The 144,179-nt window shown below is 35.5% G+C and overlaps 1 protein-coding gene across 2 annotated transcripts; it reads left to right on the plus strand.

Annotated features, from left to right (window-relative positions):
* Positions 1-7,763: 7,763 nt before the first annotated feature.
* Positions 7,764-121,532, plus strand: LOC149223434 (gamma-glutamyl peptidase 3-like). Of its 2 annotated transcripts, XM_089383296.1 has the most exons (4): positions 7,764-8,083; positions 8,193-8,348; positions 8,477-8,644; positions 8,753-9,070. In XM_089383296.1, the coding sequence occupies exons 1-4, from the start codon at positions 7,778-7,780 to the stop codon at positions 8,876-8,878; spliced, it is 756 nt and encodes a 251-aa protein (XP_089239422.1). In that variant the 5' UTR covers positions 7,764-7,777; the 3' UTR covers positions 8,879-9,070. The 2 variants fall into 2 exon arrangements, with proteins under 2 accessions (XP_089239422.1, XP_089239423.1); XM_089383297.1 differs by lacking the exons at positions 8,477-8,644; positions 8,753-9,070 and adding an exon at positions 120,930-121,532.
* The last annotated feature ends 22,647 nt before the right edge of the window (positions 121,533-144,179 follow it).

Below are 144,179 nucleotides of genomic sequence, written 5' to 3' on the forward strand. Positions count from 1 at the left end.
TTGCATATTGTTCATCCTGTGTTGCCCATTTTGGCCTCTAGTCATACTGTCTCCCATCCCCTTCAGAGTCGAGTAAGTCGCTGCCAGGTCAACCATGCATTTTATGCTCTGACAAGGGAAGTCATATGTTTGTCCCTCAGTCCCACATTTTCCATTGTCCCTCGTGTCAGTCCATCAATCACATTACTATTTTCCCTCATGCCTTAGTTGGGGATCCTCATTGCATCACCTATAGTGGGCCCTACTCTATTGACATCAGCTCATTTTTCCAGAAGAACGACCTAGAGGGCAGTGTATCTTGGTTCCATTTTCCATTCTTATTCGGTACCTCAGATCGAGCAGAGGGACTCATTATTTCCCTTTGACTTGGTTGTTTCATGCTCCTGATTCATACACTTGATGGTCCAATGATACAACAGATTGTACCAGTGATTCTCGGGTGTGTGTGAGATGTTTCAAACCTCATGAGGGGGTGGCCCTTCAGGTATCCACCCACATGCCCGGATTCCTTCATATTATGCTACAACCTCAGATGTATTTTTCTAGAGTTGATGGGTTCGGTTCCTACCGATTGCAATGTTCCTAGCATGCACGTCTCCTTCAGATGATCCATTCAGTTTTGCAGAGCCCTTCCCTATTCAGCAAGGCTTCTTCGGTTGTTCTACCCTCCCTCCCACCCATTTTATGAGGGAAGGGCCATTATGTCTCATTTACTCAGATATTATTATATTAGGCCTTGGCTCATGCTTTTCCAGGTGCATTATGTATATGGGACACATTGTATTATTTTTTGGCTTATTTATGCCAGCGTGTCATGTACCATTCAACATGTACTTCATTGGTAATTTTTATGTTTCTAGATGCATCATTATTTTTGTACTAAGTTATCTCGGTGGGCATAGGTATGCCTCCCCCGCCTCACTGAAATCCGATACCACAACATAAAAGGAGAATTGCATTGGTCTCGCCCCCTTTGTCCGTATCCTCTTTCGCTTCAGCTCTATTAGTCTCTCTCTCTCTCTCCCCCTGACTCCACTTTGTTGTCTAGTGATTGTGTCTTTACAACGTACTTCGATCATACGTTTTTCTCCTAACATTCATACGTTAGGGGGCAATCTGTTATCACCAAAAAATTGATCATCTAGCCTAATTTACTAGATGGACTGAAGTACACCATGCAAGGCCAATTTTAGCATAGTAAAATTGCTTTCACTGCAAGAAATTATTTAATAAACCACATTTGTTAAAGTAATTTATAATTAAACCCATGAAGAATAATTAAAAATATTACTATTTATTTAATTATCTTCTAGGAATAATTAATTAAATCATTGTTTAATTAATATTCCTTATCATATTTGACCCAGTTATGAAAAATCAACAGATACATTATTAATTATCTTATTTTTCTCTAGGAATAATTAATTAATCACTAATTAATTATTATTTCTTGTCAAATTTGACTAAATCCCACGGGGATAATTAAATAAATCATTATTTGTTTATTATTCCTTAACCAATTTCTTGGGATAATAAATAAATCGTTTATTTATTATTTCTAAATAAAAGTTTAAATACTTTTTCCCTCCTAACCACATATAATAAAATATTCCAAGTGGTTATTCCAAGAATGATGTTAATAATATTTTATCATTGCTCATTATTCGAGGATAACTCAATATTTTCTTATAAATAGAAGCGTTTTCCATTCATTATTCACTTTTGATTGTTTTCATTGTTGCACTTACTGTTGTAACTCTGATTATTATCACTGTTGCACACCATTCTTCTTCCATTTGAGTTCCCATTGAGCTCAAAAAATTTATTTGCTGGGTTTACACATTATAGAGGAGAGATACTCTACACAAGCTGAATACGTTTGAGGATAGCGAAGAACCCATCCCATAGAGGGGGATTGGTAACATTTATTTGTTCCCTTCACATGTGTTATAATAAAATCTATTCTTTGTATATATGGTTTCCATTAGATGATTGGAGTTATTACTGTTTCATTTTTTTGTTTAAATATGATTGTGGCATAGATCATGACTTTGGCAGGTTTTGTTTCTATCAGTTGCTGCAGATATACAATGTTCAACAACCGTTTATATTCTTGAGATTGTTTGTCGTCCACAATCTTAAGTGGATTATTTTCATACATCTTTGAGAAGAAAACACTACAACAACTCTGTTAATGGATATAAACTCTTTGAAATGTAATGGTTGACATGTAGTTCATGATCTTTACTTTATGTAATTAGAATAGGTTTCTTTCCTTATATTTTCTTTCTTGCAATAGGTTAAGGTTTCCATTTCGAGCATTTCATTTTCTGCAATTAGTTTAGGATATGATTTTATTACATTCACTCCATTACATCGTGATAGCAAATGAAGGACACATTGTATGCTGCACATATAGTGCCTATACCTCTTAAGTTTGTATGAACCCAAGGTTGATAATTAAAGTTGGTAGCCTTGGGAGTTGCAACATTCTTGTTGCAACTCTGAGGCTCATCACCTCTAATGAGGAACTTGAAGAAGTTTAGTGAAGCAGAGACATCCCAATTGAAATGTAAGTAGTCCATATGCCAATGATCACCAAAATGAAGGTGGTTATAGGCAAGTTTCTAAAGCAAGTAGATTTGAATTTCATGTATGGAAGAAATGGTGAAAAAGAGGAAATAATTCATGGGGCTCTAACTTTTAGCTCAGTTATCAGATTTTCGCATATGATTAGTCACTCGAAAGGTAATTCCAAGAAGGTTGCCATGATCTACCTAGAATTTTAATATGAGGCCATAAATTATGTAAAAAGTTGAGGAAAAGTTAGAAGAGTCCTAAAGGGGCCAAAATGGCCTAGCAGGTTGTGACATTCTATAGGGCATAACTTACAGCTCGAAGGTTTAAATCATGCAAATAAGTAGTCAAAAGAAACCATTGAGCAAAACACCATTTTGGAAAACCCTAAATTTGAAATTATGTGACATTTGTGATGAAAAATCTCAAGGGAAGTTACAAGTATTGGAAAATTGGTAGTTCGCCTAAGAATTCTAGAGGGAATATCTTTCAGCCTAGGAATCCTAAATTAGAAAATGAACAGTCAATGGAAAGCTAATGACCGGAAGATCAAGACGTTGAACCCATAATTGTACTTTGAGAAGGAAATATTGAATAAAATTCCCTAGAAGGTTACAGAGTCATGATGACCTTCATAGTAATAAGGGAAGTTACATCAAAAGGATTGAATAATTAGTTTCTAGTATGACATGGAAGTGGAAATAGGTACAACTATAATCATAACAATTATGGGAGGTACAGGTGTTTGTTAAATTAGACATGAATAATGGGGAACAACCTGGAAACCATACAACCATGGAGATCCTGCTATGGAAGAAATTAAGCAAGACAATTTCTTTAACCCCCTCATTGTTGTATTTATGATATTAAAGTTGATGTGAAAGTTATGTGTTGTATATGCACGAATGTGCATTGAATGCATGTTTTTTAGTTGCATTAGGCTGAAGTATTTATGCAATACACATATAAAGGCTAACCAAGGTTGTTGTGTTGCTGGTATTTCAGCTATCAGGATAACAATTGCATGAAGCATAAGATTTGTAGGCTTGTACCCTTGAATTCCATGAAGGCGTTCGAAAAATGAATCACTTGAAAGATTGTTAGTCAGAGAAGGGGATGCCTGGACCTAGAAGGCCAAGTGCAATTGAGCATCGTGATTAATGCATTTTCATATAAAGTGGATGCTTTAGTGGTTAAATTAGCCAATGTGCCCAGGATTGGACTCTGAAACTGACAAGAGTGTGATTGTTTGGCTGATCACACTTGATTCAATGCATCTTAGTTTGAGATCCTAGGTGGATCTGAGGGCTTGATGGCTCTGGTTTATGGCTAGAATAGTTATGGAGTCAACATTTCAATGATTATTACAAGATACGTATCGATTCAGTTACATGCTTTATTTTTATATATTAGGATATATGGTTGGTGAATTGAAATATGAAAGAATAGGATATTTAGGGGTCGGTTGTTGGTTTTGTGAACAAGGAATTATCATTAGCAGTAAAAAACTAATCGAGAGTTGATTCAGGTAAATATACCAGTCAAAATGTTGGTTGGTATTCTAAGGAAAATTAAGTATAGTTGTGCATTGACACAGGATGAGTATTGGAAAATCAACAACTTATCTATGAAGCAAGTTCATATATATGATGGTGACAGAACATGATAGAAATTGCATGCAGGAATGACATGTAGTGACGTTGCCATGAATTGAATGTAGGAGCCTTACGTGGTGAATATAGGGATATTTGTTTACTGGGATTTAGGTGGCATAACATGGAAGCAAATGGTATAATAGGTTATACAAGATTTCTGACAAGTTTTGTATGCAGGTTGTGATAGGCCTTTTGACGAGTCTTGACAAGTCACAGGCCCATGCAGGTGAATGACAATATTAATGACAAGGTTTGGCAGGGGCACAAGTCATAAGAAGTTTAGTACAACTTGGCAACAGATTTGAATAAAGTTCGACTAGAAGTTCATGCTTTGATTAATCACTGCCATGAAGAAAATAAGTAGCTTAATAGGCATTTGGAGGGGAAAATGCTTGAACTTGAACATAAATGCCAAGAATTAGAGTAAGGAGAAGGTTGATGATTGTAACATATTGCAAATGTTTTGGTAATCAGGTATAATGTTGGTGATGTTGGAAGCACATGCTCATAGACATGGGGCATGAACCTCTAGGTCATGCTGGTGTGTTGTTGGCACCAGACCGATGGAGGATACTCTAGGATGAAATCATGTAAGAGGACATTAACTTGCATCTACAAAGCCATAGCTCAAGCCATTTTGCATCAGCATAATTAGATTGTGGATATATAATGCACTAAGGACAATGCATAAAATAGGGGGGATGTAATAAATTGCCATTCATAATGTAATTAACTATTATTAATTAGGTTGCTAAGCCAGAACGATATTATGAGACCTGCATGCACATGTAATGAAACTAAATATATTGTGGGACTAGCGTGCCTAGACATTTATAAGCCTGTACAGGTCATGAGGCCTTAGAGCCTGAACTATAATTAATGTAATAAAAGTTTGTTAAAAAAATAATAAAATAAGGTTGGTTGCGGAGCCCACTCCACGAAAAGAGTATGGGGGGCGCAAATCTAGAGAAAAAGGAAACAATTGTGATCTTTGGGTGAAAGGTGTGCCTTGGAGCTCACGTGGCTTCAGCGAGTGCCACATGGCTAGTTAAGGCCATGTAGTTATAAAAAGAGATTTTTATTCAATTAATAATCAACCAATGATGGTGGGAGGGGGATTAGTTAGTGAGTCCGAAGGTGCAATCTGAGACTGACTAAGGGATTAGTCAGTTGTTATCATGTCTCCCATTAACCTATGTCTTATTCTTATAAGAATAATTTTTAAATGCAAAGCATTTTCCATCTTACACATGAAAAATTACAAAAATATATATTTACATGCGGGACTTACTTTGAACAATCCAACTCTCTTCTAATGATAACTTGCATTAATCTTAGCTTTGTCATCTCTTTTTAATAATAACATGCATGATAACAAATCCTAACTTGCATGATAACTAAATCCTATAAACTCTTTCTTTGCAAATTGAGCTAACGGGAATAAAGACATCAAGAGTGTTTTTTAGCTATTTATGTTATGTATATATGTGATAACACTAAAAAAATTAAATTAACACTAAAAAAATAAAATTATTGATTTATGTTTCTAAATACTTGTTGGTTTATGTTTCTAAATACTTGAGACTTAGATAATTTTGTAATTTTACGACTACCCTTTTACTCAAATATGCTTAAAGCATATACACATATAATTTTATTCAATCAATTAATAAAATTACAGCTTAAAAAAAACCTATTTTCATAATAATATAATATATATATAAAATGCTTAATTTTGAGAAAATACTGAAGTATGTACAAACCTGACAAAATTGAATCGTTGACAATAACCGTTAACAGTAAAGGATTATAAAATTTAGTAAAATAAAATAAAATATGTAAACAGTATCAATGCGTGAAAAAAACCATTTTTCCAAGGTAAACAGAAAATGAGCATGGAAAACATTGATGGTGGCCAAATTGTTGGGCGCGTAATGGAGGTTGACCTACGAGTAAACGATGAAGGTGATAAAGGCATTCTTAATGATTAATCACTTCCATTATTAATGATTAATTTAATTAAACCACAGTATCCCTGACATAACCATCAAAATTCGTTGCGTATATTGCAACTATATATATATATATATATTGCATTTTTCCTGAATCACAAAAGCATGTAGCTGCATATTTTTCACGTGCGTCATGTGTGGAATCCATAAACGTGATTATTATTTTTTTTAATATTATTTGATATCTTGATATATCTTGAAAAGTAGTGGGGATCTTACTCAAAAATCTGTATTTTCCCTTTTGTTATGGGAGAAACCAAACTCTAAGCAGCATGTAAATGCTTATAGCGTTTTTTTTTTAATATATTAACGTTGGGCATATTGATTAAAGTGATAGACAGGAATATTGAGGATTTGGATTTATTCATTTCTCGATGAGATCTTCAAATAATACTATCACAACTATGATATAAAAAGTTTAAATCTAATCACATCAATCATACGAAAAAGTTTAAATCAAATCACATCATATTAATTTTTATAACAAAAAAATTTAAATCAAATCAAATTAAATAATACTAATGTTTTGTTGTTTAAAATATATTTTTGAATGCATAAATAGATTTATGTTGTAACTTGTATCATGATTTTAACATGAATCTATGGACGTATTGACAGAGTTAATGGATCCACATAGGCGATTAAGCACATGTCAGAAACACGTGAAGAGCTGGATATTCGAGAGAGTTAATGGATCCACGAGAGGTGATTAAGCACATGTCACATGTCACAAAACACGAGGTGATTAAGCACATGTCACATGTCACAAAACACATGTGAAGCACTGGATATTCGAGAGAGTTAATGGATTGACGAGAGGCGATTAAGCACATGTCACATATCATGAAACACACGTGAAGAGCTGGATACTTGACACAGTTAATGGATCCACTAGAGGCGATTAAGGACATGTCATGAAACACACGTGAGCCGAGTGTGATTCAAGCTCGAGACATTTGGCTTTGACACCACTTGTTGAAATCACAATTGTGATTACACCAAAACTCACAAGTGTTAGTAAACAAATCCACGAAAAACAGTTAAGCACATGTCACTAAACACACATGAGCGCTGATTTATCTGATATTCAACAATTTAACACCTTAAAAAGCCCATAAAACAATCCAATTTTATAAATTAAACAACTTAAACTCAAATTTTAAAAATTCTCTATCAAATTTTGATTTAAAAAAATAAAAATAAATAATTAAATAAATAAAATAAAATAAAAATAAAATCATTTTTCCTATGGTTTAGAGAACCATTTTTTACCAATAATTTTTATCTCTTCACAATTTCATTTTACAAATTTGCGCAAAAAGAGTATTTAAAAAATAGCAACTTTGCAGATAATGTCCCCATTCCTAGCTCCACGTTAAAATTATGGTTACATGGGTGTGTCCCGGAGCTTATAACAGCAAAACATTCTTCTCACGGATTACTTGCTGGTCTCCACATATATACCCCTATATATTGCCCCTCCTCATCATCCATTGCTACTCATCTCCGCGCTGAAGAAATCTAGGTCTGAGAATGGCTAAGAGATTTGGCGTTCTGTTGTGTGCTCCTGATGAGGGCTATTTGAAGAAAAGATATGGCGGATATTTCACTCTCTTTGCCAACATGCTGAGCGAACCAGAGGAAACTTGGGATTTGTTTAAGGTTGTTGATCACCAATTTCCTGCAACAGAAGATCTGTGCAACTATCATGGCTTTGTTGTCACCGGGAGTCGTTATGATGCCCACGGAAACGATGCATGGATCTTGAAACTCTGCAATTTGTTGCAGACACTGTATACAATGGGCATTAAGGTCCTCGGTATCTGCTTCGGCCACCAGGTGGTACTCTTATCCACTTCACCCTTTCTTGGTTTCTTGATTTAGTTATGTATAGTACCTTCAACGCCGCATTTAATTACTTACAGGTTTCTTGTTCTCTGTCAAGCAGGTTCTGTGTCGAGCTTTGGGAGGAAAAATTGGTAGAAATTTAGGTGGATGGGATATTGGACTGAGGAAAATTAGAGTCTCTGATAAATTGTCAGTAAAGCATCCTGGTTTGAACATCCCTTCTGTGATTAGTATAATTGAGTGCCATCAAGACAAGGTATTCTTCCTTCACACAGATTTCGTTTTGCATTTGCAATAATATGTGAGCTTTGGCCTTCTAAATTCTAAAGTCTATAGTTGATTTAGTTGCTGTCACACTCTGACAGAAACAAAATTGTTGAACAGGTGTATAAAGTTCCAGTAGGCGCAGAGGTAGTGGGTTCCTCAGTGAAAACAAACATTGAAATGTTTAGTTTGGGTGACAAAATAATGGGCATCCAAGGCCATCCAGAATATACCACTGACATCTTGTTTCATCTCGTAGATAGCATTTTGGATAAGAATCTTACGGAAGTAAGTTTAGAGCAAGTCCTTAATCTTTCAGTTTTTGTTTAATTTCTCAAGATGAAGACATTTGAAAATGAAACATGGAAGCTAAATTAGCTGTTCATTCATGAACAGGTGCGCGTTTTTCTGAATTTTCAGGAGAAGACGAAGGATGATGCCCAACCTGACAGAGACATTTGGCAAAAAATATGCAAAACATTCTTGAAATCTGACCCTACAGTAATGAAGAGCAATATTTAGCAACATGTAAGAGTTGGGACTTGCCCCCGCTCTGGAAGTGGAAATGTTTAATTTACTAGAACCTTGGAATTTGAATCATCAGTTCAAATCCCACAAGCAACCCAAATTACCAAGGATTCAAACCATAAATTATGTTGTACTTAACCACGGTTATTGCTATACATTATGTACTTGGTGGGACGTTCAACAAACATTCTTACTTGGTGGGACGTTCAACAAACATTCTTGGCACTAATTAATTTAAATGGAAATAATTGATGTGTTAATAAATTTAAGCATAGTTTTTTTTTTTTTTTTCCTTTTTAATGTGTTATTGGGTTGAAAAATGTTTTTTCTCACTATCAGGAATGGCATTTCTTTTTATGTTCAATATGGAATTGATACATATCATATAAATTATTCTAATCGTATAAGTTAAATGACTAGTAAATGTTTACAAGTATTAATTTATAATAAGTATCAATTCACAACAACTATTAAAACACTTTTTTTTTTCTTGGAAAAAATCATTTATTTCAAAAGGAAATATATATCCCGGGGACTTATAGGTTTGTCTTGAGTTGTAACAACTTTGCATATCGACAAATAAATAAATAAATAAATAAACATAGATTACCAACATGATTATCTAGATTTAACTTTTGACATGTACCAACTGTCCCATTTTCTTTGATCCCATGCAAAAGACTACAAGTTAATCATGATGGCCTCGAGGCTCTAGCCTTCCTTAAACTCATGTAACTCAAGTCTGGTCTACCCACTCGACCTTGGATAACATCTTTTGAAAGGTTAACTGCCAAACTAGTTTGTTCCCTATATATGTGTTTGCATGTGTATCATTCCAACTTTTGGATCTCCCTTTTGACAACTCTGAGGAGATGGTACACGTTGGGCACAAAGATGCCTATTTTTCACTAATCCAATCAACCACCATCTTTATGTGACCTAAGATTTGCAATTTCTTTAAGTTGTGGTAGTTTGTTGTTTAAAACAACGCCTATATGGATGAAAGTTTTACCCTAGAGTTGGAACCTCTTCTTAGAGAATATCGAATGTGCATGTAATGGAGTTCACTGAAAAATAAAACTGCATTGACACAACAGATGGAATGTTGTCCTTGTCTTGCTCCATTCAAAAATCCCTAGGGGATCTTGGCCTCTAGAATAGGCATGATCAAGACTCTTGTTTTCTTCTGCTTTGTCTCACATTTGAAATATTTTCATGATGAATTGATGGCACCCATCACAATCTCTTCAAGAATGTATTTTTCTTGGAATAACGCAAGATTTCTTTCCCACCAAATGGTGTGGAAAAAGAAGCAAGGAAGACAAGTATTTCATGAACTGATGGGTCTGATACCCACTCCAAAAGATTGTACTCCAATATGGTTGTATCCAAACTAGCATGCATGAGATTAAAAGAGGCTTTTGCAAGAGACCAAACTTTCTATTCAAGTAGGGACATTCAAAAAATAAATGAAAAATTGTTTCTACATTTTTGCAACACAACAAGAATCAACTCGAGCCTTGTCGTCCCCGACTCAATCCTTTATCCCAGGTTAATAAATATGTGTGCAGACTTAGCCATAGTGCAATATTTCACTTTGATGCGCTATGGTGTTTCCTGACAAAGCACCACCACCAAATTGGATTGTTAGTGAGTTCCTCTTCCATCTTTGTTGTATATCCTAACTTTGTTGTGAAAATACCAAACCTGGTGTTTTTTACCAAGACATACTATCTTTGTCCTCCTCGGATAGTCTAGTCATAGTGTTAACTAAAAGATCAATAAAATATTTCCGTTCATTGGAATTGACACGTTATATTTCAAGGGATTCCCTAAATCACCATCCTTGACTTCCCCAAATCGAGACTAGATACGACCGAATGCCTTCCAGGCGGAAGATGTATTTCAGGTGGAAAGATCTTCTCAGGTTGTCTGGTAATTTGTATCATCCACTTGCACGGGTCTAAGGATCTTGACCAATCCTGATGCTCCTACTACCCTTAACCTTCAAGACAATCCAATTACAGATCAACGGGAAAGTTGACGATAGTGTTTTCCATACTATGGAGTAATTTATAACCTACTTCCATGAATCTATGATCCATTTTATGATTTTTTTTCCATTGAAGTATTTATTTCTTGTGGTGTGTCCCCGCATTGATCTGGAATTTAACATATGCAAGCATCAAAACAATTACTTCATCACAGATCTTAATTTACTAAAATTAAAAAAATCATAGGAATTGACTAAATTATAATGTTATTTAAAATATATATATATATATATATATATATATATATATATATATATATATATATATATATATATATATATATATATATATATATATATACCAAAGTAGATCCATCTTAACTCTCAATCTATCGAGCGTCGAGAGGTATCAAATTTCTCGAGGTGCAAACTTTTCCTCAATTTTTTCACACAAAAAAGAGGTTTGCACTTTGAGAGATTTGATTCCTCTCGATGCTTGATAGATCTAGAGTTAAGATAGATCTACGTTGGCTCTCCTCAACCGCTTCCCCCCTCGTCCAACACACACACACACACACACACACACATATTCAAGTGGGAAAACCTATCGTAACTCAGTTAGGCAGTTAGGCTCTAGTTGAATCTCAACTCATTGGCATTCTCTAAGGCTATTTACATTAGCTAGTGGTATTTTTTGTCATTTATAACTTGATGAGACAAAAAATCATTATTAATCAAAGATGTCAAGCTATTAAAACTAAATTATTATTAGAATATATGATTTTTATATTTTAATTCTTTATAATTAGTATATATACAATATTTAATATAACAATAATAATACATAGTCATCTCATTAAACCATCTTTTTTTATTTTCTAACATGTTTATAAAATTATCGTCTTAGTAGTAAACATTGTTAAAAGAGTGATCATGTTCATTTAGGTATTTTTCTTAACATGGCTTCCTGTGGAATCCTACAAAGGAAAGGTACTTGAGAGAAAATAAATCTTCTTTCTATTTTAAATTGAAATGTACTAGAGAGGTCCCGGGGGCAACTCAATTGGTGATTGAAGTAATATGAATCTGTGAAAACTAAGAGATCCAAGCTTCAAATCCCCCTATTTATAACAGGGTTAAAAAAAGGTACTTAAGAGAAAATATATCTTGTTTCTATTTTAAATTTAAGATGCACAAATCCTTGATATACTAGGAAAAGAATAAATCATACATTTTACACCCCTCGATAAAGTTGTAAATGTTTTCTTACCGCAAATGACTTGGTAAAAATTGTGGGGCCATGTAAAGGCCTAAGATGGATAGTAAAATATAAATGTTATTTTATTTCTTTGAATAAATAATATAAGTTATGGCGAGCAATAAACTTGCAGGAAATAGTGCTAAAGAGAGTTTCATTCACCAGAGAGTTAGAAGACAATTATTCCTCTCCCAAGAGATAAATAATCTCAGTTGGGACAAGGGAGCCAAGAGGGTGAGAGGGAAGAAACCCTGAGGCAAACTTGAAGACTTGGTACCGGTGGAAGGCGGTCCAAGAGAGGAGTAGAGGCTTCAAGCTTTGGAACCTGAAACATGATGTTGTTGAAGGTTGGCAGACCACTTCCATTTAGGGTATCCTTGAGCTGGTGGGTGGCCAGTGGGATCCTTAAGACAAGCTGTAAGTCTGAGTTCTTGGGTTGGACTGGTAAGGTCTTGATACCCTGAATAAACCTGAGTGGTCTGTGTCAAGTAACTGTTCTGGGAAGAAATTGTCTTGGGGGGGGGTGGGGTGGTTGGGGTGAGGGGGTAGGGGGGGATTGGACATAATTTCCATTCTCATTGGCTGGGTGGAGCACTCCTATTCCTGTGATTTTTTGGCTAGACCAGACAATGCATAAAGATAAGTATTCGACTTAATATTTATGATGAGTTATTTTTTGTCTCATTCATGTTGGTAAACTTTATTGTGATAAAACCTTTTCACTTTGTGTATGTAAGATTTATTGCATAAAATAAATGGGTGAAGTGTATGTAAGATTTATTGTATTTCTTGCGTAAAAGAAATGGGTGAAGTAGGTTAGTTCCAGGATGAACTATTTAACAATAACTTAGAACAGTCCTGACTTTAGAAGGAAAGACTAGAACACTTGAGTGTTTAATAAGAGAAGAAGTTAAACGTTCAATTAAATTAAAGTAAATTCAGCTAGTACATACATAGTTTATATTATATCTGCATGTAAAAAGATATAAATGTACACGTAGTAATCTAACCCTATGGTGTTTCAAATAAACTAACCAGGATATAAGGACATTTGTTGCAAACAGTATATAAAATATGAATAATTCCAGGACATGGAACAACTAAGTAACATATTGACATAATTATGCATTTATTGCCTATTGTTGACCAACAACACAGATGTTTAGTAAGAAAACTTGTACCACATGATTGAATTAGTTGGAAAATTATTCATGTGGTTCTTGTTTAAAAAAAAAGGCATTAATTCTCTGCAGGAGTTCAAATGGAAATAAACTGTAATAATAAATTTGATAGGGAAAGTATTGTTGAAACTTTTGCAAAAAACTATACTTGTGTAACTAACCACTACACATGGAAGTTAACAGAGAAAAACAACTAATAAATTATTCTGGAATATGATTGAAGAGTACGGTAGGTCAGAGGAGGCTTCTACAGGGACAACAGTTTAGACCCTAGGCCAGGTTGTGCTAACTAGCAACCCAGGGTCTGGTCTGGAATACCAGGCAAAACATCTCCAGGGAACAACAAACCAAAGAATGAAACCCTTCAGGTTATCACCAAGGTTTTTAGGCCTTGATGCGCAAGCTTCCAAACTCAACTCTAAAGAGATATTTCTCTGTGATGCAAGCAAATCGAACAGATTGTTCGCAGATGCAGAGCGGGGAGATAACTCTCAGACTCAGAACACACAAAGCTAGAAATTTCTCTAAGACTCAGACTCCACTCTCTCCAAAACTCGGGTGTCCAAATGAGCCTTACTCCTCTCCTTATATAGGATGAGAAGGGGACAACTTTCCGACAACCTGGTAGACCATACTTTTTTGTACAATAATTCCGAGATGTGGATCAAATCACACCAAAAGTCGGAGAAGTGCTCTGAGTCTCGGAATAGTACAGGACAACTATACAAAGTGGAGATTTAAGAGAATCCCATGAAAACTATAATTTCTTTATACAGATATGGGAGATTTTTGTCGGGAATCTCAAGAAAGAAAACCCGGTCTCTGTCATAGTCAAGAGACAAGACTTTATTGTACATTGTGGATGCTTTATATCGGGAGCCCACGTGAACCCGTGAATATTTAATTATGTCCCTAGTGTGTTTGTACCAGGGAATCTCCCAAGTGCTGGATGATCATATGCTCCACAGGTGTCCCAAGCCTTTGAGTAAATTCTTCTAACAATCATTGGTTTTCCCAAGACAATCTGATGTTTGATTTTGGTTAACAAAATCCATTGGAAGTGTCCACTCATAAAGGTCTTCATTATCTAGTGTCCATAGGAGAAGCTCCACCAACCACTATTGCTAACTCATGCCCAAATCCCAAATGTTCTAACATTCCTTTTCCTCATGACACCATCATGTTGATCCATGAACTTCCCACTCTATAAAACGAAGACTCAAGGCTTATTGGAATGTTCAGTAGGATGTGTTCCCCTGGAATGCCTAGATATGGCCTAGGATATATTGAACGTCTTGATAGTATAATTCCACAATCCAAATTTGAAAATCATATTCCTAAAGACTGCAAAAAGCCTTCTATTCCAGAAATGTATAAGTTCTTTTCTTTAATGGATGGATGTCCAAAATACAAAATTGATCCGGAATGGATGAAAAGAATGTTAAACTAGGATTTATACACTCATCTTGATTCAAAGGCATTTAATATAAGCACACTAAGTGCTGAGAAAAGAAATATATCTTTACAATGGAAACAATACATGGAAGATACATATTCCTGGATTTCTTTTTACAGTTGGAAAGAAATGGAAGAAGGACAAGAAGTTCACATGGCAGATGTAGAGGTATCTTCTGCCCAAAAAAATTCATCGACCAGCCATGATGGAACCAAGATAGACACTACCACTACTTTTCCACCTTTCAAAGGAATATTGTTAGGTGAGTCTAGTAATGCAGCAAAAGCTATTCCTTTGGTCCCCAAAGATGAAACTGCACTTGGTATTGATGGAAGAATACAGAAATCTAGCGATCAGATAAATTGGACAAACACTGCTCTTAAAGGATTATAAATGAACATAATCAAAACTTAGGACCATAAGGACTATTTTGATTCCCTATATTTTGTTGTAAAAGATGTAAATAATAATCTGAACAATGTAAATTATTTTGTTTCTATTTTGAAAGGATTCGTTAGAGAATCCTCTGTTCAAATAGAAAGCATAGAAAATAAAGTAGAGTTTGAATTCAAAACTTCTAACAATCTTATGGGACAATTGGCTGAGAAATTCGAAAACCTTTCCATAGCACCTAAAGATAAGCGCATTCCTTCTTCTATGCTTTTTAGCCACCCCGTAAATATCCAATGTTAAGAAAGTAGAAAAAAATCCCTTTTTATTCCCTAAAGAGAAACCAGAATTACATGAGAAATTTCCCAGCAGCTCACCAAAAGTCTCCTACTCACCGAACATCCCGAGTCCTCTGAAAATCATTTACTTCCCATCTATGAGCCCCTCTCGATCCAGTTTTCCAAATATCCAGCCCCTAACCTAGTTGGTAAAGGTAAACTTCCAAAAACTTACACCTTTTAGACTGGCTCTTATAAAGAATGGAACAATGGCAATCTCAACACTGGTCAAATCAGGCAAATGATTGATCAAATGTTTACTAAATATAAGCTTATGTGTATGCGGGTAAAACACAAGTCGAATCCTATATAACAATTATAAAATGTTTTACCAGTACATTGCAAAGATGGTGGGAAGTTGAATCATCTCTTGCACTTATTACAGAAATGGAAGCAGAAGTAGTTAAGGACGAAGAAGGTGATATCATCTAAAATGAAGATGGTACTCCACAAAGCAATATGATAGGAGCCATCACCTCCTTCATTCTTGAGCACTGGTGTGGAGCCACAATTGAGATTGCTAACAAGCATGAGATGGTGCTAATGAACCTCAAGTGTAAAAAAATGTCCCAATATGAAGACTTTCATCATGATTGGACACAACGAATTTATGAAGTAAAAGAAAGCCAAAATGCATTATGGAAGAAGATCTATCTTGCTGCTCTACCTTCTAAATTCGTTGAGTATATCCAAAGGAAAGAAGTCTTCCAGAATTCTTTTGAAGCATACACTTGGGGCGAAATTTATTGCAACATCACCAAAGCACTGGTAAGACTTTGCACCAGCATGAGGGTAAACAAATCAATGCAAAAGTTGTCAACAATGCTAGACAACAAATCAATTTGCAGTAAGTATGGGCTTGAAATTGATGATCCAATTGTTCAGAGAAGAAAGAGTAAGAAAAGCAGCAAAAAGGCCCAGAGGCAGTCTACAAAAAATTCAAAGGTCCGTGCTTACAGAACAAACCAGCACAAGAAAGGATCTTACAAATATGTCCCTAAAACTCATTATTATGAACCAAAAGATATCCATCTTAAAACACAAAGACATGATGGAATATTATGTTGGTTATGTGGCCAAAAGGGACATACAACAAATAAATTTCCTAAAGGTAAAGAATCTAAGATGAATAGAGGTAAGAAAGCATAAGAAGCTGCCTCACGAAGGTTCCAAAAAGAGACAAGGAGGTCTCTTGGAATCACCTTCAAAGAAGAAGTGCATTTAATGAAAAATGACTACTGCAGCACTTCAAAAACAATAAGCACTACCTCCTATAATTCTGATTCTAGCATTGGGCATGTAAATATACAACAATGTGAATGTACAGAATCTAAAGATTGCAACTGTGATAATTCAAAGTCAAAATCAACCCTCAGTTCAGAAGAAAAGACCAAACTCAAGCCAAATAAGGAAAAAGAAAAAATATGCATGGCACACACCATTGAAGATGATGAATCAAAGGTCTTGTCCAGCATCAAAATGTTGGCAAAAGGAGAAATAAAAGAAAAGTTGTTAGATGCTTTTCTACAAACAATGCACAAAGAATAGGGCAGCAGTAGTTCAAAGAAAAATTAGGTTAAATACCTATTTGTAGATGCTTCCTATGAAAAGAACACCAGATCTTTTCAAAGAAACAAGGAGCATACCAAGCCAATATCCTTAACCTTGGGAGAAGTTAGCACGAAAATATACCATCTCAAAAAAAGAAGTTGCTAGCCTAAAAGAACAGATCTCTCAGATAGTAAACAAGAAGGAACCTATTAAGAATGCTAATGTAGAGATCTACGAAGACAAATACTATTCTAGAATGGGATTTGGAGAAATGAAAATAATGAAAATCCAATATCATCAACATCATGTGTTGTTGACCATCGATATCCAAGGAGAAAATTTCACTTTAAGAACGTTGATTGATTCAGGTGCGGATATCAATGTTATTAACAAAATGATTATCCCAACTAAACACTGGAAGGTGGCTACACAACAAGTAACTGGGGTTGGAACTCAAACTTTCAAGTATGAAGTTCCTATTGCCACCATCTATTTTGAAAAATATTGTATGAAATCAAAATTTGCAGTAGGAGAAATTCCCATATACTGCATATTGGGGAATGTGTTTCTAGCAGCAGTGGAACCCCATGGGTCAGCCAGATTGCCTAATGGAAAAGAAGGATTTTTCATTTCAATCCCAAATCATAAAGGATTTCTAGAAACACTGACCTTACCATATATTTCTACTCCCAGAATTTCCACAATGGTACAGACAATGCAAGAAGTAGAACTGTCAAAGAAAAAAATTGAAGAAATGAAAGACTTTAAATATTCAATCAAAATCAAAGAACAACTCCAACTTCCTAGAATCATACAGAAAATTACAGAGCTAAGAAAGCACCTAGAGATTGAGTGCTTTTCAAAAAACCCAAAGGCTTTCTGGCACAGAAAGCAACACACAGTAGAATTTCCTTTCATAGAAAGATATGAAGGAAAACATTGTAAGAGTAGAGCAATTCCCATGAACAGAGACTATGTGTTGGTTCGAAACGCGTCGACAAAGGTCTTTCTATATGTGATTTACGCCTAAGCTCTTCTTATGACTATAGAAATCTCTGCCAAAAAGAAATCTCCAGTCTTCTGCAAAGAGGACTCATCCGAGAATCCAACAGTCCATGGAACTGCTATGGATTTTATGTAAATAAGCATTCAGAATAGATTAGAGGAGTGCCCAGACTTGTTATAAATTATAAACCTCTAAACTTTGTTTTAGCAGATGATACTTATCCTATTCCACATAAAGGAAGCTTAATTGAAAAAATTGCAGGAGCCAAAGTATTCTCAAAATTCGACATGAAGTCTAGTTTTTGGCAAGTTGCTATCAAGGAAGAGGACATATTCAAAACTGCTTTCAGCATTCCAGCAGGGCACTATGAATGGAATGTAATGCCTTTTGGACTAAAGCATGCTCCATCTAAGTTCCAAAAGGTAATGGATCAAATTTTCAAGCCCTATTTTGAATGGCTAATCATGTACATAGATGATGTGTTAATTTTCTCCAACACCATAGATGAACATTTCAAGCATGTCCATACTTTTGCTCAAGCTGTGAAAAGAAGTGGTTTAGTTTTAAGTAAAAAGAAGATGGAATTTTTCCAGACCAAAATCAAGTTTCTAGGACATACAATAGAAGATGGCCAGATAACTTTGCAGAAGCATGCTCTAGATTTTGCTAGTAAATTTCCAGATGTAATCACAGAAAAAACGCAATTGCAGAGATTTCTCGGTTGCTTGAATTATGTTAGTAATTTTTATAAAGGATTTACAACACACCACAAGATTCTTAACTAAAGACTGAAAAAAAAGGCCATCACCGTGGACAGATGGTCACACTAAGGCTGTCCAGAAAATCAAAAGCAAAGTCCATACATTGTCAATCCTCTATTTGGCAGATGAAGATCTCCCCAAAATTTTTGATAGTGATGCTAGCAACCTCGGATGGGGAGGAATACTAAAGAAAGTCAAAGAAGGGACCGAGCTTGAGCCAACGATATTGTTCTGCCAAATTTAAAGAACATTTACCTGCAACACAAGTTAACAATACAATATCAATGATAAATGTAACTATGGTGGGACAGAACACCTACAAAACACTTATATAAGATCAAGTAATATAATAATTACAGTAACATGTCGAATAGCCAATTACAGATGATTGAAAGGGAGAAACAATCCATTAATATTAATACAAAATTATTCAGAACATATTTGTAAAGGGTTTAACATAAAGAAACACGCTTCAGTCAAATCATGACTTTCACCAATATAATACTAGAACTTTGTTCCTAACTTCAAAGAGAAAACATTCCTAAATCACTGAACAAACATTGTACAAAATCCACTTGAGAATGATTTTGGGTTGTTTTATTTCATTGAGTTTTTTAGAAAGAATCAAGGTGGAAGAAACGCTGATAGGAAGTAAATCCATTCAAATTTTTATATGCTTGGAAACAATACAAATTCATGCATATACTTAAGCTATAGTATGCAAAAGTGTAAATCGGGCATAACCCAAAGGACAATCCATTCATTACTCAGGAAAATGAAAAATGCTCAAGAAGAATCAGTTTAAATATACGGCAGAGGATAGTTGTTCCATTGGACACGTTGTGTCTTCATTACGTTACAACAAAATCAAAAAGGAAAACCTAGAATTAAAATATCGACCTCTCTGTGTTGACAGAAGAAGCTTGGAGCTACAACTTCAATTATACAAAGGAAATCGGAGACCTATATGTATACAAGGTTCTAATAAAAGGTTTAAGCACCTTATATGTAACAGAGGGTTCCCTACGCTGGAAAACCAAGCAAGAAAACTCTCTGTAAGAGAGTAACAATTGAAACATTTAATAGTTTGGAGCGAAATTGAAAACCTGGAACAAGAGAGGAAAACCCGTGAGTCCATTGCTTGTGGCCATAGCTAAACCCCCTGGAAAAATAGATGGATATCCTATAAAGGCCGAACCTATCACATATGAGGAGTGCGATTAAATCAAGGGTCCTCAATAGATGTCAATTAAAGTCAACAGTACAGGAGAAATTTCTTACCTCTAGTAGTTTTTGTTGAGTCGCACCATGCTTTTAAACCTGTTAAACAAAATAATTGTCTAGAGAACAGTTACCAAACTCATCTTTGGTAAAACAAAATAATCTGAGTGACATCTCTGTAGGATAATCTACCAAAGGTTATTACTTGCCGAGATACCTTAGGGATCTCCCTCTTCCTGATGCAAGTCAAGCATTGGAGACACTGGAACGTACCTATAAGGGAAAACATGTCGAAAACAAGATTAAAGACTGTAGAAAACCTGAGGAATTCATTTAACTCAGTGTTCAGAAAATTGGAACCATTAGTAAATTACCTGAAGGCGGATAAAAACCCTCGATTAAACCCTCCTTTGCCATGAAATATGTTTCAGAGATCTTGAAACCCTAGCTCAAGGAGTGCGAATGAACATTGGTCTAGGAGCTGGGGAGGAAATTAGTTACCACAACTAAACCCTAGTAAACTGTCTTATTGACCTCGAAAATAGGAACTGTGGATATGGAACCAAGTGTTCAGGTCAGGTGGAATCTTCTAGAACATGGTACATAAAACTTAAATGTGTCATATGTGCTAAGCACTCAACCTTGGAAGCGATGGAATATTACATTTTGGGTTATGAGCCTAATCTTGATGCAAGGGTTCACATTCGAGTAGGGTTGGGTCTAGTGTTGCCATGATTAATTTCCCAACGTTGTAATTAAGTCATAACCATACGCTGGAATACTGAGGGGTAATAAAGTTAAGCGACCCATTGATGATAGTAAAGTTATCACTTTACTGAGGTAGAAGTTAAAAAAATATTTGGTAAGTCGGGGAGATGCTACATGTGGTATTAGAGCTATAGGTTCAACTTTGAGGCCTAGGGCCAACCTAGAATTGATGTTACATGGAATTAATAAATGACGACAATAGCTAGGGCATAAACATTTTCTTCAAGAGATTAGATATGGGTGCACTTAGGGGATGAAGCATCATCTCCTATAGCACTATTGCTGGAAGAAAAAATGACAATGGGGTAGCCTCTTAAAATACCTAAAATAATAAAACCATATAGAAAATAAAAATATTTAATTGACTAATGTTGCCAAGGTAAAGGATGATGGTACAAGTTATTTCCTCTTATAGACCTACGTAAAGATCAGTAGAAAGATCTTGTGGACACTCGGAATGTTGTAGAAATCATAGCATTAACATAGAAGTTCAAAATTCTCTCCTCTAGGTAAATGTGAATCCGAAACAATGAGGCTTATTAACCAAAGACCATGCGCTAATTTAAGTGAAGCACACAAGGTTTTGTTAAGATTATGAAGGAAGCGATATTATTATCATCGATTATATACATCAATCTGTGTATGCACCTAATATAAGGAAAGAAACAGTTGGTTATAGGAGTACCGAGAACACCTACGAAGAGCCTATTCCATGAAAATATATGGATAATGGGTGGAACCCTTATTAAAAATAAACATATAATTTAGGAATAATATATGTATATATGTCTAATAGAAAATCCCAAAGTGAGTTATGTAGATCAATAACACACATATATAATAAATAACAAGTAATGCTTGTAAGAGGGCTAATCAGTTGTTAGAAACTGATAGTGTATGGGTGAAGTTAAAGGACAAACTTATGTCAAAAGATATTCTGAGTAGAAAATTTAACCAAATAGGTTGGGAGTTAAGCTTACCTAAAAATTTCATGTATACATAATAATTAATGGTTCCACTCTCATAATTCTAGAAGAACCAATAGATGTTGTCATGATGATTATGAGAGCATTAGAATCCTTGAGATAAATGAGGATAGACGCATGGTATGTGGTATGTGAACTAATTATGCACCATACAGATTTTTTATTGGATGTTCCGGATAAAGAGAGAGAGAACCCTATGTAATTTCTGGGCACTTTAACCAATAATTTGCTCAAATAGAAGAGAATTGAGGGAAACTCATGTGTGGGGTGCGTTGAGAAGCTACTGTAACATTGGATGGGAATTCATTCCAAGCAAGCTATACCATAATGGGTCGGGAATAGTTGCATGGAACATGATTCACAAAGTTTAAAAAATAAATAAATAAATATATATTCTTGTTTAAAACCAAAAGAATGATGTAAGTTTGTAATCACTTTATTATTGAACTACGATATGATTAAGTTAACACCTGGAAGTATAAATCATATTTTTAGTATGCACAGATTGGCTCTAGAAATAAGGAAGGAGAAGAAACATATTGAGACTTCTAATTGAAAATGACATGATAACAATAATATGGGTGCTCTAAGACACCAAATAAATGTGGCAACACTTTGAAATGATGTTGTTGATACCCAGAGGATATTAGCTTGCACTAAATTGAGCAAGTGTAAAGGAAGCAATAATGGATACAATGTAAACATTTATTTGAAGAATGCATTGGACCTGAAAGATAAAGGAGTCCAAAGAACTTGAAATTTCTCATACTTATTAGGCACAAAGGGCTCAAGACTGCTACGAGTTATAGGTTGTAACATTAAATCATGGAATGGTTTCTGAATGGTCCAATTTATGATAGATTTACAACTACAAAAATTCAAGATCGACTAAAACATCCCAATAAGGGAGTTTGACTGAAATAGTTGCTAACTTTGGTATTTCAAGATTTGATCTAATTGGTGAAATAGGATGCCTGATAGATTTTATCTATGAGCAGAATAGTGGACTGCAAAGAATTATATTTACATATAAAAGCTAAATAGTACAGTCATAACTACATGATGGAAAACTCTTAATTTGGTCCTTGCAAGTTGAATGATTTCTAGGGATATATCAATGTGCACATGGGTGCACTCGACAATGAGTATTTTGAGAGATTTGTTATTTGAACATGGCTTGAAAAAAATTGTTAGTGGGTTCTTATCATATTATCTGATGCTTCTAACCTTAATAGGTTTACTAGTAAAGATCCAATGAAGGTTAAATGAAACAAACGAAACCAGTTGAATTGTTAAATCTTGATTTTTGTATGAAACCACTAGCAGATAAGTATCACAAACTAGATTTGGTCCACTTAAACCAAGGATGGGATAAGTGGTAATTGGTAAGATGAAGTGTGGCAATGTTTTGTTGAAAAGTATGGTGAATCTCATACTAAAAAAAAAAAAAAAAAAAACAAACAAACAAACATTGGACCCAAAACATCATGAGATCAAGGTAAGGAAATATTGCTTGTGACAATACCAAGTCAGATTGTTGTATGAGGGTATAATAAGCTAACCAATTGTTCTCAGGTTGGAATAGGAGTATTGTTATCGATATTCCAATGAACCTTACATGTCAAATACATTAAAACCCCTTTGATTGAATGAAGTGGATGAGAGTTGTACCACGATATATGAAGAAAGAAATATGTTATATGGTAGGTGTGAAATAGTCAATACGCATAACAAAATTGCGTATAAGTTATATCAGCGACTTGTAATATAGCCTATAGTATGGTAAGAGGACCTTTGATTGGCACTAAAAAAATATACATACATACATACATACATACATACATACATACATATCTATCTATATATATATATATATATATATATATATATATATATATATATATATATATATATATATATATATATATATATATATATATATATATATATATATATATATATATATATATATATATATCTATATCTATATCTATATCTATATCTATATCTATATCTATCTATATCTATATCTATATCTATATATATATATATATATATATATATATATATATATATATATATATATATATATATATATAGTATAAAATATCTTGGGTTAGCACGAGAGAGGAAAAGTAAAATAGACTGAAATGGGAATAACTAAATTTACTCAGATAATATGGACAAGAATTTGATCATCTTGAATATAATCGGGGAATGTTACCCTAAATTCTATATATGATAACTAAAGTATACATAATATTGGAATTCGCACAAAATGCACTAGTTGTAATTTCTTATAAGATGATAATAAGTGGTTATGACCATATTATTATTGTGAAGCAAATTGTACAAAATAAATTGACACCTCAGTGGTTTAAAGCTTATAGTGGAATATTGTGGTGGGCCTTGTCAGTCAGTGTTGTTACTGGGTGAGTAAAAGAATCTACCATGATGAATTTTTAAGGATGCTGGTAACAGTGCAGGTTGCCAGCCCTGGTTGGGTTATAATGCATAATGGTGATATTTTACTTGGTGTGTGTGTATATATATATATAACAACTAATAGCATTGTAATGAATACTGAAATGGTATCCTTAAATATTGACAAGTAAAACTAATGATTGTAATGATCATGGATGTACGTTGAACCAAACAAAGTGATCTTCGTTGAACCTCAGTGAATTCTCGAGCATAGCAGGAAACCTGATACATAAGCAAGTGATTACCTAGTTTGGAAAACATCTAGCCAGAAGAGGCTACCTGGAAATTTGAGGATTATATATGCGAGGTGTATTATGAATTATTGAAGATACATATTCTCGATTATTGAAGATTCATAAAACACCAAGGATGGTGTTTCGATTGAGAGGGGGAAGATGTAAAACCCCTCAATAAAGTTGTAAATGTTTTGTTACAGCAAATGACTTGGTAAAAACCGTGGGACTAGGTAAAGACCTAATGTGGGAAGTAAAATATAAATGCTATTTTATTTCTTTGAATAAAGAATATAAGCTATGGCTAGCCATAAACTTACGGGAAAAGTGTTAAAGAAAGTTTCATTCACCAGATAGTTAGAAGACAATTATTACTCTCCCAAGAGATAAATAATCTCAGTTGAGACATGGGATCCAAGAGGGTGAGAGGGAAGAAAAATTGAGGCAAACTTGGAGTCTTGGTACCAGTGGAAGGAGGTCCAGGAGAGGAGTAGAAGCTTCAAGCTTCAGAACCTAAAACAGGATGTTGTTGAAGGTTGGCAAAAAACTGCCATTTAGGGTATCCTTGAGCTGGTGGGTGGACAGTGGGATCCTTAAGACATGATGTAAGTCTAAGCTCTTGGGCTAGACTAGTAAGGTCTTGATGCCCTAGAAAGACTTGAGTGATCTCTGTCAAATAACTATTTTGGGAAGAAACTGGCTCGAGGGGAGAATTAGATGTTATTGCCATTCTCATTGGCTGGGTGGAGCACTCCTATTCATGTGATTTTGTGGTTGGACCAGACAGTGCATAAAGATAAGTAATCGAATTAATATTTATGATGAGTTATTTTTTGTCTTATTCATGTTGGTAAACTTTATTTTGATGAAACCTTTTCACTCTGTGTATGTAAGATTTATTATATTTAATTCATAAAAGAAACGGGTGAAGTGTATGTAATATTTATTGTATTTCTTGCATTAAAAAATTGGGTGAAGTAGGCTATTTCCAGGTCAAACTATTTAACAATAACCTAGAACGGTCCTGACTTCAGAAGGAAAGACTAGAACACCAGAGTGTTTAATAAGATCAGAAGTTAAATGTTCAATTAAATTAAAGTAAGTTCAGCCAATACAGACATAGTTTATATTATAATTGCCTGTAGAAAAAGATAAAGGTACACATAATAATCTAATCCTACGGTGTTTCAAGTAAACTAAAAAGGAGATAATGACATTTGTTGTAAATAGTATATAAAATAAAGAATAATTCTAGGGCATGGAACAACCAAATAGCCTGTTGACATAATTATGCATTTATTGCTTGTTGTTGACTAACATCGTAGTTGTTTTGTAAGAATACGTGTACTGCATGATTGAATTAGTTGGAAAAGTATTCATGTGTTTCTTCTTTTAAAAAAATTTATGCATTAATTCTCTATAGGAGTTCAGATGGAAATAAACTATAATAATAAATTTGATAAGGAAAGTATTGTTGAGACTTGTGCAGAAAATTGTACCTGTGTAACTAACCATTGCAGATGGAAGTTAACAGAGAAAAATAACTAAGAAATTATTCCAGAATATGATTGAAGAGAATGATGGGTCAGAGGAGGGTTCTACATCGACACAAGTTTAAACCCTAGATCGGGTTGTGCTAACTAGCAACCCAGGGTCCGATTTGGAATACATGGCATAACATCTCCAAGGAACAACAAACCAAAGAATGAAACCCTTAGCATAAATAACAATTTACATTAACCATCATAACTCCATGAACACGCTGTGTGAAAATACTAAAATGCTTGAGATAGCGATATTGTGGTGCCAAATTTAAAGAACATTTACCTACAACTCAAGTTAACAGTATAATATATATTATAAATGTAACTATGGTGGGACAAAACACCAACAAAACACTGATATAAGAACAAGTAATTTAATAATTACAATAACATGTCGAATAACCAATTACAGATGATTGAAAGGGGGAAACAATCCATTAATATTAATACAAAAACTTTTCGGAACAGATTTGTAAAAGGGTTTAACAGAAAGAAACCCTCTTTAGTCTTATCAAGACTTGCAACAATATAAAACTAGAACTATGTTCCGAACTTCAAAGAGAAAACATACCTAAATCATTGAACAAACATTGTACAAAATCCACTTGAGAATGATTTGGGGTTGTTTTCTTTCATTGATTTTTTGAGAAAAAATAAAGGCGGAAGAAATGATGACAGTAAGTAAAGTCATTCAAATATTTATATGCTTGAAAACAATACAAACTCTTACATATTCTTAGCCTATAGTATGAAAAAGTGTAAACCAAGCATAACCCAAAGGGTAAGCCATTCATTACTTAGGAAAATGAAAAATGCTCAAGAATAATCAGTTTAAATCTACGGTAGAGGATAGTTGTTCCATTGGACACATTGTGTCTTCATTACATTACAACAGTATCAAAAAGGAAAACCTAGAATTAAAATACTGGTCTCTTTGTCTTAACAGAAGAAGCTCATGCTACGACTTCAATTATACAAAGGAAATCGGAGAGCTGTATGTATATAGGGTTCTAATAAAAGGTTGAAGAACCTTAAATGTAACAAAGGGTCTCCTATGCTGGAAAATTGAGCAAGAAAATTCTTTGTAAGAGAGTACCAATTGAAACCTTTAATATTTTGGAGCAGAATTGAAAACATGGAACGAGAGAGGAAAATTTGTGATTCCATTGCTTGCAGCCATATGTTAACCCCCTAGCAAAATAGATGAATCGTGTATAAAGGTTGAACCTAACAATATGAGGAGTGCGGTTAAATCAAGGGTCCTCTATAGATGTCAATTAAAGTCAAAAGTGCAGGGTAAATTTCTTACCTATAGTAGTTTCTGTTGATCTGCACCATGCTTCTAAACCTGTTAAACAAAATAATTGTCTAGAGAAAAGTTACCAAACTCATCTTCAGTAAAACAAAATAATCCGAGTTAGATCTCTGCAAGATAAATCTACCAAAGGTTATTACATGGCGAGATACCTTAGGGCTTTCACTCTTCCTCATGCCAGACAATAATTGGAGACAACTGGGCGGTACCTGTAAGGGAAAAAATGTCAGAAACAAGATTAAAGACTGTAGAAAAGTCGAGGAATAAATTTAACTCAGTGTTGAGAAAATTAGAACCATTGGTAAATTACCTGAAGGTGGATAGAAACCTGTTATAGACATTTTTGTGCCTCGCAGCATGGAGCATGAAATGTCAATAATTACAGGGATCCTCAGTCCCTAAACATGTGGTTCTTACCCCTAGAAGAACAAGGTCAGCAAACCACAGCACTTCCCATTAGTTCTCCACCTGAAAACACTCAAAAACAGGCTTATTTTGGATCATGTCAGCTGCTCCACTGAGCATCTGCGCTGGAATGCAACTGCTCCTCCTTGTACCTGCGCTGGAAGTCAAATCTAATGAAGGCTACCTGCGCTGGGCGAGATTGGCCAAGTGGCACAGTCATTCTGCAAGGTGTCAACTGCCCAGGAAGCTTCCAAACTGACACTTGGTTCATGAGATTCGCCCTGTGATGAGTAAGAGGTACTTGATCACCATGTGTAAGCAAGGATCTCCAACTGGACTCAAGGACTGAAGTTTAACTGAAGAAGGAGAGGACACTAGTCAGCTCTATGCCAGCCTCAAGCTGACTCATCCTTTCTTCTTCTCTCCTATATATAGAGCTCTTCTATGAGGTCTAAGGAGGCTGGAATTTTGTGTAAAGCAAGGAGGTGCTGTTGGTTTACAGTTAGAGCTATTGGGTGATTGTTTTACTAGAGGTGAAGAGGAGAGTTCTTGCTGCTAGGGAGGTGCTGCTGGATTGGAGCCATCAATGGTTGTAACCTTCTCAGAACCCTGTTACTTCTATCAATAAAGTTTTGCATGTTCTCCTATATACTTGTATTGCATTGATGTATTGTATTTACTTGTATATTTGATTCACTCTAATCCATGCATCAGTTATGAGTACATGTATCTTGTAGTTTCCTCTCTTGTTCTGTGCAGGATCTGTGTGTAGCTGGACCGGCAAAGAGAGCAAGGAGCTGGGAACAAGAGACAAAGAGAGGGGATAAGGATCGACTAAGCGAAAGACACCAGGTTGGTTAATCTTTTCTTCCTTCTCTCTGTACTTTCATAAAGGAAAATATCAAAGCTTTACTTTCAGTTGTTGCTAAAGACTGTCACCTTTAGAGTAGGGATAGGGTCATCCGAGTCGGATACTTTTCCCCACAACAAACTGGCGACTCCGCTGGGGAGCCTAGTATCTTGTTGGTGTTTGTAGTATTTTGCTATTCATTTCTTGAAGAAAAGAGTACCAAATCGAAAAGCTTTTGACTATATCAAAAGCGAAGTAGAGGGACTGCTACTCTTGCTCATTTGCTGAGCAAATTCAAGATTTGAAGAGCTTATCTACGAAAGACTCTTTGCTCTTTGTGATAGATCTTCATCCTCTTGATCATCCCTTAGCCTGTACTTGACCTATAGCTTTTTATTTCAGCAAAAACAGTGCATTTTTGAGCTTTTTATGACCCGGAAAACTTTGTAGACGCAACTCTCGTGTCCCAGAGCAGGCTGTCCACAGGCAGTCTGCATTACAGCGCAGGTGCTCCCTTCGGGAACTGCGCTGAGAGTCAAACTGACAGACCAGAGCCTGCGCTGGTCCAGTTAGCCATTGTCTTGCTCAGTTTTCCCATTGTGTCTTGGCCCTGTTTTCACTGATTTTTGCTGATTGCTTGCTGGTCATTGTACTTGCTGTAAACCACTTCTCCTTGACATTATTCTGCCTCAGTTGTGTGATGAAGCTGTGATTGTTCTTTCAGTATTTCTTGCTTCAGTTACAGTTTCCCATTGTGAAAAGCGAACCAGTATAGCTGTGGCCTCTTAGATCCTGAACTGTAAAAGTGTCTTTGTGATCTTAAGAGCTAGTTTTATTACTGTTCATGGTTGTTTGAGTTTGTTTGTTTTTCATTTTATGGTTTGGATCTATACATTTCCTGTGTTTAAACAAGTCGATCATAAGGTGTCTTTTTGATTTTGGACAAGCTTGTTTATTTCTACTTGAAATTAGATTCAAAATTATACAACAGTTTCCTTTCTGTCTTACATCAACATTAAGGATAACGAAAAGAAATACATGCATTGTGCATTTTGCATTTGACTGTGTGTTTGACGATTTAGGAAAATGTGCATTTTAGTGTGTGTTCTATGATCTGTGGAAAAAGTTGTGTCTTTCTTTTCCCTCAGTAGATTAAGGTTTTCAAAGTTGAAAGATTGAAAAGATTTGCTTCTCATCTTAGATTGCATATAGGAAGTTGTATATATACATCTCGTGGCGACCCTGAAAGGCAAACTGTTAAGCAAGATCAACATTAAAATAAACCCAATTTACATAACAACGCTTTGTAACATAACGCAAACATCTAGAGGTCTAGGTAGAGACGTGTTCCGGCGTCGTTAAACATAGTGACTGTCGATCTCTACGAAGGTGGGTGATTCCTCCTGAGAGTCGGTGGCACTAACACGGACTTGTGCTCCCGCGTACCGTCGCGTATATTGGGAGACCCCTATAGGCTTTTATCCTTTATCCTTAGGAAACCGTGTCGGCCGCCCTACTGATCGCGATGCAGTGAACACAGCATTCACGAAGATCGACCACCCGTACCGTAAAACGTATTCTGTGGTTTCGCGAAAGGTTTGGCACACCCTCTGCCTAGATCTCCAGAGCAGTTTCTTTTGGCCTTTTTCAAACTCTATAACTGAAAAAGTCCAACCGAGCATTTGTCACTTCGGGCTCGTTAATACATCGAAGGCGACTAGAGTCATCTCTAGCTTTTTCTCGACTCTTAAAAACATGAAAAAGCAAGTTTGTGTCTAAAAGCGTCGTTAATAAAATTTATTTTAAGCGGAACATAATCACCTGTTATTCCCACGTTGATCTTTCAGTTGAAAAGTATGGAGCCCACCAACCAAGGAAGTAACCTTGGCGGAAGTCCAAACCCCTTCTCCTCTTGGGGAGATGTTGGTGCGCCTCATATGGCTACATTGTCACTTCCAGGGTTGACAATCGGCCTCCCTGTATGGCTCTTTTCAACTAATGTAGTCCAGATCGCCACTAATCCTGAGCAGTCGAATCAACAGTCAGAACAATCTAGAACTACCCACCAGCCCTCCACTTCTTATGATACTTCCTCTGATCCTTCATCTTCGCAAGGTAGAGCTGGCAAAAGTCAGCCTCCCAAGGAGAAGAAGGAAAAGAAGAAGAGAGAAAAGAAGCAGAAGGAGCCTCTGGCGAAGGCGACTGGGGGCAAGCAGAAGAAAGCTGACGAAAACCCACACACTGCACCGACCGGGCCTAAATCGCCATATGTCATTTGCAAAGGGATCCACTTCCATCGTGATTGTCCTTGTATTCCCTGGATACTAAGGGACTGGTCCCCAAGGTTGCACAATCCGGTAGCATCAACCTCTGGTGGTCATGTTGATTGCAATCCGTCAACTAACGAGAGTGAAGGACGAAGAAGGGGACCAAGATCACCCTGTCTATTGTGTGAAGGCAATCATGCCATCCACAAATGTCCATTCTTAGATGAGGCAAAGAGAGTTTTGGAAGATCGCCTGGTTTCACCGTTGCAACTTCCTCCTGGATACCGAAAACTCGCGCCTAATCCCTCGATAGTTGAAAATCCAGTTGACCCGCTCAAGTGGTCAGCTGAAGTGTCAGTCATTGAGAATGAACCTACTGAATCCAGACCAGACGAAAGTCTAAAGGTCGAAATGGCAGTTGGCCCGGTTCTTCCTTCAGAGGTTCTATCGTCCAATGACTCCGTCATTGAAGACCAGTCTTCAAATGACACCGTCGCCGAAGAGTCATCTTCATTCGACACCCTCACTGAAGAGAATAAGGATGACACCATCCAGGTTCTTTTCATCAGCACCGACTCCGATGAGCGTCAGGGCAATGCGCCCATTCCTTTATCGCAGGAAGGAACATCATCAGAGTCATATCCGGCCGTATATTCGGTCCCACCACCGAGCAACCTGGTTGTATCCTTTGATTGGAATCAACTAGGCAGACCCCGGTTACCAGCCAGTACACCATTCAGAATCATTGTCCAGATCTATAGAATGATTATGGCTGGTACTATCATTGATGAAGGGGCGTCTGTGAGTATCCTTTCCTCTGTTGCTTGGAAAGCACTGGGTTCCCCAGCGCTTTTACCTGAGTTGAGAAATCTCTCAGGTTTTGATAAAGGAACCAGTCGACGATTAGGAATCCTCCCCAATGTACCTGTTACATTGAAAGGGAAGACCGTTAATATGAATGTGTTGGTCGTCCAGGGACCCTTGGATTATAACCTACTCCTTGGACGTGACTATATTTATTGCATGGGAGCGATAGTCTCCTCACTCTTTAGAGTAATGTGTTTTCCACACGAAGGAAGGGTGGTCAAGCTCGTAGACCAACTTTCGTTTCCGGGATCTCGCATCGCAAATAGTCAAATACCATTCCTAAATGGTCTGTTCACTCAAGATTCGCCTCCGCCCCCAGTCCTCCTTCCCGATGAGTGCGAGTGATTCGGAAAGAAAGACTGGAACCCAGGGGGCATGCACCCTGGTCTGCTTCGGGCAGAAGAAACCCCGGGTATAAGGAAGAATTTCCGCAGAGAATATGACTAGTCCGTACCCCGTCCGTGGAAGGAAGTGGGGTTGTTCTGGAATAGTGTTCTTTTGTTAAAATTATGTGTTTGGCAAAAGAGTCATTCACCTTTGTCTAAAAAAGTGGGCAATGCCCAAGTAGGAATTCCCTTATCGCAACGAATAGTAACCATCTTTGAATTCAAGCCTCGCCCATTAAAACATATGTTTTGAAGGATAAGCAGGGGCAGCCTACAAAGTAGGGGACTATATTGTTGTGACAGAGGGTAACCATCTTTGGACAACCCAATGATAGACACCGCCGAAGAAAGAGATTGATTTGCGGCAGCGAATAGAACCCTCTTCGGATAATAAGAAAGAGGCAAGCCTCCCTCAATAATACCAATGTTTTGTCTTTGAGTAGTGTTCTTCTATTGTCACAAATAGCTGTTTATTAAAAGTGGGCCGACGGGAAGCCTGAGTACTGCGTAAGACCCCTTAAAATAACGAGAAGACAAGTATCGTTAACATTAGATTAGCAAGATGACAAATAACTGTGAACACCCAAAGAAAAGCAGAGGTAGGAGAGAGGAGGGGCAGCCTCGAAATTCTATCCTATACCTGGGGGCATGCAAACTTTTGGAATGCAAGCAAGGGACGACTATTTATTTTTTAAATTTTTAGGTCCTCCCTTTAAACCTGTAGGTCTAACCCTTTAAACTCGTAGGATTAGCCGTTTCCGACCTTGCATGAAGAAAGCCTGTGGGGCAAAGGTAAAATTTGCCGAAATTGGAGCATAGCTTTGTGAGATAAAGCTCCTTAAAAAATAGTTATCTCATAGGAGGCGTTCTTATTATGACTGGTATATCGAGCAGTTTTAGCATATAGTTCATGCTCTTTAAAAAATAAACGCAAAATTCGAGCAGTTTTATGACTGAATTTATGCTCGTTAAAAAATAGAAAAGTGTGAGCAAAAGTTTCCCCCAGAGTTCAAGCTCATGGAAAAAATGAACCTATCCCGGTAAATAACCTTTTGAGATTGTAAATTCATCAGCCATAAGAACCTTGATCGTGTTTTCATCCATCACCTCCACTGTTCATTTGGCCGATCATTCACTTCCATTTGTGTGTTTACCTCTTTTGAGAAACAGCTGCGAAGAGTGATTTCGCCTAGCCATCCTTGTGACACTGCCGTGATTGGAAAATTCCAACCTGTACCTGGAATCTGCTGCTATCCCTGTTTATCACTCGTTCCTCAAAAGACGAGTCTTCTTTGAGCTCTTTTCACTGACTCGTAAAATATGAAAAGTTTGCCGAGTTTTGGCCTTCCAGCTCGTTAAATGACCGGAACGCTATCCCTCCTCTAAATTTTAATCTTTTTGGACCTGAGGGATTATTGCACAAAAGGATCGAGCGCTTGTCTTGTTCGGCTCGTTAAAAGTACCGAACAGCCATCCCTTCTGTATCGTTTTATACTTTTTCGGACTTAAGGGATTAGATGACGAAAAAGGAATTATGGAGTTAACTTTCTGTACCTTTTCAGACTCTCTAAAAATGAAAAGGACCGAGTTTTCTTTGTCGTTAGACTCGTTAAAATGATTAAATAGCGACAAACTTGTCTTTAGACGAGAACGAGTTTCCCTATCGCTAAGCTCGTTAAATCATAGCGATGGGCTTGCCCGAAGGGCAGGTTATAGAACAAGCATATGTTATCCTCCTCAAGCTTGACAAAAATAAAGAGGTACTGGTCAGAAATGACTGGGGAAAAATTGGGAGAACATCAAAGTTTAATGGTAGCAAGTCACTCTTGAACATGACACTTTTCCTCCGTACCACATCGGGTTGGGTTGTTTCATTCACCGGTCTCATCACCATGGTCCTCGCCAAACCATCCACATTTGGGGTAATGCTACCAATCCATCGCATCAGTGTCGTTATATGTTCAAGAGGGGTCATTCTGAAAGTGTCAACCGTGTCCCATCCACTGCCATACATTATCCTTCATCCATTCATGATCGCCACCCTGAATCATATATCACAGTTTGTTTTCACCTCCACTAAAATCATTAGCTCCGTTCCGTGTCATTGATGTGGGATTCATTAAGGCCCTCCTTTGACGGATCGCTTCTTGTCGACTTCAGCTCATTATCCAAGAAGTTGATCTAGGAACAACCCCATCAGTACTTTGAAGCTTGCATGCCTCAATGGCAAGTTTCTCACTTCCGGCGACAGGTATACATCAATGACCTTCGACCAGAAGATTTCGCGTGGCGTTCGACGCCAAGTCCTTTATTCACGCCACGTGAATTGTACTGCAGTACCTTGAGGGTCATCGTCATTATTGGTGATTCCTCTCGCGCTTGTTAACGGTTTTCGTTATTGGCCGGTAATCAAGCGATGTCTTTCCATGTTCGACTTCAGCGAAATTCTCACATGGATCGACTTGTACTTAGAGTGAAGATCGAACGAGTTTGAAGACCCCGGATCTAGTTTCATCCATCCGGGCTGCGATATATATTCAGGAAATATAAAAGCATTTGTCATGTACATCATTGTAGCAGATGATCATCCTATTCAAAGGATGATAATTTCAGCAGAAAATTATCAGTCTACCTTCAGACGATCGTCTGTCATATGTACCAAAATGTATTTATAAAGCTGAGCATGGGAATGCCCGCCTCAGCTAGATCATGAAAATAGAATGAAAAATAATGTATTGTATTGTATTGTATTACAGGGCGCCTCCTCAGCACTGGAATGAACTTCGGACCCTCTAGATAAAGCATTTCACCCGATAAACGGCCTCATACTTTAGGGGGCAACTTTTATAGACATTTTTGTGCCTCGCAGCATGGAGCATGAAATGTCAATAATTACAGGGATCCTCAGTCCCTAAACATGTTGTTCTTACCCCTAGAAGAACAAGGTCAGCAAACCACAGCACTTCCCATCAGTTCTCCACCTGAAAACACTCAAAAACAGGCTTATTTTGGATCATGTCAGCTGCTCCACTGAGCATCTGCGCTGGAATGCAACTGCTCCTCCTTGTACCTGCGTTGGAAGTCAAATCTAATGAAGGCTACCTGCGCTGGGCGAGATTGGCCAAGTGGCACAGTCATTCTGCAAGGTGTCAACTGCCCAGGAAGCTTCCAAACTGACACTTGGTTCATGAGATTCGCCCTGTGATGAGTAAGAGGTACTTGATCACCATGTGTAAGCAAGGATCTCCAAGTGGACTCAAGGACTGAAGTTTAACTGAAGAAGGAGAGGACACTAGTCAGCTCTATGCCAGCCTCAAGCTGACTCATCCTTTCTTCTTCTCTCCTATATATAGAGCTCTTCTATGAGGTCTAAGGAGGCTGGAATTTTGTGTAAAGCAAGGAGGTGCTGTTGGTTTACAGTTAGAGCTATTGGGTGATTGTTTTACTAGAGGTGAAGAGGAGAGTTCTTGCTGTTGGGGAGGTGCTGCTGGATTGGAGCCATCAATGGTTGTAACCTTCTCAGAACCCTGTTACTTCTATCAATAAAGTTTTGCATGTTCTCCTATATACTTGTATTGCATTGATGTATTGTATTTACTTGTATATTTGATTCACTCTAATCCATGCATCAGTTATGAGTACATGTATCTTGTAGTTTCCTCTCTTGTTCTGTGCAGGATCTGTGTGTAGCTGGACCGGCAAAGAGAGCAAGGAGCTGGGAACAAGAGACAAAAAGAGGGGATAAGGATCGACTAAGCGAAAGACACCAGGTTGGTTAATCTTTTCTTCCTTCTCTCTGTACTTTCATAAAGGAAAATATCAAAGCTTTACTTTCAGTTGTTGCTAAAGACTGTCACCTTTAGAGTAGGGATAGGGTCATCCGAGTCAGATACTTTTCCCCACAACAAAACCCTTGACTAAACCCTCATTTTCCATGAAATATGTTGCAGGGAGCTTGAAACCCTAGCTGAGGAGTCTGAATGAACATTAGTCTCGGAGCTGGGGAGGGAATTAGTTACCACAAATAAACCCTGGTAAACCTCGACCGTCGGATTGACCTCGAAAAGAGGAACGATGTATATGGCTCCAAGTGTCCGGGTCAGGTGGAATCTTTCAGAACAAAGTACATAAAACTTAAATGTGTCATATGTGCTAAGCGCTCAACCTTGGAAGAGGTGGACTATTACATTTCGTGTCATTGGTCTAAGCTTGATACAACGGTTCACATCCGAGTAGGGTTTGGTCTAGTGTTTCCACGGTTAATTTCCCAGTGTTATAATTAAGTCATAACCATACACTAGAATACTGAGTGGTAATAAAGTTAAGTAACAGATTGACGCTAGTAAAGTTATCACTTTACTTAGGTAGAAGTTAAAAAAAAAAATTGGTAAGTTGGGGAGATGTTACAATACATTATCATGGTCTTTCCTTCAAAATTTTATTGATCAAAAGAGGTTTTATCAATTGACTTTGTTATTTATGAGATGTTGTAGTGTTTTTTTCTCAAAGATGTACGAAAAAAACCCACTTAAGATTGTGGATGACAATCAATCTCAACAATATAAATGGCTGCTAAACATTGTAGATCTGCAACAACTAATAGAAACAAACCCTGCCAAAGTCCAAATCTATGTCACAATCATAGTTAAACAACAAAAAGAAAGAGTAATAAATCCAATCATCCAATGGAAATGAGATATGTAAAGAATAATTTTATTATAAAACCTGTGAAGAGAACAAATAAATGTTACCAATCCCCCTCTATGGGATGGGTTTTTGGCTATCCTCAAACATCTTCAGCTTGTGTAGATTCTCTCTCCTCTATAATGCATAAACCAAACAAAAATATGATGTGTGACAATGAAAATAATCAGAGTTACAACAATGAGTGCAATAATGAAAATAATCAAAAGTGAATAATGAATGGAAAAACCTTCCATTTATAACAAAATATTGAGTTATCCTCGAATAATGAGCAATAATAAATTATTATTGATTCCATTCTTGGAATAACCACTTGAAATATTTTATTTTATTTGTTTAGGAGGGAAAAAGTATTTAAACTTTTATTTAGAAATAATAAATAAATAAATGATTTATTTATCATCTCAAGGAATTAATTAAGAAATAATAAACAAATAAGGATTTATTTAATTATTCCTAAGGGATTTAGTCAAATTTAACAAAGAATAATAATTAATTATTCTTAGATAAAAATAAGATAAATAATGATCTTTTTTCATTATTTATCTTATTTTTATCTAAGAATAATTAATTATTGTTCTGTGTTAAATTTGACTAAATCCCTTAGGAAGAAAAGGCTAAACATCTATTATCTAAAATATTTATCAAGAGCAGGACGACTGATACTCATAAAAGCAGTGTTGGAAGCAACTCTAGTCTACTAGATGTCTTTAGCATGGATTCCTAAAGGAATACTGTCCAGAATAAAAAAAACCTATGTTGCAGGTTCCTGTGGAGAGGAAACCAATCCGGAAGGATCTTCGGTTGGTCACATTGGGACTCTTTGGCACTCCCAAAAAAGTGGGGAGGATGGGGTATAAAAAGACTAGACTCTTTCTCCATAGCCATGGCGGCCAAACTAGGGTGGTAGTTAGTCACTTCTTTTAGCCTGTGGACTAAAGTGGCCACATCTAAATACATAGCTCCTTTAAATATTATGGACTGGATTCGACAACCTCAGTGGACACAAGCTAGAAAATCGAACATATGGAAAGTTGTCCTACAAGTTATGCCCCTTATCAGGGGTTGACTCACATGGAGAATACAGTCAGGAGAATCTGTTAAAATAGGGATGGACCCTTGGATTGGATGTGGGAACGCTCACAGACTACCACAGGAGCTTAGAACATACCTCACCTCCAGAGGGATCTCACAACTTAACCAAATAGCAGACAATGGCCGCTCTACATTTTTACAACAAGCTTGGAAATCTGGAAGGACTTTACAGATCCCTCGACAATGGCAGCAACATTGGAAGGATTACACAGAGGCACTCACAGAATCCCATATGAGGATACAGTAAGCATGGGAAATACTCACCTAAGGAGGGATACATAACTCTTATAAACTCTCTGAAACCACTGCAGTGTGAACCTTGGTGGAGAAGCGTATGGAAACTGAAAGCACCACCTAGGTCTAGGCTCCACATGTGGACCATTCTGTGTCACAAAATCCCAACAGGAGAAAATTTGATCAAAAGATCTTTTCACATACCCTTCTATTGTGGCCTTTGCAAAGCAAACAATGAAACTGGGAATCATATTTTTCTTACTTGCCCATGCATAAGGGAGCTTTGGAATACTATCCGCTCTCATATACCTTCCCTTACTAGGTGGAAAGGCACAACCATTCAGGAAGCCTGGGAGGGATGGTGGTCCAATGTATCCTCGGAAAGAACAAAAAAATCCCTTTACTGACTTGCTGGGCCATTTGGATTGCCCGAAACAAAATCATATTTCAAAATTCTTCCCCCCACTAACTGGCCGTCACTGCTCAAATCCTAGTAGACTACCAACAGATACCAGAGGAGGAAACAAATCCAAATCCCAGGCATATCATCCCCGAGAGCATAAACCAATCCCACCCTTGGGCATACTTTGATGGCTCAGCTCAAGACATTGGGTGTGGGGGAGGCGTTGTCCTCCATATTACATCAAATCATATTTACAAAATCCAAATGGGTTTGGGTAGAGGGACAAACAATTTTGCTGAGCTTTCAGCAGCAAAATACACCATACACTTTGCCTTGGAAAAACAGTGTAGAAACTTACATCTATTTGGAGATTCAAAAAATATATGCAATTGGATTAACAAAGTTACAATTTGTCATGCTTTTACTCTGAGACACATCATTGAAGAAATTTTCAGACTTATAAATTCATTTGACAAATTTACTTGTCAACATATATATAGGGAGAGGAACACAGCTGCCGATCTACTATCCAAGGAAGCAGTGCATAGGCCTATAGGCACTTGGAGCATATTGGAGCAAATTGATGGAACCTTCCATCAGTATTATCATAGACCTTTTATAGAGATATCAGATTAGTAAAGCTCAATGGGAGCTGACATAAAGTTTTGCTGTATATATTTTCTATTGTTGTCTTTATATAAATATTATATGAATTTTTTTATCAAGCAATTTTTTCACATGACAGTTATTTTTTTATACTCTCTGCATAGAGTAAGTAGATAAGTATTTTGAAGATCATAGCTCAGAGCAGTGTCTTCCTGCGTGGAGTACACCTCTATCTAGTTTGAATTCAATAGGATAGGCTTCTAGCCCACAGTACAGTATATGCCACTGGCATCAGCAAAATGTAATTTTCCTCATGAATGAAAATTACAACTTTTTTCCAAGGAGAAAAAAAAGATAAATAATGATCTATCTCTTTATTTTTCATGTTTGGGTCAAATTTGACAAGGAATAATAATAAAACAATGGTTTAATTAATTATTCGTAGAATAAAATCAAATAAATAGTGATTTATTTAATTATTCTTCATGGGTTTAACTATAAGTTACTTAACAAAGGTGCTTTATTAGGTAATTTCTCACACTGAAAGCAATTTTACTATGGTAAAATTGGCTTTATATGGTGTACTTCAATCTATCTAGTAATGATCAATTTTTTGGTGATAACATGAGATTAGAAACAATCAAACATATTCTATCGGAATGTTCCTTTGCAAACATGTTCATTGACAAAATATTTTTAAGCTCTCATTATATCTCAATTCGATGAAATTCTCTAAAGCTATTTACATTAGCTAATGATACTTGATGAGATAAACAGAAAACAGATATTAAATTCTTAAAAGTAAATTCTTACTAAAATATATACTTTTATCTTTATTTTATTATAATAATTATATATACAATATTAAAAACAAAAAAAATCTTTACTTTATGAAATGGTTTGAATGGATTCAGAATTTTCTTCGATCTAAGAGACAAATTCTTTAACAGTGACTCTAGTTATAACTTTCAAATGAAACACTGATAAATCACCATTAACTTCTAATGGGCTTATGGAAGGGAGAGTCCATCAGGCTGATGGCTGACTTTCTATTAACTCTATTTCTGCAGAGTTAATCATTGAAGATGATGCACTATGAAACATATTTTCCATATCAAAATTATTTTCTTATGTTTCTTCTTTCTCAAGTTCTCTAAATGAAATAGATCTTCTTCCTGGTTCGATGTTATCTTTTGAGAGAGTTTAAAAGATAAATACCCATATGAACCAAATGTTACTGACTCTGGTACCAATTTGTAGCAGGGGCTTCCTTCGAAGGAGAAAATGAAGCTTGATGTGCAATTTGTATGTCTTCTGTGATTAATAGACAAACTCTTTCACAAACCCGTACATGAAACTTTGGATCTTCACGCAATAATTCTCTTCAATGACCTCTTGCCAACACAAGAAAAACGTCCCTCAATCCTCAGTGAACCTCCGACGAACCTCAGATGAACCTCTCCTCTCACAGAATATTTAAAATAGCATAACATAACATAAACTCATGTGGAACATTTTGAAAAAATTCTCTTTTTTATTGATTTCAAAAGATGAATTACAATGCTGGAAGATTTAGAGAAACTTCAATCAGAGATAGATTGTTTGGGCATTTACCGAATGCTACACCTTAAATTAAGATGCACTCTAGAGGCTACCTAGCCCTTTGCAGACTCTGTCTTTGAACTTTCTGAAACAAACACAAACTCAAACTTAATGAGTTCAGCCACTTTAGGTTCTTACCAGGGTTGTTAGGCCCTGATATGCAGGCTTTTCAAACTCGACTCTAAAAGAGACTTTCTTCATTATGCAAGTAGATCAAACACAGACATTCACAGATGTAGAGTAAGAACATTATTTCAGACTTCAAACAACAAGACTCTCACTCGCATACTCTCCAACTCTGTATTCCTCAATGAGCCTTACTTCTCTCTTTTATAGGATGAGAAGGGGATAAACATCAGACAATCATACTGATATTCCAAGATATAGATCAAATCACACAAAAAGACAATCGTACCGAGATTATGAGATGTGGATCAAATCACACCAAAAGTCAGAGAAGTGTTATTAGTCTCGAAAAATCAGATTTTTTTACAAAGTATAGATTATTCCAAATCCTACGGAAAATATATTTACAATGTGGATATTGTTGTCATAAAATCCCACGAAAATCAGTCACTATCAAAGTCAAGTGACAAGACATTACTGTACATTGCACATGCTTTTCAGGAGAAACCCATGAGATCCCTTGGAGTCTTTTAAGTTATGTTCCCAATGGATTTGTACAAGGGAATCAACCATTATTATGATGGTATTCTCCACTAGTCTCCCATGCTTTTGTATAAATCCTTCAGACAATACTGGTTTCAAGAGGATAATTTGATGGTTTACTTTGGTTAAGACTAACCAATGATGATGTCCTCTAATGAAGTAGCCTAATATGTGATCATCAGAAAATTTTCTTAGATCTACAATAGTCTTATAGGGAAGGTGAAAACACTCCATGCCATTACACTCTATGCACTCGTGGCAATCACTTTGAAAGTCTTTTTCAAATTACCTTGGATCCATAATAGTCTTATTTATCCCATAACATCTCCACCATTCCTGTAACCAAGTTGGTTGTAACAGTAAGTGTGTAATGAAGACAAGTCCAAATTTTAATAGTGTGTAATGTATTTCTGGTCTTTCTTCTCTGCATAAGAGATCCCACCAGATATCTTTATGGCCCTGGAAATTATAGGCAGTGTCAAGAAATACAAGGCTTAGATTCTTTAGTGGCCACATTATTCTGGCAGGATGTTCAGGATATCTGTTTCTATTGATAATATATTATTTATGAAATGTTTTGGTTCTATTTCTTCCCTCATTCCATATTACACTAATATCATGAAAACTTTCCCTTAATGCTTCATCTGCAAGATCATAATATATCATTGAATTCTTATACACCATATCATGTATCCAAGTGTTGGACTTAGGGTAAATCTTTCTTTCTGGTACAAGGTGTTGTAAGTCCTAATGAGGTTGTAGATTTGCATCCATAACTTTGGTGTTTCTTAATTTCCAAGTGGGTTTCCATTTTTAGCATAGATTGGTCATGGGGTGATGTCTGGGATATTTCTAATTTCTTATTGTTGTGTTTTAAGGTCCCATTCAGTAACAATAACCATTAGATGATTTTCTTTTTTCAGATACTCTCGACTCAAAAAATATGGTAGACAATTTCTTTCTCCCTTTATATGCTCGACATCAAAATCAAAATTTTAAAATAAAGCTTGTCATCTGGAAAACTTGGATTCTCCTGGCTTTTTGATGTCTTTTGTTAACACTTTCTTTAAAGCAGATGCATCAGTCCTAAGAAGAAACCTTTTATGTATGAGGTTGATGTAAAATTTTTCTATACAATTCCATGCATATTTTACCTCTTTTTCAATTGTAGAATAGTTTTGTTCTACTTGGTTCCATGTGCCTGAAGAAAATTGTATAAATTGTTCTTCTCCTTCTTTAGTTTGGTTGAGAATACCTCCCTATCCAATATTGTTGGCATCACTTTCTACAATTTTTGGTAAATCCTCATCTACAAGGTAGAGAATAGGTAAAGTTTTTACCTTAGATTTTATTTTTCTGGTGGCATTGGTATGTTCTGAATTCCAAGGCACTGTATCTTTTTTTAATCTTTGATTTAACAATTTTTTTTCATGGGCACACCCTTCATAGAAATTGCTTACATAGTTCAAACAACCTAGGAATCTCTCCAATTTCTTTTTATATGTGATCATATCTGGAAATTTATCAACAAATTCAAGTGCATGCTTTTGTAATGTGATTTGGCCATTCTCAATAGTATGTCCAAGTAATTTGATCTTTTTTTGAAACAATTTCATTTTCTTCTTGCTTCGAACGAGCCCACTTCTCTTGACTACCTGTGTAAAAATATGTACATGTTTGAAATGTTCTTCTACAGATTAAGAGAAGATTAACACATCATCAATATATACAATGAGCCAATCAAAGTATGACTTGAAAACCTGGTCCGTGACCTTTTGAAATTTGGATGGTACATGTTTTATGCCAAAGGGCATAACATTCCACTCATAATGACCAGCAGGAATGCTAAAAGCAGTTTTGAATCTATCTTCTTCTTCTACTGCAACTTGCCAAAACCAAGATTTCATATCAAATTTGGAGAAAAATTTAGCTCCTGCTATTCAACTTATTAGCCTTCCTTTGTGGGGAATAGGATATGTATCATCTGCTAGTACAAAATTTAGAGGTTTGTAATTTATGACTAATCTAGGAACACCTCTAATCTGTTATGAGTGTTTATTTACATAGTACCCAGAGTAGTTCCAGGGACTGTTAGATTCTCTGATTAATCCTCTTTTTAAGAGATATGAGATTTCTTTTTGGCACAGAGTTTTGTACTCATTGTTCATAGGTATGGCTCGTCTCTTGCAATGTTTTCCATCATATTCTTCTTTGAACGACAATGAAACTTTATTTTGCTTTCTATGCCAAAAAGCATTTGGGTTTTCAGAACAACAATCCTTTTCTAATTGCTCTCTGAGCTCTGATATTTTTTGTTGTACCTTTGCGGACTGCATCTGTTCTTTTATTCTAAGAGAGGACTTGAAGTCTTTTAATTCTCCCATTTTTCTTTCTGTCAGATTAAATTCCTGCATAGTTTGAACCATGGTGGATATTCTTGGTGTTGAAATAAAAGGCAAAGTGATGGTTTGTAAGAAACCTTTGTTATCAAGGACAGATATAAAAGAACCAACTTTTCCATCATATAATATCGCTGATCCATGTGGTTCAACAATAGCAAGAAAAATGCTGCCTAAAATATAGTCAATTGGAATATTTCTGACTGCAAACTTCATTTTCATAGAATGTCTTGAAAAACAAAGAGTTGCACTAGAGACTTCATATTGAAAATCCTGTGTACGTACCCCAGTGACTTGCGTATATGCAGGTGTCCAGTATTTGGCTGGGATCACTTTTTTGTTTAAAATATTTATTTCTGCACCTGAATCTATTAATGTTCTGAAAGTGAAGTTTTCTCCTTGTATATTAAAATTTAATAGTACATGGTGTTGCTGATACTAAATGGTCATGATCTTCATATTGCCAAACCCTATGCCACTATTTTGCATATCTTCAAAAATCTCGACATTAGGATTTTTTGTTGGTTCTTGCCATTTTCCCTTTTCTATCTGAGAGATTTTTGCTTTCAACTCAACTATTTCCTTTTTTAAATAATGAATCTCATGACTGACTTCTCCTAGAGTCAAAGACCTTGGTTTGTATGTTGTTAGTTTCTTTGAAAATATTTTGTGTTTTTCTCATAAGAAGCGCCAACAAACAGTGCTTTAGAAATATTACCTTTTGAGGTATTACAAAGATCTATGTGCCTGATTTGTAAAAAAAATTCTAGAAGTTTTTCTTTCATTTCTCCTTCTGCAAGCATCTTGATGCCTGCCAGAAATTTTGATTCATCATCATCAATAGTGTGTGCCATACACACTTTCTCTTTGGTTGGTGCCTTTTCTGTTTCTGTTTCTGAGCTAAAGTCTGAGTCTGTCTCAGAAGGGTTGCAGTTGCACTCATCAGTATTTGTGCAATTTCATTGTTGGACATTCACCTGTTCTTCACTATGTTCAGACTCAGATAAACTCAAATCAGATGATTCTGATGAACTGCAACAATTTTTCTTCATCAGGTGTACTTCTTCCTTGAAGTGGATTCTAGGTCTTCTAGAGGCATATTCTTGTGTATTTTTGCCTCTATTTTCCCTTAACTCTCTTCCTTGAGGACATTTGTTTGCAGTATGTCCAGTTTGTCCACATAATCAATAGGTAATCATATTTTTTCTTTGAGACTTAAGATGGATATCTTTGGGCTCATAGCAGTGTGTTCTAGGCATTATTTTATATGATCCTTTCTTGTTCTTATTGGACTTATGAGGATGAAGTTTAGCCGATTGTTTATGACCTTTCTTTTGGGATTTTCTGTGTTTTCTTTTTTGCACAATTAGATCATCAATAATCAATCCATATTTATTGCAGATGGATTTGTTGTCAGGTAGTCTGGACATCTTTTGTAAGGACTTATTGACTTTCATGCTGGTGCAAAGTCCTACCAAAGCATTTGTTATGTTGCAATATATCTCTCCCCATCTGTAGTTTTCAAAAGAAGTTTGGAACACTTCTTGGCTCATATTTTTTCTCATTTTTTCTGTAATGTTTCTACTTATGACATTAGGAACGTTATTGGAAGTTTTCCACTGGTATTTTGTTGCTTTTAAAGGGAATTAGATGGTGTCATTTGATTTTCTACCTGTTTGAGTGGAGTCGTTGGATGTCTGTGGAGTGATATGTGGATAAGACGTATCATTTATTATTTTTAATATTTCACATGCATTCTTTGTCCTCCTAATTGTTGGAGTGGTGGTTGTGGTTGGTAGGGCCCTATTAAGTTATTAATCTTTGTAGTAGGTGTGTGGAGGAGTCAAATGTCTTGGAGGTGGATTATTCTCCACATGTATATCTCTCTTTATTCATCACATACTGGCTGGTGTATTTTGAGGTGAGGACATGGCATGGGTAGTGGGAGTCTGTTTGTGGTAATATATTCATATTTGTTTAAAAATACAAGAAGAAATTCTTAATTTGATTTTGCCTTGGTTAAATTGATAAAATTCAAATTTTCACATCTGCAGACAACTTGGATGATGTTAAATTGTGTGACACGTCTTGTGTCACCTAGTTTACTCAGTAATTTCAAGCTGGAGGAGTTAGAGTTCAGTTCTACATGTGTGATTCCTAAATTGTAGCAATCAAGGTCAGTTATCTTAGGTTGTTTTTAGTTAAACTAGTTCCAAATTTTGGAGGAACTAGTGGAAGGTATGTTAAGCAGTGGGACTTCAGTCAAACTCAGTGATCATCTAGTTAACTAATCAATTAGCCCAAAATATCTAGTGCATGGAGAGAACTCGAGTTACCCAATTGAGGTGGAGATTCCAAGGAAGTGTAACATCAGGACTAGTCTTGAGTGTACAGGTGTTGCATGTAGTCATATTATCAACCTAAGGAATTTCACAATTCAATTAGAGGAATTTCCTAAATAATAGAGGCCTAATTCCTTAAGGGACAATGCAAGGAAATAGGATCTCAATCCAAGAAAATTTTGACTAAGTTCGGGTTAGAGACCTTCAATGAGCAGAGAGATAGGTTATGCACTTGCAGGGTGTGCTAAATTGAGAAAACAAATTGTAATACATTTCTAATCATTTGATTAATGCAAGAAGACATTGGGGTTTTTAGCATATTTCTTTCCCCATATAAAAATACTTGTTTCATGTGTGTTATTTCTTTTTGCATGTCTGAGGATTTTGTTCTAAATTGTGAATTAATGTCCGCGGAGCAATTGAGTAGGTTTGTGTTTTGTGATTTTGATTAAAACTTCATGAGAAGTTTCAAATCTACAACATAATTTCTACATGGTATCAAAGTTTGATTCACATTAGAGTAGGAAATTCGAAGTTGTTTCTCATATATTCAAATTTCAAGATCAGTGTAGCAAGATTTCTTCAAAGCTAAAAATATGGCCTTCAATGGAATAAGGCTAGAGTATGCCTTGGAAGACACCTCAAATTTTGTTGCATGGAAGGACTACATGGAGACAATATTGGGTGACATTGGATTGCTTGAATATGTCAAGACAAATATTCCAAGGCCACCTACAAGTGATGTCCAAGACCTTGCACAGTGGAAGAAATATGTAGCCAAGACGAGGAGAATAATATTGGAGGGAGTATGGGATCATATTTTCTTGAATCTCCACGGAAAAGAACCTCTGTTCACAATGTGGAAAGAACTAACATAATTATTCGAGAATAGTATTGACCACAAGAAGCTTCCACTCAAGGATAAACTTCGAAGTATGAAGATGAAAAAGAATGACACTATATTGCAGTATCTGAGTAGGTTCACACAATGCCATGATGAACTGGGGGGGGTCGGTGTTACTGTCCCTAAAGATGACTTGGTAAGATTATCCCTTTTGGGCCTTCCCAAGAGCTGCCATAACTATCAAGATTTGGTGAACGGGAGGGAGAAACTACCGAATTAGGAGCACTTATCGTCTAATTTGGTATAAGAGGAAATAAGGTGGAATACTAGAGATGGGACTTCATCCAAGGGTGAGGATGAATAAAATCTTTCATTGCCTAGGTAGGCAAAGAAGAGAAAAAGGAATAAATCCCAATCGAAACTAGAATCCAGTTAAGGGGGCAAGAAGAAATATTTGTCAAAAATTAAATGCTTCCATTGTTATGAATTCAGGCACTATGCCACGAAGTTTCCACACAAGAAGACAAGCAAGAAGACCTTAGGAGGAGCAACAGGTGGAGATTTAGATTCATAGTTCGAGCTTGACTTTACCCTCATTACTTGCATGACCAACAAAGTGATGGGGAGGGTGTGGTAGTTGGACTCAGGTGCATCGTTCTACATGACAGGGTGTAGATACTTTTTCATTGACCTGGAGGAGAAACATTTGCAGATGCACATCAAGATGGGGGACAACAGAAGGTATAGCAATCGAGATTGGTACAATCACTTTCAGAGGGAGTTAGGCCCCCCCCCTAGGATCAAGGATGTCACGTTTGTTTTGGGCCTAAAGAAAAATCACATCTCTATTGCATTTTTGGAATACCATGGTTATGATGTGATCTTTAGCAAACGAAATGCATTCTTGAGACACATAGCCACGATAAAAGTGAAGCAGATTGGGGTTTTTGTGAAGAACCTGTACAAGCTAGATGTGGAGGATTGTGCTGCATTTAGCACAAAGCAAGAGAAGGTGCAGAGCCACAATGTTGATGAACTTTGGCATATAAGACTTGGCCATTTGCATCATCGCACTTTAAAGATCGTGGAGAAAATAACCATAGGCCTCCCCAAAGGAGCACTTGAGAGGCAGGATGTATGTAAAGGATGTACTTTGGGGAAGTGCACAAAATCCACATTCCATGATCATGAAAGAAAAGTATATGTAGTCCTGGAAAGGATCCACTCTAATGTCCATGGAACTTTCTCAACAACCTCCACTGCTAGGCACAGATATTTTTCATTTTTATTAATGAATTCTAATGGAAGTGTTGGATCTTCTTCATGTGGAAGAAGGATGCGACATTCTCTAAGTTCATAGAATTCAAGGCACAGGTTGAGAAAGAAATGGGAAAGAAGGTGAAGGCTCTCATGAGCAATAATGGAGGTGAGTACGTATCTAATGAATTTAAAAATATCTATGCAAAAGAAGGAATTCAACAATAGTTGACAACAACCCACAACCCACAACAAAATGGGGTCATTGAGAGAAAGAATGTAACATTGTGGGAGCAACGAGGGCAATGTTGCATGACCAAGGCCTACATCTACATTTATGGGCTGAAGCATGTAACACAATAGTTTATTTGTAGAACTGGAGTCCTCATCGGATTTCGGGCATAAGTACATCGGAGGAGGATTTCTCGAGGAGAAACCCTAATGTGTCACACTTCAGGATTTTTGGAGCCTTTGTTTACTACCATGTCTCCAAAGAATCAAGGAAGAAGCTAGAGTTGACAACAAAAATTTTGTGGGTTACAAAGAAACTTGCCACAACTACCTTGTGTACTTTCCATCCCTCGGAATGACAGTTGTGTGAAGGGATGTAAAATTTGATGAAGATAAAGCATTGTGGTTCTCTCTTGAGAGGGAGCTTCAGATCCCACCAGAAGAGGAGATTTTAGCTCCAAAGGAGGAACCTCGAGAAGTTGTGGAGCAACCACAAATTGAGGAGCAGAGTGTGGAGACAACCACTCAAGCATAACCATCCAGAGAAGGAAGGAAAGGGACCAGGGAAGCCAACTAACCCATCCTGTTTCGAGGAAGCAGTAAAGAAAATTGTATGGGTTGATGCAATGGTGGAGGAATACGAATCCATTATAAAGAACAGTGTTTGGGAAGTGGTCCCAAGACGAGTAGATAAATCAGTTGTGGGTTCGAGATGGATCTTCAAGGTAAATCATGCAGTACATGGAAGCATATAAAAGTACAATGCCAAATTTGTGTTCAAGGGGTACTCTCAAGTTGAAGGGATTGACTATGAGGATACATTTGCTCCTGTAGCAAGGTACTCATCCATTAGATCAGTTCTTGCTTTGGATGTGCAGATGGGGTGGAAGATCCACTAGATGGATGTAAAAGCAACATTCGTCAATGAAGTTATTGAGGGGGAGGTGTAAATAGAGTAGCCATAAGGCTTTGAGACTTTTGATTAGGAGTCTCATGTGTGCAGACACAAGTGACTATTGTATGGTCTCAAGCAAGCACCTCATGATTGGTACACCAGTATCGATAACTATCTCACATTTTTGGGATTCACCAAAAGTGAAGCGAATGCAAACCTCTATCATATCTTGGTAGAAGGTAAATTGTTGATTACTGTCTTATATGTCGATGACTTGATTTTAACTATTGATGAGCATATGATCAAATCTTGCAAGGAGGACCGTGCAAGGGATTTTGAAACAAAGGACATGGGTCTCATGCACTATTTCCTCAGATTGGAAGTATGGAAAGGTAATTGGGAACTGTTTATCTCTTAGGGAAAGTATGCCAACGAGATACTTTAGAGGTTTTGAATGGACAATTGCAAACCCATGGAGACACCTCTAGCGACCAACTGGAGGAAAGAGGATGTCACTTCAGGTGAGGAAGTGGACGCTACTATTTACTGGTAATTGGTGGGTTCACTAATGTATCTTGTGAACACATGACTAGATATGTGCTATGTAGTCAACAAACTGAGCCAAGCTATGGTTAGGCCAACCAAATTATTTTGGAAGGAAACTAAGCATGCTCTACAGTACCTCAGAGGCACTAACTAGTTTGGACTATGGTATAGACAGACAAAGGGAGTGAAGATGTGTGGCTTCACAGATGAATATTGAGCAAGGAGTCCATTAGATCGAAAGAGTACATTAGGTGGACTTTTCAGTGTTGGGTCTGCAACGTTTTCTTGGTACAACATGAACAAATATGTGTGGCTCTCAGCTTGGAAAAAACATAATACATGGATGTCATTTAGGAAACATGTGAGGCAATTTGGACGAGTAAGATACAAGTGTTTGGTGAGATGATGGATCCAACTGTGTTGTATTGTGATAATCAGAGTTGCATCAAGCTCTCTGAGAATCTTGTTTTTCATGATCGACCCAAGCATATAAATATCTAGTATCACCATTTATGGGATTGTGTGCAGAGGCAGATAATGTTGTTCCAGTACATTCCGACAAAGGAACAATATGTTAACAAAGGCCTTGTCAAGAGGGAAGTTCGATTTCCACATGTGCAGTATAGGTGTGGTTGATAATCCCGTTCTTGTTGAGAGGGAGTGTTGAAAAAAGCAGCAATGAATTCTCATCTTGCTTTTGCCTTGATTAAATTGAGAAAATTTGAATTTCCACATCAACAAACAACTTGGATGATGTTCACTTGTGTGACGTGGCTTGTGTCACCCAGTTTACTCAATAAATTTGAGTTGGAGGAGTTAGAGTTCAATTCTGCATGTGTGATTGCTAATTTATAGCAATCAAGGTTAGTTATCTCACATTTTTTTCAATTAAACTAGTTCCAACTTTTAGAGGAACTAGTGGAAGGTCAGTTAAGCAGTGGGACTTTAGTCAAACTGAGTGATCATCTAGTTAAATGATCAATCAACCCAAAATAGCTAGTGCATGCAGAGAATTCGAGTTACCCAGTTGAGGTGGAGATTCTAAGGCAGTGTAACATCAATTGTAGACTAGTCTTGAGTGTATAGGTGTTGAATGAAGTCCGATGATAAACCTCAGGAATTACACAATTCAATTAGAGGAATTTCCTAAATAATAGGGGCCTAATTCCTCAAGGAACAATCCAAGGAAATAGGATCTCAAGTCGAGGAAATTTTTTACTAAGTCTAGGTCAGACGCCTTCAGTGAGAAAAGTGATAGGTTATGCACTTGCATGGTGTGCTCAATTGAGCAAAACAATTGTAATACATCTCTATTCATTTGATTAATGCAAGTAGGCATTGGGGTTTTTAGCAGAATTCTTTCCCTAGATAAAAATACTTATTGCATCTGTGTTATTTCTTCTTACATGTCTAATAATTTTTTTCCAAAGTGTGACTTAATGTCCACAATGAAGTAGAGTAGTTTTGTGTCTTTTGATTAAACCTTCATGAGTAGTTGCAAATCTGCCACCTAATTTATACAATAGTTTGGGACAAATAGTGATTTAATGGGAAAACACAAGTAATTTTCATGTGTTGATCTTATTAGTCTGACATAGGAGGAAAAACAACATTATTATTCACATAAACAAAATTTGGTGAAGTCTGGCCCTATTGTAGAGCAAACTCAAAATATTTTTGATAAGAAGGGATATTGGTCGACATCTATGTCCTTTCATATTCTACATGGGAATAAACCTTGTCGAGGTAACAAGTCGAAGGTTGTCAAATTATCTCCACATATTGAGGAATTGATTTTTGGAAAGGATGTTATGTTGAACAAAGTCTCTGGGCTTTTCAAATGTGCTCTAGTTGGTTGTTGGGAGTTTTGGGTTGGGAATCTGTGTCAAATGGAGGAGTGTGTATCTAAGAATTGGGTTACAATCTTGGAATATCAGCAATAGGTATGTTTGTTACTTAATGTTTGGTTTTGTATCCAATTTTGGTATCCAGAGGATGTCAACCATATCCTTTCGTGTGTTTGGGTTCATGGTAGAGGTGCGCTGATGCGACTTGAAATTTATCTAGATAAATCTATCCTAAATCTAACTACGACCCCCTTTCTGAGATCAACTCAATTTGATTAAGAAATTGTTGGGCAATGGAAGGGATTTAGACATGCGCAATTCACCCAGCTTAGAAATAGGATTTCATCCAGTTGTGTAAGTTTCACAGCTCCAGACTCTTGCACTTCCACAACAATGAATGGTCCAAACCAATGCATTTTTATCTTTCTAGGATGTTTCAAAAACTTACTATCATATAAGAGAACCTTGTCCCCAACTACAAATGACTTACTTTTTATGTGTCGTCCATGTCATGCTTTCTATTGCTCCTTCTCAACAGTCTGGCGAATGTCTGCCAGGAACATGGCTTCATCCAACTCGTAGAGCTCGTCTCCGTTGGCATAACATATCTTGGTGAGGCCCTTCTCTAGGATTTTGTTAAAAACTTCATCAGTGTCATTTGCTTGAGGTTGGTAGCGACTACTTTTATGGTGCTATATCAGACGTTCTGCAATACATTGGTGACTACCTCATTAATGAAGTGGGTCCCCTAGTCATTGGTGAGGCTTCGGGGCACCCAAATCAAGTGATAATATTTTTGAAGGTGAACAGGGAAGTGGTGTCTACAGTGCAAATTTAACAGGTACAACTTCGACCCATCTGGTGAGATAACTTGTGGCAATGGTAATGTACTTGCCATGTGAATGACGTGTCGGTGTATTAATAGGCCCCACAAATTCCACAACCCACTTTTCGAATGCTTGTAGAGTCCTTACAGGTTGTAAAGGAAGTTCATCACGGTGTGATGGTTGGCCCACCTGTTGGCAAACATCATATTTCTGGACATACTCCTTCATATCTCAGAAAAGCGTGGGCCACCAGAGTCCTGCTTGTAGTACTTTTATCACGATGACTTTCCTATCTACGTTTCCTCCCGCAACTCCCGAATGGAATTCCCATAGCACATCTTACTTCTCATGGTTGAGGACACATCGTCAGAATATTTGATCGAGGGCTATCTTGTATAATTAACTGACAATCAACTGGAAATCTACAGCTCGAAGCACCATGTGCCTTTGCTGGGTTGTTGTGTACTTTTCTAGAAAATGTTTCTATGTGGTTATAAACAATGCAATGGCTTCTAAATAGGTGGGTATGGCCTCAACTTGAAAGAGATCAACATCTGGAAATTGATCATCTATTGACCCCCCATCTTCGCCTTAATCCAGTTGCGAGATATGATCAAGCCCCACATTCATCCTCCCTGGATTTACAATTACTTTGAATGTAAACTCCGAGAATAGTAGGAGCCATCTACAAATCCTCCCTTCCAGTACATACTTATTTACCATGTACTTCAACGCAAAATGGTTAGTAAGAACTTGAATGGACCACCTAGAAGGTAGTGTCAAAAATTTTGCAATGTGTACACCATCGCGAGGGCTTCCCCTTTAGTTGTGGTGTAGTTCTTTTCCACAGTGGAAATTTTTCTACTGGCGAAGTAGATCAGGTGGTCGAGCCTTACTGTCTCCAAGATAGCCCAAGACAGCTCCCAGAGTGATTCCTAATGCATCAATATGGACATTGAATTCTTTATTCCAATCTAGGTAAACTAGGATTGGTAAACTTTCTAGCTTCTCTTTTAGCACATTGAAGGCAGTCTCACATTCATCGGACCAAGAAAACCACTTAGATTTGTTCAACAACTTCTCTAGTTGTGCAGTAATCTAGGCATAGTTGTGGATGAACTTGCGGTAGTATCCTGTGTGGCCGAGAGTCGATCTTAGCTACTTGATGCTGGCAAGTGGAGGCATATTCAGAATTACCACATTCTTCGAAGGATCGACGCAATCTCCTTATTTACAAACTATATGCCCCAAGAGTGTTCCCATATCTATATGTAAATATCAAATAGTTTAGTCTCGGGAACATCAAAAAACACAAAAAAAATCGTAAAACTTTAAAAAAATTAATGGTCGAAGTATGTTACCTAAAGCATCCCATTACTCACCCTTAGGGAGCTCGAGCTCAGGATCATCGTGGAAATCCATCCCTGTGTAGGGATAATCATCAATAATGATGAACTGTTTGTGCAACCACCTAAAAAAGGTTGGTGAAAAGTTGATCATTGATGGGCCTGCATGTCGACTCATGTGCTCTATCCACCTCCTCATTTGTGGGGTCCTGGATCGATGGGCTCAAGTAAAACCTTATGAGGTTGCAATAACAGAACGGGCTCTAGAGAAAAAGAGACTAAGATCCTCCCATAGCCAAAGTTATTTAACTTCCCCTCCTTTTCTTTAGTAAGTTGTTCCTTCAAATTGACCAAGACACCCTCACTCCAGTTGAATATTGTCGGCTCTAGACACTTTATCCCATACTGCATGTATGGTTTCCTTGCTACATGTAGTGTTAAGCTACCTACCAATCTTGTAATAATGAACAAGATTGTTCTCAAACGTAATTGGGTCACATCTTTTGTGTTGATCTTTCCATCCCTAGTAGGAAGGGCTTGAGGTCTGTAATAGGTAGCGATATAGTCTTTTACCGTCTGACTGCCACTTCTTCCACCGAGAAGAGAGATGGGGGTACCTTGCTTTGACATTCCTGTTAGAAAGTAAATATTCTCTACTTGTATCTCAAGTAGACTCTCCCCAAACTTGAACGCTTGTGCCTGAATATCCCATGAGCGGACAAGGTATTTCAACAATTCCATTGGTTGCCTCATACCAGGAAGACAGAAGAATTTCAATAACCCATGATAGCAAGGTAATTTTCTGCATTCAAGTCTTGTTCCTCATGTTCTCTTTCTCTCTAGATGAATGCCATTTTGTGCTGATTAGTACCTGAAACATTAACAAGGAATCCATTAAGCTCTTTCTCATGCAAAAAACTTGACAAAATTTGAGGCAAAACTGAAAGAAAACTTAGAGAAATGCACCCAATGCACCCCAATACTGTTTACCATAGTGTTGCACCTCTTCCTAAAGTATTCCTATGCCTAGGTGCAACGCAGTTTTAGACACAGGGGGGTGTGTTGATCCCTGGGAGTTTTTTATGAACCCTAGGGGCCTCAAAAACTTAAAAATTTTGCATGAAAACATAAAAATGAACAGTGGAAAGATAGAGAAAGGTTTTAGTTCCTGCCTGGAAGTGATGACACTCGAAATGGTTCCTTGGATTGACCACAATCAGCTGCAGAAGATCGAGGGAAAAAGGGATCCAAATACCCACTATTGAAGGTAAAATGTGAAGTGGTAAAAATGAAAAGTCATTTTGAATATCTATGGTCATTTTCTCATTATTTTATTCATTTTTATTATTTTGACCTAGATACGCTTCATTTTTCCTATGAAACATGTATTTTTAATCCTTCTTGTGGTGTTTTGAGCAGGTCGACAGTTGTTAGCAGGTTTTCATTATGTTTGAACAAGTTACTTTGACCACAGAGTATACTTTTATCTCTTTTTCAGGCTCTTTAAACCTATGAAAAAGGAACCCCCCTGGAGTCCTCTTTCAACTCTTTTCAGACTCCCAAAATATGAAAATATTATCAAGCACTTGTCTTTTCAAACTCGTAAAAGTAAATGAAAATACATCTACTCAGTATAAGTTTAACCCTTTTATGAACTGAGATAGACTAACTATGAAAAATGAATACCTTAGTCGAACATGGCTAAGAGGTTCTCTTAGGTATTGTTTTCTACCTTTTCAGACCTAAGGGACTACCTACGAAAAGGGACATTTGGAGTTTTCTTTTTTGCCTCTTTTTCAAACTCTCTAAACATGAAAAAGATGTCAAGTTTTACCTTCGTTGGACTCGTAAAAACATCAAACAACGATGGAATTGTCTATCATGACGAGGCCGAACCACTCCTTCTCAGGGTTAGTTAAATATAATCACAGGGATTCATCCAAAGGATGAACTTACATATCAAGCATATGTTATCCTCCTAAAGCTTGTTAAAAAATAAAGAGGTATTGACTAGTATGGTTGGGGAAATTGGGAAAACAAGGGATTCCATTTTGCTAATGGCCGTGAGTCACTCTTGAACATGATACTCTTCCACTTCATCTTCATGGTTGTTGGGTTAGGTAATCTACTTGTCTTTTGGTTATCATATCATTTTCAAAGCCTTCATTTCGGTTTTGGGTCAATTCTCGCAACTTCGTTTAGTGTCGTCGGTGTGTTCAAGAGATGTCATTTAGTTGATCTCTCCTATAATACTCTTAAGCCTTCATTTCATGTATTCCTTTCCTGATCTAGTTCCATGTTAGCATCATTATGATCATTCTATCTCAATCATGATACATGTTTCGTGTCATTGATGGGGGATACATCAAGGCCCTCCTACGATGGGTCGCTTCCTGTCGACATCAACAAGTCATCCATGAAGTTGACTTAGAAACACACCTTTGTTACTTTGCTACTTGCATACATCAATGGTAAGTTTCCTTTTTCTTGATGACAGGTTTACATCAATGGCCTTCGACAGAAATATTTTGTGCAGTGTTCGAAATCAACTCATTCATTCACACCATACATATTGTATTGTAGTACCTTGAGAGCCATTAACATCATCAGTGGTTTCTCTCATGTTTGTTAATAGCTTACATCATTTGACGGTAATCAGCTGGTGTCTACTATGTTTGACTCCAGCTCATTGATTCACATGGTTAGACTTGTACATTGGTTGGCCTTGTGAACGAGATAGAAGACCTGAGATCTAGTTTCATCCATCTGGGTTACGATTTTAGGTCTCATACAAATATCACAATGTATGATGGTCATGATCATATAGACGATCATCCAGACATGGGTCCACCAGTTGCATCTGTCGGCGTGTATTTTGATCATTGTACATGTTATGTTAGCTTATGAGCTTAGTATGGGTATGCATCCCTTAGAAAACAAATATGTCATGTTTTAAATGTATTGTAACATATGAATCTCATTGGTTGTCCTTGATCCTAACTTGTCACAAGGTAAAGCACTTCAATCATGGCCATCATCTCTCACTTTGCACTTTCGGGGGCATTATGTTATAGGCCATTTTTTCACATCCAATCATTGAGCCTCCTAATGGGATCAATCAACATCCTATTCCCCCTTTTCACCATCTTGCACAAATCCCTAAGTATGTTCCCTTCATCCCCCAAAGTTTCATCCCTAAACTACTTCATTTGAGCCAGTTTGAGGACCAACGCTCCCTATAAGCCTAATGGGATGCATTCACCAGCAAGTTGCTCCATTATGGCCTGCATTGGTCACCAATAGGTTGCTCCACTATGGCCTGCATTGGTCACCAGAAGTTTGCTCCCCTTTGCACCTGCATTGGTTCTATAAATCCGAGAGAATGATCGAGAATCCAGAAGCTTCCCCTTCTTGGAGTTTCCAGAAGTTGTTTCAACTACTTACCTTGGATAAAACATTCAGATCTTATCCTTCCCTACTTTGGAGATTTCACCACTTATCCTTTGATCCTATCCCTACATCAAAGGTGGATCTCTTACCCTATATTGGTAATTGGATCAGAACTCCCAACTTACCCTACTTCTCTATATATTGCCAACCTTTTATGTTGTTGGGGGTTGGCTTTTGGAGAGTGATTCTGCCCTTATGCTGCTGCAATGAGTGGTTATCATCTCATGCATTTAGGGTGATTAGAGGTGCATATTGTGATAAGGAAAGTACAAGTCAACAACATGGAGGATCTCTTCTACAAGATCAACTTCTACTTATGGTTATAATCTCCTTCCATTTATATTAATGCAAGGAATTCATTGTTTTCCTATATGTGATGTTGTTATTTCATTTATTTCAATAGCATGTTAATCTATTGAATGAAGTACTTAGATTATATTGCATCGATCTTGTAGTTTCTTGGCTTGTTTTATCTAACTGTGCAGGTTCTAATTTTGGCATTCAGAGCTGGAATTGGAGCTTCCAAGCTAAAGAAGGAGCAAAGTGTGCGAAGGATTTCAAGTATTCCTCACTCCATCATTTATTTACTTCAAGGAAAAGCATTGTTTTCTTTGTCTCTCTATTGTTCTAGGTTAGCCACTAACCTAGGGGAGATACTTTTGCTCTCAATTGTAAATATTGTATAACAAAAATTATTCATGTGGCTCCTCCTTCGAAATAAAGCAGCAAAATGAGACATACTACAAAATTGATCATGCAATGGACCAAGTAGATGCCCCTTATGCTAATCAGATGCAAAAATCATTGCTCATCATTTTATAACTTTGTCCCTTTGCACAAATTGTATAACATGAAATACAAGATTGTTAGAATATTCCGACACATAGGAAATAGTTAAGTATAACTTGGTCTAGTGTAGAGTTAGGTAAAGTGTGTTTCTTTACTATGTTTTTTTGTAACTTACAATGTGACGGTCACAATATATAGTGCTTCGAAGGTTCATTCTCTCCTCAGTATTATTGACACTTGATCTGTGGCTTAACACCCGATTGGTCCACGATCTCTATTTAAAGAGCATGGAGGGTCATTTGTAGTGTCACCATTCATGAGAGAAGCTTATGTAAATTTTCATTCTTTTATTAATAAATTGCCTGAAGTGGCCACGTTGGCTCAAGCCGTGGACTGTTTCCCTCTTTGAGGGTTTTAACCATGTCAAGAATGTTGGTGTATTGATCTGCGATTTGTTTGTGAGCGGTGTCTTTTGGTGTTCTGTCAGAGGAACTTACCCTGTAAATTCCTACATGGTATTAGAGCCAAGTTGAGTGCCGCATCCGTTGGTGATCCAAATCTGAAGCCGGTAGAACTGCATCCGACTACCGTTTCCTAGATCTATTGTTTTTGACTGCTTTCAGGCCGAGAGGACTGCTCTATTGTGTTAGGAGCATCTTTTCTAGTGAGGAACCCCTTTCGTTTCATGCAAAAAGGTTTTTAGTAGCCCTAGCTACGTCATTTTTAAGATCTGGAGGTATACAGTTTTTATTTGCAGTTTCTAGTTATTTTCTCTCTGTTTATTTCGGTTTATTTATCTCTTTGTTTTTTATTACCGAATCTACACCTTTCATTTCTGTGTATGCTCTTTGCCCCGCGACTCTGTGTAATCTGGGCAAATTAGAAATAGAAAGGAAGTTTTTTTTCTCATGCATATGCTCTTTTCTGCTGCGCCTTAGTGTGATCTCGGAAAATCGGAAACATTGAGGAAAATTGTTAGTTTCCGGGTAAAGCTAACCTCAAGCCATAAAGTTTTTTTTTTGTTTTTTGGTATGTCCATTTTGGGTTTTGTGGTTTTTTTTTGTAGGAAAAAAGAGCTTTCTCAAGTAAGCACGCACCCCAAAGCTTCAGTGACTAGAAAAAAAAACCGCTTCCTCTTTTCCAAAAATTACTAACCTTTTAAACTAGCCCACTTGGTCCAAAGTTACTTTATGAGAATAGAGGTCTTGAGTTCAAGTCTTTCTTTTTGTTGAGTTACTTTTTCAAAAAGCACATGTAACTTATGTTTTAAAGTTACTTTATATAAAAACGTTCTCACCCATTATAAAAAGTGAGTCACTTATAATTCTAAAGTCTCTTTATCTTTTATTTAAGTTACAATTTAGTGGGTAGCTCATAGAGTACCATTGTAAAAGTGACTTTCACTTATTTATAAAAGTGAGTCATACATTTTCTTTTTCTAAAAGTGAGCTAATTAGATTAAGTTTATAAAGGGGTGGTTTTTTTTTAAATATAACGTTATCATTCATTTCCGCACATTCTCGCACTTCGTTGGCATCTTCAACAACCTTTCTTCAAAAAGCCATAACTTCTTCATCCAGAAGCCGTTTTCAGAGCCGTTTTTATTTAATCAACCTAATTTTTCGAGATCTTTCCATTGGAACACTTAGTTTCAGCATCTATAGCTTCAATTTCCGTTAAAATGGAAAGTCCATGCCAAGTTATTCTTGACAGCACCAACTACTTCCAATGGTGGTCCTACATTGTGGATTTACATAGAAGTAAAGGTCTTTACAGAATAGCCTCAGGCTAAGAAACCAAAATGAGAGATGAAGATAAGGTAGCCAAATGGGAAAATAGGCAAGATTAAGCACGTGGGTTGATAGGGATGTCTATATCTCCAGACCTTAGATTCCATATCGTAGAACTTGATACTCCTAATGAAGCAATGAAACAAATCACTAAAGTTTTTGGAATTAAAAATGAACTTAGAGCCCATCAACTCGAAAATTAGTTGCTTACATTGGACCCCAATAATTTTTCTTCCATTGAAGATTTTTTGTCCAAGTTCAATACCCTTAGACTTCCCTTGGAAGGTGTTAAGGTTAAGAAAGAAGATGGTAACCTTATCTATTCCATTCTTACTAAGTTGGGACCAGCCTACTATGTGTTTGTTTCCACCTTCCATTCTACAAGAAAAGCCTTCATTTCTCAGGGACAAGACTGTTGACAATAATACTGAGAGGGGGGGTGAATCAGTATTATCTAATTCTTTTAACAAATCTTCCTTATTTGTTCTTTGAATTATTTTTGCATGTCAGTACCATAAAATAATGAGCATGAACAAAGAAAACAGATAGTCACACCAAAGAACACAAGATGTAAGGTGGAAACCCAATGTGGGTGAAAACCACCTGCTGCAATATGTCTCTATCTTCTTTCAAATTAGAAACTTCTCTTACAATGGTTTTGTACTGGTGCAGTCCTTTACCAGTACGCAGGCTGCAACCTGCAGAGAGCTACAACTCTCTCTCTCTCTCGTTTTCCAGTCTCTCCTGGAAGGGAGCTACAACCCCCTACTTCTTTTCATAAAGCATCAAATGATCATCAAGTACATAAAAGTTACAGACCACTACAGTTATCAGATCAGCAATAACAGAACTAACCCAGAACACCTTATCAACAGAAAAATTCAGTCAACAGAACATTTTAAGACAGATACGTAGTTTTCCCTTCTGTGGCCTGCGTCGCTATGCAGTTCACCTTCTGCTTTCCTGCGTATACCCGCAGGGATCCTTCTGCCGAACTACGTGCCCACACACTGTTCCTTGAACCGCGCTGCATACTATTACTGCAGGGACGCACCCAGAGATATTATCGCGCCGCGTACTGTTACTGCACGGACGCACCTGAAAATACTATCGCGCCGCGTACTTTTACTGCACGGACGCACTTGAACCTTAGTCGCTCTGCGTACCCACGCAGTTCTCCTTCTTCTGCTCTGCGTACCGACGCAGGTCTCCTTCTTCTGCTCTGCGTACCGACGCAAGTCTCCTTCTTCTGCTCTGCGTCCCCACGCAGATCTCCTGTTTCTGCACTGCGTACCCACGCAGCTCTTCGGTTAAACACCTGCGTCCTTCTGATTAGGGCCGAATAGGCAGTCTACTAGAATGGCACAGTTGCTCAGATCTGATCATGCGCTCGAGAGATCACCCTTCACAGATTCGCCTTCAACTTCCCTTTCATATAGATCAAGCTTTTAAGACCATAACCCAATATTTCAGATCTAAAGATATTCAATTGCAAAAGATACTTAGCCAAGTGATCTCCTTTGCTTTATATAGGCAAGCTCCTCCTAAAATCATGGAACAATACCACGAGCCGACACCGTAATAACCCAAAACCGTCGGCTAAATACCAAGAGTAAAACATAAGAAACCCCCACGTGTACTTTTCTCTGCCTTGAAATGTGTGCACTGGGGTACGCACCTCCTGAACGGCTGGCCTGCGTATCTGGACGCGGTCCCTGCATGGTGTACCTACGGGTACGCACCTTCTGAACAGATTTCCTGCGTACTTCTTAATTTTCAACAAATTGAGAGCCTGCCACGGGAGTTGCCATCAAGTACAACATCTGTAACATATAGCCATACCAGAAACATAATGCCAACAAAGACTACAAGTCCCCTTCCTTTGATGCCTTCTGTGATTCTTTAATAAGAGAACAAGAAAAACTCTTACACTTTGGTCTTCTTAATCTTGGAAACTTCTCTAAGAAAGCCTTAGCCACCCAACAGTGACCAAATTCAAAGAATCCTAAGAAGTCGTATCCTAAAAAGAATGGTCCTAAACCAAACAAGGGTCCTAAGCAATTTCAGTCTCAAAATGAAAAGTCATTTCAACAAAATGAAAAGGCAAATAAAATCAAAGGGAAGAATATTGATAGACATTTTCACTTTTGTAATCAAAATGACCACTTAGAATCCAAATGGTTTAAGAAGATGGAAGCCTTGGAGGCAGTAATGAAGAAGCATAACATCCATTTGGATCACTCTTCAACTTCATCTTCAAGAATAGCACTTTCTGCATGTGGTTGTCAAACATCTCAATCTGGATATGCACTAAATGTATCTTCTTATTCTAATTTTCATGAGTGGCTCATTAATTCTAGAGCTTCTTATCACATGGCCAGAAACAAAGCCATGTTTTCTTCTTTAAATGATTGTAACACCAAAAATATATATGTTGGTGATGATAGATCTCTTAGTGTTGTAGGGACTAGAACTGTTCATATAGACAATGGTCAATTTAATGATGTATTATGTGTTCCAACCTTATCCTGCAACCTTCTATCTGTATATCAGATAACTCATTCAGGTGAAGGTAAAATCGTTGAATTTTCACCTCACGATGTTGTAATTAAGGACGTAAGAGATCCTAGACAGATTTTAGCTACTGGCATCGCTGATGATTCTACAAGGTTGTATAAGTTTAACAACTTTGGGTCATCAAATCTTCCCTCAGTATTTGTTGCTCATAATGATGAAGTGAGAAAACTTTGGCATGAGCGATTTGGTCACTTAAACTATCGCTCCCTTCAAAATCTATGTAAAGAAAATATGGTGATAGGTCTTCCTATGGTATCTTGCAGAAATGGTGTTTGTTCTGGATGTGTACTCGGAAAACATCATCGGGATAATTTTGATAACGTGTCTCTTGGAACGCCTTAGCCACTTTATAGCTTGTGCATAGTGATTTATGTGGTCCACTTCCAGTTGTTTCATTCTCTAGCTACAAGTATTTCTTAACTTTCATTGATGATTTCTCCAGACACGCTTGGGTATACTTCTTAAAACTCAAGAGTGAAGTATTTAACATGTTCTTGGCCTTTAAGGCCTTTGTTGAAAAATAATCTGGACATCAAATTCTTAATTGCGGAGAATATGTTAACAACAAATTCATTAACTTTTGCACTGAGAATGGAATTCAAATGCAACATACTGTTCCATATACTCCACAACAAAATGGTGTAGCTAAAAGGAAGAATCACACCTTAAAGGAAATGGCTAATTGTATGCTTCAATCTAAAGGACTTAGTCTTAATTTTTGGGTAGTAGCAATTAACTGTGTAAATTACATAATAAATCACACTCCTACTAAGGTTTTAAAGAATATCACTCCAGAAGAAGCATGGAGCTCAATTAAACTAGATGTAAGTCACTTTCGTATTTTTGGAAGTGAGGCATGGGCCCATATTCTAGATGAGAAACATAAAGCTTTAGAACCTAAGAGTGAAAAATGTATTTTTGTTGGATATTCTAAAGATGTCAAAGGATACAGACTTATTCCACTTAAGTCCAAAAATGTTATCATTAGAAGAGATGTAAAGTTTGCTGAAAATATATCGGCCTACGAACCTAGTTTGGCAGTTGTGCCACCTCTCTCTATCCCTTCTACTTTTGAAATATTTCTTCTTCAAATGATGACAGTGAGGATGACAATCCTCCCCCACCTTCTCAGGATCCTCCTTCAGCTCCTCAGCTTCCAAAATGGGTCTATGTTACTCGGGATGCAGTAGGTGCTCTTACTGGTGATCCTACAGATCAGTGACATACACGTTCTCAGTTTGATAGAGCCTCTTATTTACTGGCTCAAGCTTCAGCTAATTATGATCCTGGCACCTTTGCAGAAGCTTCAGGCCATCCAGATTGGGACACAAATATGAATGAAGAATATCGTTCATTATTGGCAAATGATACATGGGATCTTGTTCCCCTTCCAAAGGGACGAAAACTTGTTAGATGCAAATGGGTTTACAAAACCAAGTATGGACCAGATGGAAAAGTTGATAAACATAAAGCTCATCTTGTTGCTAAGGGTTTTTCACAAGTGGAAGGCATTGACTATAATGAAACCTTCTCCCCTATTGCCAAAATGAACTCTATCCACCTTGTTCTTTCCCTTACTACCTCTTTCAAATGGGAAGTCCATCAGATGGATGTTAAATCTGCCTTCTTGCTTGGGGACTTGCATGAAGAAATCTATATGGAACAACCTACTGGCTTTATACAAACAGACTCCAGCCTTGTATGTCGGCTTAAGTGTCAGGCGGAAAGAGTCGATAGTACGGACACAACCAACCTCCCTAGGAGCCTAAGACTCTCTAGTGACAAACAAGACAAACAAGAGCAATCCTTCTCTAAACATGCATTTACTATATAAGAAATCAAGTGTTTAGATCCTACCTGTAATCCAACGCTGTTGTAGCAGTCCAGCCTCACTGATCCAGATGAGCTCCTCCTTCACTTTGAAACCTTCATCCACTAACAATCAAACAATTAAATAGCACTTGATAATCTCATAGAATAAAACATATTTAACACATAGACCAAGGAGTACATGAAACAACTCATAAATAACAAGTTATTGAGAAGAATGGACTCATTTGCATTAATAGGAAACAAAAGGAACAATTACAACCTGAGCCTTGGTGTTGTGCAAGTCCCTCCCAGGGTCCATCAAGAGTTCTCCTTTACTTTGACAAAGCTCACCCACTTCCAAATAGAACAAGCAAAGATGGCAATCTCTCCTCACAAGCTTCTAAATGGGAGTCCTAATTCCAGCAGCATCTACCCTTAGAAATGTTTAGCTTTCAACCTTCCCTCCTTCTGGCCCAATGCCTGTATTTATAGTGCTCAAGAGGAAGTTATTCAGGTCCACCATCAATGGGATAATCCCCTCTTTGGATGGGATAGCTCCCTCATTGATGGGATAAGTTCCTCTTTGGTAGGGGTACATGAACCATCTGGAGGCGCTCAATACACATCGAACAACCTTCTAGAATGCTCTAGAAATGACCACAAGTAACTTTTTAAAGATGAAACTTGCGCATTTTGACCTTTACAGGGGGACGCACCTGCCCCTTTACATACAGAGCGTACAAGGACGCAGCTTTTGTGAACATTGGGTGCGTACCCGCAGGTAAGGTTGAGAGAACCTGCGTACCCAGAGATAAATACATTTATAAAGACTTTCTCTCTTTTTGGAGTTTGACATGGAGAGCAGAGGCATAAGACTTGCCCAGGAGGATAGCATGACTGTTGATAGAGCCATACTAACTGTAAATTGCCATGGTGACATTTTTTAGTGTAACAGATTGCCCCCTAAAGTGCGAAGCCTGTAATAGATTAGGGTTTTGTATTATCTAGGAAGGGTGAAGCGCTTTATCATTTCAAGGATTATCTCGTGGAGAGCCTGGTTAGAACCTGCAATTTTCAACACAAAATACATGTATAAGATTATATCATCACTGAGGTAGGCATTCCCATACTCAGATCAAAACTTTAACTAACAGACTAACTACTCTGAAACAAAAATGATCTTGCAGTACATCATAATCATAGACTTTTGTAGACACAGTATGGGCGCAGCCATCTGTTTATGATTAGTCTACTTAGATAATGAATACAAAACTCTTCGCAGCCTGGATGGTGGAAACTAGATCCAGGGTCTTCATTTCTACTTCCCGAATTGGTACGATTCTAGCCATGTGAATAAATGAGTTGATGTCGAACATGGTAGAAACCACTTGATTACCAGTCGATGATGTAAACTGTTAACAAGTGTGAGAGAGACCACCAGTAATGTCAATGGTTCTCAAAGTACCTAGTACAATCCATGAGATGTGAATGAATGAGTTGATGTCGAACATTTCACGGAATCCTTCGATCGAAAGTCAATGATGTAAACTGACGTCAAAGGCGAGAAACCTGCCATTGATGCATGCAGACTTCAAGGTACTGACGATTTCTAAGTCATCTCTCTAGATAATGTGCTGATGTCGATAGAAAGTGACCCGTTGCAGGCAAGCCCACAACACGAAATCATTTGTTCAAGTTGAAGAAATGTTGCTGTAAGGACTGACTCAGGGATGGTCAAATGGATGACAAGTATTTTGCAGATGAAAGTTTTGCTTGCAGACCTCTTGAACACCTAACGACATGACAGATGGTTTGGTGATGAATGACTCAAAGTTAATCCCCGGAACCCGGCTGAAGTCTTTCAAAGTGGTTTGATCAACTGTGAGGTAAAGGATTTCCCAACCCAGGTGAATGAAAAGTGTCGTGTTCAAGAGTGGTAATAAAGTTTCTTCTGAGACAAAAGATAAAGGTTTCACTTTTTCGTAAGTTTTAACGAGTTTGAAAAAATGATAAAAATGTACTCATGGTTTTCACTTTTTCGTAAGTTTTAATGAGTTCGAAAAAATGATAAAAATTTACTCATATGGCTGACTTTCAATTTAATTTACGAGCAGGAAAAGACGGAAAGAACTCGGCATTTTCATTTATTTTACGAGAATGAAAGATAGCAAAATAATCTCGAGATTTTCATGAGTTTAACGAGTCTTGAAAATAACTGAAATTGACTCGAGATATGTTTCATTTTTACAAAAGCTTGAAACAGAGAAAAACTATGCTTCAAAGTAGTTTTATTTTTTCACAAGCTTGAAACAGAGAGAAAACTGTGCTTGATGCCCCCTAAGCGTAACTTCTAGAGTGCATGCCCCCCAGCTTCATTTCATTCAACCAGTTGGATGAAATGAAGGTTGAGTTACGAGATCATTTGAAAGACTCGACCTAAAACTGTAAGAAAATTTATGCAAAAACTGAAATAACTAACCTAAATATACAACTTAATATTTATGAGGTCTAGTCAAACTCTCGACTCAAGTAGAGGAGGATTTGTTTCATTTTTTAACGAGCTTGACACAGGAAAAGAACTGTGCTCGGATTCGGTTTCATGTTTACGCAAGCTTGAAACGAAAAACTATGCTTGTTATAAGTTCACATGCCCCCAGCATAATGACGCAAAACGAGGTACATGTCCCCCAAGCTTCATTGCATTCAATGAGGTGGATGAAATGAAGCTTTACTTTCAAAATCTTGGAAAGACTTGTGGGAGTTGTTTCATTTTTTAGTGAGGTTGACATAGGAAAAGAACTATCCTCAAAACCCTTGTTTCATTTTTAAAAGAGCTTGACACAAGATAAGGAACTATGCTCATAACTACTCTCTACAATCTACCTAACAAAAAACTTTACTCTAAAAACCTTGATTCATTTTTTAACGAGCTTGACACAAGACAAGGAACTATGCTCTGAAATCCTTGATTCATTTTTTAATGAGCTTGAAACAAGACAAGGAACTATGCTCATGACTACTCTCTACAATCTACCTAAATAACCTATCCTTGTTTCATTTTTTAAAGAGCTTGACACAAGACAAGGAACTATGCTCAAAAGTTCGCATGCCCCCAGTATAATGATGCAAAGCGAGGTGCATGCCCCCCAGGCTTCATTGCATTCAATGAGGTGGATGGAATGAAGGTTTACTTTCAATATTTAACTTGAAAAGGGAGTTGTTTCATTTTTAAGGAGGTTGACACAAGAAAAGAACTATCCTCATACCTGATTCATTTTTTAACAAGGTTGACTCAGTAACAGGAACTATCCTCAAAACCCTACTTTCTACAATCTACCTACATATCCTAAAATCTACCTGATTCATTTTTTAATGAGGTTGACTCAGTAACAGGAACTATCCTCTAACACCCTGTTTCATTTTTTAACGAGGTTGACACATGAACAAAACTATCCTCGTTCCTGATTCATTTTTTTAACGAGGTTGACTCAGTAAAAAGAACTATCCTCTGCACACTGTTTCATTTTTTAACGAGGTCGACACAGTAAAAGGAACTTTCCTCGTACACACTGATTCATTTTTTAACGAGGTCGACACAGTAAAAGGAACTTTCCTCGATGCAACCTGTTTCATTTTTTAACGAGGTTGGTACAGGAAAAAACTATCCTCGCGCTCACTGATTCATTTTTTAACGAGGTCGACACAGTAAAAGGAACTTTCCTCGTACTCCTTGTTTCATTTTTTAACGAGGTTGATACAAGAAAAAACTATCCTCGCCCACTGATCATGGCTTTCAATTGGAAGAAAGACATGTCAATGGACACACCTTGATCATGGCTTCCAGGAGGTCTTCATCAGAAGGAAGAATAGTTCTCTGGAAGGAACACATGTCAAGGGACTCAACAGGGATAAGAACATCGTGTTCAAGTAATCCCATAGAGTTTTCCATGTCAATTACCGGATCTAAATCAAAGGAACTGAAATCATTGGTAACTGAAAACATGGGACCAGTTGCCACATAATTGACCCGTGGCAGGGTAGATACCACTTTAGAATCAGGAACATCTAGGGGTGTCATATTATTGGTAGTTGAAACAAGACTAGGGAATGAAAGCTGGTCTACAGTCACAATACTGCCATTGTGAGGGAAAGACATCACGCGAAAGAGTGTCGATACGACAGCTTTCATTGCATAAACATAGTCTCGCCCAAGGAGTAAATTGAAATCCAAGGGACCTCGAACTACCATAAGATCAATACAGACAGTTTTACCTTCCAAGGTAATAGAAAACTTAGGAAGGATCCCTAAAGGTTCACTAATGGTTCTGTTAAAAGCTTTCAGATTCTGCGTAATAGGCGCAAGCTGAGGGGAACCCAAAGCTTTCCAAACAGTTGATGATAAAATACTAACAAAAGCACCTTCATCTACCTGAGTACGATGTATGTCCCTACCACCAGCCTTGACAATGATTTGGAAAGGGATGGAGGAAGGAAGACGAGGTTCTGTCAGTCTATTCCAATCAAAGGAAAAGACCTCAGTGCTTGGAGGGGGTTATATAGAAACAGGTGAAATGCCCCCCGGCATAGAAGAATCTGATGTAACAAGAAGAACCTGAGCGGTATGAAGTTCACTCTCTAAAGGGAAAGTGGGATCGACCGAATGTGAAATTGAATCGACCACTTGATCAACTAATGGATCATCAACCTGAGTGACATGAGTTTCACTCTCCAATGGGAGAGGGTGATCGACTGTACTTGAATTTAGATCAGTCACTCCGTCAGTTGACGGTAGGTTGGGAGAAAGTTTACGGTAACCAGTTGGAAATTCTTGTGGTGGAACAGTAAGGTTTTCCAACAATGTTGAGGCTTCATCCATGTGAGGGCAAATTTGAGTTTGATGACTCCCTTTGCATAACTTACAAGGAAACCTAACTTTACCCTTTTTCCCAGGAACCTGACTATCACTGGTTGATGGATCAACGGAAAGTTGATGAGATTTTTCTGACCATACTTCCAAGACCTTTGGAATACCAGGACAATTGACAAGGAAGTGGTCACCCTTACAAAGCTTGCAAGGGTATTTGGGTTTACGATGCATGTCGGAATTTTCCTCAACATAACCAACACTTACAACCATGGTTGGTTGGTTGGCTTCTTTCTTATCTTGCTTCTTCTTCTTCTTCTTCTTCTTCCCTTTCTTCTTCTTCTTAGCCTCCTGGTTACTAGCATCAAGGCTTTTACCAGGCGAAGAGGAAGAAATGGAGGAAGAAAAATTAGGCGAAGAAGGTAAAGGGTCAACAGAAGGTTGGTGATGTTGAGATGGTGAACTCTGTTGAGGTGAAGCATCCGGTTGAGATGGAACAATTGGAGTATTTTGGGCCAACGAAGTTGAAAGCAACCATATCGGTAAACCTATTGTAAATCCAGGTAATGACAAAGTAGCCATATAAGGAGGACCAACATTTCCAAAGTAAGGAAAAGTACTAGGATTCTCATTAGGAGGGGTTCCTAGGTTGATAAATTCCAGAACATTTGCCATTTTATTCAACTTCAGTGAATTTTATTAACAAGTTTAAAACTAAAATTCACAATTCACAATTCACACCTAACAATTAAAATTCACAATTCACACCTATGGTCTCTAAAAGTAAAAACAAACAAATTAACACGCGCTATCAAATCTAGGAGTCAAACCATACACAAACAGTAACCTTCCGGACCGAAAACACTAGTTGGGAATGAAATCCAACATCGCCGAATTTAGTACAGAAGTGGTGGGTGGAACAGTTACCCCGGCAACCTGCTTAATGAATAGACTGGACCAAGTTCCTCCACTTTTAACCGTCTCGAGTGAAGTGAACCCCCCAGAAAATCCAAGTGAGTCTAGCCGACGTCTGCTCCAGGTACAGTGGGATCTTCCCTCCACCGTCACCTTGGGTAGAACCCTAAAGATAATGGTCACTAAGTTTACCAAAAGCAACAAATGCACCTGGGGGAACAGTCTACACTCCGACAGCACGCAAGGGCAGAGTATCAAGCTCAATCCCCTTGCCGGCTCCTTGACAATAATCCAAGGTTTACCGACAAGTGACCCCTGGCTCCTCGACAATGGTTAATTCGAGGTTTACCGTTTGTAATACGTGCGTGTCTGGCGTCGTTCCCAACGAGGGAGGATTGATCCCCTCACTGGTTCGGACACGAGCTTGTGCTTCTCCTTTAAGAGGAGCTTTCCCAGAGTACAAATGAAACAATTGGATTTATCCTACCATAAGATGAGCTACTTGTTTGGTTTTGCTGTCTTGGAGAGTTAATTACTCTCCTACTCCAAGACACTAGCCTGATCTATATTGGTGTTTCAGAGCCCTAGAAATGTAAAAATTACTAGATGAATTTTAATTAAGCGTTCTGTTATTAAGGCTGTTATTACTAAAAGGGGTAAATGGAGATGAAACCAATGGTGTTATGACCCGACTCAACTGAATGCAATCGAATATGATAATGTAATCTTTTCAATTCGATGAATCCTAACTAAAGTAAGGAGAGAGTTTCCATTCACTTCCGACAATGCAAAAAATTGATCACTAAGAGAAAATATAACAAATTCTCTAATGCACTAATTTTATCAAGAAAAACTAATGCAAATCAATTCCAAACCATTTTTTTTATTTTTATTTTTGTGTAAATTCAAATCAAAGAAAACTGATCTAAATCTACGACTGATTTTCCAGAATGTAAACTATGCAATTGTAATCTATGCACAATTCACTCGAAAAGTATGCAAATGTAATCTATGCACATTTTTCATTCATATTCTGAAAATGAGAATTCTAATTATGCAAATGTGATCTATGCAAGAGAATTCTCAAACACAAGATGATTCTAATGTAATCTAAGAACCAATCAAGTGCAAGTTGAGAAAATTGGGTGAGAGTTCCAAAGATCAAAACATAAAAACACTCAAAGGCGATTTACACTCATACACAATTTAGCAAAAAGATGCAAAATTGTGAAAAGACTGAGAGGAACCTCTAAGTAATGACCAAAGGAAAACAAATCAAGAATTTCTCAAGAAAGAGACTGAAAACACCCAATTGATGAAAGCTTAGAGTAGGAATGCCAATGAAACAAGCTTAGGTGAAGCCAATGGATCTGGGCAGTAAAAACTAAGAAAAAGCAAAATCTAAGAGAAAAAATGCAAAAAATGGAAATTTCTTAATTTTTAGCAGGGGACGCAGGCAACCAGTTAAGCCAGGTGCGGGCCCACTCTGTGCACAAAGCAACAGTGCGTACAAGTACGCACTGTGCAATACTCAGAGGGTGCGTCCTACTGAAAAAACCAAGAAAAGCTAAATTCAATCTAACCCTAAGCTAACCCACCCAAATACAAAGTCACAGAGCCAAAAACCAGAAAATAAATGACTTTTCTCATATCAAAGTTGCATATAAAGGAAAAGACTTTCACATCAATGGATTCCCCAGCGGAGTCGCCAATTTGTCAAGCGGAAAGAGTCGATAGTGCGGACACAACCAACCTACCTAGGAGCCTAAGACTCTCTAGTGACAAACAAGACAAACAAGAGCAATCCTTCTCTAAACATGCATTTACTATATAAGAAATCAAGTGTTTAGATCCTACCTGTAATCCAACGCTGTTGTAGCAGTCCAGCCTCACTGATCCGGATGAGCTCCTCCTTCACTTTGAAACCTGCATCCACTAACAATCAAACAATTAAATAGCACTTGATAATCTCATAGAATAAAACATATTTAACACATAGACCAAGGAGTACATGAAACAACTCATAAATAACAAGTTATTGAGAAGAATGGACTCATTTGCATTAATAGGAAACAAAAGGAACAATTACAACCTGAGCCTTGGTGTTGTGCAAGTCCCTCCCAGGGTCCATCAAGAGTTCTCCTTTACTTTGACAAAGCTCACCCACTTCCAAATAGAACAAGCAAAGATGGCAATCTCTCCTCACAAGCTTCTAAATGGGAGTCCTAATTCCAACAACATCTACCCTTAGAAATGTTTAGCTTTCAACCTTCCCTCCTTCTGGCCCAATGCCTGTATTTATAGTGCTCAAGAGGAAGTTATTCAGGTCCACCATCAATGGGATAATCCCCTCTTTAGATGGGATAGCTCCCTCATTGATGGGATAAGTTCCTCTTTGGTAGGGGTACATGAACCATCTGGAGGCGCTCAATACACATCGAACAACCTTCTAGAATGCTCTAGAAATGACCACAAGTAACTTTTTAAAGATGAAACTTGCGCATTTTGACCTTTACAGGGGGACGCACCTGCCCCTTTACATACAGAGCGTACAAGGACGCAGCTTTTGTGAACATTGGGTGCGTACCCGCAGGTAAGGTTGAGAGAACCTGCGTACCCAGAGATAAATACATTTATAAAGACTTTCTCTCTTTTTGGAGTTTGACATGGAGAGCAGAGGCATAAGACTTGCCCAGGAGGATAGCATGACTATTGATAGAGCCATACTAACTGTAAATTGCCATGGTGACATTTTTTAGTGTAACATTAAGAAATCCCTTTATGGTCTCGAGCAAGCCCCTCGGGCTTGGTATGCCAAAATGGATAGCTTTCTTTTAGAAACTATATTTTCTAGTTGTCATTCTGACAATACTGTCTACACCAAGAAAGTGGGCAAGTCTCTTATCATTCTTGTTCTTTATGTTGATGATCTTATCCTTACTGGTAGTGATTCCAACCTTATAAACCATGTGAATTCCAGCCTTAGAAAGAAGTTTGAAATGATAGACTTAGGATACTTGCATTATTTTCTTGGTCTTCAAGTCTTGCAATCCAAGGAAGGTATTTCCCTTTCCTAGTCCTAGTATGCATGTGATCTTCCACGACATTTTCACATGGAAGACTATAAGCCAGCCCCTTCTCCCTTTTAGTCTAGAGCCAAATTTTCAGTCACTTGTACTTCCCCTGAAGTTGATGCTATCTTATACCATCAACTTGTAGGAAAACTTTTGTAACTGACCCATACTCATCCTGACCTTTCCTTTTTTGTTGGCCTTATTGCTCGGTTTATGCAAAACCCACATGAAAGTCATTGGAAAGCAGCTAAAAGAATACTTCGTTATGTTCGAGGTACAGTTCAGTTTGGGATTCATTACAGTGCAGAAGCATCTCCTCTATTGGTTGGTTTCACTGATTCTAATTGGGCTAGTGACCCTGATGATTGGAAGTCTACTGCAGGTTATGCGTTCACTCTTGGTTCAAGACCTATTACATGGGCTTGCAAGAAACAAAGTGCCATTTCTCTTTATTTAGCAAAAGCAGAGTATCGTGGTGTCGTAAAAGCTAGTAAGAAAATCCTGTGGCTTCGTCAGATCCTGTCAGAGTTTGGCTTTCAGCAGCAACATCCGACTACACTTTGGTGTGATAATCAAAGTGCCATTCAGCTATGCAAAGATCCAGACCAACATCAGCGCAACAAACACATTGAATTACACATGCAGTTCATCGGAAAGCTCATTCATGACCATTTTCTTGAAGTGCAATATTGTTCAACATATGATCAAGTTGCAGACATCTTTACAAAGGCTCTCACAGAGGCAAAGTTTACTAAACTTTGGTTTATGGTTGGAGCTCAGGAAGTTGTCACTAAGGGGGGATAGGCTCTAATGCCTCCTTCCTTCTCCTATTGTGTCATATTTGTACATCCTTCAATCCTATCCCAAGTTGTTCTTAAGGGGGGATGTTAAGATATTCTGACACATAGGAAATAGTTAAGTATAACTTGTTCTAGTGTAGAGTTAGGTAAAGTGTGTTTCTTTACTATGTACTTTTGTAACTTACAATCCAATGGTCATGATATGTAGTGATCCGGTGGTTCATTCCCTCCTCAGTATTACTGACACTTGATCCGTGGCTTAACACCCGATTGGTCCATGATCTCTATTTAAAGAGCATGGAGGGTCATTTGTAGTGTAACCATTCATGAGAGAAGCTTATGTAAATTTTCATTATTTTATTAATAAATTGCCTAAAGTGGCCGCGTTGGCTTAGGCCGTGGACTGTTTCCCTGTTTGAGGGTTTTAACCACATCAAGAATACTGGTGTATTGATCTGTGATCTGTTTGTGATCAGTGTCCTTTGGTGTTCTGTCTGAATAAGTTACCCTATAAATTCCTACAAAGATCACTAAATACCATCATACACTTGGAAATGAGACACTAAAGAGGAATTTCTAGAATCCCAACAAGCTGCAAAGCACAAGTCACAACATGGATGTCTTCCCCTGGATGTAGCCTAGAGGATTTGTTTTGAAAGGAGCCAAGCCACCTACATTAAGGTCATTCCTTCTTAAAATTAGCACTAAAAAGTTTGGCTCTAGAAAATATCATGTCTTCTCCCCATCAAGCAGTCAATCTTGTTCGTACTTTAGACTATTTAATTCAAAAGGGTTTCCCTTGGGTTTTTTTTTATGGCATAGAAAACCTCTCAATGTCCATGGGAGGGGTGGGAGGAGTCATGTACTTGTAGGAAAACTTCTTCACAAAATTCTGTTGCAACATAGGGCTAGTAACCAACAATTTTGCATAACTCTTTAGTCTCAAGCTCCTCCTTAAAATTTTCGCCTTTCAGAATATAAGCAAAATCCATATCAAAGGACACTCACAGGGGGTCATAAATTGGATGAAAGGGAAATCTATATTGGGGAACTACACCCTTTTGTTTATCTTTCAAAAAATCTTGCATTGGCTAACAATTTTCTCTTCTATTACATTCTACCATTTTTACAGGTCAAGAAAAATTGATGCAGACACTGTCTAAAAGGTCGGATTGGAAATGGACAAGGCATGTGGAAAATTGCAGAATACAAAGAATGTCAGTTCTTAGAATATTTTCTTTACCCTTGGGAATACCTAAATCCTATAAACTCTTTCTTTGCAGATTAAAGTAATATGCATAATGACATCAGATTTTTTTTGCTATTTTTGTTATGTATATCTATGTTAGCACTTATAGGTGCCTAGTGAGTTATGTCATACAATTTTTTTTTTATTAGAGCACACCACTTAGGTTCTCATGAACAACACTATAAGTAAATTGACAGTGAGAAGAATATGGTATTGTTGGGTCCATGTTTCTAAAACAACCACAAACATTATAAAACATCTGTAGGTGTAGTTTTTTCAATCAATTAATTAAATTGCAACATTTTTTCCCTTGAAAAATATAAAAACATAAAAATGTATTATTATAATAATATAATATATAAAAATATATTAATTATTAGAAAATAATAAAGTATGTAAAAAGATGATAAAATTGAATTGTTTACAACTAGCATAACCACATTAATAAATGTGGTTGATATATGTTGTAGGTATATAGGTAAATCTTTCACCAAGAGATATAAATTCAAATCTTAAAAATGTTATGCAATCAAAACCTTAACCCTAATAGGTAAGAGCTAAACCCTAATCTTTCAAATTTTCAAGTCACTATTATAACCAAGTATTATGGTAGGTATTGGAAGAATTTGAGAAGAATGAGTAAGATGTACCAAAAATTTCTTCCCATAGAATAGACTCCAATATTGTTTATATAAATATAAATATAAGTAACAAGGTGACTCCAATCTTTTTTGCATAAATATTTTGATAGTACACACTCTTGGTTGATCGATAACTTCAATCAGATATTCCATAACAACTTAATTGAGCTATTTGTTTAAAAATAACCTTTTCCAAATATTAAAAATAAAAAGAATACCACAAGTCAATGGGGATAGAGAGGGGGTAACTGAACCAATTGAACCAGTTGAAACCATTAAATCAAACGGAAAAATGCTTAGTTGGGGCCCTGACCAAGTGGTCTCCCTAACATGTTGATGAGGTCATTTTTACCCATCAACACCATCTTAGGCTTATGCTGATCATAAATCTATCTTATAAGTTTTCAAGTTCTTGTGAATGCGCTTAAAGGTTAATAGATCTAATAAAGATGAAGTTATGTGAGGGGTACTTACTATACCTAGTTGGTTGTACCAAATATTCCATATATCTATTTTTACTTCAAGGTCTCAAGTAAGAAGTGAACTTCTATTAAGAGTACCTATTGTACCAAGTGTGTCATTTATCTCCACTTGATGGTCTCAGGTAAAAGTGAGAAGTGAACCTCTATTAGGAGTACTTACTGTACCTAATTGGTTGTACCAACTCTGCCATATACCTTTACTTCAAGGTCTTGAGTGAGAAGTGAATTTGATCAAATACCATGTAAACTAGAGGTCCAAATAGAAGTTTGAGATGCCTGTCAAGGGTTAGCTCATTTTCATATTCATATAAGTTCTAGTCTATTCGAATCTCCTTTCTTGTTGTAATCAAGGAGGACATGGCATGATTGATGGGTTCTATTTTATTATTGCCATGACTAACTTTGGAACCATTATTGAAGAAGATTGGGTATGATTGAATTTGTTTAAAAATAACCTTTTCCAAATATTAAAAATAACCTTTTCCCATTTGGATCTAGTACCATCTTGAGTGAGAAAAAATCATGAATGATATTTTTAATAACTTGTACAAGGGAGAAGAAGAAAATCTTATTTAATTACTTACATATTCTTGTAATTTTAGAAGACCCCATCGGTACATAATTTTCCTTCTACATTTAAATTGAAATCAAGATATATAAACTATAACACTTTTTTTCTTATATATTCATTTACATGGATGGGCATATTTACAGTGTTAGTATACTAAGGCTTCACCTATCATATTTACGGATGTATTCCAAGAGTACTCTCTTTCTCAAATCCAATGAAACTCCATCTCCCATTGCTCTAAAGGTCTCTACTTCATTGTGGTATCTCCATGTTGTGCTTAGGTTTCTGTACCATTGCTCTAAGAGTATCACATACTTGGGTATTTGCCTAGCCAACCACTAAACTTTAGCACTTGCTATGAGGAGTTAAATACGAATGCCTGCGAGAAAGTCCAAGTAATTTTTTAATAAATAGAAAACCAAATAATAAATTAATTTAATTTATTATTTTTATATTTTTAAAACAAATAACAAAATAATTTAATTTATTATTTTTATATTGTGAAATTGAAAATTTTATTTCTTAAACTCTCAATTTGATACATCTAATAGTGATATAAAAGAAAAATATTTCAAGATTATTAAATCTGAATCTTCCAGATAATTTTTCCCTTATAAAAAATTTAAAATTCCTCCAAACCAATTCCATTATAAACTATGCTTTAAAAATAATAAAATATATACACAATTGTATGATTTAAATAGCATGAAAAACATTGAAGGCGGTAAACCGTTGGGCACGTACTCTAGGAAAAAGCCATTATGAATGATTAATTAATTAAATGTGTACTGCAATTTGATATAACAACCAAAAAAATTCGTTTCGTCTCATTACTTGTTCTTCTTGTGTGAGCTTTTTATATCGCAATTTTATTGCATTTTTTTTAATCTTTTATATATATAATATGTAGTGCAACAATTATGTTTTTGAGTTAGGAAAGTTATGGAAATTTCGGTCATATTTTGAAAAAATTTAGCAAGAATTTTTGAAAAAATTCAGCAAGAATTTTTGAAAATCCAAGTAAAAGCTATCAAAATTCATAATTTTAGGTGCTCTAGAAGTTTTAGATGGCGCTGAATCCATTTTCACCATCAAACACATGATTGAAAATCCAAGTAAAAGCAGTGAAAATTCATAATTTTAGGTGCTCTAGAAGTTTTTGATAGTGCTGAATTCATTTCCACCATCAAAAACATGATTCAAACACTACCTCTACAAGATTTTTTGATTTTTTTTTGCCTCGATTCTGACCACTTTTGGCACTTAGGGCAATTCCTTCGCCTCCGTAGACCACTCCTATATACATCCATCTCTTTTTCACGTAAGTCACGTGTGGAATCAAAAAGAGTGTGGAATCTCTTTATCAGAATGAAAACTAATTTAGAGAATATATGCTTCAAGTTGATTATTATTGTAATTCTTTTTATATTCAATATGGAATTGATACATATTATTGTAATTTTTTTTTATATTTAATATGGAATTGATGCATATTATTTAAACTAGTATAACAATATAAATTAAATAACTGGTAAATATTGACAGGTATCAATTTATTATAAGCATTAAAACATCTTTTGTTTTCTTTGAAAAAACCCATTATATTTCAAAAGGAAATATACGTCATGAGGACTTGTAAGACTTTCTTGGGCTATAAGAACTTCATATATCTATAAAAAATATAAAAAAATAAACATAGATTAATAAAATGATTATCTAGATTTATCTTTTGAACACATGTAAAAGACTACAAGTTAATGTTGATGGCCTCTACATCCTCACCTACCTTGAACTAATGTATCTCAAGTCTTCCCACCGTACCTTGGATAACATCTTTTGAAAGGCTATCTGCCAAGCTATTTACTCCCCTATAGATTTGTTTGGATTTGTACCATTCCAACTTTTGGATCTTCATTTTGAAAGCTCTGAGGAGATGGTACAAGTGGGTCACAAAGATGCCTATTTTTCACTAATCTAATCAACCATCTTTGAGTCACCCAAGATTTGCAATTTCTTTAAGTTGTAGTAGTTTGTTGTGTAAACCAACACACATATGGATGAAAATTCAACCCTAGAGTTGGATCCCCTTCCTAGAGAATATCAGATATGCATGTAATGGAGTTAGCTGAAAAATAAAACCACACTGGCACTGTAGACTGAAGGTTGTGCCTAGCTTGCTCCATCAAGAAATCCCCAAGCGATGTCAACCTCTAGAATAGGCATGATTGAGACTCTTACTTTCTTCCACTTTGTCGCACATTTGAAAGCTTTGCATGTTGAATCGATGACACCCATCACAATCTCTTCAAGAATGTATTTTTCGTGAAATAAAAATGATTTCTTGCCCATCAAATGCTGTGTACAAAAGCAGAAGGGAAGACAAGTAATTCATGAACTAATGGGTCTGATACCCACTCCATGACATAATCTTCCAATATGGTTTTATCCCAACTAGCCTACATGAGATTAAAATAGGATTTTGCATATGACCAAACCTTCTGTGAGTAGGGACATTCAACAAATAAATGAAAATTTGTTTCTACAATTTTGCAACATAGTGAGCATCAGCTCGGGCCCTACCATCCTCATCTCAATCCATTATCCGAAGTTAATAAACAGTTGTGCAGAGCTAGCCATAGTACGATCTTGCTGTTCAATGAACTATGGTGTTTTTAGATGAAGCACCACCACCAAATTGGATTGTCAGTGGTTTCCTCTTCCATTTGTGTCATGTATTCTAACTTTGTTATGAAATTACCAGAGTTGGTGTTTTTTGAATAGGAAATATTGTCTTTGTCCTCCTTACACATCTTGGTCACAGTGTTAACTAAAATATCAATAAAATATTTCCATTCATTGGACTCGACACCTAATATTTCAAGGAATTCCGCTGATCGCCATCCTTGACCTCCCTAATTCAAGACCCGCTGCGAGAAAACATCTACCAGGCATCTTACATCACTTACATCGGACCAAGGGTCTTGGGCGATCTTGATGCTCCTATTGTCCCCAACCTTTAGACAATCTAATTACCAATCAACTAGAAAGTTAAGGATAGTGCTTTCCACACTATGGAGCAATTTGGAACCTACTTCCTTGGATCCAAGATCCATTCTATGATTGTGTTTCCAGTGAAGTATTTATTTCTCATTGTGTGTCCCATATAGATATGGAATTTAACATATGCAAGCATCAAAACACTTCATCATGCATCTCAATTTGCTAAAATTAAAAAAATCATAGGAATCAACTAAATTACCGGTATAGATTCATCTTAACCGCGGATCTAACAAGAGCTGAGATAGATCAAATCCCTTAAGGTGCAAACCTCTTTTAGAGTGAAAATTTTGACAAAACAATTCGCACACAACAAATTTGGTTTCTGTGGAAGCCATATATATATATATATATATATATATATATATATATATATATATATATATATATATAGATAAGGCTTCCACATAAATCAAATTTGTCGTGCAAACACACACACACACCGGATGTAATTTTACATTGTTTAAATTACATTTTTGTTACATTGTTTAAATTACATTTTTGAATGTATAAAAGTGGTATAAAATGGATTCGATGTCTTCAAAATTTACTTGGAAAAAAATATACTAAAAAGTTGACAAAAAAATATACTTAAAACAGGGCCACAATGAGACTAAAAATGTTTTAGCCATAAAAAATGATTTATTTCAATTGCTTTATATAATGTATATATAGGTTTTTAAAATCATATATAATATATACACATTTAAATATTTTCCTTGAAATATTTTATTTATGAGTCACATTGAATTTTTTATTATTAATAATATTTTTTAAATGCTACATATTAATTTGATATTAAGAATTAAATGAATTACATATCTACTTGATTTTTTTTACTTTTAATTACTTTTCTTTAAGCATTGAAATATTTTATTATGATCAACACTAAAATAATTTTTTGTTTACTTTCTCTCCATATACATATGCATGAAGTTGAGATTGAAATAAATTATTCAACATGCCTATTTAAAATTTCAGCTATGTACTAAAATATTTTTAAAAAGTTTATTTAAGTCATGTACTGAAATAGAAGTGTTTTTTTATTATTATAGCCGACATTTTTTATTTGAGGAATATATATATATATATATATATATATATATAAAGGACACTTGTCAACTCAAGGTTGAATATATAGTAGAATGAGTCTCTCTCCTCACTAATTTTATTGAAAAAGGAATTAATGTATAAGTTAAACATATAACTCATTTCTTATGACACGTGTTCATATGACATTTTCTTTTAATTAAAAGGGTAAAAATGTCATAACTAATTTGGAAATAAATCTCGAGCTTTAACTTGTGTATATTATTAATAATATTCTAGAATATCCTATGAAGGTTAAATCTCTTCTATCCACCTAATAATTATTAACGAATAAATTAAAATTGTGGAAGTCATATTCCAAAATAGATATGCCTATGAATATAATTAATAAAAAAATATTTCAATCCCAACTATAAATACAATGTTTTAATTAAGTTAAATTATATAGACAAAGAAAATAATTGAAAGTACTTTTTCTTTTTCAATGACGTGAACTTTCATCAATGCTTGATATGGGAGTTGACATGACAAGTTGACAAATGATAATTTAAAAAAATATTAATAAATAAATAAAATATTTCAATATTAATCATAAAAAAATTTGAATATCAACTTTATATATTTTTATACATATTAAAAGTAAATAAATTCATGAAGAGTAGATAGGTTGATTTGAGTGGAGTTTAGGTCCCACTAGCTCTTAGATTCTAATTTTATGGGAGGGATTGAGCATGGGACCAGTTGTGGGGGTTACACTATCCCAAGGTGTCCAAGATCAATTGAGTGATCGAATTCATCTTAACTTTGGATGGGCATATCATCACAATCGATCCACATTAATGTTAGATGAGGAGATCATCGTACTGGATTCATCTTCACTTTAGATATATCAATCATTGATCGAGATAAAATGTTTTGACATGAAAACTTTTTTTAGAGTGTAAAACTTGAAAAAATGATTTAAAATGGATCTTAAATTTTAAAGTGATACATCTTGCGTTAGAATGGAAGATCATCATAATAAATGCATCTATAGAAATCATATTCTTTGACATGAAAACCTTTTAAGAGTGTGAAACTTCAAGAAAAAATTTAAGATGGATCTTAAATGCTAAAATAAAAATGTAAAGTTAAAAATTTACATTTAAATATATTTTATGAATTGAACGTAAAACTAATCTACATATTTAGGTAAATATAATAATACATTGTGTTTTCATACGAAAATCTACATTTAAATATATTTTTTGAATTGAACGTAAAACTAATCTACATATTTAAGTAAATATAATGATACATTGTGTTTTCATAAGTAAATATAATAGCATTAGTTAGATTGATCGCGAGTGCTTGCCATGAATGATTTTTATTCTCCCCATCCAGGGTCATTTCTTGTAAGTGATATGTTGACCTTATAAATGCAAAAATAAACATGGTGAAAGAAGTGAAATTTAAGTCCTAGAACTATTAAATTTGAAGAAGTATGGAGTGACAAGTGTGAGAAACTAATAAACTTGAAGAATTATGGATTAGCAAGTGTAGGAGGGGTTATCATGAGCCTCTAAGTAATGATTGAAATATTATATGCCTAAGGTCTTGGTATTTCTTCAAACAACCATGTAAATGTTTTAATTGCAAAAGAGAATAAGATGAGATCCCAATGAACAATTGATATATTCTATGCCTACAGTCCTGGCATTTATTTAAACAATTATCGAGATGTTTAGACTTTCAAGGTATAAATATAGCCAACAACTCCCACATTTAAACATTGGTTGTGGTAGGGGATTCAAAGACAATAATTATAAGGTTGTAATGAATTATACCTTAAATGATTACCTTCTAATATCAATGACAATTTGGGCAAGGAAAGAAAAAAAAATCACTTCTGTTGGAATTTTGGCTAATGTGTTGTCCTTAATGTCAACCTCATGGTTTTGTCACACCCTCCTGTCACATTACATCACATTATGATTGGGTGCAGAACTGATGTGCCTAGCTAGATCTTGGATGGATAATGTGCTTCATGATTGTATAAGTGTTACAAGATTCATGATTCTTACAAAGGAGCTACAGTGGCTTGTTGAAGTGTTGCATGTAATATGAATGTCTATATAGGTGATGTAGAATATGAGGAAGTGTATTGAAAGCTTAGTCACATGTTTCAATTGAGATTAGATTAAAGAATTTGTAGTTTGCAAAACCATACGCTACTCTTGTGAGAGAAATTCTTGTACACACGTAAGAATCAAGAACAATAGTTGCGTACATAAGCCTATGTATGGAAAATAAATAAATAAATAAGTGTTTCCAATGGTAATATCCCAATGTTTTGATTCTTCAACGTCTATTTGATCTCGTCAACAATTACAACAACAAATCCAAGGGATTTGTTTTGGCATTGGAAATTCAAAGGATTTATAAAAGGAGAAGGAGATTGAGAAATTAGGTGTGCATTGGTAGTGTTGCTTGTGATTTATCTCATATAGGTATGCACCAGGGAGCAAGGAGGAGGCCTAGATCTCAAAGATCTTATGGAGATCTGATAGACATAATCATTACTTAGTCTGACCTCTGATGTGTGAAGTCATTTTCTTACAGGAGTAGATCTAATGGCCTGATTCTATAAAAGTATGGTTCAATACACATCTGATTATGAGAATGCAGGGATTAGAGAGTTGATTATGTGTTGCAGATCAAGGAGGTTTTGCATAAACTAACATTTGGTTGATTCATTGCATGTGTAATGTTGTCATTGATGTTTTTGTTGCAAAATTTAGTGTGTTGATTTGATAGTATATGCAAATACTTGTGAAACAAAGTAGTGTGAAGAATGTTGTGATTGACATGGTTGTTTTACTAAGGTAGAGATTGTGTTTGTTGAGGGTTTAATAACTAATTTTTGAGATTTGTACGCTACTTGTATATGCAAATATGCTTCTTAACAGTCACATATATTATCTGAGTAATGAACCTTGATTTATATTGTTTCTTGTTATTGAATATATGGTCATTGTTGTTATTTGTTGACGAATGTTAGAGCTTTATGATGTCAATGTGATGTATGTTTTTCTACCAACATTTGAGAATAATGAATTGAGATTTGCACATTATTATTTTTCATAGTAAGCGTGTACATACGTAAGTTTCTTTAATGATAGTCACATATATTTTCTTATGGACAAAGGTTGTTGTAGAGGATGTATGCAAGGCAGAGGATAGAATAATGTTTTTGTTTGTCTCTTATTGAAGCTAATGATATTGTGTTCACGGTTTCCTATTGATGATGTTACCTTGTGTTTGTTGTTAACAGTGGTGGTTGCATAGATGAGTCTAAGGTTAGAATTTGGCAATGTTGATTAGCTAGAATTTGGCATAGCATTGAATGAGTAAGAGGGTATTTGTTCATGAGCATTGCATGGAAAGGTCTTATGATGTTATGGATCTATGAACTCATAGTATCATGATGGTTGCATTGAGTTAATTAATGAGATCTTTAGAGTTGACTGGCTTGATGATGATAGATTGTTTTGGCAAAGAGTTTGACTTGATATTGGACAGTGTCTGGCTTGGTTGATGAGAAAAGAGTTTGAGTTGGTTAGTGTTTTGGCTTAGTATATCAGTGATTTGGTTGCATAGGGGTGATTGGTTTCTTAGTATTGAGGTATACAGTTTGAGCATATTTGTTTGATCAATATTTGGTTTTAGAGAGGTTTATTGGTATTCAGTGAGTGAGCATAATGGTTGATGTAGGTCCAGTTTGAAAATTGGATGAAACGTGGCTTGCAGGTTTTGATGTGTGTTTGAGTCAGGTGGATCCAATGTGAAATATTTTGAAATGTGGTCCATAATGATACTAGGGATCAGAGCCTTTTGTGAGGGAGTAGGAGCTTCCTTTCGGTAAGCGCTGGTAAACTTGATCAGGGAGTAGAAGCTTCCTTCCAGTCAGAGATGGAGAATTTGTGGAGGTTGTAGCATCCTTTACATAGGAGCCTGCGTACTGGTAAGAGTACGTGCCCATACAAGATTTAAAATGTTTTCTTTAAGAAAGAATACAAATATGAAAACAACGGTGGTTTTCTCCCAAATTGGATTTCCAACTGAAAATCTGGTGTCCTTATGTGTTGATGATGTGTTGTAATCTTATGATTTAAATGCTCTTATATTTAAGGATGTTGAACATGATTAAATCTACTGCATAATATTCAGTTAATAATTAATGAAATCTATGAAAAATAGTAACCTGCATATACATTTTTTGTGTTCTTTAAAAGTGCATATACACATGTGTTGCTTAAAGGAAATTCACGTATAAATTTATAAATGTGTAATTGAAGATAAATTGAAATGAAATATTGATTCACCCCCGACCCCCCCCAGTATTTCCAACACCTTCCATTAATTTTTTTCACATTGTGCTAAGGGAAAATAATAATTTAGCATATGGCTTTGCTAATTAAAACATAAACATAAAAATTGGGGATATTGTCATCAATCGTAATGTGTATAAATATCCCATCCCTTGATTAGTAATGAAGAGAATAATGGGTTTCAATCATTTATGGAGTAACATGGCTCATCATAAGGAACTGTTTATGAAAAATAAGGCGAGTAATGAAACTTGACTCCAACCACCCTTTCACATGGTTTATGTGTAGGCTTGCACATTTTTGAACCAAAGGAATATTATTTACCTTAGCCCGGTGGGATAATGGCACATAGAGACATACATATGAAATCATGGTGATAGTAGGATTTAGGCTTATGCAACCATGGGGTTTTATTTCTTTTTTAGATATGCCTAACTCAATTAATTTTAGCTCTTTCATGGATTCCTGGTAAGTATCTTCCTTAGATTTCTTTTAGATTGGAAAAGAAAATAATGGATGATTTAATGCTCAATATTTTTTTTCTATGTTTATGATGTTGTTCTTAGGGGATTTATGCTCTCTTTGTTGGAAGAGAACTGCAAATATAATAGGTCTATATTCTTAAAGGTTATTATTCTCAATTCTATGGCTACTTTGGATTCTCTCTAGGTTAATTGGGAGTTGGATACCACACCCTATTTATCTAGTCTAGGCTGCTTGTGCTTCTTCTTTTTCGAATTATTTTTCTTTCAAGTCTAAAATGTTTCTCCCCCATAATTTTTATTCTCTTCTAATCCTCTTGGTGAATCCTTCCATGGTATATGGGGATTTAGAGATTAATATAGGAAATAACAAGGATCATCCCTGGGCCTTGAGGGGATAGTTAATAAATTTTAAACTCGGGTTTGAGGCCAACAATTAATGCTTGTTATTGGAAGTTAGATTGGACTACCTTAACTTTTTAATGGATTATCATAAGTCACAAGAGATAAGAAACACATTAAGGGCTCACAAGGATTCTATCCATGGAAACAAAACATAATTTTTCATTGCTACAACTAAAATACATGAACTGATAAACAAGTCGCCATTCATAATCCAAAAACAATGGGGACATTGGTTTAACTCAAGAGGAAAATATTTGTTTTGTAGGTTGATTGTAATATTCTCAAGAGCATGGTTTTCAATTTTACCAAGGGAGAGAATTCTAGGGAAACCAATTAAGTACAATAAACTCCAATTATGAATGTTAGAAGGAAGAGGAAATAGTGCACCAACTATTAGAAGCGAAAGAAAGCATAATGCTAGACAAAAATGTTGAAAATGCAACAATAGAAAAAGAAACCAACCATCACACCTTTTTCTAGCTAAATATAATGTAAATGTATTAGGATACTAAGTCTTTTTTATATAATCTACACCACTAAGTACTAGGTTTTCTTACTTACGGTTTTAGATAGGTATATGAAAGAAATTAGTATTTACTTTTATGTTTTTGTTGGAGAATATTGAAGTAAACTGTATCTTGACTATTGATGTACCTTCACCATGAGTTATGCTACAACTTTTAATAATACAAATTTCCCAATTATGGCTTTAAAAGAAAAATCTTGAAGAAGATAAAATTTCCCAAACTTAAAATTTACTTTATGATTTTATAGAAGAAAAAAAACGTAAAATATAATATCAAACAAATTCAAATTGAAGAACATGGCATAAATTAAACTAATTCTTTCTTCTGGTAACAATTAGGATAGGAAAACTTAAAATTAAATTGATTAAAAATTACTAAAAACTCTAGAATGTTTAAGAAAAAAATAGAAATACGTGAGGCTTAACTGTTGCACATGAGAATATTTGCAAACCAGAAAGGTAGTGGAAAAATAAGGGACTAGAGCCACCACTTAGTTTGTGAAGGCAACGAGGAGTTAAAGGGGTATGATGAAGAGAAGAAGGGAATCCACTAGAATAATTATTATTGGTATATTGTTCTACTAGGGTTGAAAAGTTCTAAAGAGTGCATTTCTTATGCTTAGAAGCTTCCTAGCAATATAAGTTTTCAATGTACAAAAGGAAAACTAACTATGGGAACTAAAAAGAAAGAAAATACAAATAAAGGAGTGGGAGAAGAGTAATGAAGACATGTGAAATGAAAAGAATTTGTAACCTTTGATGAAGCCAACAAACATGATGAAACTCCCACGAAGCTCCAATTCACCATTGATATCCCTTCTGTACAAGATAACTCTAAGATTACTAGACAATAAAGGAATAATATGACCTATTGTTATATAAATTTATATCTCAAGTGTGAAATGCTCTTTTTGCAATGTGTTATTGGTAATTTCCCTTTTAAAGGGGATTGAGAGGATCTAGGAGAAACCTATAAGGACAAACCCTAGATCAGATCCCCACTAGGAGAACAAAGAGAATAATCCAAGATAAGGGTTAAGCATAATAGTAACGGAAAGTCCTTTTTTATTTGAATAAATAAGAGGTTGTAAGATTGAGTACCTACAAGTGTAATTCAATGATTAATGTGTATTAGCAACAATGTAAAAGGCAATTCAAAGTAATGTAAAATAGGATTAAGGAGAAGAAAACGTGAACTAATTAAAATAAAAGAATAGGAGAGAAAATACCGAGGAGTGGGAAATGAAAGGTCGTGTTTGTTAGACTTCTCATTATCCTAACCCTCCCCATTTTTTATTGAATTTTCACTCTCAAGGGGCCATTTTTCAAGGAGGAGGATGAAAATAGATTCATTAGCTACATTGTAACAAAATATTGCCTAAATAAGAGTATTAATTGTCATAAAATAACATGGATATTCCACTAGAAAGTTTATCATAATAAATATAATGAAATTATACTTCAAATTTGAAATCTAGACTATGAGCAGTAGTTTTACCTTAAATTTATATATTTGTTAATTATTTTGTTATGGTTATGCATACAATAGATAAAATATGCACAAAATAGAGAGCAATGAAATAAATTCACAAACCACAATTGACACAAGATATATCCTCGGAAACCCATTTGCGAGAAAACTCATCTATGAGGTGAGGTTACTCTGCTCTCTTTCTCTGAATGGAAAATCGATGCGAGTACAAAGAGGTGAGATCTATGGTCCATGGACTTCTGTAGTGCAAAAAACCTATATGTTCTCTTTCTCAATATCCACTCTTGGCTGCTTTATTCATCTATGGAAGAAAATGCACTTGAATAGAATGGAACCCCTTTTACTCCTAGTGCCCTAATTATAACACAACTTGATAGCCTACTAGTGGTTAAGTTTGACACCTTCAACTCTTAACTAAAGTTACATTTTTTACTCTTCTAGAGTATTCTTCATAATTAGCATATGGTTATCTCAGTTTTCATGAATAATGGGCGCTTATGTGGCATTCTCTCAAATCATGGTGGTCAAAATAGGAAGGTCAATTTTCGGGTGGTATAACTTTTACATATAGACTTCTATTGAGATAATTCTTGCCCCATTGGGAAGGAATTTATTTATATAATAGTGCTAAGGGGTGCTACACTTAAGTAACAAAGTTAAGATGGATCTAGGCTAGTATAATATATATGTAGTTGATATTTAAGTATTTTATTTATAATTCAAGTTCTCCACATTTAAACGTTAAAATATGTCCCCTCATATTTTTTTTCCTTTATGAATACATTCAATTTTCTTTTTTATTAATATTTTCTAAAATATTACATATCAAATCCATATTAAGCATTGAAATACTTACAAATATCCCTCAATCTAGAAAGCAAAATATTTTTTTCTTATTAATATATTTTTGTCCTGAGATGAACCAAATCCTAATAATGTGATTAATCCGAAAGGCATTTATCTATAATATATTTTTGTTTTAAATATCACATGTAAACTAAACGTAGAATGAAGTACACATAATATAATATCAATAATGCTATTTCCTGTCATCTCCATATTAAGTAGTGAAGAAATTACATTTCTTGCTCATAGTAAAATGTAAATTATTTTTTTTACTCATTTCCATATTAAGTAGTGATACTAAAAGGTAAATTAAATTTTATTACTTTTAGTTGGTTAGTTTATATCTCTATATAATGTTATGTAAAATTAAGGTGAAAATTGAAGTATTTTAATTATGGCAGGCATTAGTTTCTTTTCTTAAATTACTATTTTTAATTATTTAATTTAAATGATTATTTTACTATTTTAAAATGTAACGTTACGTGCCAACATCTCTCCAAGACTAGTAAAAAAATTTACACCTCAAGAAAAATTTGTATCCCTCTCACCACTTAGTAAATGTAGAGTTAATATAAATCTATGTTAATTCATAATAACGTTATTTAAATTTAGATAAAATTTTACATCTCTATATATAAATGTATTCTTATTTTAAATTTTATTAAAACTCCACACACAAAATATTTTCTTTAACATGTTTCATAATTTTTATAATTTAAGTTTTTAATATGATATAAAATTATAAAACATTTGGCTTGTAATATTTTTAACTATTAATTTCAGAGGGGAGAGGAGCGGAGAAACTAGGGTTGGAGTTGAAGACGGGGTTTTGGATTCAGGGTACCATAGTGGGGAGTGCAGGGGGGAGTGTTGCTCCCTCCTACAGCCAGACAGTCATAGGAGGAAGTCAAAACGCGGGAAAGAAACATTTCAAAAAACCACTGGATAAGATCTCAGAAACCAGAAGTCAGGGGACATCTAGAAGAAGCGAAGATCAGGATCAGGAAGGGAATCAATAGGAAACGAGAAAAGAAAAGGAGATTGGAGGTAGTAGTGAAAAACCGGCTTCCAGAAAGACCACGGGAGTCTGCAAGCCCAAGTCAGGCATTATTCCTCGGGTCGTATTAAGCGACCCAGCGATACAAGCTCATAGAGATCATATGACGGAGCATGCAATTATATGCAAGTTCATGGGGCTATGGCCGACAGAAAGGGCTTTACATGTCTGGATAAGGAGCCATTGGAAGCCAAAGGGGGAAATACATTTACATCTGGGTTCTAAGGGTTTTTTCACAGTAGTGTTTGCAAGCCTAGAAGACAAAGACAGAGTGTTTGAAGGGGGGCCCTATTTCTATGCTGCGGCAGGACTCTACATGCGGCCATGGATGATGAACTTTGTCCCGAAACGTGAAACATTCACTTCAGTACCGGTTTGGATCAGACTATATTCCCTTCCTCTGGATTATTGGTTGCCAGAATCTTTGAAAACCATAGGCAACAAGCTGGGACATTTTCTAAAAATCTCAGAGGCAACTCTGAAAGGGAGATATACCTCCTTTGCCCGAATATGTGTGGAAATGGATCTATCTAGAGCCCTACCGGAAGCGATAATTTAGAAGTATATGATGAAGAATGGGTGCACACAGTGGACTATGAGCACATACCATTCAGATGCCGCAAATGCCATGAACATGGGCATCTATATAGAGATTACCCTACAATCAACAGGGAAGATAATAAAAAAACCACTGTCGAAAGAGACCACGAGGGTTTCACCAAAGTTGGGAGTAAAGGAAAAGGAGGAAAGCGTCCACACAAGAAGGCAAATGAGGACAAACACACAAGACAAAACAGCTTCAAGATCCTAGAGGAAGAAGAGGGGAACAAGGAGATAGTCCAAGACATGGAGAATGTAACAAAAGAACAGGATATGGTAGCTGACATGGAGGATATAATAGTAGACAACCAGCAAAAGGATGATCTACCAAGCCTGATGGAGATCAGTAGGGACCAGGAGATGACTCCAAGTGAAGCAGGAACAGAGGACCATGACTTACAGGAGATTCTGGATAGGGAAAATCTAGATCTAGAGAAATTTCTAGAACAAGGTAAAAAAATAGGGGTGGACTCCCTGCCAAAAGAGGACTATGATAGAGTACAACAGCTCTTTCTCTGGAGGTCACAAGCGAAGGGAGCGGGAGTCAAAAGAAATCATGAAAGCCAAGAGCCAAGTGGGGTCAAGATAATGGAGAATCCTCAGGCACGATCTCCAAAGAACTCAGGCGGGAAAAGAAGAAGAAAGAGGCAGAATGAACTGCTGAACGAATGTGGAAAACTATTGCTCAACTCAGGTAAGATGAAAGATGTTACCAGTTATTCCTTTACTAATCTTTATTAATGAAGTTCACAACCTGGAACATTAGAGGAATAGGTAATTGAAGGAAACAAAGAAATCTTAGTAACAGAATGAAAGAAGAAAAACCAGGCATGGTTTTTATATAGGAGACAAAATGTTCGATAGAAAAGATAAGAGATATTCATAATAAGTGGTTATTCAATTATGAGCATTTAGAGGTCAAGGCAGATCATTCAGCGGGGTGGATTCTCACTTTATGGAACCCACAAAAATTGGGAATTCTGGATGCTGAAGCATCCAGGAACTACCTTTCCCTGATATGTCAACCTGTAGGGGACAAGGAGATATACATGATTACGAATGTTTATGGACCTCAAAAGCTAGTAGATAAGCTCAAGCTTCTCACTTCCCTAGAGGAACTTAGAGAGAGACATCCCACTCTACCCTGGATCGTTGCAGGAGATTTCAATATGATAAGATCTCTTTTGGAAAAAAAAGGAGGCACTAGACAGCTAGGCAGAGACTCCATGGCCTTCCAGAACTTCATTAGGAACATGAGGCTGGTGGACACTGAAACATTAAATGGAACCTTCATTTGGAACAAAAAGGGGAGGGGCCCATCAAGTTGCTTCCAAACTTGATAGATTCATGATTTCAGAGGACCTCTTTCTCTCAGGACCTGCCATGACAGCCTCCATTCTGCCCTTTGGAGGATCAGATCATTGGCCTGTACAGCTGGAAGCCACCTTTATGGGCACTCCGAGAAATAGACCTTTCAGGTTTGAAAATGCCTGGCTCTCACATCCTAATTTCACTAATAATGTTGAGACATGGTGGAGAGAGGAGTTGAATATTCAAGGTTCAAAAATGTATATGCTCCAGCAAAAACTTAAACATATAAAATCTCGTCTTAAAGTTTGGAACAAAAATGAATTTGGAGATATCTTCAAAGCCAAAAGAGAAATTGAACTAAAGCTCGAGGAGATCAATCAGATCATCATCACAAATGGCTTCTTTGAAAAGAGGCAAAAATTAACTGACTCTCTACAGGAAGAATGGGAGGACCAATGCTTACAAGAAGAAATTTTCTGGAGGCAGAAATCAAGAATACAATGGATTAAAGAGGGAGAAACAAACACAAAATTCTTCCACAAAACCACCATAGCTCACAGGGCACACAACATAATCAAAAAGATCAAAGATTCTCAAGGCATTGATCTAGTTTCTCACAGTGATATGGAATCAGTCCTTGTTCAGCACTTCTGCAACATTGCAAAGGAGCCTCTGGAGGACAGATCTAGGTTCATTGAACATTTCACTCAATATATCCCTCAGCTGATTACTAGAGAGGAAAACCACAATCTCAACAGGCTAGTTTCGGAAGAGGAGGCCAGTGAAGTGATTAATGAAATGCAGAGTGGAAAAGCACTAGGCCCAGATGGATTCAATGTAGATTTCTTCAAGGCCTGTTGGGAAACTGTCAAACCTGATATCCTCGAGGTGGTGGAAGACTCAAGAAGATCCAAAAAGGTACTAAAGGCTCTGAATACATCCTTCATAGCTCTTATCCCAAAGCAGGAAAATGCCATGACTCCGGATGGTTTTTGGCCCATAGCCTTATGTAATGTGGTGAATAAAACTATCTCCAAAGTAATAGCCAATCGACTCAAACCACTTCTACCCTCTCTCATTTCGAAGGAACAAACAGGATATGTGGAGGGAAGACAAATCCTCAACAATATCATCCAAGCTCATGAGGTGGTACACTCTCTCAAAAACAACAAAAAGGTTGGCATGATCATTCAGTTGGATCTCATGAAAGCCTATGACAAATTGAGCTTGGATTACATAAGAGCAATTCTAAAAGCCTACGGTTTTGATCAGAACTGGATAAGATGGGTCATGGCATTAGTTACCTCAACCAGCTTTTCCACACTGCTTAATGGAGCTCCTTCAAGAACCTTCACTTCCTCCAGAGGGCTCAGACAAGGAGATCCGCTCTCACCGTTCCTTTTCATCCTCATGATGGAAGGGATAGGTAGAGCGATTAAGATGGAAAATGCTAAAGGAAGAATTCAAGGTATCAAACTTACCGCAGATGGAGAGGGAAACACTCATCAACAATTTGTAGATGATACTATGTTGCAGGGCATACCTACAGTCAGGGAGGCCAAAGCAATCAAAAATATCTTAAATGACTTTGCTATGGCAGCAGGCACTGAGGTAAGCCTTAACAAGTCCAATTTTTTTTTCTTTAACACTAATATTGCTATTTAGAGAAATATTACCAGAATTCCTGGATTTCAAAGAGAACAGCTACCTTCCAAATATCTTGGCATTCCTCTTACTGAAAAACCACTAAGAAAGAAAGTGTGGGAATCCATTTTAAATAAACTTCAGGACAAGATCAAAAAATGGACATGAAGATCACCAAATCTGGCAGGACGCCTTGTGCTCACACAGGCAGTCTTGCAGGCCATTCCCATTTTTATGTTTTCAACTCTTCCTGCTCCTCAAGGTATCAAACAACTAATAAGAAGCATTCAAAGGGACTTTCTGTGGGGTAGAGGGGAAGCGAAAAAGAAGTGGGCTTTAGTAGCCCGGGACAAGCTTTGTAAGCCCAAGAGCCATGGTGGTTTGGGGCTTCAGGATCCTGAGACCCTCAACAAAATCTTAGGAGCCAAGCTTTGGTGAAGATGGATTAAGGAACCAAATGCCCCTTGGGCTAAGCTTTGGAAACAAAAATATGCCAAGCACTGGCAGGAAAAGGATCATATTAGAATGTCAGGGAAAATCAGGGGCTCCCATATTTGGAACCTTGCCTGGGATAATAAAAACATTGTTCAGCACCATTGTTTTTGGGAAATTCGGGCAGGGGATCTTGCTTGATTTTGGGAGGATAACTGGCAACAGGAACCCAACCTTTATAGGGATGAATTTGCAGATCTCAAAAATGACACAGACAACAAAGGTATGGTTATGGTAAAAGACTTTTGGGATCAGGAAAGGAACAATGGAAAATGGAGGGAGTGGAAGGATCTAGGATATAGTGATGAAAACCAACTGAAAACCAAGGTAGAAGCCCTCACCCAGGAGCTCAAGCATAGAAGGATTCTTGTCTCTTCCTCAACGGATCAATTAAGATGGGGAAAGAACACTGAAGGCAACTTTAACCTCAAAGAGGCCAAACAGGAAGTCACAGGATTTAACTTTGTGAATCCTGATCAGATCTGGAAGAAACTCTGGCAAAGTCCGCATTAGATGAAAATAAAGCTTTTCATCTGGCTAGTACATCAAAGGAAATCTTAACTTGGGACAATCTCCTCAAGAAAGGCTTCATTGGTCCTTCTAAGTGTTACCTTTGTGGTGCGCATGAGGAGACGATTGAACATCTTCTCAACCTTTGTCCTTTCACTTCGAAGGTGTGGGACTGGGTGGTTGCTATCTTTAGACAAATTGATAGGGACAGTCTCAGCATATCTAACACTCTAAAGAACTGGAGGAAGAACTTATCAGGGATTGAGATAGTTAATAAAGCCTGGATTCTGGTTCCAGGTTTTGTCATCTGGGTTGTGTGGAAAGAACGCAACAGTCGAATCTTCAAAAACAAGACTCACAGGCCCCAACACATAATTGAGCAAATTCTAAGGCAACTCAAAGACACAGTTAGAAGCTTGCTGAGGACCCTTCCTAAAGATCCTCCCCTGCCCCATGAGGAGAAAATTTTACTTCACTTGGGGCTCCAGTCTATTAATCCTTTGGGAATAATGAAGACAATGAACCTTCTAAACACGTGTGCTACCATCTGGAAGCCTCCTCCTTATGGTTTCTTAAAAATCAATATTGATGGAGAAGCTAAGGGAAAACCAGGATTAGCGGGTGATCAGGGACAAATACAGATGATCTTCCATGGCCACTTGAGGAAGGCTACAAACAACATGGCTGAGCTCATGGCATTAGGGAAATGCTTGGAAATCCTAGTGAATTCAGGTTCACACAATGCTATAATTGAAGTGGATTCGGAATTAATTATTAGAGAGGCTAAGCAGATTAGTAATGGCACCTCGCCAGATAAAGTGTCGAAGCACTGGAAGCTCTTGTAGGTTTTTTATCGAATCTATTCTCACCTGTGAACCCTCAAAACTGTCAGATTTGCTCATGTGAAAAGGAAGGCTAATATGTTAGCGGATCGGTTGGCGAATGAAGAAGTCAAAAATAGGGACAGAGATTCTAGGTATGCTTGGGATTCGCTTCCCCCAAGTAAATTGCGAGAGGACTGTCTATGTAATGTTGCCCAGGATATGGAACTATGGACTAACAGGGAGGATCAGAGGAACCGTGAAGACCAGCGAGAGGTTGGAGGACTCCATTCAGTCCAACCCATCATGGTTTGGTGATTTTCCAAGGTCAGGTTTCCCTTAGATTGAATGAAGAATGGTTTGACTTGGACTATTCCACAAGGCGGGGTAGTCCTCGTCATTTGGCTTATGTGGTGGTTAACAGAGAATCCAGGTGAACGGGATTGGCTCAAGTACTGCCCGCTAGAAGGAATTAAGGGACAACACGTGGCGAAATGTCGGGTGGGTTTTTACGCGAGTCAATTGGTCCAATACCACAAGCGGTATATCGGGCGGGGTCTGAACAGTTTCTGGTTTTTCTATGTTTGGCTCCGATTCCACTCTTTGAGCGACACATTGTGGAACGAGGAGAGAGAAAACCGCCCTCATCGGGCGGTTAACTCTCGTGTTTCTCGGCCTTCCGATATCCATGATGACCGTTGGATCTTAATCAGTGGATCAACAATGGCGATTGTGTATGCGCGTTGGTCGGACCCAAAAAATATTTATAGTGTTATGCTTTAACTTCCTTCGGGTCCATTTGTTCGTTTGTCAATTTGTTAGTTTGTCAGTTTTTAGTGTGACTAGTGGTGGGACCTCCTGTGGTTCCATGGCGGGTTTTGGACTTGCCTTCCAAGGTTTACTATGCTCCTTGTGCTTTGTTTGGTAGTTCTCCTCGTTTTCCAGTTTAGGTTCTCTTAGTTTGGGAGATTGGATTGGTTTGGCCTGCCCGGTTGACTGTTGAACTCTCGCAGATCGGGTATGGCTCCTTGTAAATTATGTATATTTGAATAAGTTTAATAAAAGGTCCTACTCTTACTTGATTAAAAATAAATAAAATTATAAAACACCTCTTAATATAAAAAATAAAAAATAAAAAATAAAAACATATTTTAACTTTTTATAAAAAATAAAAGATGTAATAATTATAAAAATGACAAAATTGAATTATTTATATAACATATATGTAATTGTGGATGGAAAAAACCATTTTTTTCTTGGTGTATATATATATCTATATATATATATATATATATATATAACTTTTTTACATGTTTTATAAGTTAATCTCTTATATGAGATAAAAGTATAAACACTCAAATATAAACCATTTTTATATCTTTTGTCATCGAGAATAAACATAATAATATTATTTAATATATATATATAGAGAGAGAGAGAGAGTAATGAGAAAGTTCTCCTTCTTTTTTGTCTGGTATCTTAGTCAAAGAGATCATAAACATATTTTTTTTAGTATTCACAAGTTTCTATAAGTTAGGAACCAATTCCTCTAAGGTAAGAGTTAATTCCTAAAAATTAAGATGAATTTCTAAAAGAACTTTGACTTATGAGTGGAAATATAAGGCTTAGTTTGTTGTTTTCTAGTGCAAGTCACTTTTGGGAAAAGACAAATGAACGAGTGTCAACTTTTCGAGGCAAGACGAGTTGCATGAATTAGTTAACTCATCAATCACTAGTTTGAGTTCAAAAAATAAAACATCAAAAAATTAGCTAATTTGAACTGTTGGTGAGACAAAGCAAAGAGAGCCCAAGTTTGTGTGTGTGAGCTTGTAAGAGGAAAAATGTGCAAGAGAAGCTTGTGCAAATATTGGTAGAGTATTTAGGAAGCAGAAGCAGATCACGTCTTGCAAAGGTGTTTCATCTTATTGGTTTCAAGTGAACAATATTGTATTTGTATTGTAAGAGATTCATTGATCATTCTTCTATCAGTAAAATTCCAGATCAAGCAAAAAGGTTCCCTACAAAAATTGTGTATTGTATTGTAAAAGATTCATTGCTAATCCTTCTATCAATATAATTCTCAGTCAAACAAAGAAATTCCCTACAAAAATTATATATTGTATTGTAAAAAGTTCTTTGTTCATTCTTCTTCTATCAATAAAATTCGCAATCAAGCAAAGAGGTTCCCTACAAAAATTGTGTTATTGAATTGTATATTTATTTATATTCATATTCATATTCCATTGCAAATTAAGTAGAAAAATTTTGTGTCTCTATGAAAAAATTAGATTTCAGTTTGTTCGTATTAACAATTGCAAAACATTTTAACATATTTTTTCATATATTTATAAAATATTGAATATAAAACACCTCTCATAAAATGGTATAAAATTATTCTAAACTTTAATAAAAAAATAAAACATATAATAATTATAAACCTCAAAAAATTGAATTATTTATAACACAATATATATATATATATATATATATATATATATATATATATATATATATATATATATATATATATATATATATGAAGTGAATGGTGCGTGAAAAAAACCATTTTGACATACCAGAAAAAGATGGAAGTGAAAATGCCATGAAAGTGTATAACATATCGTCTACGGTCCGACAAAGATTACGCACTTCTTTTAGTCCACACGTGACTTATGAATGTATACAATATACATAGTTGCACTATGAATATATATATATATATATATATATATATATATATATATATATATATATATATATATATATATATATATATATATATAGATAGACTTCTCACATTTCCAATTTTGGTTTCTGTATCAAATTGCAATACATGTACTTGTTGAGATATTAGAAAATGAGTTATTTTTTGGAAGTGTTTTTGGTGTGATTGTTTTGTTTAATTTTTCAAAAATCAAACAGGAATTTATTGAAATCATAAATTTGATTGGTAACCACTGTTAGCTCCATTAATTTTGCACAAATTGCTGCCTACAATTATGGAGTTGCAGTCTTTCCTTAACTTATGGAAACCAACTGCAGTAGTTTCCTTAAGTTAAGAAAAGGCAACTGCAATTACTAATTTTGTAATTAGGAGCTACTAAAGTGGTCCATCACTTTGATTCGAGTTCTCTGCCTTGATTTGTGGACATCTAACACATAGCTATGAGAAGCTTGATGGAAGCTTAGCTATATGTTCATCTGTTTGGTCCCCAAGCTCATCTCTCAAACCCCTTCAGTTTTACACCATCTAGCTGAGATAGCAGAGCTTGGAAGTGCCTTCAGAATTATTGTGTTCTTTTTCTTTTGCTTGGATTAAAGCTGGAGTGCTGAAGAAGAAGCAAGCAAGTGGACTGTGGCCTTCATCAAAACATCACCAATGGCTGGAGGTAACTCGTATCCCTGGGTATTAAGATTTAATGATTCTTTGAGTTTATTCCGCATGCAGAATCGTTGTTGAAACTGTAGATATCTAACATTTGGTATCAGAGCTGAATTTACCTCTGCCTTGGTGTGCGATTCGAATACTTTGAAGTGCTTTGTATTTGTAATTTTTGTGCGCATTAATGATTATATGGAAGGCAATATGCAAAGCGTTTGATGAAAGTCTAGAGCGAAATATCATTACAAAATGCATTATTTGGATTTTTACATGTTCTTGTTTATTCGTTGTTCCTTCGCTGCATCCTGTATCCGCAGGCAATCTGTTGCAGAGTTATTGTTGTATTATTTTATTTGTATGCATATAGTTCGGGATATTGTGATTGGGTTTTGGCATCGCCTTGGCTCGGGATCTCTAACAGGCATGGTCCTTTCTCATCATTTTTCCTTACGATTTGGTATTTTATTGTGCCTGAAGCATAGTGCGATCTACAACAATTCAATTCTGCTCTCCGATCCGTGCGTTTTCTTTCTTTCTTTTTTTTCATGGAATTCCCCTCGTTATATATAAATCATGGGATTTCAGCATGTGTTCTAAGTGGGTTGTTGCTTAATTTTATTTTGGGTGTACGAAAAAACATTAGGGGTACTTTTAAGATCTGCGCCGAATGTAAGATCTGTGTTTATGATCAATTGTCTTTACCCTGTTTGATCAGATTAGAAACGTTTCAAGAATATGAGCTTCTGATCTATGATCTGTGCCAAGAATTTTTCTAATGATGGTTCTGATCTGCACCTGGGGTTGATCAGGCGGTCAAGATGGGACTCACATTTTACCAAGCTTTTACCAAGCATAGTTTTAACATGCATTGCTGTAACTCGTGAATGTGTAAGATTGGTGGTGTGTTAAAAGTTAAAGCTATAATCTCTTGTGTTGAGCCAGAGCCATTAAACGCTCAAATTCTGCGTGATATCTCCCAAAATCGATGGTCTGTTCTCTGTTTCTCCTCTATGTGTAGAATACATGCAACAGTGAAGTTTGCCTGTTTCTTTACCTCTGCATTAAATGATATGACAATGGTTCGACGTGGACTCGTGGCTAGCAACTTCCACCATCGTTTTATTTATGGCTTTCATTTCATGATAACATAGGCAATGGAAAGTTGTTTTATAATTTAAAGAAGCACATAAGTCAGTCAGCTTTTCATGTTGAGATTATTCTATTTCTCAAAACTTTGATGCGACCTGGCAACTAGGTTATAATAAGGACAATAGTTGGACGTAGATCCATGTGGCCTAGCAGCCTTCACTATTGTTTTATTTACTGCCGTCATCAAAACTTATTAGAATATTTCTGCTGCATAATATTTTTATATTATATCCGAGAATGGGACAATAGTTAGTGGTATACTGACCTGGTAAATTGTCATGTGGTAGTTGGATTGTCATAATTATAAAATAGAAAATTTGAATAAAGCATTCTCGGGTCGAAGTAAAACATTATTTTAAATTGAATTTGTGACAATAAGCATAAGTTTCAATGTTTGGTAAAACATAAAGTTAAATTAAATTTGTCCCAATGAGCATTGATATTAATGTTATAGTTATTATGGGATGACACATTTATTCCACTTCAATAAAAGTAATTACACGATGAACTAACCTTTTATTTTATATATATATTATTTTATGCGTGTTTGGTTTAGGCTCACATGAAATTTTATATAAATATATATAAATAATATTTCAAATTTGCAGTTTTGTTTGCAAATTGTTTAGAGCCCATTTTGTAATTAATTTAAGAATTAGTCTTAAATAAATTATGGGACAAATAGATTGAGGAATGTAAATTTAATTTTAATTTTATTTATCTTGTGAGCAAAAATAGCTTGTTTGCTGGTCAATTTTTGTTGTTTTATAAACTTAAGGATGGAGCCGGAAGTCAAGCCAGCTAGCCTTCGAACTGCATTTTCTATGCAAGTGCAAAGTAGATCAACGCTGCTTCAGTCAATCTCCGGGTTAAGTTTATAAATTGAACAATCAATTTGTAGTCATTTTCGGTAATGCTGACTGCTTTAAATTTTGATTTTTGCTGGAAAATTATTACAGTTATATGGAGTTTATTAAAATGTCATTTTGACTTACTCCTTTCAGTAAACATTATTTTTCTCTCTGGTTAAGTTTTGTTTATGCAGCAAAATAATGTCTAGTGATCCATATAATTTTAATTAATTAGAGAATAGCCACAGCATCTTTAATTAAATAAAATTATATATTTTGTTTGATAAGATCACATAAAGATTATTTAGACATTAAATTGTAATTAATTACACTGAATATAATAAATTTTATCCCACAGGAATCTTTATTATATTTATGTAATTAATTAGGATAAAATTTCATAACCTACCCACAGGAGTTATGAATTGATAAGTTTTATCATAAAGTTTTATTGAATCTGTTTGAATTAAAAATTTAGCCCACATGCAATTTTTATGTCATTTGATTCAATTCTTTTTAGCATGATTTACACAGAATATAATGAATTTTATCCCACAGGAATCTTTATTATATTTATGTAATTAATTAGGATAAAATTTCATAACCTACCCACAGGAGTTATGAATTAATAAGTTTTATCATAAAGTTTTATTGAATCTGTTTGAATTAAAAATTTAGCCCACAGGCAATTTTTATGTCATTTGATTCAATTCTTTTTAGCATGATTTACATTGGTAAAACATGAAAGTTTATTAAGCCTCAATTTTAACATAAGCATGTGATTCTTTATTTTGATGCAGTAGTACAACCTGCAAATTTCTCTGAAATTCGTTGTGACATTCCCGAACTTAAGGGAGATAACTACAAGATTTGGAAGGAGAGGATTCTCCTTCATCTAGGGTGGATGGACATAGATTATGCTATCAGGAAAGATGAACCATCGGCACTCACTAATACCAGTACTGCAGCGGACATCACGCTTTATGAACGATGGGAACGATCCAAATGTCTAAGCATGATGTTCATTAAGACCAAAATTTTAGTTGGTATTCGAGGTTCAGTTGATCAGCATGACAAGGTCCGAGACTTGTTGAAGGCCATTGATGAACAATTCGTCTCTTCAGACAAGGCACTAGCAAGCACCCTAATCATGAAGTTCTCATCCCTAAGGCTCACCAGTGTGAAAGGTGTGCGCGAGCACATCATGCAGATGAGGGACACTGTGGCTCAATTGAAGAAACTCGAGGTTGAAATATCGGAGTCCTTCCTAGTGCACTACATCCTGAACACCCTTCCACACCAATATGGACCTTTCAAAATCTCATACAACACACATAAGGATAAATGGTCAATTAATGAAATCATGACCATGTGTGTTCAAGAGGAAGAGAGACTGGTGATGGAACTAGGAGAGAGTGCAATGCTGGCAATGCGTGGAAAAGGCAAATCTCAAGCCAATCGGAAAGGGAAAGGTAAAGTACCTCCCCAAGCCGATATCAAGAAGGTTTCCAAGTGTTTTTTCTGTAGGAAGAAGGGACACATGAAGAAGGAATGCGCCAAATTTCAGAAATGGCTTGCAGACAAAGGGTTTGAAAAACCTAAGGAAGCCAGTGGGAAGTGAGCAAAGCATCTTATCAGGAAACAAGATGGGCTCGCATGTGGAAGCTATAGGAACATGTTATTTAACTTTAAGTAGTGGCTTTGTTTTGGAGTTAGAAAAGACCTTTTATGTTTCAAATTTTTCTAGAAACTTGATCTCAGTTTCAAGGCTTGTACCTTTTTGGATATTCCTTAAACTTTTCAGAAAAATCTTTCAGTCTATTCTATAAATCTGATTATGTTGGGAATGGTATTTTGTCTAATGGTCTTTACTGCATTAATTTACAAAACAATGTCACATATGATTCAATGCATGTTCACACTGGCACTAAAAGATGTGTTATTGATGAAGATTCCTCTAAATTATGGCACCGGAGACTAGGTCATCTCTCCATAGATAGAATTAATGGAGATCTAGAGGAAGAGGTTTACATGAAACAACCTGAAGGATTCCCCTCTAGTGATGGTGAGCAATTGGTTTGCAAGCTCAAGAAGTCATTATATGGTTTAAAACAAGCATCCCGCCAATGGTATTTGAAATTCCATAATGTAATTTCTTCTTTTGGTTTTGTAGAAAACATTATGGATCAATGTATATACCTGAAGGTTAGTGGGAGTAAAATTTGTTTTCTTGTTTTATATGTGGATGACCTTTTGCTAGCAACCAATGATAAGGGTTTGCTACATGAGGTGAAACAATTCCTCTCTAAAATTTTTGATATGAAGGATATGGGTGAGGCATCTTATGTCATTGGCATTAAGATCCATAGAGACAGATTTCGAGGCATCTTGGGTCTGTCCCAGGAAACCTATATTAATAAAATTTTAGAGAGATTTCGGATGAAGGATTGTTCACCAAGTGTAGCTCCCATTGTGAAGGGTGATAGGTTCAATTTGAACCAATGCCCGAAGAACGACTTCGAAAGGGAACAAATGAAGAACATTCCATATGCTTCTGCTGTCGGAAGCCTAATGTATGCTCAAGTCTGCACAAGACCTGACATTGCATTTGTTGTGGGAATGTTGGGACGATATCAGAGTGATCCAGGTTTAGACCACTGGAGAGCTGCAAAGAAAGTTATGAGGTACCTTCAAGGAACCAAAGACTACATGCTTATGTATAGACGGACGGACAACTTGGAAGTAATTGGCTACTCAGATTCTGACTTCGCTGGATGTGTTGATTCACGCAAATCAACATCAGGATACATTTTTATGATGGTCGGTGGAGCTGTATCATGGAAGAGTGCCAAGCAGACCTTGATTGCCACATCCACTATGGAAGCCAAGTTTGTCTCCTGTTTTGAGGCTACTTTACATGGTGTATGGCTTAGGAATTTCATTTCTGGGCTTAGAATTATGGATTCTATATCTAAGCCATTGAGAATATATTGTGATAATTCAGCTGTTGTTTTTATGGCTAAAAACAATAAAAGTGGGAGTCGAAATAAACACATCGACATTAAGTATTTAGCTATAAGGGAACGTGTTAAAGAAAAGAAAGTGGTCATTGAGCACGTCAGCACTGAGTTAATGATCGCTGATCCTTTGACTAAGGGCATGCCACCGTTTAAATTCAAGGATCATGTATTGAATATGGGACTTGGTTCCATTATGTAGTTTTTCATTGTATGGACAATGTTATTTTAATGAAATTCTTAATTATTGTGATGTTTTTTCTCATATTTATGTGCACCTTAAGTTGATTTGAGAAAATTCATTTAAGAAGGACCAAGAATAAACATAAGGTTTATTCATTAAGAAATTGTTGCCACATAAATTATAATAAGAATAAATACATAGTAATACATGGAAGATAATACTCGTCATTAGAGGACTTATCGTCATGATTCATGTATCTATTACTTAATATAGATTATCAATGGTTTTTAAGTTGAGACATTAGGTTTGGAAGTATGGACCAAGTGGGAGAATGTTAGCTCCATTAATTTTGCACAAATTGCTGCCTACAATTATGGAGTTGCAGTCTTTCCTTAACTTATGGAAACCAACTGCAGTAGTTTCCTTAAGTTAAGAAAAGGCAACTACAATTACTAATTTTGTAATTAGGAGCTACTAAAGTGGTCCATCACTTTGATTCGAGTTCTCTGCCTTGATTTGTGGACATCTAACACATAGCTATGAGAAGCTTGATGGAAGCTTAGCTATATGTTCATCTGTTTGGTCCCCAAGCTCATCTCTCAAACCCCTTCAGTTTTTCACCATCTAGCTGAGATAGCAGAGCTTGGAAGTGCCTTCAGAATTATTGTGTTCTTTTTCTTTTGCTTGGATTAAAGCTGGAGTGCTGAAGAAGAAGCAAGCAAGTGGACTGTGGCCTTCATCAAAACATCACCAATGGCTGGAGGTAACAACCACTACACAATCCAAGCGTCCTAGAGTTTTTTCTAGGGTACTGAATCTATATATAGTCAAAAAAACTAATTTAAACTACACAAATCAAGATTTCACCTCAATTTTTTCCACCAAAAAATCTAAAAAATCACCCTAAAACCAACTCCATTGAAGAAAAAAAAAAAGATTATTAAAAAATTAATAATAATCATTAAATTTCCTAAGAAATCTGGGAAACCATAAGGGTTATTACTCAAAAATGTATATTTCCCCAGCGCAATTGAAGAAACCAAACTCTAACAAACATGTAAATATTTATAGCCTTTTAACATATAACCTTTTTCTATTTTTATAACGTTGGTAATATTGATTAAAGTGATAGATTGGAATATTGAAATTTATTTTGGTTGGATTTTGTGTTCCATAGGAGTTGTTCCCTTTCTTGCATTATGTTATGAAGCAGAGAAGTCCAGTTCTGATAACTTAGGGAGGGTGGCTCGTTGTTGAAAAATGGATAAAGCCATCGCTATTTTGATCAAGTTATACCTTGTAGAATGTGGCACGGGAATGCCGACTGTTTGATGACGGATTCTCTATGGTCTACGCTTGGAGTAGGAAGATCAATAAAAACAAAAAAATAATACATAAATTTTATTTTTCAATTTCAATTATATATATCTTTTTTTTTTTATATTATTCTCTTCGCTATGTATTGTCTTTTGGGTTAATTACTCACGTTCAACTAACCTATAAAAAGATATGCAAACTTATTACACTTTGAAATATGTTGTCTTAACTATTGTCTTCCACATTTCCCCATTCCTATAGGAACCAAGTTTGGAATTTCAAAAAAGACCAGCTCATCAAATTTGATGTCTTTCAGAGTTTCCAACCTGTTTTCATAGTTTCCATACATATTTTTGACGGTTTTGTAATTTTTTAACCTATATTTAAAGGGCAAATCACCCCATTATGGGCGGGCAATTTGCCCATCAAATTCCAACCCTGATAGGCATGATAGGGAGATTGGAGGAATGTGGAAAACAATAGTGTGTGTGTGTGTCTATATATATATATCTATATATATATATATATATATATATATATATATATATATATATATATATATATATATATATATATCATAATTATATAACTATTTATCATAATATAAAGTTATTTGACATAATACACAAATATAAATATCGTGTAACATAACATAACATAGTGTAACATGTACATTGTGCATAACTATAATATCATACAACTATAACTATAACATTTAACATAGCATAATTATTACACACACACACACACACACACACACACACACACACACACACACACATATATTAGTTCAAGTTTCAACCATGCATCATTGATAGATAAATTAAATCCATCATGAAAAGTGCATTTGTTTTAGCGAATAAAAGCATTTAAACTATTTTCTAATTTGTACAATATTGTTTTATTATGTAGTGTGTTGTACAAGAAACATTGTCTTCATGTGCTTGTACCTAGTACATGTCATGTGTTGATGTCAAACATTAAGAACCTAAATTCTACCGTAGTCTAACTAGCCTTCGAATTTGCTCTTAAAATCATAGAAATTCCAGCAAGATTTTGATAAAATCCAGCATAATTTTTTGTAAATCCAAGTTACAACTGTCAAAATTCAAGATTTTTGGTGCCCCAGAGATTTTTGATCCCGCTGACTCCATTTCCACCATAAAAAACATGATTCAAACATTGCTGTTACAAGATATTTTGAAATTTTTTTGGTCAGATTCCAACCACTTTTGACCGTTCGGGCAATTCCTCCGCCTTGGTAGACGACGACCTATTGTAGTACTTGGTTGGCATGAAATTTTTTTAGTTTTTTAAATAAGTTTATTTTAATTTTTTACATATTTATGCGTTATGAATAAAATTAATTATTTAGAAATGTGAAAAAGTGTGAGGGTAGATTTGATCACTTCTTTCCGTTGTGTTTACATGGAACTAAATGTACTTTGGTTGATAAATTATCAAAATATGGACTCTAAAATTTAGGACTTCGGGCTAGATTATTCTACTTGAGTTTAGAAATGATTTTTTTGTCAACATTTTTTTCTCGGATTATTTTATGTGTATTGTATTTAATATGCCGAGGCATGGCATATAAGTGCCCCAACTGCAGGCCATCATAGTGCCAGAGGGTTTGTTATACGTGTTCGGGCTCGTGATAGATAACGTAGCCCACAAAGATTTTGTGTTCCCCTAGTAAATCTCATCTCCGATGCCAGTCAGAGTGTCAGAGGCAATGCTTATGTCTTTATTGATGACCATGCTTATACGTCCAGTGGACCTTCTTCGCCCATTTCAGGTACACCTCCTACATTTTTAAAATCCTCTTTAAATTTTATGTGTTTATGTCTTAAAATTGTCTTTAATTTTTAAATTGTCTTCAATTGATGTGTTTGAATTTAATGTATATGTTATTATGCTTCTAGTTTGTTAATTATATTTATGATTTATAGGTCCTTAGCAAGTTGAAGTTGAGGATCACAGAGCAACATCAATCCCTCTGCGGGATGATGCTACAACTTAGATCACATTAGAGGATGTTACAACTCGTCATGGATGAATCAAAATAGAGATAAAGAAGATCTCTTCCAATTCACCGACCCATTTTGCTTTGTCTTTGATGTTGGATAGCATGACTAGGTTGATCCATACATACCGAAGGTGGGGCCCACATAGTCACATATTATAGTTCATAAATAGGGTCAGAAGGCATTAGGTTAGAGGCCCAGATTCTTGGGAGGTGGTGAAAGAGTCCACCAAGGACATTAATGTTTGTGGGGAGTTGTTCGACATCCCTTCGGATCTCCTTGCTAGACATAAAGGTTTGATCCCACTGAAATATTTTAGTAATGTTTACGCAGCCCCCTTTTTGTATGATAGATTTATTGCAGCTTGGGGAAAGTTCCCCAACCATGACCAAGTGGTCGTTTATTTAGCTAAGAATTTATATGCATAGTTTGTGTTACATATGAGGTCAGATTACATTGATACCAGATCTCATTTTTATGATACTAGTAGGGGATGTACCTATAAGTGCGAGAGAGCTCATAGGGACCCTGAAAATGTACCACTGCCTCTAAGATTCTTGACACTACCATCTCGGAGCTTGGTATTACTGACAGAGCTAGAGGAGTTGTCGCAACTTGGTGGTAAGATGTGGGAGACTATTGTAGACAAGATGTGGGTGTCATTGGCTAGTGCATGTGTTGCATTCAGTGGGGAGATTATGAACCACCACCACTGCCTCGTGACCCACCAGTGCCCTTATATGATGATGTCTTTCTCATGATTTTACCCTTTGATTAGATTTTGACACATACATGTATGTATTGTGATGCCGTTCATGAAACTTGGAGGATGCATGGCCTGCATGACCCAAACCAGGCACATATATATAAGAAACTTTTGACTCTTATTATCAAATCATGCATAGTTATTTATATTAAAATTTCTACTTCATATTAGATTGCATTTATATTAATAATTTCATGATAACATGTAGACACATCCCAGCTACATGGATGACCTTATGAGGTCATCCGATGGGGCAGTTGATCAACCAGGGCATCCTCGACCAGCGCATGTTTCTATGGATTCTCTTCCACCTCCAGTTCCACCTTATATGTTCATTAATGTGGAGGAGAGTCTGTATGTACAATCACATGGACCAATAGTTGAGGTAAACGTTTTTATTCCTAAGATTTCAACATTTTATTTTTTAAAGTTACATAAATATGATAATTAATTTGTAAACGAATTATAATTTTTCCTTGTCATTGTGTACACATGCTCATATGAAGAATGTTGTTTATGCCACTTTTATGTGGAGACATGATTGGGATGTTGGGTTTAGAGGCACTGATGATGCAGGTCCATCAATGCAAGCCTCAATCATCAAGCCACAGGTAGGGGAGCAGCAAACACAAATTCATGATCATACTGCCATCCTATCTGACTTGCATTTGGACTCGACTAAGGTCAGTAGGTTCATGTATATGTAATTAAAAATGTGGTTCAAGATCATTTATTTCCATATTGTATATTTTATACAAATAATGATCTAATTAGTTTGAATTTGAATGTGGTATATTTCATTACTAGCTTATAGACACTTATTTTGTGTGACATAACTCACATAGGAGTTTTGGGCGTACTTAAAGTGTCATAGTTTGTACATTTTTCAGGCTCATTTCATCTTTGGCATATTCACATGTGTGATACAAACTTTGTATATTTTCATCCATTGACAGTTTTTGGATGTATAACATGGACATTATTTTAGTTTATGTATGCTTATAATTTTAGTTTATGTATGCTTATTATTTCAGTTTATGGATGTTCATGTGATATTTATAATTTGTATATACTTTAATGTGGATAGTTTATTGATACATGTATTCACTACTGCATTTTATGGATAGTTTACTTATACATGTATTAATCTTGTTTATGGATGTGTTTAAATTTTTTCACTAATTTAATAATTTTTCTATATACTATAACTTTTATTAGTAAAATATATGTTCAATTTTGATTTCCAGTTTCATAAAATAAGAAAATAAGTACAATCTTAAGTTATGATGCAAGTCACTTTGATACTTAAAATGAACTAAAATATATCATGTCTCAATTTAATATTGAACATGGAAAGAATTCCAATCATGCTTAATATTGGCTTGTAGAAAGTGTCTTTTAGTGCAATCAACATGTATGTTATGACAATTCAATTTTAAAAATAAATTATTTGAATTATAAAGTCATATATATATATAATATATATGAAAAAAAATTGACCCACACATATACCATTGCATGGACAACTTTTTTAAGTATTTCAATCAATTTCATATCTCAAGGTTCAATTAAAAAACACAAATATGATTAAAATAAGTTTTATTCAATTTTAATATTAAAATATGTCATGTAAACAACAAATAAGTTTTATTCAACATTATTTATTTTGATATTATCTACAAGAGCTTAGTCATAACATGATATAAGTCAATCGTATTGAAATTTAATATATAGGTCAAACAACAATATATGGCAACATTTCTATAATTTTATATAATGTTATCAACTTTCCTAAATTTACAAGTAGTTATCCAAGTATTTCAATCAATTCCTTATGATGGAAATTTAAGTTCTATTCAATTTTTAACAATTGAAATATGATTGAAATAATTTATATATTCAATTTTAAAAGATGTGAAGATGTAAAAGTTACAAATACAAGTTTTATTCGATTTTATTTTGTTTGAGGTTATCTACAAAAGCTTAGTCATAATGCACGTCATCAATAATTTTTTTGTGCTTACACTGAAATCAATGCACAATGTTAAAATAATTACCTTGAAATTAATGTACACCATATATCTAGTTACATCATTTATCAGAAATCAACATCTTCGCTGAAATCAATGCATTTAATGCAAGCAATCAAATAGGATGAGAAATCAGCATCTACACTAAAATCAATGTATCTAATGCAAACAATCAAATAGGATTAGAATCCAACATCTACACTGAATTCAATGCATATAATGCTGCAACAAATCAAATAGGACTAGAAATCAACATCTACACTGAAATTAATGCATCTAGTGCTAGTAATCAAATAGGATTAGAAATCAACATCTACACTGAAATCACTGCATCTAATGCAAGTTCAATCAAACAAGATTATAAATTAACATCTTTCATGATTTGAATGCATCTAATGCAAACAATGAAATAGAATTAGAACTCAACATCTACATAGAAATAAATGCATTTAATTTGCAAGAAATCAAATAGGATTAGAAATCAACATTTGTACACTAAAATAAATGTATCTAGTGAAAGCAATTTTCTTCCCTTTCTCTCCCCCCTCCATCTATATTGATCTCTCCCCCATCTCTCCTTTCTTATCTCTCTATCTCACCCTCTAGAAACACACACTCTCTCTCTCCCTTCCTCCCTCTATCTCTCCCTTCTCCCCTCTCTCCCCTTCCATCGATATTTCTATCTCCCGTTGTCTCTCCTTCTTCATCTCTCTATATCACCCTGCAAACATACACATTGTTTCTCCATATCTATCTATATCTCCCTCCCTCTCCCTCCCTCTCTCTCTCTTCCCCTTTTGTTCTTTTGTCTCCCCTTCTATCTCTCTTCCCTCCTACTCTCCTCTCTCCCTCTCTATCCATCTCCCTTTCCACTCTCTCCCTCTCTCCATCTCCCTTGCCACTCACTCTCTCTCTCCACCTTTCTCTCTATATATGTATTTATTCTTACCTCCCTCTCTCTCCCAATCCAACTCCATCCCTCTCAAGTCCCCTCTCTCTTCCTTTCTCTCTAACCTTCCTCTATCTCTCCCCCACGTCACTCTCTCTCTCTCTCAAGCTTTGTCCTACAACTCTGTTGACTATATCCCTCCCTCTCTCATGTTCCCTCCCACTTATCTCCATCTCTCTTTATTTGTCTTTCTATCTCACCCCAAAACATACACACTCTCTCTCCATCCCTCCCTTGTCACTCTCTCTCTTGACCTTTCTCTCTCTATATGTCTTGAACTTCTTCCTTACCTATCGTTTCCTACAACTCCATCTCTCGAGCTCCCTCTCTTTTTCGGAGGCTCTCTCCTCATCTCCCTCTCTCCATCTTTGTGTCCCCCTCTCTCTTTTACCCTTCTCTCCCACTCTCTCACACTCTATATTTCAAAATTTTCAAAATATTTTAACAATTAAAATATTATGTTTAAATAACCTTTTTAGTTTTATTTTGATGTCGTACAACAATTTAACATTTTTATATAATACATATTTAAAATGCAATATTTCAAATGTGTGTTGTACATTCACTCGAAAGGAAAATTATTATTTTCCATGAAAATATTATCTAAAATTTTCCAAAATATTAATGTTCCAGCTACCTCCATCAAAGATGCATAGAGCGCTTCATATCTTCCAATTGAAACTGTTTAGGTTTTTTTTTTGCTTTAAAGGTAGCTTTAGGTTATCATTACTTCATATCTTAAAAATATTATATATTTTATTATGTTAGATTTATAAAAATATTAGGTTAAATAAAATTAACATATATATTGAGTTAGCGTGTATGACCCTTTTTGTGTTAATGGTCAACTCTTTTGTTAACGTCTATGGTGTATAACAACCACATTTATTAATGTGGTTGTGCTAGTATATATTATAATATAAGAAATTTTATATCATATTAAAGTTAATAATATTATATTAATCCAAAAGTAATAAATTTAATTACAACATTAAAATATATAAATATTATTTTTTATAGTAATATCAATTCATCATTTAATTTAATAATAATAATAATAATGTTTTAATATTAATATTAAAATTAATAAGGTTTTTACATCACATTATGACAAAAATTCTAATAAGATTTGGAATTTTAAAATGAGGTAAAAGTTTAATTTTAGATCATTCAAAAAATTTCTATAAAGGCTCGATTGAGCCCATGTTAACCACGTATATGGCTCGATCGAGGGTTTACAAAACCCTCGATTGAGCTATTTAAATTTCAAATTTAGGCGCTCGATTGAGCCTCTTAAGTCCTAAAATCAACAATTTCAACACCTCTTCTGCAAAATTTCCTGCAACTCCATTTTGTACCCTAGTGGACTTAGGGCTAAATTTGTCCTTAGGTGGTGGAGTTGATCACGTTGGATTCATGAAGGAATCCTCTATCTAATGGCATATGAGTTTGACATTTTCGAATTCATATGATATTTTTCATCTAATTTCTTTTAAACATAATGCTTGAAATTTTTTTGAACTATTTTAAAGAGGTTGAATAAAAAATTAATATCATAAAATATACACAACAAAAAATTTCAAAAAATACCACTATATTTGTTTACGAGTCCTCTTCAAAAGGGTACTTTTGGTTTTTCAATTTATTTAAATAGTTGAAAAAAAACTTATGTGAACACGTGTTTGCAAAATGTAATTGAAATATTACTTTTCCAACTTTGAAAAATAATAAAAAATATATTTTGTATAAAAAAATAAATTTTAATATGAAAAACTTAGCTCTCTCCTTGTAGATCATGCTCATATATATATATATATATATATATATATATATATATATATATATATATATATATATATATATATATATATATATATATATATATATATATATATATATATATATATATATATATATATATATATATAGAGAGAGAGAGAGAGAGAGAGAGAGATATATATATATCTATACACACACACACATTTTAGACTAAGTTATTCTATTTGAACACACACATAGCTCTTAAGATGCGTGAAAATTTGCAAGGACAAACATTTCATTTAATGGAAAATTGACATATTATACGACACTAAATATTTTTTCAAAAAATCTCATCAGGATAGTAACATAATTCTCCACAATTTGTCTTTTTTCTCTCAATCAAAATTCACAGTGCTTATATGAATTTTGAGATTTTCAATTTGATAAAAGAGGAAAAACTTGAAATTTCATCACCACATTTGGCCCAAAAGTGTAACTCATATTCATGCTTTCACCCACTGAAAAATTTTAATGGAATTGAATGATGTCCAAATTTTGTACTTAAAAACCCTAGGAATTCTCCATGAGATTCCTAGATTGTCAAATTCATGTCCTTATACTTGTATATTTTTCATGGTATTCGTCTAGTAAATGTTGCAGGTACCTAAAGAAATTACTGATACTTCAAGGTAAGAAGGAGCCCTTCAAGAGGAAGCTATACGATCTTTGTTAAAGAAGTAACTCAAGGTATGTATAAATACTTATAGGAGGTCTTCATCATATATGAAGGTTGAATTTTTTTTATCTTTAAATACTCTATATTACCAACTCTCTCATGTTTAGGGTTTGCAATGGAATCATTAAAGATTCTATATTGTTAGGGTGATTAATCTCTAGATTGAATCTACCCTTGCCATACTATATTTTTCTATTTGTTTATTTTGATAAAACCCTATCCGTTTAGGGTTTGTTAATATCTAGAACATATGATAAAGCCCTAGCTCTTTAGGGATGGATGAATTAGGGTTTATGGAAAAACCCTTATAATAATTAAATCCTAGAAATGAAACCCTAGGAGCATATGATTTCATTTGATTGAAACCCTAGCTTGGTCAAGCCGTTGTATATCTAATATTAAAGTTTTGATGTTTGTAATGTTTACGAAAAAACCCTAGTGGAGATTGATATACATTTCTAAGGCATGATAATGAAACCCTGGATATAATAATTCTTTCACTATGAATTAATTTAATTATTGATATCTAAGGCTTTAGTCTTGATGATGGAATCTAGGGTTTGTGTCAAAAACCCTAGCAAAAAATGATTGTGAAAGTCTAGGGCATGCAAGGTGTAACCCTTGTTGATTGTGGACCTAACTAGGTTTAGGTTTTGGATATCTAAAAGTTTGATTTCTTAATTAAAGCTTTGATAACCCTATATGCTCCCATTGTGCTGACATCCTAACCCCATATTAATAAATTTAACTTCATGCTCTTGTATATCTGTGATTGGTTGTACTTGTCATCAAAATATTTGCAGGTACATAGTCTTCAAGTTGTTGAAGATGCTTACCTTCCTCATACTTGATGATGATTTGATGATAAAGTTGAGCATGATGGAAAGAGGGAGTTGTAAGAATCTTGATGACATTGAAGTATACATCACCGATTAATAGATGATCTTGTTATCATGTAAAGAAAGAAGGAATGATGTTCCGGAAGGTTGAAGTTCTTTGATGATACGATAGAAAAATTATGTGTGGTTGAGTTGTTGATGGATTTTTCCCCTAGTAAAGAAGAAGCTTGAGTAAATAAAATGTATATCTTCCCAATTGAGAGGGAGGGCATACTGTGACAACTATAATGAATACATTGAAGAAAGAATGAGATTAGAGAATGGCTAAAGCACTACAGATGGTTATTCATGCTTAACGAAGTTGCAAATAATACTTGGATGTGTTGAGAAGTGCTAAGGCTAAGTTTGATGTTGCTGAAGAAATTAAAGAAGGAAACTTCCGTCAAAATGTGTTTGGATATTGTGATGACCTAAGCAACGTCAGAATAGTTGAAGACCTCGGAGTTTCATGCTAGCATACAAGAGCATATACTTTGGAAGTTTGATACTGGTTGGGGTTGTGAAGCTAATAGATGTTCTAATGGTTAAATAACTGGCTGATGTGTGGATCTCTCCCTGAATTTTTTTTAATATTTGACAAACATGCTTGGAATGATGATTGAGAGGGAGAGATGAAGTACCATAAATTACCTTGTATGATGGTACTTGGGAGGACATCTTGGTCAACCATTGATGATGTGTAGATCTCAATAAGGGAGGGTGTCATTGGTCTTATGGAGATATGACCTTAGAGATGATACCTATATCCTTGAGGGTTGGTGTTGGGGCTGAAGCCTTATGGTACATATAGTGGTAGATTCCTGGATAACACCTTAGTCCCTGTTAATATCTTAGATCCTTGCATGAATGTATGACAATAATGTCGTGGCACTTGGATCTTTGATGTGTTGGATACCTTGGCAGTTAGGGTATCCCTAACATTACATATGTTGATACTCTTTTTATGAGGAATTTTCAAAGAATGTATTATCCATGTACCGGTTAGTCAATCATGAATACCTCCCTATTTAAGAGTGAGTGTTGAAAGTTTTAACTAGTGTTGGTCTTCATAATTGTATTTGGCTCGCGACATGATTTAATCATTATTGTACTTGTTATAAGAAAAGAAAATGTTTTCTTAAAATAAAATTATTATTTGAAAAATGGGTTTCTTGCCCATGGTCATTGGTCCTAGGTCCAACACCCATTGTGTGCTCTTGGGTTTTGTCTTCAGTAAAAGTCAAAGTAAAGATTTAAAAGACACATTGGGGATCATGTAACAAGAAAAAAAAAATAATTTATGTAAATAAACCACCAATATCAGGTCGGCCAACTCTTCTTGTCGACCTAGTGGAGGCTCATCCAACATTCAAATAAGCCCATATAAAGGGATGAAATCAACCCCCATTTGACATACACTTGGCATATAATCTCTTAGATCTAATCTATGACTAGAAACGAAAAAGGAGAAGTGTGAAATATTTGGGAGAAGGGAAAAAGATCAGTGAAGAAGTGGAGGACGTCATACATCTTATTTTTACTCTCTTATGTGAATTTTCTGTGGAAAAAAGGGTTTCCACATGTTTGAATCTTATAGAACCTAGCAACAAACTTTGTTGAAGGAGCAAATATCTTCATTGGGTGGCTGACCTAGTCTTGGTGTGTTGGTGTTGGGTGTATGGTATTGTAAGTCTTCCTTGAATTGATTCTATAAGAAGGATTTCTCTGGGTTTTCCCATATTGAGGAGTTTTTCCCTGGCTTGGAGCCTATCTCTAGTGTCCTATTGTTGCATTTGTGATCTTCTTGTTTGGAATTTGTCTTGATGATGAATAGACATAATAATAATGATGTAAAAATAGTATAATAATCACAAGAACTTGTCAAAGTATAAGAGAAATCAAGTTAAGAAACCTAAACTATGTGTTTCCCTAGATTTCTCAACATGGGTCACTATGTCCTTTCTTTAATCCTAAAAGTTGATTAAGGTAAGTTTGCCTCATTTCTCCTCGTCTCTTCCTTCTAGTAACTTAAGGCCTTAGTCGATTCATTTCTCATGCAAAAGAACACTTCATGCAGAGAGGTATAACACTCTCACCTTATTGCACACTTTCCCACCTTCTTTATGTTGATGATGTCCTAATTTTCTTGGAGGGGGACCTAACTCAAATTTCACCCTCAAAGAGATATTGGATATTTTCTCCTTGGCCACTAGTATGACCATAAATTTAAACAAGTGCTCTCATTACAAAAATGGTCTTTTGGAAGAAGACAAAGAGCATATTTCAAGAAATGTAGCCATCCAACCAGAAGACCTTGGAGGGGATCTAAATTATTTAGGTTTCCTCTGGAGACTAAACAATTACAACAAAGCTTATTAGAATCGGATGCTAGAAAAAATAGAAAAAAATTCAAATCTTGTGGAAAGAAATGGCTATCTATATAAAGGAGATTGACACTATGCAAATTAGTAATAGAAGTGATCTCAGTATACTGAGTCTCCCTCTCTTGTATCCCGATTGACATCCATCTTCCTTTGTTTTTTATGGGCAAGGAATTGCGAAAAAAATTGCATTGACAACTTGTACATCCATCGTTTTCCCCAAATCACTTGTGGGGTCTAAAAAACCTTCAATGGTTCTCAAAATTCGTAGTGGTCAAAAGTGTCTAGAAACATATTCATGGATAAGGTCTTTGGTCTTAGGTCATGCACCTCAAATATATTTTCCTCTATTGATCCAATATTGGATGTGATCATTGATAAAAAAAAAACAAAGAATGGATCAATAATGTGGAAAGAAAGTGTTCATGCTTTCCCTCTCATTGCTATAGGACTTAGATGGAAGGTTGGAAATGGAACTAATATTCTCATTGGGAAAGACCTCTAGATAGGGAGTCGAAATTCCAATCTACTGCCATCTCCTTTAATTCAAAAACTCAATGCTAAAGGATATTTATGTTTAAATCAAGTATCAAATGAAATTTCTATTAGAGGGCCCTAAATATGGCTCTCCCTAGATGAACTATCATTGGAGTAGCCTCTTTCCTCATAATGGATTGCATTTACCTCATTATTATAGACATCAATGTTGAATATCACTATGGAAGAAAATATTCTAATTTGGGCCCAAAATCCTCATGGAGATTACTCCCCTAAATTTAGATATATCTTTCGGGCACAAAATCATATCCCCCATTGAGCCTTTCTTGTGGGGGAAGGCATTATGGAAGCTCATCAACCCTCAAAAACAAAATTATAAATTTTAATAAATTTATAACACTACACAAAATTATTCATTTTGTGTAGTGTTATAAATTTATTAAAATTACATTCAAATAATTTTAATTTATATAAACTTTAATTTCCCTAAAAAATAAAAAAATATATAAATAAATAAATTTATTTCTGAGCATTAGCAAACCTGTCATCTCCATTCATTATCTTCCCTACCCTATCCTCTACTTATTGGTCCATTATTCACTGACTTTTTCACACATCCAATCCTGATGATGAACCATAGAGGTTGGTTCGAAGCGTCAATACAATAAAATCATGAAGGCGATGACTCCGGAAAATAACACTACACAAAATGAAGATCGCAGAAGCCTCAAGTCTACAAAAATTCATGTGGCATCTCCTTTGAAACAAAGTGCCAACACAAGACATACTACAAAAGTGATCATATAATGGACAAAGTAGATGCCCCTTATGTGCATAAGATGCAAAAAACATTGCTCATCTTTTTATAACTTTTCCCTTTGCACAAATTGTATATTAAGTACAAGATCACTACGGACCATCATACAGTTGGAAAGGAGACACTATAGAGGAATTCATAAAATCCTAACTAGTTGCAAAACACAAGTCACAACATAGAGGTCTTCCCCTGGTTGCAGCCTAGGGTATTTGGATTGAAAGGAACCAAGCCATGTTCAATAACCAAGGTCATTCCTTCTTAATATTTAGCACTAAATAGTTTGGATCTACAAAATATCATGCCTTCTACCCCTCAAACAGTCAATCTTATTCGTACTTCATACTATTTGATTCAAAAGGATATCTTCTAGGCTTTTTTGATGGCATAGAAAATCTCTCACTTGTAGGAAAACTTCCTCATAAAATTCTCTTGCAACATAGGGCTAGTAACCAACAATTTCACTGAACTCTTTGCTCTCAAGCTCCTCCTTAAAATTGTATCCCTTCAAAGTATAAGCCAAATCCATATCCGCAAACACTCATAGAGGGTCATAAACTGGATTAAAGAGAAATCTATGTTGGGGAACTACACTCTTTTGTTTATCATTCAACAAATCTTGCACCGGTTAAAAACTCTATGTTCTATTACATTTTACCATATTTACAGTTCTAGAAAGTTTGAAGTTGACACCCTCTCAAAGGCTAGATTGAAAATTGACCAAGGCATTTGGAAAATTGTTCAAAGAAAGTAAGTTCTCAAAATATTTTCTTGACTCTTGGGAATAACTAAATCTTATAAACTCTTTCTTTGTAGAGTAAATTAATAGGCATAATGACATCAAGAGTTTTTTTTAGCTATTTCTATTAATAATGTATATATGTGGTAGCACCTATATATGCCTCATCAGTTATATCATACAATATTTTTGTTGGAGCACATAACTTAGGTTCTCATGGACAACACTAAAATAATATTAGTGATCTATATTTAAATGATAATTTTATAATTTTAGATAATCTTTTGACTTGAAAGCAACCACAAACATACTAAAACATTGTTTTTTAAATCAATTAATAAAATTATTATTTTTCCAAAAACATATAGAACATAAAAAAATGTATTATCACAATAATATAATATATAATAATATTAATTATGCCAAAATAATGAAGTATGTACAAAGATGATAAAATCCAATTGTTTATAATAACTATAAAGGATTATAAAAATATTAAAAATAAAATAAATACATAAATAGTTGTATGATTTAAATATATTTAAATAAAGTGAATGGTAGGTGAAAAAAAAACATTTTTCCCTCCAGGCCATCCTGGCTAAACAGAAGATGAGCTTGAAAAACATTGAGGATGACCAGATTGTTGGCCGATAATGGAGGTTGACCTACCAGAAACGATGAAGGTGAAAAAGCCATCCTTAATTATTAATTAATTAGCCCCACAGTCATCCAACCGCGTGTACTGCATTTGATCTAACAGCCAAAATTCGTGACGTGTGAGGTGTGTATATTGCAACTACCTTTATATACGTACAATCATCTTTTCCACGTTGGAATTAAAAACAACGTGCAATCTTATTGTCGCATGAAAGATCAGTGGGGAATTATTAAAAAGAAATGATTTTTTCACATTTTAAGTAGTTTGAAAGGTAGAGGATTTTAACTCAAAAATCTGTATGTCCCCTCTCTCAATTGGAGAAACCAAAGTCTAAGCAACATTTGAAAGTTTATAGCATTATTTTAATATGTTAACGCTGGGAATATTGATTAAAGTGATAGATGGGAATTTTGAGTTTTATATTGGATTTTAACAATCAAAGAATAGTTTATTTATTTCTCCAATAGATTTTCAAATTTACTATTACATCTGATGCGAAGAATTTAAATTAAATTATATTAAATTAATAATAAAAAAAATTTGTAAGTATTTTTATTAATTTTTATTTAGAATGGTTTAATGATTAAGAGTATGTGTTATTACACATTCAAAATTAAAAAAGTAGGGTATGTATGATTTAATACACTTTGTAATCAAATCATAAGAGGGATAGATTCCTTATCCTACAAACAAGAGAATCTCATGCACTAATTTAGGGCAATGGCTAACCAGCCTGCCATAGGGCATTAAATGCCCACTTAGCTGCATACTCCTTAAGCGGATAACACACATGCGCGGTGACTAATAAATCACCGCCGTTATTTTTTATTTATCTAATCACCGCGGGTGTGTGTTATCGGCTTAAAGAGTATGCAGCTAAACAAGTATTTAATGCCCTATAACAAGCTCGTTAGAGTCTCTAATAAACTCTCATCAAAGTATCCTGTTTTAAAGATCCCTTCTGTGATTACTATAATTCAGTGCCATCAAGATGAGGTATTCTTCCTTCACACAGATTTCTTTTTGCATTTGCAATAATATGTGATCTTTGGCCTTCTAAAGTCTAAAGTTTATAGTTGATTTAGTTGCTATCACACTCTGACAGAAACAAAATTGTTGAACAGGTGTATAAAGTTCCGGTAGGCGCAGAGGTAGTGGGTTCCTCGGTGAAAACAAACATTGAAATGTTTTGTTTGGGTGAAAACATAATGGGCATCCAAGGCCATCCAGAGTATACCACTGACATCTTGTTTCATCTCGTCGATAGCATTTTGGATAAGAATCTTACGGAAGTAAGTATAGAGCAAGTCCTTCATCTTTCAGTTTTTGTTTAATTTCTCGTGAACAGGTACGCCTTTGAAAATGAAACATGGAAGCTAAATTAGCTGTCAATTCATGAACAGGTACGCCTTTTTCTGAATTTTCTGGAGAAGATGAAGGATGATGCCTTGCAAAAGAAGCAACCAGACAGAGACATCTGGCAAAAAATATGCAAAACATTCTTGAAATCTGGCCTTACAGTAATGAAGAGCAATATTTAGCAACATGTAAGAGTTGGGACTTGCCCCAGCTCTGGAAGTGTTTAATTTAGTGAAATCTTGGAATTTGAATCCTCAGTTTAAAGCCCACAAGTAACCTAAATTACCAACGATTCAAACCATAAATTATGTTGTACTTAACCAGGGTTATTGCCATACATTAAGTACTTGGGGGGAACTTCAGGAATGTAATTAATGGTACTAGTTAATTTGAATGTTATTAATCAATGTATTAATAAATTTAAGTATTTTTTTTTAATGGGTTATTGAAATATATATTTTTAGTTATGAGAAAACTATATTTCTTTTATGTTCAATATGGAATTAATACATACTATAAAACTTAGTAAAATCATATAAATTAAATGGGTAATAAATGTTCATAAGTATCAAAACAAATTTTTTTCCTGGAAAAAAATTATATATTTCAAAAGGAAATATATATCTCAAGGACTTATAGGTTTGTCTTGAGTTGTAACAACTTCACATATTAACAAAAAAATAAACATAGATTACCAAAATGATTATCTAGATTTATCTTTTGACATGTACCAACTGTCCCGTTTTCTTTGATCTCATGCAAAACACTACAAGTTAATCATGATGGTCTTGAGGCGTTGGCTCATGTATCTCAAATCTGGTCTACCCACTAGACCTTGGATAACATCTTTTGAAAGGTTAGCTGCTAGACTATTTTATTCCCTATAGATGTGTTTGCATTCCAACTTTTTGATCTCCCTTTTGACAACTTTGAGGAGATGGTACACATGGGGGTGTAAAGATGTCGATTTTTTCACCAATGAAACCAACCACAATCTTCGAGTCACCTAAGATTTGCAATTTCTTTAAGTTGCAGTAGTTTCTTATGTAAACCAACGACCATATGGATGAAAATTCAACCCTAGAGTTGGATCCCCTTCCCGGAGAATATCAAATGTGCATGTAATGGAGTTCACTGAAAAATAAAACTACATCGACACCACGAATGGGATGTTGTCCTTAGCTTTCTCCGTTGAAAAATCCGAGGGGATCTTGGCCTCTAGAATATGCATGATCAAAGACTCTTGTTTTCTTTTACTTTGTCTCACATTTGAAAGCTTTGCATGTTGAATGGATGGCACCCATCACAATCTCTTTAGGAATGTATTTTTCTTGGAATAATGCAAGATTTCTCGCCCACCAGATGGTGTGGAAAAAGAAGCAAGGAAGACAAGTATTTCACAAACTAATGGGTTTGATACCCACTCTAAAAGACTGTCCTCCAATATTTTTTTATCCTAATTACCCTGCACAATATTAAAAGGGGCTTGTGCAAGAGACCAAAACTTCTGTGAGTAGTGACATTCAACAAATAAATGAAAAAATGTCTTTGCGTTTTTTCAACACAGTGAACATTGACTCGAGCCTTGCCATCCCCATCTCAATCAATTATCCCATGTTAATAAATATGTGTGCAAACTTAGCCATACTGCAATATTGCACTTCGATGTGCTATGGTGTTTCCCGACAAAAAACCACCACCAAATTGGATTGCCAATGAGTTCCTCTTCCATTTGTGTTTTATATCCTAACTTTGTTGTGAAAATACCAAAGGTGTGCTATGGTGTTTCCCGACAAAAAACCACCACCAAATTGGATTGCCAATGAGTTCCTCTTCCATTTGTGTTTTATATCCTAACTTTGTTGTGAAAATACCAAAGGTGGTGTTTTCTGACCAGGACATACTATCTTTGTCCTTGGACAACCTGGTCATATTGTTAACTAAAAGATCAATAAAATATTTCCATTCATTAGACTCGACACCTTATAGTTCAAGGTATTCCATAGATCACCATCCATAACTTCCCTAAATCGGGACTAGTTGTGAGCAAATGTCTTCTAGGTGGAAGATGCCTTTTGGGCGTAAAGATCTTATCAAGGTGTCTGATAATTTGTATCAATCACCTGCGGGTCTAAGGATCTTGGTCAATCATGATGCTCCTACTACCCCTTAGCTTCAAGACAATCCAATTACAGATCAAAGAGAAAGTTGAGGATAGTGATTTCCACACTATGGAGCAATTTAGAACCTGCTTCCTTGGATTTGTGATCCATTCTATGATTATTTTTCCATTGAAGTATTTATTTCTCATGGTGTATCCCCACGTAGATCTAGAATTTAACATATGCATGCATCAAAACACTTATTTCGTCACATATCTCATTTTACTAAAATAAAAAAAAGCATAGGAATTAACTAAATTATAATTTTATTTAAAAATGGATCAATATACCAACATAGACCCATCTTAACTACGGATCTATCGAGCGCCGAGAGGTATCAAATTTCTCGAGGTACAAACTTTTCCTCAAGTTTGTCACTCAAACAAAGAGGTTTGCACCTCAAGTGATTTGATCCCTCTCGGTGCTTGATAGACCTAGAGTTAAGATCGATCTATGTTGGCTCCCCCCCCCCTATGCATATACATATATTCAAGTGGAAAAAACTATCATAACTCAGTTAGGCTGTGGTTGAATATCAATTTATTGGCATTCTCTAAGGCTATTTACCTTAGCTAGTGGTACCTTTTGTCATCTATAACTTGATGAGACAAAAACACATTACTAATCAAAGATGTCAAACTATTAAAACTAAAGTATTATTAAAATATATGATTCTTATTTTTTACATCTTTATAATTAGTATATATACAATATTTAATAATAAAGATAATAGTAAAACTACATAGCCATCTTATTAAACCATGTTAAAAGAGTGATCATGTTCATCTAATTATTTTTCTAATATGGCTTCTTGTACAATCCTAGAAAGGAAAGGTACTCTAGAGAAAATAACTCTTCTTTCTATATTAATCTGAAAGATGTTGGAGAGGTCCTAAGGGGTAGCTCAACCGGTGATCAAAGTAATGTGAATCTGTGAAAACTAAGAGATCCGAGGTTCAAATCCCCCTGTTTGTAACCTGATTTACAGAGAGGAGGGTAGGCCATAAACCCCCAGAGGTTTAGTAGTAGCTACATGTTAGGTGGGTTGTTGGGTTCCTCTAGGATACAAAAAAAAAAAGAAAAAGAAAAAAGGTACTTGAGAGAAAATAACCTTTGTTCCTATTTTAATTTGAAGATGCTAGGATCCTTGATTTATGAGGCAAAGAAGAAAACATACATTATCATGGTCCATTAGAGAAATTTTGAGGTCTAAAATGGGCCTCAAAACAAAAATGTACAACCAAAATCAACTTTATAAAACCGTGGTGGATGATTCACCATTTTTGGAGTAAAAAAATAAAAATATTAAAAAATAAACAATAAAAAAACTATTTTTTCAACTCGTATTTTCAATTTATCTCCATATGGTTTTACTCAAATTTCAAGCGAGAGCACTCATTGGATGCATAATTTAATTCCTCATCCAAAGACTACCCATGTTACATACTTTTAATGGACCCGATTACACGAAAAGTGAAAAATACATGAAAAATGTGATTGCAATCATGTTTTTCCATGTATTTATCATTTTCCATGTAGAAGAGTCCATCAAAAGTATGCAACATGGGTAATCTTTGGATGATGAATTAAATTCTGCATCCAATGAGTGTTACCACTCAAAATTTGATGATGTAACCTAATCTTCTATTATTATTTCCACTATTATTTTATAATATTCCTTAGGAGGCTCATTTTAGACTTCAAATTTTCTCTAATGTTTCCTTCAAAATTTTATTGATCAAAAAACGTTTTATCAATTGCCTATAATATTTTTTGAATTATAAACAATCGAACATATTTTATAAAAATGTTCCTTTACAAAATTTTCTTCACCTCTAGTTGATATTAAACTTTTAAAATTAAATTCTTTTTATTCCTTTATTGAAAATATATTCTATACAATATTAAAAACAAAAACAATAACATTTATTTCATGTAACACATAAAAATAAACATGATAATCCAAAAACCATTAAATTCTTATTAAAATATATACTTTTTATCTTTTACTTTACTATAATTATTATATATACAATATTAAAAACAAAACCATAAACCAAAAACATATATTTCATGTACCACAAAAAAAAAATATGATACTCCAAAATCCCTTCGCCATATCCTCGTCACAATGGTTTGAAAAGACAAAATAGCCATCTTCTTAAACCACTATTTATTGATGTTCTTATTGTGGGCCACTTTCAAAGTACTTTGATTAAACATGTTCTAAGAAGGGCAATATGCCTTCCTTGTGCTAGTTTGTCTGCATGGATATCTCTTGCTAAGCTTCTCGAATTGATCTAAATTAAGTTTTTTCTTGGAGTACATATATAGGGCTATTTAAATCTGTCTAACTAAAGAGATCCTTACTTGCATGGAATTTATGGACTGTCTAAGGAAAATCAATTATCCCTAATTTGTTTTCCTTCTATCATTGAGTTTTTCTAGAATTTGTGGCATATCGGCTAGCCTTTAATCAAATCCTTTAAGGTTGTTTGTGTTGGATTTTGTTGGGAAGGGGTATAACAAACTGAACTATTTTAGCATGTAAGGGTATCCAGGTTACATTTTGGGGAAAAGAGAACCGAAGTACTTATTTTTACTAAATCTTTAAACAATATTGATTTTAAAAATGTTGAAAGAAATATTTCAAGGAAAAGGAAAAAATTAATGATGGAACATCTTTAATCTAATAAAGGTATTTTCATATCTCATTTGACTTATAGAATGAAATATGAAAAATAGAAGATATACAATCTTTTATTTTTGTGTTGATTTGTAACAAAAAGAAGTGTACATGAAATTAAAATAAAAGATTTAAGTAAAGCGAGACCATTCTTTTATTTTTGTGTTGATTTGTAACAAAAGAAGTGTACATGAAATTAAAATAAAAGATTTAAGTAAAGCGAGTCCATTCAATTTTTTCTCTTACAATCATTAAATTAATTACACAAAAACTTATACATCATCTCATTTGAAATGAAATCACCGTGATTAAAACACAAATACAAGTTATAAACCTCACACATTTTAGTAATTAATATTCATTATTACCATCACGGACTATTTAGAATAAATTAAATGTTAAATTTGAAATGTATTTAGAAAAATATGATTAACATGAAATCACAGAATGTATAACCCATGTTTTTGGTGTTGTGTAGGGAAGGCTTATCTTTACCAATATCCACAAGTGAAGGTCCTAATCCCTATTACAGTTTCTCTATGAATTTTTTATGTTGCTATATAGCTCTCACACAAAAATAATCAAATCTCAAATTTGGCACAACAAATTTGCTTATTTTTATGTGGAAAATTCATTTGAATTTTATTACATTAAATAGGCTACATTACACTAATACCATGGGAAAACCATTTCACCTGGATTCAAAATGTTTGCCTATCACAAGAGGATAAATTGATTAATTTACCACTAAGGCTAAATTAACTATTACCTCAATTTTATTTTAATTAATATTTATTATTTTAAATTCTTTTCAATACCATGGGTTTTGATAAACCTAGAGATCAAAAATCACCAGTAACTTGAGAAAGTGAAGTTTACGTTAAGTGAGAATAATAATAATAATAATAATAATAATAATAATAGTAGATTATTTTAATTTTAATTTTTACATTTGGTGAATGCATGAAGATGGGTTACACTTTTGGGCCAAATGTGACAATGAAATTTCAAAATTTTCCTCTTTTATGGAATTGAAGCCCTCAAAATTTATATAAGCATTGTGAATTTTGATTTGGAGTAAAAAGACAATATGTGGAGAATTATGGTGTTGTCCATCTTAACTTTAAAATGTGTAATTTAATATGTGTGTGTGTGTGTGCGGGCAAGATCTACACAAAAAACTATTTTTTATGTAAAATTATATTTTTTATTATTTTTAAAAGTTAGTGAAATAATATCTCAACTGTACTTTGTAGGTAAGATTTTTTTGAATTTTTTTGGTTGTGTATATTTTATGTTATTTATTTTTTTATTCAACTTTCTAAAATAGTTATGTTTAAAAGAAATTAGATGAAAGATATCATATGAATTTAAAAGTGTCAAACTCATATGCCATTGGATTAGATGAAAAATATTATATGAATTCAAATTTAATGTCAAACTCATATGCCATTGGATAGAGGATTATTTCACGACACCAACATGATCAACTACACTAAGGACAAATTTTTCCCTAAATCTGCTAGGGTACAAAATGAGGTTGCAGAGAAATCTACAGAAGGGGTGCTAAAATTGAGGTTTTTAGCCGAGCCATTTATGTGGTTAACCAGGGGTTAGATTGAGTTATATGGCTTGATCAAGGTTAAAAAAAAATCAAATCCTTATGTGTATCCCATAATCTCATAATTTAGATTTTAGAATCAATATAGATCTAAAATTTAATCCATTAATAATTTAACCAAGTTAATATGATGTTATATTTTACTAAAAATGAAAATTCAACTGGGTCTAGGTTATGAACAAAGTTAGAAATTGTTTATGTTGTTGTGCTGAGAGGTGCATTCTACAATCTAGTATGGGGGCAATGTGTAACTATGTATGTCTGTGCTAAAAATATACCTTATCATATACCTTGAATTAAAATTAAATTTTTTACAACATTAAAATTCTAAATTTTATTGTAATTTTTGTTATCATGTCATGTAGAAACTTAATTAAATCTAATATTAATATTTTATTATTAGTAATAATATTAAATTATGAAATCTAATATTAACATTAAAGATTTAATATTAATATATTTTTAATATTAATATTATTAATTTTGGACTAGTATAATATTAATCTAATGTAATGGTAAGCCATAATGCTAGATCGATGGTTTGTTGTAAACTCTAGATTGAGCTATTTTTTTAGCTCTCAAATAGCGCGATGGAGTGGTTAAAAATGGCTATCAAGGGCTTAAAATGCTCTCTCTTTATTTCATCTAAACACACCCTCTCTTGCCAAAAAGAGTAATCTAGCTCCATACTTTTCTCTATTATAAACCATTATTTACTTTTATTGTTTTTTAATAGAGTCAACATGTTTACATTACATTAGATTACACATCTCTACCATACTGATATGGAGAGCACCTCTCCACTAATAAAAGATTTCAAGAAAAATGAAATAAGTAATGATGGATCATCCTAAGGCTGAGAAGTATTTTGATATCTCATTCAAAGCGTAGAATGAAATAAGAAAATTAGAATGCATATATGCCAACTGGTAATAAAAGAACTATACATGAAATGAAAATAAAAGATTTAAGTATTCTCGGTCCATTTCATATTTGTATTTACAACATTTAAATTAGTTAAGAAAACATATACATCAATAGATTCCAAATGGATTCAGGTTATTAAAACACAAATCACATATACAAGTTATAAACCTCACATTTTGTAGCAATTGATATCCATTATTCCCATCCATAATTATTTATATTAAATTAAATATTAGATTTGAAATGTGGGTAGAAAAATATGATTAATATGAAGTCGTGCAATGTATACCCCATGTTTTTGGTGTTGTGCAGGAATGCTTATCTTTACCAATATTCACAAGTTAATGTCCTAATGTCGATATATAAGTCTCACAATCAAATATTCAAATTAGTTTTATGAAGAAAATTCATTTGAATAGGCTACATTAGGGAAAAATACCATGGGAAAAATAATGGGTTTTCACCTAGAGTTAGAATGTACAAAATAATGGAAAATTGACTAATTTATCATTACCTCAATTTTATTTTCATTAATAATAAATTTTATTTTGTCTATTTTATTTTTTTCAATACCTTGGGTTCTCATAAATCTGGACCTAAAAATCATCGGTAACTTGAGTAGGTCAAATTTACATTAGCTACCCAAGAAAAATAATATAAAGTTAGAATCTTGGTCACGGTTTTCTCCAGAAATCTTCTCACACAATAAGCAATTGTGGAAATCTTCAGTCTCTCAAAACTAATTTATTATTCTAATTTTAATTTTTGCATTATATTACATTGCATTACATCACACTTCTCTAGCATAAATAACTATTTATTTTCACAGAGTCGAAATGTTTACATTACATTACATTATGTTAGACATCTCTACCATATTGGGCCGCTTCTAGTTACAATAAGTTTAATATATATACGTTTAAAAAAAAAGCAATAAAATTATTTACTATGGAGATTCAACCCCACTTTATTAATATGTAAATAGACTTTGTTACAATATCATGGTCTAATGCCATGGTTCATCAATACCACATGCCCAAAAAACCATAACTCATTTCATATTATATTTTTTTAATTACCATCATAGATCCATATTTACTCTGGATCTACCAAGCGTCGAGAGGGATCAAATCTTTTTCCATTCTATGCTAGTTTTCATATTTGATCCCTTTGGGCTCCTAGTAGATCTCTCTCAAATCTTTTTACATTCTATGCTAGTTTGCATATTAGGATATTTGATCCCTCTGGGTGCTTAGTAGATCCGGAGTAAAGATGGATCTATGCTTGTTTAATTCCTCCCTTTAAATAGGCTACATTCCACGTGAATACCATGGGTCAATACCATTGGTTCTCAATACCATGGGTCAATACCATGTGCCATCTTTATTTTTATTAATATTAATATTAGGGTTAATAAATTTTTTGCATGGTATTAATAATAATTTGGCCCATGGTATTTGGCCCATAGGCTTCACCTAAATAAAACCTCATTTTGAGTGTTCCTAAATATAAAGTGAATTATGGAGTAAATATAAAAATTTTATTTATTTATTTACCATACTGGTTTATTTATATTTTTATTAATTTACCATACCTCTTTTATAAATATGGTATTTGGTCCATGGTATTTAGCCCATGGTATTAAAATGGTATTTGGCCCATGGTATTAAAATGGTATTTGGCCCATAGGCTTCACCTAAATAAAACCTCTTTTTTGAGTATTCCTAAATATAAAGAGGTTTATGGACTAAATATAAAAAGAGGTTTTTTACCATACTTCTAATTTATTTATATTTTTATTATTATGTATAAACACAATATAAATTTAAAATATAAAAAGGTTTATGAACACTAAAAAAATAGGTATGGTAAAGAAATAAAAATATAAATAAACTAGAGGTATGGTAAATAAATAAAAACTCCTTTTATACTGACTCTACATCTAAATAAACTTTCTGAATCGTAAGTAAAACTAATTTTAATATTTAAGTAAATATAATAATCTCCCATCATCTTTCATAGTCATTGGGTTCTTTGTTATTTTACCTAATGTTAGAAAAATATTTTCCTCGATATAGATAATCTTCCATTTGCATCTTCCATAGCTGATAGTTTTGGCCATTAAACTTCTTTCGTCATTTCTCCCACTCAAACCAGGAAAATTCCTTTCCTATGAGTTTTATCAACCAAATAAACCTTCAACACTATAGCACTTGTTAGAAATAAAATCACAATAACTAATAAAATCAAAATGGATGTGGAATTAAAACATAGAATTAAACAACACAAAGGAGACACTAAAATACGTGGTTCACTCAATTTGACATACATCCATAGGGAAATATCTTGTCCTTCATTTTATTTCATCTAGTAAAATGAAGGGATTACAACCTATAGCACATTTGTTGTAACCTCCTCTTTTCTCTATCATAGTCTCCTCTCTCAATATTACAATGGTATTTCAATAATACACAACCACAATACAATTCCCTCATAAAAGAGGGTTTCCTTTTAGGGAAAATAATATAACATAACATCTACCATTAGATATGTGACCTAATGATGAATGGTCCAGATTAATTGTGAAATTATACTATTTTATAAGACAAAATTTCTAAAAATTCTCTTTGGGGGAACTACCCCCAAACCCCTGCTTGGGTAGGGGATCCAAAGAGTTGCTTCTGCACCCTATGGACCCCCTAGCGACATTTCTAAGGGGGAAATCCCCCCAACACCCCCCATTAGGAAGTGGCGTCCAAATGCAACTAAAAACAAGACCTCTAAATCAAGAATATAATCAAGCTCCACAACCAATAAGATGAATACTATCAATGCTATATTATCAAAATATTAGATGAATGTCCAACTTCACATGCTATGATGATTACATATTGTTCATTCAAATCCTAATAAATGAAAATTAAGATTGGAAATATTCATTAGCAACATCAAACTATAGGGAAGAGGTTGTTTAAAGCACATCACTTCAAGTGACGATGTTCAACTATTATTAATATAGATTAGTTGTGATGACAATAGCCTTCAACATTTTAATGAATCCCACACTTTAAAGATAATAATGGATGTGGTGGAAGACATATATATGTTCAACAATCCAAGATGCTTGTGGATTATAGAAACCATACCTCATTAGGGTTATAAGACATGTATGTGGGGATTGTTGTTCAATAGTTCAAGGGAGATCTAGGATATGGAAGTTTAAGATCATACCACTATGACGATTACAAGCAATTTCAAGTGCTAATAATTTCCAATGATTCTAGGAAACTTAGATCGTAGCTAGGATACTATACCTTTCAAAGGAATAGGAAATAACTAGAAGGAATCTTACTGCTCCAAGAAATATTTTCAATGACAAAGTCTCTAAAAAAGAGGAAGGTTTGGTTCTATTTTTAATTGTGTCAATATGTGTTTGCTTTCACAAAATGTGTCTTCAATCGAGTAAGCCTATGTTGGATTATAAGGATTGCCTATCAAGTTGTTATGGATTGAGTTATTGTTGGATGCTGGTTGGGATAATTACTCAACCACTTCCTATTGAATAAGTAGTAGTTATATCTTACAATAAAATCCAATTTCTAAAGAGAGAAACATTATTGCATTAAATGAACTAGAACTAATATTGAATAAACTCTTCAAGTTCCTCTAGTTCATCTTTCATTGTGTTATTATCATGCCTTCCATTGACTGATCTGGTGCTAAAAAATATGCTCAAAAATGAAATTTGTTGGATTGATACAAAACCTGAATGACCGCATAAATCTCATCATCCTGAATCCAACGCAACTCGTTTCATGGAAAAAAAACGTCGTATGCTCCCGGAAATGAGTTCTGATCGATTTGGCAAATAAGCAAAAGTTTGTGTAGGGCTGCGTAGTCAGCAGTTCATACTACTGACGTGGCATGCTAACTGGGCCTGCTGATTTGGAAAAATGATTGGGTTCAAAGGGCTAATGACATTGCACCACTTGTGAGATTCTTATTGGTGTTGAGTTGGTGATTTCATATTGGGTGATGGTGTTGGTTATGTGGACCAATCGAAGGCTGCCACGTGGCACCTCAGTGGCCACTAAAAACTTGTTGAAGTCCGGATTGCACTTTGCAGGGTTCAACCACTGAACCTATTGCAAACCAAACAACACATACACCAATGTGCCAACCATAGTCCTTGTTTAAAGGACTTATGAGATATATATTTAAACATTGTTTGGGGCAGAGGTATGTTTGAGGGTCGAGGGCTAACCCCAGCCTTGGTCATCGTGCCCACACGGACCAGGGGCGGGACTAGAGGCTAGGGCTTAGCCCTGACCCCCCAATGTTTAAACATAGACCATGCGACTAAAAGCCCAAAACCAAGGGCACGCCGGGAGGAGGCTAGACCCTAGGCACTAGCTCCCAATCACATGGGAGCCATGTGACCACCGAACCACGCATAATGGTCATTAGGAAAATTAATGATCCCACAATTTGTGCCGGTGGTTCGCTAATTTTTCGCCCAGTTAGCGCAAAAAGGGGCAGATTTGTAGGACGGTTAGCCGGACTTGGCGAATTTGTAGGTCGACTAGCAACAAAACTTGGGAAGCTCATAACTTTCTCAACTTTTGGTCTTTTTGGGAGCAGAAAGAGGCTAGACAGGGGTTTTTGATAGCTATGAATACATTGGAGTTTTTATTGAAGCCATTTGAGCAATTTAACATGTTCTGATCACTATTTTTATGAGCATAATGATATAGGCCCAAGCATTGGAAGTTGGACTAGGAGATGTAGCCGAGGAGGGGTGAACTCCTTCATAACTTCTTGTTTTGTGGTTACTGTTATGGTTTTATTGTCTGCAATTTATGAGTTAAATTCATGTTTTAATGTGTGTAAGAATTCAACTTAAAGAGCCATAAAAATTCATTTTATATCCTTGAAATTTACATAATCCTCAAGCACATACATATACAGATCATTGACCTAGGTCTTATTCTTATAAGAATAATTTTTTAAATATAAGGCATTAGACACACACGTGAAAAAATACAAATATAATAACTTTCTATGTAGAACTTACTTTTAAATTTTTAAACGAACAATCCAACTCTCTTCTACTGATAACTTGCATTGATATTAGCTTCTTCATCTCCACTAACACGTGGTGAATCTCACAAGTCATATGACTATGCAATGAATCCCATAATTCATTTGGGGAAGATACTAGGAAAAACACATAATGTTTTCCCAAATATCTCCCTTAAAACATAATATGTTTTCCCTAAATTAAAAATGTTTCATGTTACATTAATAATTTATGGATGTGTGCATGTGTGTGTATGTGTGCACAACTCCATGCATGTGTGTGTGTATGTTAAATCTTATGAAAGTTTAGAGACAAATTTTGACTCTTAAAGCGAAAGAAAACAATATGATCCCCATAAGGTATTATAATTCCTACCTTAAAAAAACAATACCAAACTATTCAAACATTACCAAACATATTCAAACTATTTCCATAGAGGGATTTTTTGTTTTTTCTATGAAGTCATAGATTTTGGGGTTAAATGGCTCATAAAAGGGAAAGCTAAGGACATCAAAGATTATAGTATAGAAATTTTTAAAATTTAGGAGCCTAAGGGTTGAGTTACTAGTCCTAGAAGCCCTTATTGGACAAATGCTTTGGAAGCCCTTGGTGGCTTGAGTTACTAGTCCTCGAAGCCTTGGTTGGAAAAACGCTATGGAAGCCCAACAACAGTTTTGGGTTGAGTTACTAGTCCTGGAAGCCTTGGTTGGAACAAATGCTTTGGAAGCCCTAGAAGGCTTGGATGGAGACCAATCTGATGATGGTTTTGTGATGTCCAACCATGAGGTGGAATCACTGTTTTATGGGTTGAGGTGGATGGCCTCTGGAAGCCCTAGATGAGTTTTGATTGATGTGTTCTATGAGATCCCTCATTCATGCTTGGAATATGGCACGGGGATGAATGGATGAAGAGAGATTTAGCTCAACCATTCTACGGCCAGGTGGAATGTGGAAGTCCCATCCCAAGTTTGGATTTTTCATTATTGATGAAAGGTTATTTCTCGTTGTATTTCTATGAGAATTTTGATCGATTATATGTGGTATATATGACTGTACTTTCATGAGTATTTTCTGATGCTATTATGCTGGTTATGTATGTGTTTTATGACAGCAACCATGTGTGGCTCTCATAATGTTTTTACTTATAATTGAATGGTAAATGTATCTATGAATTAATGGATGGAATGGTAGTGGATGCGTTGAGGCATCAATGGTTCTTAGTGATTCTCAGCTAAGTATGAGACCCCTATGCTCAGAACTGTGAATTACACATGTAGATTACACATTTACAATATATTTAATGAAATGTTTGCCATGTCTAGTGGGGGTCTAGTCAAGGTCTTGAAAAAGTATTTGCTTTAGTATCGTCATTTCCATGTTATCTTACTAATTTGAAGAGATGGACCAATTATAGGCAGTGACCTGGGTTCCGAGCTTGAAAAAAGTGGTTTAAATCCCGGGGTCATTAGCATAGCATTGGCAATTTTGGTCCACAATCACTAGCAGGTAGGCTTGTGAGAGCGACTTTGGGTTGTTGGTCGCTCCCTTGACCATTTCATGAGAGAGAATATGGCACAAGAGACCTAAAATAATAGTGGGGCACAGGGATAGGCTGTTTGAGTGGCTGACTTGTCCTCTGAGGGTTTTGTTGATGATGTTGGATGTCTATATGGTGTGTTTTCGTCGGTTCCACTTCCTTAATATGACTTAGGAGGTCTAATCATATCATAGTGGCCTCTCATCGCATGTTTACCCTGGATGGATGGTTTCTTGGTTAAATGTGGGAGGAGGGTGTTACAAAGTGGTATCAGAGCATTGTTCACCCCTCGGACTAGATGGCCTATGTCTTGATCATGCATTCATGTCGGTTGCATGTGTGTCGCTCACACTTGCATTCCATATGTTGTTACAATTGCATGGTGTTGATCATTTTTGTGGTGATGTTGTCATGTGGAACTTAGTGTGCTTTTGTGGGATGCATCGCTGTGAGTATATGACTGGTTATGTGTTGTTATATATCTCTTACATGTATCATGTGGTTGCTTGGTTTCATTCTTGTATGTTTAGTCATATGTATCATTATTGTGTATTGGGTTACATGATGCTACATATGAGCATTGTTCGTTTATGCTTGATTATATGTGTTATGTGTGGGAATGGCCCATACTCGTGCTTGAGTGTTATCCACATTTAGGCTGGTGTATTGTCTACATTGTGGTTGTGCATGGTCTGTGACATACAATGGTACGATTTATGTCATTGTGCATAAGGTTATGGTATGTATGGTTACGTAATTCTTATGCATTTTCATGTTTTCATGTGGTCAAGTGTGTCGTGATGTAGTGGATGTTGACATGAATGAGGTTGTAGTGTGTGACGTGTTAAGGTCATGCATTGATGACTGGACCCTAGCTAGAATGATAGTTACATGGTTATATGCTTATGTACTGTTTTTATATATTGTTATGATTATATTATGCATGTATTATGTTGATTTGTTGATCTTGCAGACAAGGTATCCTCCTCAAGCTATATGACGGTACGTTGGTTTATTGTGATTTGGTTTAGCTGACATGATATACCTTGCAGGAAGAAACATCAAATGGCTAGTAAGATGGTTGACTACAAAGACTCTCCCTATGAATTCGAAGAGTAGTATGGTGTTGGGAACTCTTCTGATTTGGTAGTGACACTGAGAAGATTAAAGGAAGAGATAAGGAGTTGTAAGGCAGATAATGATAGAATCATACAGTCACAGGAAAAGTTAGAATAGGTAAATGCAGTCATACTTCAGATCTTGTTAGGTTTTCAGTGACAGGGGTCGCTTTGGATCAGTCACGAGCAGGAGAACAAAACTAATGAGGCATATGGTAGTAGATCGCATGATGGTCACCGATCATATAGAGAGGACACAATCTGAGATGGAAATTTGTTGGACACTCCGAAGAGGAGAAGGGACAGACACATATATGATTCTAGTTCTGATTCAGATAGGCACTATGATCGTGATCGATATCATCCTTCTAGGAGAAGTGATAGGGGATACTTATTGGATGAATTTAAGAAAGCGAAGCAAAGCCACCTACTTTTGATGGGGAAATGAAGAAACCACGGGATGCGGAGGCATGGTTGCTTGACATGAGGAAGTTCTTCAGGTTGCATGATTATTCATAGAACATGAAAGCTAGAGTAGCTACCTTCTCTCAAAGGTAAAGTAGACATTTGGTGGGAAGATGTTAAGAATCTCAGGTGTATTCATGAAGAATATTTGTCTTGGAGTGAGTTTGAGCACCTATTTAAGAAGAAGTACTTGTCATAAAGGTACTTTGATGACAGGGAAAATAAGTTTATGAACTGAAGATGGGTTCTATGATAGATGACGAGTACACTAATAAGTTCTTCAAGTTATTGAGATATGTGCCTTACCTCATAGAGGAGAAGGCCAAGATTCAGAGGTTCATTAGTGGGTTACCGGTTGTATTTAAAGACATGATTGAGTTTGATGAGCCTAGGTCTTTGGAGGAGGCCATTTGAAAGATTAAGCATTTCTATGAACAATCGAAGTGCAACATGGAAACTAAGCTAAGCTGGAGAGGTAATATAAAGAAAAAATGAAAATGGGACAAGAAGCAAGCAAGACCACATGATTCGGGTAAAAAGGAGAATGTTGCACCACCTAAGAGGTTCAATGCATCAGATAGAGGACAGGTACATCGATATGAAGAAGAGAATAAGGATAGAGGCTGGAAGCTTATAGAGTGTTGGACTTGTGGAAATGATCATCGCAGAAGAGATTCTCCACAGAATCAGGGTGGTAGACCTCATATATACAGTGCATCGGAGGCACATACTGTTGGAGGCATTGGTCAGAGCATTCCACATATCTATGCAACCTTAGATAAAAAATAGGTAGAGCATTAGGCATTTATCATCGATATGAATGGTAAGCTTTGTGATCAAGTTATTTATATTTTGATTGACCCTGGATCTAATTATAGCTATGTTAGTCATGACTTGGTGGATAAGTGTGGTTTGAATAAGGAGTTTCATGCAGAGTCTTGGTTAGTGCAATTGGCTATAGGTACAAAGAAGCAAGTGCATTATTGGGTAAGATCTTGTGCATTTGACTTAAATGGTATGCCTACAAAAAAATATTTAAATGTATTACGTTGGGTTCATACAATATGTTATTAGGCATGGAATGGTTGTATCTACATAGAACCAAGGTTGACAGCTATGAAAAATCTATTGAGTGTGTTGATGAAAATGGAGAACCAAGAGCCTTACAAATATGCAAGAAAAGCATAGCCACATGAAAGGGTGCAAGCTATTCACAATGCACATTTCTAGTGATAAGGGTAAGGAGGTTGAGAATGCAAATGTGTTGAACAAGTACCCGATTTTACAACAATTCAGGGATGTATTTCCCAAGGACATTACAGAGTTCCCACCTCACACGGAGGTAGATGTTTCTATTGAGTTAGTGCCAGGGGAAACTCCATCATCAAAATCACCTTGTAGGATGAACACACCTAAGTTGGTAGAACTGAAGCTACAACTGAAGGAAATTTTGGACAAAGGATACATTAGGCCAAGTGTATCACCATGGGGTGCACCAGTCTTGTTTGCGAGGAAGAAAGATGGTACTCTCGGATTATGCATTGACTACAGGCAGTTGATCAAAGTGACTATCAAGAACAAGTACCCTTTGCCAAGGATTGATGACTTGCTCGATCAGATGAAGGGAGAAACAATGTTCTCAAAGATTGAGTTGAGATCTAGATATCATCAAGTATGCATCAAGGAAGAATACATTTACAAGACTACATTCAGGACCAGGTATGGGCATTATAAGTTTGTTATAGTTCCATTTGGCTTAACTAATCCTCCAGCTACATTCATGTGCTTGATGAATAGTTTATTGCATCCATATATCATTAAGTTTGTTATTTTGTTCATTGATGATATATTGGTATATTCTAAAAATGAAAAAGATCATGTCGAACATCTAGCAGCAGTGTTGAAATTGTTGAGAGAGCATCAGTTGTATGCTAAGCTTAGAAAATGTAGTTTCTTTCAGACTGAGGTACATTACTTGGGGCATGTCGTCTCCAAGGAAGGCATTGTAGTAGATCTAGAAAAGATAAGAGCCATCATGGAGTGGGCACCCCTTAAGAATGTGGAGGAGCTGAGATCCTTCATGGGTTTGGTAGGTTACTACAGGAGGTTCATCAAGAACTTCTCATAGATTGCTTATCCTATCACATCTTTGCAAAGAAAAGGTAAGAAGTTTGAATGGATAGAGGAATGTGAGGCTAGTTTTGAGCAGCTCAAGCAGTTGTTAACACATGCACCAGTGTTGAAGATTGCAGACCCAGACAAAGAGTTTGTTGTGTGCATAGATGTGTGCAAGAGAGGACTTGGTGGAGTCCTTATGCAGGATGGATAGGTAGTATGCTATGAGTCACTGAAACTAAATGAATAAGATCAGAACTATCCCATGCATGATCTCGAGTTGGCAACAATTATACATGCACTGAAGATATGTAGACATTATCTTGTAGGTAGGAGGTTCACATTGATGAGTGATCACAATGGGTTGAGGTATCTCTTTGACCAACCAAATCTAAATGGTAGGTGGGCTCAATGGTTGGCCATGATTAGCGAGTTCGACTTTGAGATCAGATACATCAAAGGAAAGGAGAAAAAAGTGGTAGATGCTCTTGGCAAGAGGGTACAAGTGAATCACTTCGCAGCTATGAGCTCTTATGGGACAGATTTATAGGACAAGATCTTGTAGGCAGGACAACAGGATGTGAGATATATGGAGATTGTGCATAGGTTGCAGCGGATTACAGGTATAGGTACTTGTACAGGTGTTGATAAAGGTATAGGTGATGGTATAGGTACAGGTACAGGTAGTGGTATAGGTATAGGTGCAAGTGCACAAGACTTGGACTATTATCTTATAGTAGATGGATTGGCCAGGTTCTGATAAAGGATATATGTGTTGGATGACAGTGATCTCAAGAAGGTAATCTTGAGGGATTTTCATGTGAAACCATATTTAGGTCACCCAAGTTACTGGAAGACACTGGCAGCAGTGAAAAGATCTTACTATTGCTTAACTTGAAGAGGGATGCAGTAGAGTTTGCGGCTAGATGTTTTAATTATCAGCGAGTGAAAGCAGAATGTAAGCATCCAGGTGGACTACTATAGATGATCACGATTCTAGAATGGACATGGGAGGTCATTTCCATGGACTTCATCATAGGGTTTCCAAAGACAGTGAAGCAACATGATTCCATAATGGTCATTGTGGACAGGTTGACAAAGGTTTCATACTCCATTCCAGTGAAGTCTACGTTCTCAGCTAGTGATGTGGCACAGGTATTCATCAGAGATGTGGTTAGACTACATAGTGTTCCAAAAAAGATTGTATTAGACAGGGATGCAAAGCTCACTTCCAAATTTTGGAAGGAGTTATTTGCAGGTTTGGGCACAGAGTTTCCCTTCAGCACATCTTATCATCCATAGACATATGGACAGACAGAGAGGGTCAACATGATATTGGAGGACATGTTGAGGATGTATGTGATGCATCAACATTGGAAGTGAGAAGAGTATCTCCCCGTGGTAGAGTTCACACAAAAAAACAATTATCAGGAGTCATTGAGGATGATTCTTTTTGAGGCACTGTATGGGCAGAGTTGTAACACTCCTATCATTTCGAGTGATCCGGTTAGTAGGGTATTGATTGGACCAAATATGTTGGTAGACATGGAACAAGAAATGAAAGTAATCAAGGAGAATCTAAAGGCATCACAGGATATGAAGAAGAGTTATGGAAATAGGAATAAGTTGTTCAAGGAGTTTCAGGTTGGGGAACAGGTGTACTTGCGCATCAAACCAAAGAAGATCTCCTTGCGGATTGGCTCATGTGCCAAGCTGGCCCCATAGTTTTGTGGACCCTTCAGTATTGTTGAGAGGATTGGGTTAGTAGCCTAACTTGCACTACCTCCGACAGTGAAAGTCCATGATGATTTCCATGTCTCATTGCTTAAGAAGTATGTCAAAGATGTTGATCATGTAATGGATTGGTCTGTATTGCAGGTGGAACTAGATGGAGAACTCTAGTCAGAGCCTTAGTGTATATTGTAGAAAAAAACTCTCATGCTCCAAAACCGAGCAATAAATCAAGTTAAAGTGCATTGGAAGCACTTTGGGTCCGATGAAGCTACATGGGAGATGGCGGATCAGATGCAGGGAATGTATCCTTCCTTGTTTTCCGGTTGATGCAATTCAGCTTGATATGGTGGTTAGGTATCTTCTTATGGTGTTTTGGTATTTGATTATGGTGGTTTGGTAGTTTCTTTATGGTGGTTTGGTATATGCTTTATGACGGTTTGGTATTTGCTTTATGGTGGTTGATATTTTCTTTATGATGGTTTGATATATGTTATATGATGTTTTGATATAAGCTTAGACATGATTTTTAGTATATGTTTTGATATATGCTTTGGTATATGCTTTGGTATATGATTTAGCATATGTTTTGGTAGTATATTTTGATGATGTTGCTATATGTACATCGGTGTATGGATGTAAATACTGTAACGAGCTATGTTATAAAGCTCCACTATGTGGTATGCGTGTCATGTTATTATGTTATCATGTGGTTATGTTTTCATGATGTTATGATCTTATATGAGTTCGCACTCAGCAGGATGATCATTGTAAACACCGTAATGAGTTGTGTTATAAAGCTCCACTATGCAATACTACATCGAGATGTGTTATAAAGCTCCATGAATAATATGTCTCAGTGATTCTCAGCTAAGACATATGCGATTCTCCATGAGAAATATGTGTCTCAGTGATTACTTTGGTGATAATCTATTTTCATTCTTAGCTTGCTTGAGGGACATTTGTTTGTATGATTGTAGTTGTAGAAATACCCAATCACCTACATCAAAAATTCTTTCACTGCGATGTTGATCTTCATGTTGTTTCATTCTATTCTTCGCCAAAGTGGGTTTATCCTTTAAAAGTTGGAGAACTTGTTGTTTATGATCGATGTGATATTTCACTGCTTGAATCCTTTTCTTCTTGATATGTCCTTCTATCTTGAGAGTTTGAGGACTTGTAATTCTTGCCAATGCATTACAAGATATGGTCGGATTCATTTCTTGATGCTCGATGTGATCTTTCACTTCTTGAGCCTTTTTCTTCTTGATATGTCCTTCTATCTTGAGAGTTTGAGGAGTGGTAATTCTTGCCAATGCTTTACAATATATGATCAGATTCATTTCTTCTTTCTCTGGGGTTGGTTCTTGGTGTATATCCTCTTCTTTTGATGTTTCTTGATCATTTTCTTCCTCCTCTTCATAATCTATGTAGAATAATTTCTTCTCAGCACACTTATGACCTTTAATGTATTTTCTATCGCAAATGTAACAAAGCCCTTTTTCTCTTTTTTCTTCCAATTGGTGTGGTGTTAACCTTATAGGTTGTGGAAGCCTAGGAGAAAAAACACTTCCATATATATAGTTGCGAGTCGTAGTATTCCTTGTTCCCATAATTCCACTTTCAATTTTTCTTGCCAACCTGAATGCCTTCTCCAATGAATTAGGTTCCCAAAGATGAACCTCATGTTGAATGCTATCCTTTAAAGTCCCTATGAAGACATTAATCTTTTTCTTCTTTGGAATATCATTTACCCTTATATTGAATTTTTGGAAGTCCTTAATGTGCTCTTCCATTGAACCCCTTTGTTTGAGATTTATCAATTCGCTAAAGAAGGTGTTGCTCTTTGTAGCTCATAATGTGCTATCATTTCCTCTGTGAAATTGACCAAGTGACAAGTGGTTTACGAGAACAAAGCCCTTTATACCATAAAAATTGATTTGATTCTAAATATAAATATGCAATATGTACCTTTTGTAACAATTGTACATCATGTATATCAAAATATTTCTCCATCTGTAGTATCCAATTTACTGGATCATTGCGATCAAACTTCCTCATATCACCTTTTCTTGATTTTAGGAGGTCAATCTTGAAACGACTGTAAATATGTAATTTCAGATCTCCAAGTTCTAAAATTTTGTCTTGTGGTAGCTCTCTGAGTCGTCTTACTAACCCCACCTGACTTATCAATATTGGATTCTTCACGAAACAGTTATGCCAAATCTCCTACGATGACCTTATTATAGACTAGTTCAGTAGAGAGAACTTGGATGACCTGCCACGTGTCATTGTTTAGACCTTCGGGCCTAAAAACAATATACAAAAACGTACAGTCAATCCTCTTTCTGTAAATTCTGATGAAATTTCAATTTGATTCTCGGAGAGAAATTTATGACAATTTTCCCAAGGTCACCTATTTGGGATGTAATTTGGGAGCCTGCAGAAACCCTAAATGTCTTGGTGTGTATATCCGAAAATATAGCGCAACAAGATTTGAAATTCGGGCTCGAGCTTCAACAAGATTTCAACTCAATTGGATTTTAATTTCAGAGTCTGAACCTTCATAGAAAACAAATTATAGTGAAAATTACACAATGGCATGTCTGAGATAGAATTCTGGAGCTTTCAAAAACCCTAACTTCCTCAGCTCATATCTTTGAAAATATAGTGAGACAAGATCTGAAATTTAGACCCAAAGTTCAGCGAGGTTTCGACGCAAATGAAATTTTTTTTGAGCTTCTGAAACGGTGTATAAAAAACGTTATAGCAAACTTTACATGATGGCCTTTTTAGCGCAGCGAAACCCTAGAATCCAAAGCATTGATACCAAATGTTATGAAACCAACTCAAAAAAAGATAGAAAAGAAAGATCAACACCTTAGAAATCAGCTTCTTCAAGGGGGAAACCTCCTTTACATTACACAAATGAACAATTCTTAGATGATACAAATGTAAAGACCTCCTTTCTATATATAGGAGTATAAGGCGTCATAATGTAATCAGAGCTGACATAACAATAGTAATGTAAGGGGGTTGCACTAATAATAGGGGGTTACACCAGTAGTATAGGTTCCTGACAAGAATTTTTATGGATTATATGTGGTCTATATGATTGTACTTTCATGAGTATTTTTTGCTGCTATAATGTTGATTATGTATGTGTTTTATGACAACAACCATGTGTGGTTCTCATCATGTTTTTACTTATAATTGAATGATCAATGTATCTATGACCTAATGGATGGAATGGAAGTTGATGCATTGAGGAATCAATGATTCTTAGCTATTCTCAGCTAAGTATGAGACCCCTATGCTCAGAACTGTGAATCATACCTGTAGATTACACATTTGCAATATGTTTGACGAAATGTTTGTCATGGCTAGTAGGGTTCCAATCAAGGTCTTGAACAAGTATTTTCTTTAGTACTGTCATTTCCATGTTATCTTACTGATTTGAAGAGATGGATCAATTATGGGGAGCGACTTGGGCTCCGAGCTTGAAAAAGTGGCTTAAATCCTAGGGTTGATGGCACAACATTGGCAATTCTAGTCCACTGTCACTGGCAGGCA

This window comes from Pinus tabuliformis, chromosome Q, assembly GCF_031772625.1.
Source record: "Pinus tabuliformis cultivar Carrire ecotype Pingquan chromosome Q, CPIR1, whole genome shotgun sequence".
In the NCBI taxonomy this organism is placed as follows: domain Eukaryota; kingdom Viridiplantae; phylum Streptophyta; class Pinopsida; order Pinales; family Pinaceae; genus Pinus; species Pinus tabuliformis.

What these genes read in the sequence shown, in the direction of transcription:
- LOC149223434 (XM_089383296.1), top strand. Translation starts at nt 7,778, where the DNA reads ATGGCTAAGAGATTTGGCGTTCTGTTGTGTGCTCCTGATGAGGGCTAT. An exon ending in TTGAGTGCCATCAAGACAAG is followed by an intron (nt 8,349 to 8,476) that starts GTATTCTTCCTT and finishes ATTGTTGAACAG; the next exon opens with GTGTATAAAGTTCCAGTAGG. An exon ending in TGGATAAGAATCTTACGGAA is followed by an intron (nt 8,645 to 8,752) that starts GTAAGTTTAGAG and finishes ATTCATGAACAG; the next exon opens with GTGCGCGTTTTTCTGAATTT.